Source organism: Oncorhynchus nerka, linkage group LG14, assembly GCF_034236695.1.
Source record: "Oncorhynchus nerka isolate Pitt River linkage group LG14, Oner_Uvic_2.0, whole genome shotgun sequence".
NCBI classification, from domain to species: Eukaryota; Metazoa; Chordata; class Actinopteri; order Salmoniformes; family Salmonidae; genus Oncorhynchus; species Oncorhynchus nerka.
This window is the reverse complement of record NC_088409.1, coordinates 63186195-63330373: the sequence shown is the minus strand read 5'-3', so window position 1 is coordinate 63330373 and position 144179 is coordinate 63186195. Positions and strand designations below refer to the sequence as shown.

The 144179-nt window shown below is 43.6% G+C and overlaps 7 protein-coding genes and 2 pseudogenes across 12 annotated transcripts in view; 5 read left to right on the top strand and 4 right to left on the bottom strand.

Annotated features, from left to right (window-relative positions):
* LOC115141663 (coiled-coil domain-containing protein 9-like) overlaps positions 1–4753 on the top strand; it is a 15364-nt gene extending 10611 nt beyond the window's left edge. The window contains exon 15 of the mRNA XM_029680739.2: positions 2875–4753. Coding sequence (XP_029536599.2) covers positions 2875–2879 — 5 coding nt within the window. The 3' untranslated portion in view covers positions 2880–4753. The remainder of the gene's footprint in view (positions 1–2874) is intronic.
* Positions 4754–7012: 2259 nt separating this feature from the next.
* LOC135559669 (general transcription factor II-I repeat domain-containing protein 2-like) lies at positions 7013–9172 on the bottom strand (annotated as a pseudogene).
* A 27939-nt stretch (positions 9173–37111) lies between these two features.
* LOC115141664 (serine/threonine-protein kinase PAK 4-like) lies at positions 37112–51671 on the top strand. Its single transcript, XM_029680741.2, is given in 11 exon segments — positions 37112–37437; positions 41359–41580; positions 42111–42331; positions 42453–42490; positions 42493–42884; positions 43020–43469; positions 43755–43888; positions 44682–44808; positions 47357–47482; positions 47572–47706; positions 47799–51671. Coding segments are annotated over 10 exon segments (1980 nt in total). The 5' UTR covers positions 37112–37437; positions 41359–41379; the 3' UTR covers positions 47955–51671.
* A 690-nt stretch (positions 51672–52361) lies between these two features.
* Positions 52362–59595, top strand: LOC115141666 (sushi domain-containing protein 6-like). 2 transcript variants are annotated; one of them, XM_029680745.2, is made up of 5 exons: positions 52362–52616; positions 54932–55038; positions 55438–55641; positions 57720–57861; positions 58339–59595. In XM_029680745.2, the coding sequence occupies exons 2-5, from the start codon at positions 54945–54947 to the stop codon at positions 58658–58660; spliced, it is 762 nt and encodes a 253-aa protein (XP_029536605.1). In that variant the 5' UTR covers positions 52362–52616; positions 54932–54944; the 3' UTR covers positions 58661–59595. The 2 variants fall into 2 exon arrangements, with proteins under 2 accessions (XP_029536605.1, XP_029536604.1); XM_029680744.2 differs by having other exon boundaries at positions 58336–59595.
* A 2046-nt stretch (positions 59596–61641) lies between these two features.
* On the bottom strand, positions 61642–79498 carry LOC115141665 (hypoxia-inducible factor 1-alpha-like). Of its 2 annotated transcripts, none has more exons than XM_029680742.2 (15): positions 79350–79498; positions 74534–74721; positions 74190–74347; positions 73204–73288; positions 72994–73109; positions 70711–70898; positions 68854–68960; positions 66446–66593; positions 66106–66311; positions 65676–65818; positions 65462–65554; positions 65188–65318; positions 64158–64269; positions 63843–63966; positions 61642–63639 (listed from the first exon to the last, which is right to left on the bottom strand). In XM_029680742.2, exons 1-15 carry the CDS (start codon positions 79379–79381, stop codon positions 63578–63580), a joined length of 1893 nt encoding a protein of 630 aa, XP_029536602.1. In that variant the 5' UTR covers positions 79382–79498; the 3' UTR covers positions 61642–63577. The 2 variants fall into 2 exon arrangements, with proteins under 2 accessions (XP_029536602.1, XP_029536603.1); XM_029680743.2 differs by having other exon boundaries at positions 74190–74344.
* Positions 79499–85806: 6308 nt separating this feature from the next.
* Positions 85807–94242, bottom strand: LOC115141661 (WD repeat-containing protein 20-like; annotated as a pseudogene).
* Positions 94243–94606: 364 nt separating this feature from the next.
* Positions 94607–115815, bottom strand: LOC115141659 (mitogen-activated protein kinase kinase kinase kinase 5-like). Of its 3 annotated transcripts, XM_029680734.2 has the most exons (32): positions 115542–115815; positions 109221–109278; positions 108231–108321; positions 107992–108056; positions 107211–107266; positions 107034–107081; positions 106694–106736; positions 106510–106582; positions 106272–106403; positions 105876–105938; positions 105658–105739; positions 104402–104518; positions 104133–104214; positions 103950–104002; positions 103284–103345; positions 103068–103112; positions 102929–102949; positions 100599–100644; positions 99734–99893; positions 99430–99530; positions 99309–99350; positions 98840–98995; positions 97843–97903; positions 97633–97735; positions 97300–97358; positions 97005–97108; positions 96562–96739; positions 96364–96432; positions 96110–96202; positions 95820–95943; positions 95602–95727; positions 94607–94689 (listed from the first exon to the last, which is right to left on the bottom strand). In XM_029680734.2, the coding sequence occupies exons 1-31, from the start codon at positions 115647–115649 to the stop codon at positions 95631–95633; spliced, it is 2592 nt and encodes an 863-aa protein (XP_029536594.1). In that variant the 5' UTR covers positions 115650–115815; the 3' UTR covers positions 94607–94689; positions 95602–95630. The 3 variants fall into 3 exon arrangements, with proteins under 3 accessions (XP_029536594.1, XP_029536593.1, XP_029536595.1); XM_029680733.2 differs by having other exon boundaries at positions 94607–95727; positions 115542–115812; XM_029680735.2 differs by lacking the exon at positions 115542–115815 and adding an exon at positions 113906–114367 and having other exon boundaries at positions 94607–95727.
* Positions 115816–118591: 2776 nt separating this feature from the next.
* On the top strand, positions 118592–122059 carry LOC115141662 (eukaryotic translation initiation factor 3 subunit K). Its single transcript, XM_029680738.2, has 8 exons — positions 118592–118779; positions 119195–119293; positions 120461–120581; positions 120812–120889; positions 121183–121249; positions 121346–121423; positions 121559–121684; positions 121958–122059. The coding sequence occupies exons 1-8, from the start codon at positions 118718–118720 to the stop codon at positions 121987–121989; spliced, it is 663 nt and encodes a 220-aa protein (XP_029536598.1). The 5' UTR covers positions 118592–118717; the 3' UTR covers positions 121990–122059.
* A 5336-nt stretch (positions 122060–127395) lies between these two features.
* Positions 127396–141092, top strand: zgc:85932 (uncharacterized protein LOC405875 homolog). 2 transcript variants are annotated; one of them, XM_029680732.2, is made up of 20 exons: positions 127396–127556; positions 129634–129703; positions 134642–134760; positions 134906–135039; positions 135331–135502; positions 135721–135792; positions 135976–136067; positions 136154–136228; positions 136316–136479; positions 136643–136800; positions 136999–137207; positions 137884–137926; positions 138040–138129; positions 138227–138287; positions 138617–138681; positions 139076–139144; positions 139601–139679; positions 139869–139985; positions 140209–140267; positions 140441–141092. In XM_029680732.2, the coding sequence occupies exons 1-20, from the start codon at positions 127539–127541 to the stop codon at positions 140465–140467; spliced, it is 1893 nt and encodes a 630-aa protein (XP_029536592.1). In that variant the 5' UTR covers positions 127396–127538; the 3' UTR covers positions 140468–141092. The 2 variants fall into 2 exon arrangements, with proteins under 2 accessions (XP_029536592.1, XP_029536591.1); XM_029680731.1 differs by lacking the exon at positions 127396–127556 and adding an exon at positions 128096–128556.
* Positions 141093–144179: the final 3087 nt, after the last annotated feature.

Below are 144179 nucleotides of genomic sequence, written 5' to 3'. Positions count from 1 at the left end.
TGCGGTTCATATCACTGACTTTGAGACGGTGGCTTTCTGTAAGAAGTCTCTGACTCCCGCCGAGCACTAACCACAAAACACAAACCAACGTACCTCCCTCTTTCCCTCTTATTTATTTGTCTTCGTTCGCCACTCACCTCTCTCTGTCCTCTCCATCTGTCTGTCGGAAGTTGGCTGACTGGCATGACCCCACAACCGACGTCTACTGTCACTCACTGCATCACTTGGCATTCTTTGGCCAATTGAAGCCCTCTCTTTTCTCCAAATCCTCTGTGAAACTCCTCCGCCTTGCTGTTTCCTCCTGGGGAAATGAATGTACTAACCTCCGTCACCTTCACTATGACTACCACACCTCACTGTGTGAACCCCTGTCGTTTTACCCCTTGAACACTTTTCCTTTTGGTTCTCCTTCTCATTTCCTTGTTTTGTGGGTTAATGCATTTACTACGCATGCTGCCCACCCTGTCCCCAACCTCGAATGAGTAGAATCATATATATTTTCTGTTTTTCATGGGTTTTTTAATCGCATGACTGTCATATGGATGAGGAGTGGCTTGAGAAGGATGAGAAATCAAATTTGCTCTTCCTTTAATTTTTCCTTGTCATGTCTGCTTCTTAAATTGACGTCTGTTTGGCTAAGACTTCACTACGCCTGAAATGGAATGTTGCAAATGATGCTAACCAGAACCAGACACTCATTGGATGGTAACAGAACATGTTTAAACAGTGCATTACTCAATTGAAACCACCAATCACATGTGTGTTTGGAAAATGTTTTTTTTTTGCCCTGTTTGTTATGTATTTTGTCTCATGTCATCAAAATGCATAACTTAGCCTTTCCCAGAGTCTCCACTTTGACATCCCTAGGAAGGTTGAATACCGCGTCACTTTAAAGCTCTTCAATGACAAACACAACGATTCCTGTGTTTCTCACTTAAAGCTAGAATACTTAGTTGCCACATCCAGTGTTGGACGTGTAAGTTAATGACGTATACCCATTGGATTCTTGAAGAGTGTAACTTAGAGATGCCTCATTAGGCACACATTCTCGAACCTTCACCTCTCCCGAGTCTGTACGGGAGCAGCGATGGGACAAGGCTGTAACTACCAATTTGGATATCACGAAATTGGGGAGACAAATTGTGTAAAAAGTACACACACAAAAAAAATATATAAGCTTGTTTTACTCCAGTGTTTGTAAACAAACACTATAGCCTCAAAAGATGGTTAAAACGATCATCTCGATATCATGGATGGTCAGTGTCTGCATCCATAGCTCTGTCTATGAATTTGAGAGCGGTTACATTTCTCCAGGCCCCATCCCTTAGCGTGATACCAAAACAGAAGCGGTGTGACCACTTAGTTATTGTTTCAATTAAGGATTCTAGCTTTAATATTTTCAGAAACCATTTATTGTTTTCTCATAAGCTTAGTTAAAAAAAAAAAAGTGAATAGTTACATTATAAAACGTGGCCCATTAGCACAGTATAAAATGCACTCTATAAATCATTCTTTAACGATGTGTAGGATAATGTGGATTCATTGCGCTCCCTTTGTCTCTAAGAATTAGCACTGACATGCCTTTTTAGAAGTGGGTCATTTATTATTAATAACTCAAGTTTTTATGCTCTTTAATACATCAGTAGAGTTTATCTGTAACAGCCCAGATTGTATATTTCGTGATAAACAGAACAAATAAATGTAGCATTTCCCTGTGGAGCTACAATGCACTACACTTTGACAACGCAGCTTAAATTCCCCCCCAAAATTGCCATTTTGAAGGTGGGATTCTATGAATAGATTTTTGTAGATGTTTAGTTGTGAGTACTAGAATGTAGAATCCGTCCCTCAACCCTTATGAGTGTTCTGTTGTAGACCGATAGCTTCAACATGGATTGTTTTTTTCCCTTCATTTTGGTTTTTGTAGGTTATTGCACCCATCTGACGCCATGACTTCACATATGAGGTGATTGACAGCAGTACTTCTGTATCACAACATGATACCGTTATGACTGTTTTTCTTATTGAAGCTAATGTAGTGAAAACTCCCATAGTCTGTAAAAGGCTCTTCTGAGTAGATAAATGATTCCTTGTTGTCTGGTCCTTGTCATCATTGTTAGGTTTCTCCTTACAGCCTTTTAAGTGTTTCTCTGGTGGTAATCACCACAGCTAATGGCTGGGCATGCATCCCAAACAGCACCCCATTCCATTGATAGTGCACTACTTTTATAGGGCTCTGGTCAAATGGAATAGGGTGCCATTTTGGACTAAACCTGGGTGTCTATGCTTTGGCTGAATGAAGACGCTCACTGCGCCAAATCCGATTAGTCTAATGAGGGTGGAGATCGGTGAAGTACAGGAAGAAGAGGCACAATTAGCATTGAAAGGCTTTTATGAGGAGATTAGCCGCAGTCTGACCGACATGATGGTATGGATGTAATGGAGACCCTTTTGAACTCTGAGCCTGATTGATTAAAACCGCCTCTCTTCGAGTTCTTTTGATGTTTTTGAGGGAGACTAATATTGGTCCATGAGAGGGTCTGTTACCCGATCAAATGAGCATTGCAGAAAAGGCCTGTTTGGTTGTTGGACACATTATCAATGGTGAGTAGCTTGGGTTACGTTAATCTATGCATATTAACTATATCGTAGTACTATAATATCATGAATGAGTTTTGCATACATTTTTGGACAATTATTGGTACTTATTTGTCTGCTGAGAGCTAATACCAGACCAGGACCATGCCATGCCATACCATGTCATGCTGTCCCATGCATGTTGTGCTGCGTTAGCAGTGTTGCAGACAGCCAGACAGCAGATTAAGCCAGCTTGCAGCCAGTGACCCCCACACTCCCTCTGTTCTCTATCGACAGGCTGAGAGCTGCTCTGGGAAACTGACTTTTCAGTGCTAGTGGTTCACAGATGATGGTAGGATGAGGGGAGAAAATAATGACAAGAAGAAAGGAAACCGGGCCTCGCACACCATGACTGGAGCAGCCATCACAGACATCCTGGAGGGACGTGGCCAGGCACCTGGCCTCCAAACATCTCCTCAATAATCAGACCACATATGTTCTGTACTGTTTGACTCTGAGCTGCAAGTTGCATAGAATAGTGATACTGCCATTCATCTGAGCCACTATGGTAAATGGCTTAGGTTTTATAGCAGCCAATTAGGATGTTACTGTGATGTCAAGTCAACAAAGCCCCAACTTGTTTTTACCTTTTGATATATGTGTATGATTTAACAAATCATATTATTACATTTAGCGAAGACTCACAAATATGAAATTCTCACCTCAATTGTTCAACCGTAGCATTTTTGTTTTTTAAACTCCACCTCTTTTGAAAGGTCAAAGAGACTGTTATGCCTCTTCAACATGGCAAAAAAATACATATTTGAAATGCTAACAGTTGAAAGAGCATTCTCCTCCCTCAATATAGACAGCTTATTGACTACAGTTTATCCACATTTGTTTTAATAGCCCTTACTTTAAAGATTCCCAAGACCCCCCAACCCACCCAAAACTGTCCTCACCTGTTTGCCTGTAAAAGCTGAATTAATGTTTGAATGTTATTGGACATTATGTTTGTGTCCCAAATATCACTCTATTTCTATATAGTGCCCTACCTTTGAGTCCTATGAGCCATGGTCAATAGTAGTGCACTATAGAGGCAATAGGGTGCCATTTGCGACACAAACCCTCTCTTTGTGGAGTTTGTATGGTTAGGGTTTGGTCCCCTTTATCCTTAACTCAATACATTTTAGTTGTATTTTGTCATGAAACAAATCATGTGAACAAATTTAAGCCATGGCATTGAAAAATGTACATTATGTTTCCTAATAATCATGTAACAAAGTTGGTTTAGATTTGGGACCCCAAGAGGAGTATAGTTAAAATGATATTAGTTTATTTTTAAGTGAGATGCACTGTACTTAACCAAGCACAGGCATAAAGTGACCCTGACAATGTTTGTTAATAACCATCCAAAGCTTTTCTTTCGTTTCTCATTTGCGATAGATTGCTAGTGGCCTTTCTAGTTTTAATCGAGGGGCATCAGAACATGTACCTCAACAGACCAAGATTTAGTTTCGATTTTTAAGTCTCGTTGGCTTTTTTTTAGCCTACTCTTGGTCATGAACTCAATCTGGCTCACCTATAATGAACACGAGCACAGATATTGAACTATGCTTTAATTTTCATTTCTTGAAAAGGAATTAAGAGTTTAAATGAATTGAATGGATCAAGAACTCAAGGAAATGCAATATGTAGTTTAGTATTTTGAATTCCAACTAAACATTCCAATGTTTTGTGTGGGAAAAAAAGGCATCTATTTTTGTTCTTTGTGATTTGCATTTGGATATCCTCATTCTTTTCCGTTTCTGATGACTTAGTGATTTTATTACAAGCATCACATTTTCCTGCACTTCTAAAATATCTGCGTTTGAATATAAAACTACATCATTTGGGTGTGTTTTTGGAGTGGAGTGTAACTGGCCTGTCTAAACTAGCATGATCTGAAATTCAATACTTTTTTTATCTGTTGATTACCATGAATTAGTTTTTATCCCAAGATATTGACACTTTAATCAATCAAGCAGAAGATTACATTCGATAGCTTTTTCTTTAAGTATTAAATTGTGATTTGGCAGGAAATTCATTGGTTCATACGCAAATGTACAAGATAAAATGTGTTCTGTTTATTTTGCTTCTTAGTTTTCATATCAAATAAATGTATGGTGGTCAGGTCTCTATGTTTCTTGTGATTCACAATAGTCTTGAGGAGGCAGAGAGCGAGACACAGCTGCATGTGAACGCTCTCACATTTTTCAACATGTTTTTTTTTCAAACAGATAGATTTGGAGTAATGAGATTTTCATCAGGGACATATGCAGTATGCTACCCTCCACAGCATGGCCTTCGCTCCAGATCAAAACTCCAAACATACAACCTAATTTTGGCCAAAATTAACCGGATAGATTACTGCTACCAAGGTTTCCTGTTTCCAAGCTATACAGAGGGTGCTCTAGCAAAAAAACAGCAGAGACCCGAGGACACCATCCAACCTGGAACTGAGTGAGTAGTGTTTAGTCTGATGCTATTTTGAAAGCCAAGAAGAAAACATGAAGTACATTACAATGATATATTTTAATTTATGGAGACTGAATGCTGAGTTAAGGCTGCCAGGCTTGCTAGACAGACCAGATATAACTTCAATTAGCACTGAGGTGTGAAGTGAAAGGTGTTGAAGCCTTGGGCCCAACGAGTGGCAGGAGTATTTGAAGACACCTCCTGCTGTTCAAAGACCATCCACTGGCGTTTTCTACAAGAAATCTGCCTCCAGAAATAAAAGTTTCTCCCAAGTGGGTGTGACACCTATTCCTGTTGCCTGCTGCACTGCTGCTTGGATTCCACCTGGAGATCTGTTCACCGTCTTCCCTGGCCTGTCTGATATCTGGAAATGTGCATGTACACCCTGGCCCATCTACTGTTTCAGGCCCCAATTCTGACTTGTGCTTCGATATCTGCTTCACTGATTTCTGCTCTCGTGAAAGCCTGGGTTTTCTGCACGTTAACACTAGAAGCTTATTACCTAAAATGGATCAATTGAAAGTGTGGGTTCACAGCTCCAATCCAGATGTTGGTCATTACTGAGACGGGGTTAAGGAAGAGTGTTTTGAATACTGATGTAAACCTTGCTGGTTATAACCTTTTTTTGGCTAGACAGATCTTCCAAAGGTGGGGGAGTGGCGGTATTTACCAAGGATTACCTTCAGTGCTCGGTTGTCTCCACCAAGTCTGTCCCCAAACAATTTGATTTGCTGGTTTTAAGCATTAAACTTTCAAATAGTACTTTGTTGACTGTTGCTGGGTGCTATCTGCCCTAAGCCCTATCCTGGCCCCTTACACTAAGTCTGAATTTGTCCTGCTAGTTGACCTAAACAGGGACATGCTTATTAAACCACTTGACCAAGTCCTAAAACAATGGGACTCCCTAAATCTTTCTCAGATTATTACCAATCCCACAAGGTAGGACTCCAAACACCCAGAAAAGGCTACTCTCCTCAATGTTATCCTCACAAATAATCCTGATAGGTATCAGTCTGGTGTTTTCTGTAATGACCTGAGTGATGGCTGCTCAGTGAAACGACCTGTCCTGATTTGTCATAGATGCTTGCTAGAAAACTTTAATTAGCAAGCCTTCCTTCATGAACTGGCCTCTGTAAAATGGTATAGAATCAGCTTGACCCCTCTGTCCAAGACGCTTGGACCTTCTTTTTTTCATATTTTTTTCATACTTTCAGTGGTATTGTTAACAGACACGTCCCCATAAATAAAATTAGAATTTAAAAACCGGTTCAGCTCCTGATTCTACAGTGATCTTGTGGACTTACTCCACCTCAGGAATTGCATTTGGCTAAAGGATCGGCACACGCATACTCAGGCTGACTGGCTCTCGTCCGGAAGGCCAAAGTTAGTTACTTTAAGGAGCAGTTCTCTCTCTGTGGGTCTAACCCCAAGAACAGGGGTGTCAAAGTCAAATGGACGGAGGGCCAAATAAAAAAATCAGCTACAAGACGAGGGCCGGACTGTTCGAATGTTCATTGAAAAATGTTTAAATGACGCATATAGTCTAGTGAACCTAATTGAACCTACTGAAAACCTAACAAATATATTACAATATGATCAGATAAATAAAGCAATATTTTCTTATGGCTCTGTCAGTAATCTTTAATTTTCAACAGACACAAAAGACAAATTTCCTTTATATAAATATCCCCATAACATGAACATTAAATGAAAGAAACCGGTATTCAAGGCACCATCAGTAGACTATATTTTCTATTTTAGCAAAAGTGGGCTAAATTTACTTCAAAGAAAAACAATAATAGCAATTTTCTATCATCCACTCAACTGAAATATTTTTAAAATATAATTGGATTGAAATACAAAAAATAAAAAAATAAAGTGCAAAAATCTATTAATCAAAAACAACACTTTGTTTAAGGAGAAGTAACATGCAGTGAAAACAAATATTAAATTTTAACTTTTAAACTTGAACTGAGTAAAAACTCTAAATATGTGATTGCACAGTAATGTTCACTTGTTTGAGGTTGAGGGTGATACTTGGTGGTGTCCCATCTTTTCCACAAGTTCATCAATGTTCGGGGTAAGGCTCTGAGCTGAAGAAATCCTCAGAATTGAGTGGAGGTGTTCAGCAGTAAGTCGACTTCTGTGTGATGTTTTGTTCAGGTTCATCAAAGAAAACAGTTGTTCACACAGGTATGTGCTGCCAAACATAGACAACGTTTGAGCAGCCTGGATGCGCAGCTGGGGCATTGTGCCGGGGAGGAAACGGGCGAACTCCGCAGCACCCACTGCCGCATATTTTGCCCTCAGTGCATCATTGCATTGGAGGTCAATCAACTCCATTTGGAGGTTTGGTGGTGAGCTTTCCACGTCAACAGCAAATGGGTTACCGAGCAGTTCCAACCTGATTTTTGGGCTTCAAAGTCAGCAAATCGGCGTCGAAAGTCAGCGGCAAGCATACCTATTTTATCAGCCAACTGTGTGCTCGGGAACGCACTGGTAGAGAGCTTCTCTTTCATGGTCTGGCAGCTGGGAAAGTGGCTCAAATTTTCTTTCCGCATCTGCGTCTCCCACAGAGTCAGTTTGGTTTTAAATGCCTTCACTGTACTGTACATATCAGAGATGACACGATCCCGACCCTGCAGCTGCAAGTTTATTGCATTCAGATGACTCGTAATGTCACACAGAAAAGCCATTTCACACAGAAACATTTCGTCTCGGAGTTGTGTTGTGTCTTTCCCTTTGCTGTCCAAGAACAGACAAATCTCCTCACGAAGCTCGAAACATCTTTGAAGCACCTTTCCCTGGCTTAGCCATCGCACCTCTGTGTGATAAGGCAAATCACCATGCTCCGTTTCTAACTCCGTCAGAAATGCCTTGAACTGGCGGTGATTCAAACCTTTGGCTCTGATAAAGTTAACTGTGTGCGTGATGATGCTCATTACATGCTCCATTTTCAAGGCTTTACCGCACAACGCTTCCTGGTGTATGATACAATGATAAGCTGTCAGCTCACCTGTCGCGTTTTCCTCTTGCATCTTTTCCCGTATCTTCGCCACCAGTCCGCTCCTGTGTCCACACATCGCAGGTGCTCCGTCGGTTGTCAAACCCACGAGTTTTTCCCAAGGCAGCTCCATCTCATTTACACATCTTGACACCTCTTCATACAAATCATGCCCCGTAGTTGTGCCATGCATAGGACGTAAAGCCAAAAACTCCTCTGTCACGCTTAGGTTGGAGTCCACTCCGCGGATGAAAATTGACAACTGGGCAATGTCAGAAATGTCGGTGCTCTCATCCACAGCCAAGGAATATGCAATAAAATCTTTTCCCTTTTTCACAAGCTGCTCTTTTAGATTGATGGACAACTGGTCTACTCTCTCGGCAATGGTGTTTCTGCTCAGACTCACAAGAGTTGCCTTTTTTCTGGGCAAACTTCGTCACAAACTTTAATCATGCAGTTTTTGATGAAATCCCCCTCCGTAAATGGCCGGGCTGATTTAGCGATCTCTTCTGCCAAAATAAAACTGGCCTTGACAGCAGCCTGGCCTTGTGATTTGGCTTTTTTGAACAGAGCCTGTCGAGATTTGAGGCCTCGTTTTAATTCCTCTGCCTTTTGTAGCCTTTGTTCCATGTCCATATTCTTGTTTTTGTCCGCGTGTTTCGTTTCATAATGTCGTCTCAGATTATACTCTTTCAGTACCGCCACACTTTCTCCACACAGAAGACACACAGGTTTTCCAGCTACCTTCGTGAACATATACTCCGACTCCCACCTTGTTTGAAACCCCCGGTTCTCAGTATCCACCTTCCGTTTTGCCATTTTTGATGGGTATCTGAAAGTTAATTTTACTGTGATGCTGACGACTGCTGTGCCAATAAATATTGAAATGAAGCAGCCTACTGCTCGGTGCGTCACCTTTGCATTGTGGGAAATGTAGTATTGGTGCGTGTAAAAGATCTGCGGGCTGCCGGCTTGCTGCGGGCCGGTTCTAATAATAAATCAAGATCATCCCAGGGGCCGTAAAAAACCTTCTTGCGGGCCGGATGTGGCCCGCGGGCCTTGACTCTGACATATGTGCCCAAGAAGTTCTGGAAAACTGTTAAAGACCTGGAGAGTAAACCCTCCTCCTCACAGCTGCCCATGTCCCTTAATGTTGATGATGTTGTTGTTACTGACAGGATGGCTGAGCTCTTTAATCACCACTTAATTAAGTCAGGATTCCTATTTGACTCAGCCATGCCTCCTTGCCCGTCCAACATTTCCTCATCTCCCACACCTTCTAATGCGACTATCCCTGATTCTCCTCTTCCCCCTCTTTTTCCCCTGCCCCGCCACATAGTTTCTCCTTGCAGGCAGTCGCTGAGTCTGAGGTGCTAAAGGAGCTCCTGAAACTTGACCCCAAAAAACATCTGGGTCAGATGGTTTAGACCCTTTCTTCTTTAAGGTTGCTGCCCATATCATCTCCAAGCCTATCTCTGACCTTTTTAACCTGTCTCTCCTTTCTGGGGAGGTTCCCATTGCTTGGAAGGCAGCCACGGTTCATCCTTTATTTAAAGGGGAGATCAAGCTGATCCTAGTTGTTATAGGCCTATTTCTATTTTGCCCTGTTTATCAAAAGTGTCAGATGAACTTGTCAATAATCAACTGACTTGCTTTCCAGATGTCTGTAATATTCTCTCTGGTATGCAATCTGGTTTCCGCTCAGGTTATGGATGTGTCACTGCAACCTTAAATGTCCCCAATGATGTCACCATTGCCCTTGATTCTAAGCAATGTTGTTCTGCAATTTTGATTGACTTTGCCAAAGCTTTTGATACATTTACATTTACATTTAAGTCATTAGTAGTCGGTAGACCATTCCATTCTTGTGGGCCAGCTAAAGAGTATTGGTGTCTATGAGGGGTCTTTGGCCTGGTTTACTAACTACCTCAGAGTGCAGTGTAGAAAGTCTGAAAATCTGCTGTCTCACCCACTGCCTGTCACCAAGGGAGTACCCCAAGGCTCAATCCTAGGCCCCACGCTCTTCTCAATTTACATCAACAACATAGCTCAGGCAGTAGGAAGCTCTCTCATCCATTTATATGCAAATGACGGTCTTGTACTCAGCTGGCCTCTCTCCAGATGTTGTGTTAAATGCTCTACAACAAAGCTTTCTTAGTGTCCAACAAGCTTTCTCTACCCTTAACCTTGTTCTGAACACCTCCAAAACAAAGGTAATGTGGTTTGGTAAGAAGAATGCCCCTCTCCTCACAGGTGTGATTACTACCTCTGAGGGTTTAGAGGTAGTCACCTCATGCAAGTACTTGGGAGTATGGCTAGATGGTACACTGTCCTTCTCTCAGCACATATCAAACCCGCAGGCTAAAGTTAAATCTAGACTTAGAGGAAACCATCGTAATCGCTCCTGTTTCACCCCAGCTGCCAAACTAACCCTGATTCAGATGGATGACCATGCTATATTATGGAGACATAATTTATAGATTGGCAGGTAAGGGTGCTCTCAAGCAGCTAGATGTTCTTTACCATTCGGCCATCAGATTTGCCACAAATGCTCCTTATAGGACACATAACTGCACTCTATGCTCCTCTGTAAACTGGTCATCTCTGTATACCCGTCACAAGACCAACTGGTTGATGCTTATTTATAAAACCCTGATAGGCCTCACACCCCCATATGAGATACCTACTGCAGCCCTCATCCTCTACATACAACAACCCGTTCTGCCAGTCACATTCTGTTAAAGGTCCCCAAAGCACACACATTCCAGGGTTGCTCGTCTTTTCAGTTCACTGCTGCTAGTGACTGGAATGAACTGCGACAAACACTCAAACTGGACAGTTTTATCTCAATCTCTTCATTCAAAGACTCAATCATGGACACTTTTACTGACAGTTCTGGCTGCTTTGCATGATGTATTGTTGTCTCTACCTTGCCCTTTGCTGTTGTTTGTACCATATTGTGATGCTACCATGGTGTGTTGCTGCCTTGCTATGTTGTTTCTTAAGTCTCTCTTTGTGTAATGGTGTGGTGTCTCTCTTGTCGTGATGTGTGTTTTGTCCAATTTAAAAATAAAAATAAAGATTTAATCCCAGCCCCCCTCCCCTCAGGAGGCATTTTGGTAGGCTGTCATTGTAAATAAGAATGTATTCTTGGTGGGCCGTCATTGTAAATAAGAATGTATTCTTGGTGGGCCGTCATTGTAAATAAGAATGTATTCTTGGTGGGCCGTCATTGTAAATAAGAATGTATTCTTGGTGGGCCGTCATTGTAAATAAGAATGTATTCTTGGTGGGCCGTCATTGTAAATAAGAATGTATTCTTGGTGGGCCGTCATTGTAAATAAGAATGTATTCTTGGTGGGCCGTCATTGTAAATAAGAATGTATTCTTGGTGGGCCGTCATTGTAAATAAGAATGTATTCTTAACTGACTTGCCTAGTGAAATAAATAAAGGTTACATAAATAAGTGCAAATCCCAAACGGCTGCCTGACCTATTTTGCGCCTCTTGTGAGTGTAGCGATTATAATGTGAACACTCCAGGGAGAATATTGTTTGATGCTTTTAAAACTATTCACCATCCACGAGACCAGAAATATGAATATAAAATAAATGAATACCCTGCAGATTTTTATGTTCATCCTTTGGTAAATAAATCTAACTTGATTTTCAACATTTCGATAGGGGTCTGTGCGATAAACATAGGTGCATTTGCCTATCATATTTCTGGGACGTAGGCTAACTGCTAACTGTGAAACTATAATCCAATCAATGTGCTTTTATAGTTTTTGACCCGCCCCATTTGATCCTTTTAAATTGTGAGCTTTTCTGGTGCGCTCCAGTCGCCCTGTCCAGTTCATAGAGAGGGTTAATTAAAGCATCATCCCACCGGGAGCAGTGACAGCGGATTCCACAATGCCCACCTGACTTGAAGGGGGAAGAGATCATTTTGAGGATTTGGACACTACCACATGAACAGACTACATTCATTGCCAGAACAAGGGTATAACAATTGCAAGATGAAAGCCAACACACAAGTTACCACGGTGAAGCAGAACGGGGATATGAACAGGAGGCCGAGCTATACCGGCGACCAGCGGGTGAAACATGCCAACATAACCACAAAGATTTGGGTGAAAGTGGCGATGGCGATTGCGTATTTCATATGCGTGTCAATATCTGCCTTTATTCTGGCAATCTACTATGTTTTCTTTTGGAGTCCGGATCCTGTTAATGCCCCGGCATCGGACAATGTCACCATCCCGGCAGTAACCAATAACACAATGTGCCAGCCAAGGTTATGACTACGTTAGGTCCGCAGACTATCCTCCGCGGTGATATCCCGCGCAATGCTTGACACTTTTTAGATGCGCTTTAGGACACCTGGAGACAACCTAGGCACACGCAGCAATGATGTACCGCGACAGAGGGGACAGCAAGACGTTATTTGAAGAATGATATTGGGATTTTTTGCAGCAGTCTGCTGAACTATACAGGTTAGCCTACCGAGGAATCAAATTAGAGGTTGACAGCCTAAAGACTTGTGATTGCCTGTAGCTTTTCGGATGCAGAGGGAGGGACATTTTATTCAATTAACCCATCCACTCAGATGATCTCTGTTACTATAGAAATGTAGAGACAGTTTAGTACGTAACTCCAGAGCATAGACAAATAATTCACCTTCAGTGGAACTGTTGTAGCCTGTGACACACCCCTATGGACTATCTGTTATCTATTGTGTTGCACTGTACACCCCCCCCCCTGTACAATTTAAATAGGTATAACAAAAATGTGACAGTTGTTTTTACGTTTTCATTATAGACAGCATTTCGTTTCTAAGTACATAAACATTCACAATGTATGTTTTGGATTTCATTATTCTCTGTGTGTAATATGATATTCTCAAAAGGCAATCGATTAGAATCAAGCAGATGTTTCTTTTGTTACTTTTCCATGGAGAACAGGCACAGGAATTGGGCACACTACATCTGCCTTTTGTCATTTAATGAGTCAAGCGTCTCCTATGATCCTACATGCTTCATGGTTCACAATAGTGATGAAAGAGTGCAGTTTGTCCTCTGACCCCCAGGTGTTTATGTTAACTCCTCTTGATCGGCACTTCTTTTTTTGTCAATTTTCGTCATTACCTGTCTATCTTTGTTTTATCAAACTTCAGTTGGTCTATTGCTAAGAAAAGTAAACACAGCCTACCATTAGCCCACTGCTTTCAAACATCATGACAGTAGCTATGATTGACAATTATTGTTACCACTGAACAGTCAGTTGGCGTACCCCACTACTCTCTCCCTATGTCTCGAAGGCATATGGGGAAAGCGGGAGAGAGTTGCAACACTTCCTTCGATCAATAATTAAATTGCACTGAAAGTTGTCAGGACCCATTCCTTGTCTCTGGCTGCCTTTGCCTCCATCTCCAAGGCGACACCCATGTATGACTCAGCATGACAGAACAAAGGCTCCAAGAAGGTCACATTTTTTTCAACAGCTGTGATGTGATGGCTCCTGAAGAAGCCTGTCAGTTGACACTTAAAAAAAAAATGTACACCCAACTTTTGATTAACCAAGGTGGGAACTGGGAAGGTGGATTAGGGTAGACACTCCTGACAGAAGTTATAAGTGTCGTTAAGAAGGGAACTGAGGGACCTGTCTGAGCTGGATCTGACCCCTACAAATCTGCCACCAGACATTCCCCTCATGTTCCTGCTGTCTATTGGAGTTCTGCCTTCTGTGTAGGCAAAGAAGTATTACCTACACTGCTGTACTTGATATTTAACAGTACACTGAACAACATTGATTAGAAAATGACACTGGTGCTCTACGATGCCATGGGATCCTGCAATGGGAGCACGGTGCCCTAATGTTCTCTCATTACATTCACTAGAAACAAGATAGTGAGACGGTTAGGGAAAATATCCTAACTGCTGTAGTTTAATTTCCACAAGAAATCGTGTCATTTCCTCAATGTTCTTAGTTTGGTTGTGTGGAATTCTCTTGATAACAATATCCACTCCGGGTTCAAGACCATTGGACCAATGGAAATTCAATAAGTTCAAGCCATTAGAAAGGTAGAATTGTCTTTATTACCTATTATTATTGTCAATTAATGAAAGAATAGCATACAAATAGCAATACACAGAATTGCAATTGTTGTGCTCAAAGAGAACACTAAAAATGATTAATATATAGGTAATAATACGAATATTTCATTACAGTTTAGAAAATGTGTAGTATGTGGTCATTATCGAACATTTCCACTTCAACACAATACTAATAAGGGAGAAGATATCTGTTTCGCCACTAGGGGTCATTGTTATATAAATTATGAGTATGTGGACGATTACATTATGCCAGTCTTCTATTCCAATATGTAACAGCCATATCTGCTGTCCTTGGTGACTTTCCAAAAATAATTATAAACTGGCACACCCAGTTGCAATCGGACATTAATATTGTATTTTGACGACAAAATATGTTGAATACAATATCAGTATTTGCAATGTAACGGAAGCACACAGTGTTGTATTTGCTGATTCTCAGCAATCAATATTTGCTTGAGTTTTCATAATTAAAAGCTGCCGCTCTAACATTCCGTTAAGTACAAAACTAGATATTATAGTAAAACAACTCAACAATTCACGTGGACAACTCACATTATCATGTTGGCATTCCAAACTCTCTTCAATTGAATTGTTGTCAACCAGTCATCAGCCTGAGACTCTCGGTCTCAGTGTGGTCCTCAGGAACTAGTTCCTCCAGATCAGTGTCACAAACTTCCCTTAGGAAGTTCAACTCCAGGGATGTGTGGCAGCAGAGTGCTTGGAAAACGTTACACCCAGACCCAGACCTAGATCCTCAGTGACAGTAGGGACAACGCTTGGCCTGCTGAGGGGGTCTGCTATCTCTATCTCTGCTCACGCCACATCTCATTAGGCATGCTGCATCGTTTCACCCTGTGACATCTACAATACCCTGTTTGTAGGGAACCATCTATCATCCTACTCCCAACATATCCTTCCTCCAGAAAGCACCAGTTTGGAAGCATGGTGACTTAAAGATGTGTAGTGGGACTCCAATGCTGAGGTGGTGGAGGAAGACTAATCTTGTAGGGGATTGTTGTTTTCTGAGTGTGACTCTGGAGAGGTGTCAGTCCGAGGGATGTGAGGTCCAGGCCCAGCAGTGCTCAGCAGCACTCGTCTGGGTGTCATCCATTTCCAGAAGCTATTAGAGGGTTTGGTGGAGTTGACCTCTGTGGTAGACTGGTCAATACTATAGGAGTGTCCTCTTTTCAGCCAGCTAGAGATGAACCTACTCCTGGGTGTTTCTCCTGAGCCCTGTGGTGATTGGTAGGGTTGGGAGTGGCAGACATACTCCTCTCTGGCTCCTGACTGGCAGAGCAGAGGGTTCTGGATGACCTGGTCAGACAGTGACTGGAGGAGGAGTGGGGACATTGCTGAACAAGTGGAGCAGTGGCCACGGCTCATTCCACTAACACACCTGTCCCCAGGCTCCTCGTCCAGGGCATAAGGGTTGCAAATCACATGGTCAACCAGGAGCAGGTCACCCACGGTGTTCTCACAGAGAAAGTAGCCCATGTCTTTTGGGGGACCACTCAGTCTGAGATAGAAATAGCCACTACCTGACCCTTCAACATCTGCAGTCTCCAAAGACTTTCTCTGCCCACCCTGTGCTTCAACTGCTGAGGGTCCATCCTCTGAGGGATTCTCTTGGCTCTTCTTGACCCCCTCTACCCCTCCATGGAGATCCTCCAGTGAGTGACCATCATGTTCCTCTTCCTCTCCCAGAAGCCATGTCTCTTCCCCCACAGCCTCCTCCCCCATCCCCTCCTCCCCCCTGCTCTTCAGATCCTTCACTAGGAACTTGACCACGGCACTGTGGCGACAGCGGGCGGCATAAGCGAGAGGCGTCCTCCCCTGACTGTCTGAGCTCCCTGGGTGTGCCCCATTCTGGACTAGGAGGCGGACGGCATCCAAATAGCCACATTCGCTGGCCAGGCTGAGGGCGCTGCGACCTTCGCTGTCTCTACATTCCACCTCCGCCCCCCTAGCCAGGAGCAGCCTCAGGAAATGGGTGCGATCTGCGGTCCGTGGGAGTTTTGCGGCACACATCAGTGGGGTGCGGCCTGTCGCCAGCCCCCGCTGCTCCTCTATGGTGGCATTTACTGCAGCCTCACCCAGTGCAGCTAGGATGAAGTGGGCTAGCTGGACCTTCCCTTCCTCCATGGCCTGGAGGAAGATTCCCACACCAGACCGCTTGATCAGACCACCTGGTTCATCCATCATGTCAGCAGGTGTGCCACGGTGTGAAGAAGAGCTCGACACATTCGCTCTCTGTCATCAACACTCACTATAACATCCCAGAATGTGGATTGAGTGTGCAGGGTCAGTCTGTATTGCAATGTGCCCAATAACATATTGATTAGATGGAAAGGCCCCCCAGGCTGTCAGCACTCTCCATTACTGTCCAGCCCCACTTCCTTTGTTCGCTCACATATCTGATGAGCCAATGACCCTTTAACCTTTTTTTTTTTTTTTAACATAGATATATTCTACCATCATCATGCTCTTTCAGCTTATTGAAGGAGATATGTTGCTATGGTGACACTAAAAGCACATGACAGGTAGGCTCTTTGTAAGGGGACCATGAGGGGGAGTTACAGGGCTCACCTTCCATTATATTGAGGTGTAGCATACCCAGGGCATTATGTTGAGGTGCGTAGCATACCCTGAACTTAAAAGCATGTTCAGTGGTAATTCTCAATTGAACATGGTTTGCCCATAAAGTTACATTTATGGGGTTACCCAGAGCTGTATATTTAGATAAACAGTACCAGTCAAAAGTTTGGACACACCTACTTATTCAAGGGGTTTTCTTTATTTTACTATTTTCTACATTGTAGAATAATAGTGAAGACATCAAAACTATGAAATAACACATATGGAATCATGTAGTAACCAAAAAAGTGTTAAACAAATCAAAATATATTTTATATTTGAGATTCTTCAAAGAGATCACCCTTTGCCTTGATGACAGCTTTGCACACTCTTGGCTTTCTCTCAACCAGCTTTATGAGGTAGTCACCTGGAATACAGGTGTGCCTTGTTAAAAGTTAATTTGTGGAATTTTTTCCTTCTTAATGCGTTTGTGCCAATCAGTTGTGTTGTGACAAGGTAGGGGCGGTATACAGAAGATAGCCGTATTTGGTAAAAGACCAAGTCCATATTATGGCAAGAACAGCTCAAATGAGCAAAGACAAATGACAGTCCATCATTACTTTAAGACATGAAGGTCAGTCAATTTGGAAAATTTCAAGAACTTAAAAGTTTCCTAAAGTGCAGTCGCAAAAACCATCGAGCTATTCTGAAACTGGCTCTCATAAGGACTACCACAGGAAAGAAAAACACAGAGTTACCTCTGCTGCAGAGGAAAAGTTCATTAGAGTTACCAATCAGAAATTGCAGCCCAAATAAATTAATCACGGAGTTCAAGTAAAAGACACAGCTCAACATCAACTGTTCAGAGGATACTGTGTGAACCAGACCTTCATGGTCAAATTGCTGCAAAGAAACCACTACTAAAGGAAACTAACAAGAAGAAGAGATTTGCTTGGGCCAAGAAACACGAGCAATGGACATTAGACAGGGGGAAATCTGTCCTTTGGTCTGATATGTCCAAATTTGAGATTTTTGGATCCAGCCGCTGTGTCTTTGTGAGACGCAGAGTAGGTGAATGGATGATCTCCGCATGTGTGGTTCCCACCGTGAAGCATGAAGGAGGAGGTGTGATGGTGCATTGCTGGTGACACTGTCTGTGATTTATTTAGAATTCAAGGCACACTTAACCAACATGGCTACCACAGAATTCTGCAGCGATACGCCATCCCATCTGGTTTGGGCTTAGTGGGACTATCATTTGTTATTCAACAGAACAATGACCCAACACATCCAGGCTGTGTAAGGGCTATTTGACAAGGAAGGAAAGTGATGGAGTGCTGCATCAGATAACCTGGCCTCCACAATCACCCGACATCAAACCAATTGAGATGATTTGGGATGAGTTAGACCACAGAGTGAAGGAAAAGCAACCAACAAGTGCTCAGCATATGTGGGAACGCCTTCAAGACAGTTGGAAAAGCATTCCAGGTGAAGCTGGTTGAGAGAATGCCAAGAGTCATCAAGGCAAAGGGTGGCCACTTTGAAGAATCTCAAATATAAAATATATTTTGATTTGTTTAACACTTTTTTGGTTACTACATAATTCCATAGGTGTTATTTTATAGTTTTGACGTCTTCACTATTATTCTACAATGTAGAAAATAGTAAAATAAAGAAAACCCCTTGAATGAGTAGGTGTGTCCAAACTTTTGACTGGCACTGTATAAATGTATGGCTTTGGGGCAACCATGCTGAACTCCCTAGTCATTACCCTTCTTTCGGTGTTAAACCAACTGTGATTTTGGCAAGGTTAATAGTTCCTGATGTCATATCAATGAAACAATACAATCATTCAGTGAATCAATCAAGCATGGTAGTATTGGTTGCTACGGAGCAGCTCCCCGGATGTAGTGTTACCACCAGCAGCCTCAGTATGACGACGGGAAAGTGAGACTTCGGCTAATATTACAGAGTTTTGGGCAGCTTCTTTTATTTTAGCGAATCAATACACTATTTATCTACGTTATCCATTTTAGCGGTGCACGAAGGACATTTAAGGTAATTATGACACGGATCATTTGTCTTTCATTCATTCAGCTATGCCTACTGACTTGACGTTAGTTATCTAAACTAAGTTTAGCTAGCTACGTTAGCAACTTGCTACCATTAATACACGCTAGCTGCTAGTTTGTTTGTTTGGCTAGTGAACCAAAAACGAACTTTTCTAGAATAAGAGTAACTTTATGCAATATAAAGTCATTCACAATGGGTCTTGAAACTCAGTGAAATGAGTCACGAGCTAACGTTAGTCTACTCTTTCATTGTAAAAATATAGCAGCTAGCTAACGTTATCGGCCAATAAGAACCTCTAAGCTAGTTTAGTTATTGAGTTGACCAATCCAACTGGTAAACTAACAAACATTACATTGGTTAAGGTATGCTAGTAATCCACTGCTATAGGTAGAAACCGTGTACCTTAAAGTAGCTGTTGTGCTGAGAAACTATGATTTTGCTAGCTTGCTCCTTCTATTCAAACGCCCTAGGGGAGCTAAGTGATGTGTGTAGTCTGCTGTGCTGTAGTGTATTTATTTCACCTTTTTTAACCAGGTAGGCCAGTTGAGAACAAGTTTTAATTTACAACTGCGACCTGGCCAAGATAAAGCAAAGCAGTGCGACAACAAAAACAACAAAGTTACGTGGGATAAACTAAAGTACAGTCAATAACACAAAGTTGGACTAGGAGCAGCAATGACTTTGTTTGGAAAATCAAGATTAAGGTTCTATCCAGAGACCTGTGATGTTAGCTGCAGTCTAATCTAGCTATCTGCTCTACTGAAGAATTCAGGCCTTGTATTATGGCTTTATTTAATCTTTCTTGTAATCAGAACCAGGTAACCGTTCGCTGGTTTGAATCCCCGAGCCGACTAGGTGAAAAATCTCTGTGCCTTTTGAGTAAGGTACTTAACCCTAATTGCTCCGGGGTGGCTATCAATAATGACTGATCCCTGGCCGTGACCCCACTCTCCAACCGTGTCTCGGCGGGATATGCAAAAACAAATGTCCAATTCTCACACAATACACATTTGTACTTGACTTGTGTAAAATAGTACAAATGTAAGCCCCACCAAATTATTATTTATCTAATCTATGAAATCCTGAACTCTAGCCCTGTACAACTCTAATCCTGAACTCTCTCATGAAGCTTTTGTATTCTGATCAGAGTTCTGATCATGGAATTCTGAATGTGTCATGCTGCTACATTTAACTATGTCTACCGTGTCCACAGTGTGTCCTTATTCCCTTTTCCTGTGCTATATACAGATGTCAGTATGAATTCCACAAATGGTGGAATAGGCAACATATGATAACACAACAGCTGATGGCATTAGCTAACTACTCTAGCTAACTAGCCAGCTAATCTATGTAGCTAGCCAGCAAACTAGCAAATAGCACTAAAGGGATTGCAAACTGGTTAGTGTAACTGTAGCCAAACAAAAAGTATTTATTCAAAGTATTAGCAAGCTGGCTAGCATTTGAGGCCAGCAAACATGTTCCTCACACGCTAGGAACGTATTTCCTCCAACCTTATAGTGAGAAGGTGTCTCTTGGTCCCAAAACATTAGTTTTTTTTTTTTGTTGATACTTGTGGGAAGAGTGCTGATGATTCCGCCCACTGTATGCGCTTTCGGTAGCTGGATTGCGTCTAGACTGAGGAGAAATCCGCACACAATGCATCCCTGACGACCTGAGATGGTCAGCTGGATCTGAACACCCATCACACCCCAAAGCGACATTTCAATGCGATCTTCATATTCTGATAGCAGAAGTTACATGTAAGTGTCAAGTGTAGACAACCTCTCTCTCTTTCCATCCTTACTTTTGGAGACTTGGCAGCTGATAAATGTTTAGTGCTGGTGTGACAGGGTGCAAGTAAGCAGGGTTGTGTGATCAGTGCCGGGCACTCCACACATTCCTGGCATGTCTGAGTACTGCTGAGGGTCACACAGACGGAACCCCTGCACTCTACCCAAACAAAGAGCTACACTACACCCAGTCACCCCAACAGCTCTGTACCACCACACAATCTGTTTGTTAGTGATGGATGTTAGAGATCAACAGATAAGGTGTAAGGAGTTTTGGAATAGTCATGACTAGTGTGTTCCCCCACCTAGTCTGTGTCAAGTTATTAAGCTCGTCCCAGTTTTGTGTTAGGAGATTGACAGGGTATCTACACGCTGCCCAGAAAGTGTTTTAAGTTTGTTTACCCAAAGAACACTGTGATATGTGGCTAACAGAACCAACACATTTCTGTTAAGCATTTTTGTGTGGCATAGGCTAATTTTTCCCCATGAATTCTGAGAGTTTTGGAATGGAAGCAAATAAAATAAGAAACACATTCTTTAAATCACATTGAGACTAGAGTTGTCTACACCGATACCGATTATTGGAGGACCAAAAAAGCCAATGCCGGTTATTTAATTTTTCTATATATGTGTGTGTGTAATAATAACAATTACCACAATACTGAATGAACACTTATTTTAACTTAATATAATACATCAAATCTATTTAGTCTCAAATAAATAATGAAACATGCTCAATTTTGTTTAAGTAATGCAAACACACAGTGTTGGAGAATGTAAAAGTGCAATATGTGCCATGTAAAAAGCTCAAGTTTAAGTTCCTTGCTCAGAACATATGAAAGCTGGTGGTTCAATTTTCCCAGTTAAGTTTTAGGTTGTAGTTAATATAGGAATTATGACGCATCGACTATTTGTCTCTATACCATATGTATTTCATATACCTTGGCTATTGGATGTTCTTATAGGCACTATAGTATTGCCAGCCTAATCTCGGGAGTTGATAGGCTTGAAGTCATAAACAGTGCTGTGCTTCAAGCATTGCTAAGAGCTGCTGGCAAACGCAGTAAAGTTTGAATGAATGCCTACGAGCCTGCTGCTGCCTACCACAGCTCAGTCAGACTGCTCTATCAAATATCAAATCATAGACTTAATTATAATATAATGAACACAGAAATACGAGCCTTTGGTCATTAATATGGTCAAATCTGGAATCTATCATTTTGAAAACGTTTATTCTTTCAGTGAAATACGGAACTGTTCCGTTATTTTAATTGAACGGGTGGCAACCCTAAGTCTAAATATTGCTGTTACATTGCACATCCTTCAATATTATGTCATAATTATGTACAATTCTGGCAAATTAGTTCGCAACAAGCCAGGCGGCCTAAACTGTTGCATATACCCTGACTCTGCATGCAATGAACGCAAGAGCAGTGGCACAATTTCCCTAGTTAATATTGCCAGCTAACATGAATTTCTTTTAACTAAATATGCAGGTTTAAAAAAATATACTTCTGTGTATTGATTTTAAGAAAGGCATTGATGTTTATGGTTAGGTACATTCGTGCAATGATTGTGGTTTTGTTAAATCGTCACCTGTTTTGCGTAGTAGGTTGTGATTCGATGATAAATTAACAGGCACCGTATTGATTATATGCAATGCAGGACAAGCTAGTTAAACTAGTAATATCATCAACCATGTGTAGTTAACTAGTGATTATGTGAAGATTGATTGTTTTTTATAAGATACGTTTTTAATGCTAGCTAGCAACTTACCTTGGCTCCTTGCTGCACTCACGTAACAAGGTGGTCAGCCTGCCACGCAGTTTCCTCGTGGAATGCAATGTAATCGACCGTAATTGTCTATAATTGGCATCCAAAAATGCAGATTACCGATTGTTGTGAAAACTTGAAAACGGTCAACCTCTAATTGAGACCAAAGGACGCCTGGCCTATGCTTTCGCTGGTAGTTAGTAGAAAATACATTTTATTACTTCTCTGTGTTCTCAGATGTATTTTGGGGGGGTGGTTATGTATAGACCATTCAGTTCACCGATAGTTAGACTTACAATTGTAACTCTTTCTAACAGGAGGCTTCAATTAACTCCATCTCTCATTTTCCTTTTTTTCCTGCCTCCATAAATCCCCTTTTTAGTAGAGAACAGAGAGTGGAGTGGGGCGGCAGTGTGACGTTGTAGTTGAGAGATCCTAGATCAGAGGCCACACTGGGTCCACATGATCACGGACGGCATGTTGTCGTTCTTTTGATCTGAGCCCGAAGGTTGCCTCCATAGGGGAGAAAAACACAGCTGTATAAATCGTTTCCAGTGGAGGATTCGGAAAGAGAAATGGAAGGCATCAAGTAGCCTCTAGTGCTGATTTTATAGAGGACGGCCTACGTGCATTCATTGGTCATGTTTGTAGACCACTTATGAACAAGTTCAGGTTTAACTCATCCACACAACATGTAGTACCTAGACTAGTCCTAAAACCAGACTTCCAGCGTATGTACAGATGTTCAGGGCCATTATGTGTGAAATCTTCTAATTTCAGCTACCAAAGTAATGTAGGCTAGCCTCTAATGATGTGCTTTGCTTTTTTTCCTCCCACTACTATTCCACACCCTGTAGACCTACATGTTCTATCTTTTTTTAAGAGCCCTCTCTCTCCCCTCCGCCCCAGGCGAAAAGTAGAGTCAACTTTTCATTTGAAGGGCTTTAGCACAGCTACTACTGTATTTTCACACCATGCCTCACTATTTGGCTATTAAAATGTTTTCATCTGACCCAGGGAGGTGCCTCACTCCAACTTTCTACTAGACAGAGTCTTTAACTCACTTTCTCTCTCTGATTATAATTTTATAAGACACAGAATCTAATGGACTCACTTTCTCATCAGTTGCGCTTCTCTCTCTCGCTCTTGCACATTCCTGTCTCGCTTTCTGAGTCCTACCTCACTCTCTTCTGAGCAACTCAGTCTCACTGAGGGGGAGAGTGATCAGAGGATATTATGCTGTAGTCCTGAATGTGTGGACTGGTCATCTCTTCAGCCCTGGCTTCACATTATCATACTCTGCATTTCAGTTTCATATTTCCTTTAAGCAGCGATTGCAGCTGGCTGGCATTGTTTTCAGATAAGGCTGATATGTCACTGTGTGGGTAAGAGTGATGGCATCGGGAATCTCTTGTCATCTATGTCTCTTAAACAAAGCCCTGTCTGTGTAGGTCATGCTGACTATAATATAGGCTCAGTGTAGTAGACTGTAGGCTACACACAGTACAGTTAATTGTTTTCCATGTTTGCAATGTGTAATCGTTTCAATCAGAGAGGTCCACAATCAAGCTAGGACCTGCTTGCCTGGTAATAGAAAGTTCTTGTGTACACAGCTTGGCGGGGGATTGTGGGTAATGGGCTGGCCACATTTCCCCTCTGCTTTAACTGTTGCACAATGAGAGAATATAATAATGAATTGTGGTTGCTGCAAAACAAGAAAAAAAGGTGCTGTTGCATTATGCAGGCATATTTATTTGATTGAACCTTTATTTAACTAGGCAAGTCCGAACAAATTCTTATTTACAATGACGGCCTACCGGGGAACAGTGGATTAACTGCCTTGTTCAGGGGCAGATTTTTACCATGTCAGCTCGGGGATTAGATCCAGCAACTTTTCGGGTTACTGGCCCAACTCTCTAACCACTAGGCTACCTGTCACATAAACCTGGAATATTCTAAGTGAATGAGGCAGTGTTTTTGTTCCTGCCAGTGAATAGGCCCTGCTGCTGTAGGCATGAAAAAAACTACACTGATTGTGCAGACTGAGCAAAGACAGCGTTGACTGCCATTTTGATACTAATGTCATCCATTTATTTTTCTATTTCACACCAAACTTTCCAAGCTGCTCTGCACAAGCTAGATATTAGCCTAGGGGACCCAATTTTACCTCAATATTTACATGTGATCATACAAGTGCTTGACAGTATGACTTCATAATTGTTTTGATGATGGTAACATACCATAGGCTAATTACAGGGCTAAGCGCGGCAACATTACTTTGCCAATTACAGTGTGTAAGATTCATAAATCTATGTTCACCCCCCCAAATGGAGCTTCTTTGAAATTGGAGGCTGTTGGTTGAAGAGTTTGGTTTATTTTTTCATCTCTACTGTTTGCTGTGATTTCTCCCAGGTCCTTTTTGATGTGGACCTAATATGTTGAGGTGCAGCCCTCCATGTGCTGCTGGGCTTTGTGTGCTTTGCTGTTTGCACTGAAGAGATGGAGGGTGAAAGTAGGGATGGATATCTCCTGTCCTCGAGGGGCCGGAGTGGTGTCACACCTTTTTCCCCATCTGTAGCAAACACGGTTGATTTAAACTAATTGCATTCTAAACTGAAGGTCATGATTATTATTAGGTGTGTTAGCTGGGACAAAAGTGACACAAATCAGGACTCCGAGGACTGGAGTTTCCCCACCCCTGTTCTAGTCAAGCCAACTAGTTCCTGGGCCCAGCAGCACAATTACCTACTGTGACATATCTCTCGCAACACAACTCTCATAGCAGTTGCATAATTCATTACTTCCTCTTCCTTGTCACCTGGCAAGTTTGTCATCACATTGTATGAGTCAACTTTTTGGGTTTGTTTTAAGTTTGGCTCGGCATCAACTGCAGACAGACTGGGTGGAATGGGCAGTTCTGTTACGATCACATGTGGCGATCAGCGGTGACGTGACCACAAGCTGCAAGATGAATTGCAGATACTGTAAATGAATGCAATGCGAGATTATGCAGAGTAGCTGACCATGTGCATGGGTCTGCTTCACTAAGCTACAACGTGACCGCAGCTGGACAAAAACAGCAGAGGAGTTTAGCCTCACTCTTGTTGCTTTTAGTTGTTATGGAGGTCAGCCCGATACTGTTGTTTAGTTCATGAATCGCTGACTCTACCTTTAACTTGATTGACCGATTCCGTTAACACGAACTCTCCTCATTTGAAATGTCATCGTTTTGTTTCTCAACTGAATCAGCATAGCTTGATATGTCAAACATGCTTGTTAGCGTAGTTTGACAAGATGTTTGAATAGCACCCGAGTCGTTATGCAATGAAAGCCTGGCTTGTCAACCTCTGCAGTGGGCTTTAGGCTCAACTAAAGAGAACAATTATTACGACTATTGAGTTGCAAGCTGGAAGCTTAGGAAATGAATCTCATAGTTCTCTCTTTTTCTTGACATATGTGACGGCTTGTATTTGAGAATTTTAGGGAGGCCCTTCTCTCTGACTGTCAAAGTCCAGACGGACAGATTATTTCAAATTTAGTGTTGGCTATCAAAGCACTTTGAACCGACTGACCCGTATCCCAGTGGAAGCTCACATTCCCTCCTTTATCATTGACCTTTGCACATTCCTCAGCCAGACCTGGAAGTCAGCAAGGGCTTTGTTTGAACCCAGCTTCTGGATTGGTTAGTATCGGACATGTCAAGCCCCATTCACATTGCACTGTTGTTTTTCCCATATAGAGAACTGTTCTCTTTATATCCACACTACCCCTTGCCATTTGTTTATTTAACTAGGCAAGTCAGTTAAGAACAAATTCTTATTTACAATGACAGTCTACCAAATGGCCTCCTGCGGCGATTAAAAATAAAATATAGGACAAAACGCATCACAAAGAGACCTAAGACAACATAGCAAGGCAGCAACACATGACAACACAGCATGGTAGCAACAAAACATGGTACAAACATTATTGGACACAGACAACCGCACAAAGGGCAAGATGGTAGAGACAACAATATATTAAATCCAATCAAATTTTATGTCACATACACATGGTTAGCAGATGTTAATGTGAGTGTAGCGAAATGCTTGTGCTTCTAGTTCCGACCATGCAGTAATATCTAACAAGTAATCTAACCTAACAATTTCACAACAACTACCTTATACACACAAGTGTAAAGGAATGAATAAGAATATGTACATAAAAATATATGAATGCGCGATGGCCGAACGGCATAGGCAAGATGCAGTAGATGGTATAGAGTACAGTATATACATATGAGATGAGTGATGTAGTGTATGTAAACATTATATGAAGTGGCATTGTTTAAAGTGGTTAGTGATACATTTACCGTTCCGTATTTTATCTAACGGATGGCATCCATAAGTCTAAATATTGCTGTTCCATTGCACAACCTTCAATGTTATGTCATAATTAATTACGGCCTTTGTTAGGAAAAAATGGATTTCACACAGTTCGCAATGAACCAGACGGCCCAAACTGCTGCATATACCCTGACTGCTTGCACGGAACGCAAGAGAAGTGACACAATTTCCCTAGTTATAAGAAATTCATGTTTGCAGGCAATATTAACTAAATATGCAGGTTTAAAAATGTATACTTGTGTATTGATTTTAAAGAAAGGCATTGATGTTTATGGTTGGTACATTGGTGCAACGACAGTGCTTTTTTCGCAAATGCGCTTGTTAAATCACCCGTTTGGAGAAGTAGGCTGTGATTCAATGAGAAATTAACAGGCACCGCATCGATTATATGCAACGCAGGACACACTAGTTAAACTAGTAATATCATCAACCATGTGTAGTTAACTAGTGATTATGATTAATTGATTGCTTTTTATAAGTTAAGTTTTTAATGCTACTTACCTTGGCTTCTTGCTGCCCTCACTTAACAGGTAGTCAGCCTGCCACGCAGGCTCCTCGTGGAGTGCAATGTAAGGCAGGTGGTTAGAGCGTTGGACTAGTTACCGGAAGGTTGCAAAAACGAATCTCCGAGCTGACAAGGTAAAAATATATCGTTCTGCCCCTGAACAAGGCAGTTAACCCACAGTTCCTAGGCCGTCATTGAAAATAACTTAACTGTCTTAACCTCTTAAGTCGACCCTCTACTTTTTTGAACATTTTGTTAAAAATCGCGCAACATTTCAGCGCCCTGCTACTCATGCCAGGAATATAGTACGTTCATATGGTTAGAATGTGTGGATAGGAAACCCTCGGACGTTTTTAAAACTGGTTAAATCACGACTGTGGCTATAACATAACGTGCGTTACATCGGAAAGCGCAGGAAAACCTGATCACAGAAAATGGAAATAAATATCCTTGCGCCACTTCCAGCAATTGTTAACAGTGAGCCGAATTAGATAAGACCGAGCATTCAACTCCCACAGCATCCCCATGTTGTCTAGAGTGTTGTGAATTGAATCATCTTTAATTCTTGGTTGAACCGAAACAGGGGCACCACTTACCTCCGGTCTCCGCCCAGATCATTCCGGAAGAGCTCTCTCGTGAAATTTTTTCCAAGACGACAGCTAATGATTTTTACATCGCCTAAGGATGATTTTTATCGCTTATTAACGTTTACTAATACCTAAAGTAGCATTACAAACGTATTTCGAAGTGTTTTGTGAAAGTTTATCGTCTACTTTTTGAATTTTAAAAAATGACGTTACGTTGTGAAATCGCTGTTTTTTCGTTTTATCACACAGTCTACATATAACGATATCTTGGCTTTATATGGCCCGATTTAATCGAAATAAAGACCCAATAGTGTTTATGGGACATCTAGGAGTGCCAACAAAGAAGATGGTGAAAGGTAATGACTGTTTTCTATTTTATTGTGCGGTTTGTGTAATGAAATGCTAATTATTTTGTTTACGTCCCCTGCTGTGCTTTTGTGTTGTAGTGTATTGGTGCATGCTATCAGATAATAGCTTCTCATGCTGTCGCCGAAAAGCATTTTAAAAATCTGACTTGTTGCCTGGATTCACAACGAGTGTAGCTTTAATTTGATACCCTGCATGTGTATTTTAATGAACTTTTGAGTTTTAACTAATACTATTAGCATTTAGCGTAGCGCATTTGCATTTCCAGAGCTCTAGTTGGGACGCAAGCGTCCCAAGTAGAAGCAAGAGGTTAACTGACTTGCCTAGTTAAATAAAGGTGTAAATTTTTATTTTTTTACCGATTATGAAAACTTAATCGGCCATTCCGATTAATCAGTCGACCTCTACTCACTACCCTCTGGAGAGCCTTACGGTTGTGGGCGGAGCAGTTGCCATACCAGGCGACGATACAGCCTGACAGGATGCTCTCGATTGTGCACCTGTAAAAGTTTGATTGTTTTTGGTGACAAGCTGAATTTCTTAAGCCTCCTGAGGTTGAGGAGGCACTGCTGCGCCTTCATCACGCTATCTGTGTGGGTGGACCATTTCAGTTTGTCCGTGATGTGTACGACTAGGAACTTAAAAATGTCCACCTTCTCCACTACTGTCCCGTCGATGTGGATAGGGGGCTGCTCCCTCTGCTGTTTCATCAAGTCCACGATCATCTCCTTAGTTTTGTTGACATTGAGTGTGAGGTTATTTTCCTGACACAACACTCCGAGGGCCCTCACCTCCTCCCTATAGGCCGTCTCGTCGTTGGTAATCAAGCCGACCCCTGAAGTGTTGTCTGCAAACTTGATGATTGAGTTCGAGGCGTGCATGGCCACGCAGTCATGGGTGTACAGGAGAGGGCTGAGAACGCACCCTTGCGGGGCCCCAGTGTTGAGGATCAGCGGGTTGGAGATGTTACCTACCCTCACCACCTGGGGGCGGCCCGTCAGGAAGTCCAGGACCCAGTTGCACAGGGCGAGGTCAAGACCCAGGGTCTTGAGCTTAATGACGAGTTTGGAGGGTACTATGGTGTTTAATGCTGAGCTGAAGTCAGTGAACAGCATTCTTACATAGGTATTCCTCTAGTCCAGATGGGTTAGGGCAGTGTGAAATGCAGACTCAAGTCTTGACAGTTCACTTCACATATTTTTTGGGCTTAGTCCTCCGCATGCACATTGCTTGGTTTAGAAAGAAACCCAGATCTATTTCCAACATTCACACAAAGTGCAGAATGTGTTATCGGACAGCTAGATATACCTACATACATTTTGGAATCTAATAGATTGCATTTAGTTAAGAGGAGACATAATAATTGTAATCAGAAGATACTTTTAACATGTAAATGTTATTGGAAACAGAATAAATAGAAGAATAACTGCAGATAAAATAATTAAATTGTACATCAATGTAGACGACTGCCCCTTCAAAATGATAATGTTTTTTTGGTGTTAAACTTTGTATTCCATGTTATAGAGCAGCTTATCAGGAACCCAGAACACTTTAGTTTATGAGGTTAGGATTTACCATTGCTGAGTTCTTATTTTCACATGATCAGAAAAGGTCAAAAAGGTCACGGACAGGTAAATGGTAATCCCTTGTCAAAATGGCACCAAATCACCTGTCTGAATTCTTAATTTCAACACATTTCGTCCCATATCTTAAGATGGTGGTCATATTATTATGACATTTTCAGGGTTGCTGTAGAGCACAAGTTAAATATTCAAATCAAATTGAAGTTTATTTGTCACATGCGCCTAATACAACAGGTGTAGACGTTACATTGAAATGCTTACTTACAGGCTCTAACCAATAGTGCAAAAAAGTTATTAGGTGAACAATAGGTAAGTAAAGAAATAAAACAACAGTAAACAAGACAGGCTATATACAGTAGCGAGGCTACATACAGACACTGGTTGTTGAGGTAGTATGTACATGTAGATATGGTTAAAGTGACTATGCATATATGATGAACAGAGAGTAGCAGTAGCGTAAAAGAGGGGTTGGTGGGTTGCGGGACACAATGCAGATAGCCCGATTCGCCAATGTGTGGGAGCACTGATTTGGTCTGCCCAATTGAGGTAGTATGTACATGAATATATAGTTAGTGACAATGCATACATGATAAACAGAGTTTGGGGTGGGGGGTGGCACACTGTGCAAATAGTCTGGGTAGCCATTTGATTACCTTTTTAGGAGTCTTATGGCTTGGGGGTAAAAACTGTTGAGAAGCCTTTTTGTCCTAGACTTGGCACTCAGGTACCGCTTGCCATGCAGTAGTAGAGAGAGCAGTCTATGGCTGGGGTCTTTGACATTTTTTAGGGCCTTCCTCTGACACCCCCTGGTATAGAGGTCCTGGGTGGCAGGCAGCTTAGCCCCAGTGATGTACTGGGCCGTACGTACTACCCTCTGTAGTGCCTTGCGGTCAGAGACCGAGCAATTGCCGTACCAGGCAGTGATGCAACCAGTCTTGATGTTGCAGCTGTAGAACCTTTTGAGGATATCAGGACCCATGCCAAATATTTTTAGTTTCCTGAGGGGGAATAGGCTTTGTCGTGCCCTCTTCACGACTGTCTTGGTGTGTTTGGACCATTCTAGTTTGTTGTTGTGGACACCAAGGAATTTGAAGCTCTCAACCTGTTCCATTACAGCCCCATCGATGAGAATGGGGGCGTGCTCGGTCCTCCTTTTCCTGTAGTCCATAATCATCTCCTTAGTCTTGGTTACGTTGAGGGATAGGTTGTTATTCTGGCACCACCCGGCCAGGTCTCTGACCACCTCCCTATAGGCTGTCTCGTCGTTGTCTGATCAGGCCTACCACTGTTGTGTCGTCAGCAAACTTAATGATGGTGTTGGAGTCGTGCCTGGCCATGCAGTCGTGGGTGAAAAGGGTGTGGACTGAGCACGCACCCCTGGGGAGCTCCAGTGTTGAGGATTAGCGTGGCAGATGTGTTGCTACCTACCCTCACCACCTGGGGGCGGCCCGTCAGGAGGTCCAGGATCCAGTTGCAGAGGGAGGTGTTTAGTCCCAGGATTCTTAGCTTAGTGATGAGCTTTGAGGGTACTGTGGTGTTGAACGCTGAGCTGTAGTCAATGAATAGCAAACAGGAAACCATTCACCCAGAGTGGAATTATACAAATTAGGAACGTAATTTGCTAATGAGACAGTATGGAATACATAATTACAGTAATTTAACCAAATTTAAGGTAGGGTGGTCATATTATTAACAGATCTTCATGCTTTACGCAAAACTGAAGAGTTTATGAAATTAGAAAACGTTACTTTATGCAAATTAGATAATATATTCAGACCCCTTGACTTTTTCCACAATTTGTTATGTTACAGCCTTATTCTAAAATTGATTCAATTGTTTTCGTCATCAATCTACACACAATAGCCCACAATGACCAAGCAAATCCAGGTTTAGAATTTTTGGCAAATTTAGTAAAAATAAATAACTGATCCCATTTTACGTAAGCATTCAGACCTTTTCCACAGTACTTTATTGAAGCACCTTTGGCAGCTAGTACAGCCTCCAGTCTTCTTGTGTATTATGCTACAAGCATGGCACACCTGTATTTGGGGAGTTTCCCATTTTTCTCTGCAGATCCTCTCAAGCTCTGTCAGGTTAGGTGGGTAGCGTTGCTGCACAGGTATTTTCAGGACTCTCCAGAGATGTTCGATCATGTTCAAGTCCGGGCTCTGGCTGGGCCACTCATGGACATTGAGACTTGTCCCGAAGCCACTCCTGCGTTGTCTTGGCTATGTGCGTAGGGTCATTCTTCTGTTGGAAGGTGAACCTTCGCCCCAGCCCAAGGTCCTGGAGCAGGTTTTCATCAAGGATTTCTCTGTACTTTGCTCTGTTCATCTTTCCCTCGATCCTGACTAGTCTCCCGGTCCCTGCCGCTGAAAAATATCCCCACAGCATGACGCTGCCACCATGCTTCACAGTAGGGATAGTGCCAGGTTTCCTCCAGATGTGACGCTTGACATTCAGGCCAAAGAGTTGAATCTTGGTGGAGGCCACTGTTCTTGGGGACCATCAATGCTGTAGACATTTTTTTGTACCCTTCCCCAGATCTGTGTCTTGGAGCTCTACGGACAATTCCCTCGATGGCATGCTTTTTGCTCTGACACGCACTGTCAACTGTGGGATCTTTTTATATAGGCAGGTGTGTGCCTTTCCAAATCATGTCCACTCAATTGAATTTACCACAGGTGAACTCCAATCAAGCTGTAGAAACACTTCAAGGATGATCAATGGAAACAGGATGCACCTGAGCTCAATTTCGAGTCTCATAGCAAAGGGTCTGAATACTTATTTAAGTAGGGTATTTCTGTTTTTCTATTTTAAAATTTGCCAAAATCTCAATGTGTTTTTGCTTTGTCATTATGGGGTATTGTGTAAAGACTGAGGGGAAAAAACTTTCATACATTTTTAGCACAAGTCTGTAATGTAACAATGTCAAAAGTCAAGGGGTCTGAATACTTTCTGAATGCACTCTATATACAAAAGTATGTAGACACCCCTTCAAATGAGGGGCTTCACTACAGAGTTCCAAACTGCGTTATGATTTCCCTTCACTGGAACTAAGGGACCTAGTCCGAACCATGAAAAACAGCACCAGAACATTATTCCTCCTCCGCCAAACTTTACAGTTGGCACTATGCACTCGGGAAGGCAGCGTTCTCCTGGCATCCATCTGCCAGATGGTGAAGCGTGATTCATCACGCCAGAGAATGTGTTTATACTGCTCCAGAGTCCAATGGTGGCGAGCTTTACATCACTCCAGCCGACGCTTGGCATTGCGCATGGTGATCTTAGGCTTGTATATTTCATGAAGCTCCAGACTAACAGTTATTGTGCTGACATTGTGTCCAGAGGCAGTTGGGAACTCGGTAGTGAGAGTTGCAACTGAGGACGGACGATTTTTTACGCCTCTTCAGCACTCGGCAGTCCCGTTCAGAGCTTGTGGCCTAACACTTCGCAGTGTAGCCGTTGTTGCTCCAAGATGTTTCCATTCACAATAACAGCACATAGTTGATTGGGGCACCTCTAGCGGGGCAGAAATTTGATTAACTGACTTGTTGAAAAGGTGGCATCCTATGACTGTTTTCAAGTTGAAAGTCATTAAGCTCTTCAGAAAGGACATTCTACTGTCAATGTTTGTCTATGGAGATTGCATGGCTGTGTGCTCGATTTTCTTTTTTATACACCTGTCAGCAATGGGTGTGGCTGAAATAGCCGAATCCACTCATTTGAAGGGGTGTCCACATACTTTTGTATATGTGTATGTGACCAATAATATTTTATATATATATTAGTTCGTGTTCCCCAGCACATTAGCAGCATCTCATTATGATATCATTATCCCCAGCGCGCACGACCCACGTGGAGTTCCAGGTCTCCGGTAGCCTCTGGAACTGCCGATCTGTGGCCAACAAGGCAGAGTTCATCTCAGCCTATGCCTCCCTCCAGTCCCTCGACTTCTTGGCACTGACGGAAACATGGATCACCACAGATAACACTGCTACTCCTACTGCTCTCTCTTCGTCCGCCCACGTGTTCTCGCACACCCCGAGAGCTTCTGGTCAGCGGGGTGGTGGCACCGGGATCCTCATCTCTCCCAAGTGGTCATTCTCTCTTTCTCCCCTTACCCATCTGTCTATCGCCTCCTTTGAATTCCATGCTGTCACAGTTACCAGCCCTTTCAAGCTTAACATCCTTATCATTTATCGCCCTCCAGGTTCCCTCGGAGAGTTCATCAATGAGCTTGATGCCTTGATAAGCTCCTTTCCTGAGGACGGCTCACCTCTCACAGTTCTGGGCGACTTTAACCTCCCCACGTCTACCTTTGACTCATTCCTCTCTGCCTCCTTCTTTCCACCTCACCCTCTCACCTTCCCCCCCTACTCACAAGGCAGGCAATACGCTCAACCTCATCTTTACTAGATGCTGTTCTTCCACTAACCTCACTGCAACTCCCCTCCAAGTCTCCGACCACTACCTTGTATCCTTTTCCCTCTTGCTCTCATCCAACACTTCCCACACTGCCCCTACTCGGATGGTATCGCGCCGTCCCAATCTTCGCTCTCTCTCCCCCGCTACTCTCTCCTCTTCCATCCTATCATCTCTTCCCTCTGCTCAAACCTTCTCCAACCTATCTCCTGATTCTGCCTCCTCAACCCTCCTCTCCTCCCTTTCTGCATCCCTTGATTCTCTATGTCCCCTATCCTCCAGGCCGGCTCGGTCCTCCCCTCCTGCTCCGTGGCTCGACGACTCATTGCGAGCTCACAGAACAGGGCTCCGGGCAGCCGAGCGGAAATGGAGGAAAACCCGCCTCCCTGCGGACCTGGCATCCTTTCACTCCCTCCTCTCTACATTTTCCTCTTCTGTCTCTGCTGCTAAAGCCACTTTCTACCACTCTAAATTCCAAGCATCTGCCTCTAACCCTAGGAAGCTCTTTGCCACCTTCTCCTCCCTCCTGAATCCTCCTTCCCCCTCCTCCCTCTCTGCAGATGACTTCGTCAACCATTTTGAAAAGAAGGTCGACGACATCCGATCCTCGTTTGCTAAGTCAAACGACACCGCTGGTTCTGCTCACACTGCCCTACCCTGTGCTCTGACCTCTTTCTCCCCTCTCTCTCCAGATGAAATCTCGCGTCTTGTGACGGCCGGCCGCCCAACAACCTGCCCGCTTGACCCTATTCCCTCCTCTCTTCTCCAGACCATTTCCGGAGACCTTCTCCCTTACCTCACCTCGCTCATCAACTCATCCCTGACCGCTGGCTACGTCCCTTCTGTCTTCAAGAGAGCGAGAGTTGCACCCCTTCTGAAAAAAACCTACACTCGATCCCTCCGATGTCAACAACTACAGACCAGTATCCCTTCTTTCTTTTCTCTCCAAAACTCTTGAACGTGCCGTCCTTGGCCAGCTCTCCCGCTATCTCTCTCAGAATGACCTTCTTGATCCAAATCAGTCAGGTTTCAAGACTAGTCATTCAACTGAGACTGCTCTTCTCTGTATCACGGAGGCCCTCCGCACTGCTAAAGCTAACTCTCTCTCCTCTGCTCTCATCCTTCTAGACCTATCGGCTGCCTTCGATACTGTGAACCATCAGATCCTCCTCTCCACCCTCTCCGAGTTGGGCATCTCCGGCGCGGCCCACGCTTGGATTGCGTCCTACCTGACAGGTCGCTCCTACCAGGTGGCGTGGCGAGAATCCGTCTCCTCACCACGCGCTCTCACCACTGGCGTCCCCCAGGGCTCTGTTCTAGGCCCTCTCCTATTCTCGCTATACACCAAGTCACTTGGCTCTGTCATAACCTCACATGGTCTCTCCTATCATTGCTATGCAGACGACACACAATTAATCTTCTCCTTTCCCCCTTCTGATGACCAGGTGGCGAAACGCATCTCTGCATGTCTGGCAGACATATCAGTGTGGATGACGGATCACCACCTCAAGCTGAACTTCGGCAAGACGGAGCTGCTCTTCCTCCCGGGGAAGGACTGCCCATTCCATGATCTCGCCATCACGGTTGACAACTCCATTGTGTCCTCCTCCCAGAGCGCTAAGAACCTTGGCGTGATCCTGGACAACACCCTGTCGTTCTCAACTAACATCAAGGCGGTGGCCCGTTCTTGTAGGTTCATGCTCTACAACATCCGCAGAGTACGACCCTGCCTCACACAGGAAGCAGTGCAGGTCCTAATCCAGGCACTTGTCATCTCCCGTCTGGATTACTGCAACTCGCTGTTGGCTGGGCTCCCTGCCTGTGCCATTAAACCCCTACAACTCATCCAGAACGCCGCAGCCCGTCTGGTGTTCAACCTTCCCAAGTTCTCTCACGTCACCCCGCTCCTCCGCTCTCTCCACTGGCTTCCAGTTGAAGCTCGCATCCGCTACAAGACCATGGTGCTTGCCTACGGAGCTGTGAGGGGAACGGCACCTCAGTACCTCCAGGCTCTGATCAGGCCCTACACCCAAACAAGGGCACTGCGTTCATCCACCTCTGGCCTGCTCGCCTCCCTACCACTGAGGAAGTACAGTTCCCGCGCAGCCCAGTCAAAACTGTTCGCTGCTCTGGCCCCCCAATGGTGGAACAAACTCCCTCACGATGCCAGGACAGCGGAGTCAATCACCACCTTCCGGAGACACCTGAAACCCCACCTCTTTCAGGAATACCTAGGATAGGATAAAGTAATCCTTCTCACCCCCCCTTAAAAGATTTAGATGCACTATTGTAAAGTGGCTGTTCCACTGGATGTCTTAAGGTGAACGCACCAATTTGTAAGTCGCTCTGGATAAGAGCGTCTGCTAAATGACTTAAATGTAATGTAAATGTAATGATGGCAGTCATGGGATCTTCACAAATCGTTTTGACATTTGCTTCATCATAATAATTATTTGACAACATTTGCTTACACTATGAACAGTTTTGATGGAGGAAGCTACAGTGCATGTTTTTGTTCCGAAGCCTTTCTCTTCACTGGTTGCTTGTGTTCATCCGCTAACAATCCTGTTCAAATTAGCAGTCACTCAGGGTATTTCACAAGATGCTGTTGAAGTATTGATAAGACAGTGCTATACTAAATATGCGAGTACATTAGTATTTACCAGTAGTTGAACATTCCTGTTTCCCTCTGATGTGCCTAGGTCAAGCTTTCAGCTTGATCGTGTCATATAATAGATTACATAACAATCATAATGACTAGTAAGAAGAGTGATCATTGAACAGACACCGCAGGCAGTGGGCGTTCCGGGATTTGAATGAGTCAGACGTGACTCTCATTTTACCCCTGTTTCCCGGTGATGTCACGATACTGGCCCGCGTTAGTGAAACCATCGGAATGCGACAACATTGATCTTAGAGGTTTACAGTTCTACTTGAGAAGTTATTCATAAGTCGTTTTATCATAAACGTACATTTTAGGTAAATACGGCGTGTGCACTAAAAGCAGCTACCTATTTGAAACGCTACGGAAATAACTTCTTGATCTCACTTTGGAGTCTTCTCACAGAGCGAGGCTGCCTGGGTTCTTTTTTTTCCTTGTTTGTTCTCATGCGTGATCGTGAAATGGTATCAGGTGGATTGTATCGCGTTGGATAGACATTCTGGTGAGTAAATCAAAGGCAGTTTTACTGTCGTTAATCATTGTTTTCATAGTCATGCTTACGTCAAAATATCGAATATAATTTAACCTAATAAACTTCTCACGGTCGAGAGGCATATCTAGACTGCAAAATGTATATTTGTATTTCTGAGGTCAACTCACTCTTAAGATTAGCCTCAAATCAACTTGAAACACGTTATTATAGCGGTCAAATCCAACACTAGACATTAATCTACACATAATCTTTACCACCAGCATGTGGAATTCTGGTACTATTCTAGTGCTGTTTCACATGTAAACAACTGTCAAAGTGATAAGAAACAACGGGATTACACTCATGAAATTGAGGGAGGTAGGCTACACCCTGAAGTAACGATACGTTTTCTCTTTTGGTCGTGTTTTTACAAGCGATAGCCTAAGTACATGTTTGACACTAAAGAAAGCATAACAAGGTAATGAAACCAATGGTGTAGTAGTTATTTAGTTGGATCTGATACTGTCAGTATAGTCACTGCTTGTATCCCACGTGCTTGTGGATGGGAGTCTTTATCTTAATTCCTACATTTACTGTAATTTCTCACAGACCTATCCTCGTTTTGTTTTGCTGCAAATTGCACCCCAACACCAGGCTTGGTAAACAACAGATAGGCAAGACCTGATAAGAAGCACTCTGGCTGGAATCGGGGGTCGGCTCCAAGGTCACACTTTGCACTGCACTTCCTAAATCAGGGAATCTCAGTTGGAGGGTTGAATTCTGTTAGTTAGCATTTCTGACTCATCACTGGGCAGTAGGCTAAACTTCAAATGAAAGGGTGCGACAGTGGAGCACGCCCACAAAGCTACATCATGATAATTTGACAATGATGATTGCTACAGGCAGAGGGATGCAGGACAAGGCGAGACTAATCCCTGATGATGTGACCTAATTTTGTGTCACCTCTGAACCCGGTATAGTGTCCGCAATGACACAACCTACTGCATTTGCATTCAGAAGGGAACATTGAATTCAGAAGGGAACACTGAACATTGCAGATAGACATGCAATGAATATAGTTGACATGATTAAGTTTCATGTCAAAGGCATGTGTTGTACTATACAATATAGGTGTGTACTCTTACTATATTTGACATGCGTGCATTTGGAATAGTGATTAGCAATGACTCATACAGTGTCTCTTTAAAAAGCCTTCCTGGAAATAAGTCAACACCTAAATCTATTTTTGGTTTTGAGATGTTTACATGTCCTTTAACCTTCGAGTGAAGTCCTTGTAAAATGGTATGCGAGGTATGCCTAAATGGGACAGAGGAAAACCATTTTGAGTTAGCAGAATAAGGCAATTGACGACTAGACGTTCCGTTGTCCGGATCTGTGTGGTGACCGTGCAGTCTGAATGATGAGGGGCTTACCTTCTGAATGGCCGCCTCGTCAGTCATGCCTTACGGTTTATCCTCCTCCAGAGGGGGGCTGCCCTGAGCACAATTGTTTTGATGTTAACTACTTTGACTGAGAGCCCCACATTAACCCATCACAGAGCTCAAATGAGGTGTTTTGCGTTGCTACAGCACAGAGTTGACACCCATGGCTGAGTCTGGTGGACCACCCCTTGTGCTTGGACAGACACTAGCTCTTTGGCCATGACCCATCTGGGTCTACGCTCCCCCTGAAGTGCCTTTCTTACTGCTCACCGGTGCGTAATAGTATGCTAATGTGAGAGACTCCATAAACGGGATAGTGTGTCGTGAACGTCAACTTTTTTCCCTTCACTGCGTGGGTGGTTGCAGCTCTACTCTCTTCATACACAGAGGGAAATGATCAATGAATGGTAGTTATATAAGCTAGGCTTTATGACCGCTTTACTGACAGACGGGAAGAAGAAAATGGAGATGATAAATCGGCACAGTTATAGTTGAAAATGTGTGCTTCTGTTGGTCTCCCAGGGGCATCTTATTTTCTGTACTGAAACCGTCTGTCTAGTCTTGAGTGCATGGACACTTGTCTCTTTCTTCCCCTGCTACCTGCTTCGTAGGGGGAAGTGTACAACACGGAAGAGAGAGGTCTGTGTTCTGGGGGAGCTGCGTCACTCTCAGCTGGGCCTCACCTGTTCAAACCTGTCTCACCGGTGCACTGCCTGCAGCCTGAAATCCACCATGTGGTTTGTGGTGCTTTCCGCTTTCATTCAGTCACTTATCCTAAGCCTATGCCATGTTAATGCTGTTTTCATGACACCCAAGTTGTCAAGCAAATCATAATGCAACTCAATTCTGTCAGTCTCTCTGACTCCCGAGTTATTGAATATCAGTTTGGACGTGTTTTTGTCATCTCAGCAGTTGCTGATGGCCAAAAAAAAAAAAATTCTGACATTGAATAATAATTTTCCCTTGGCTGTGTTGAACTATTTCCCCCTTCGTTGCTTGGCTCCACTAAGGCAGGGTTTCAGAGGAGCGACCGAATGCTTCAGCAAACCACTTTACAAGTCTGTCAGCAAGATTCAGTTATGTGGGGCTCTGTGGTTGCTGCTCAGTATGTTTCCCATTCAGTCAGTTTTTGTAACTCGGAAGCCTGCCGCACAAATGTGTTGGTGGAAGCAACTGACAACAGAAGTCAGCCCGCCACAAGGACTCGTAAGAGCCCGAAGAGCCAAGTAAAGCCCCACCCCGGCCAAACCCTCCCCTAACCCGGACAACGCTGGGCCAATTGTGCGCCGCCCTATGGGACCCCCGATCTCGGCCGGTTGTGCTACAGCCTGAGATCGAACCCGGATCTGCGATACAGTACCTTAGATCGCTGCGTCACTCGGGAGGCCCCTCTAGCAGTTTTTCAAAGCAAATAAATCATCTAGCAGCTGCCTCTAGCAGCCCCTCTAGCAGTTTTTCAAAGCAAATAAATCATCTAGCAGCCAACTTCCTTAGTAGCAGCTGCATTATTTCTTACATTTGGTTTAGTCATCATGCTGACTTGGTCGTTCAACTCTGACCATCAATGGTGGCTTTTAAATAGTTAATGGAAGGCCCATGTTGACCTCATCTCTGGCCCTTTGTACAGGTTTGTGCAGATGGGTGGATGATCCCATTACACTTCAAACACTCACAGAGTGAGTTCTGCTTTATGGGCCAGTCAGGCGGTATCCCTCAGCCCCTCACCAAGCACCCCTTCCCTGCAGCTTGGGTGGGTCTAGGACCGTGGGCACGAACTGGCAGTATAGCGCAGGCAGGCAGCCCAGTGTTTGGATTCAGGGAGAGCTGCCTCTCTATCTAAAGCAAGAGAAGGAATCCAGAATGTTTGAGCGTAGAGAAATAAAGCTAGAGGGAAAATGTGCTTGTGAAGGAAAGGGGAAGTCATTTTTCTGGGGGCCTTGGCTCACCTCTGAGTAATACTTACCTGACTAATAAATGTTTTGGCTCTGAAGAAAGTGGCTGCTACTTGTATAAGGTATTTGTCTTTATGGGAGATGTCCCTACAAATTATACTTCTGTCAACTTGTCAAAGTTACATACGTGTTTGTGTACTCTCTATCTCTCTGTGCATTTGCCAAAGGATATTTACTGTGGGATTTTGTCAGTCTACATGAAAAGGTTTTCAGCTCTATAGTCTGAAGTGTGTCTATGTGGCCACATGACAGATCAAGTTTTGATGCGTTAGCCTCTCCGCTCTATTGAAAAGGAACAGGACTTCCTTGGTATTATCATTTGTTATCATCATGAACTGCTGATGTGTTTAACACTGTTCCAAAGTCATTCCTGGTGTGTATTCTTTTGGAAACAAACGGAAGCTAACAGACTGTAGCGGGAAGGGAGCAACCTGCAGTTGTCAAATAAGAAACTTGTTTTTTTTAGTTGCAAACCGTTTTTTCCTTGCAAAATGTTTTGTTAGTTTTCCACGCTGTGCACTAATGAATACACTCCTGTTCTCCTCTCTGTGTTCCAGGTCTGATGCCCAGCTGCCGCCATGTTCACTAAGAAGAAGAAGCCCCGCGTCCAGATCTCGGCGCCCTCCAACTTCGAGCACCGCGTGCACACAGACTTTGACGAGCAGGAACAGAAGTTTGTGGGGCTGCCGCGGCAATGGCAGTCTCTGATCGAGGACACGGCCAAGAGGCCCAAGCCCTTCATCGACGTCACCGTCATCACCACGGTGGAGCCCCGCAAGGTCAGGGGTCATCAAAATGGGATGTGGGAGGAAAGGGGCGTGTCACAAACAGGAAGTGATATTTTCACTGTTGCATTCTCTGTTGAGTTGTAATTTGAGAGAATGCCAGGGTAAAAAGCTGTGATGGGCCATGCACTCGAAGATGTCACATGACTCTTACTTCATTTTCAATGTTTTTTTAAAGTTATTTTCACTTGATCGGGGATGGCGTACACAGACGTTTCGTCTTTGTTGCCTTCAGTGTGTATGTAGGCCATGGGAAAGGGCACAGAACTGTAGCGGTCTCAGCTTACTGTACGTCAGATTTGGATCACAGTCTGAATCCACAGAACCTAAACAGTAAACATGATTGTCTTCTTTCCTGAACAATAAACGCAGCGAAGGCAAAAGACATCACTGAAAATAGAATCTGCCAGTCATCATATCTCTTTTTTAGAATGAAGCTGTGACAGTCCAGGAAGTCTCTCTTGTCCTGACTGGTCTGATCTCAACTCGTCCTTACTTGGTATCTCTGCCTCTCCCTCCTGTAGACCATAGTGCGGGGTAGTAAGATCGCTGTGGACGGCTCGCTGACATGGCTGCTGGATGAGTTTGACACCATGTCGGTGACCCGCTCCAACTCCCTGAGGCGAGGCAGCCCCCCTATCCAGCCCCGCAGAGACTCCGGATCTTCGGGTGGAGGAGGCCATGAGAACGGGGACCTGGCCCACCGGCCACACCACCCAGATCACTATGGAGACATCAGAGACAGGTACAGTGTCGTCAGTAGGGGCCCACGGGGTATTCAGATCTCGGCTGTAAAATGGCTCTGAAGAAATGTTTCCACCACTCCAGAGAGATGCAACCTGTTTACCTTTTCTCTGTTGCACTAGGGAGCAGCCCAGGCCGGACCAGTTAGCTGGTGGAGACCCCGGCAGCCCCAGCGGGTACCCCGCTCTCAGCGAGAGGACGGCAGGCCACAGCAGCAGCCCCGGGGCCAGGAACCAAGCAGCAGGCACCGAGAGAGGGAGCGTCCTGGCCCACCCCCTCCCCCGCCAAAGCCCAGAGACACGGACCCACGGGACCACCACGACCAAGTAGTCCGCAGGGACGGGCCCAGCGACCAGAGGCCTAAGTCCAGCTACACGGGCAGGGACGGCAGCCCCCAGTCGCCCCGGGATAAGAGGCCTCTCTCGGGGCCCAACATCCGTATACCTAACCTGCCTGTCACAGAGGGGGTGATAAAGACAGCACAACAGACCAGCAGGCCATTCAACACCTACCCCCGCGCTGACAGTGAAGGAGGAAGGAGCCCCACCAGCCAGGTACTGAAAGGCTGCTAGGAGAACACCAGACATGGGGAGATATGGAAACCAGTGCCGCTAATGTTCTATCGCATGTCTTTAACAGACCTCTGACATAAGTGTTGATCATACAGTGTCATTTCCTCTCCCTTCTAGGAGCTGAAGCCAGCCAGACCACACGAAGCACCGCCACACAACGGTCCTTCTAGTGCCTCCAGCCGAGACGGGGGAAAAGCACCGCAGAAGGGCCAGCTACGAGGAGACCCCTACCACTCCTCCCACCCTGTCCTGGGCCCTGAGCCCCCCCACAGCCACCAGCAGCAGAAGGCTCCCGTTCCCCGCCCCCCGGCCCCTGCCCTACCACCACAGCAGGCCCTCTCGCCCCAGAGGGAGCCCCAGCGGGTGTCCCATGAGCAGTTCCGCGCCGCGCTGCAGATGGTGGTGGATCCGGGTGACCCGCGCACCTACCTGGACCACTACATCAAGATCGGAGAGGGCTCCACCGGCATTGTGTGCATTGCCACCATCAAGAGCACCGGCAAATTGGTGGCTGTCAAGAAGATGGACCTGCGCAAGCAGCAGCGCCGGGAGCTGCTATTCAATGAGGTGGGGTTTTAGGGCCTGTATTGACTTGAACAGAATGCAATTGAGATGAAGGTCTTTAAGATTTTTGATGTTCAGGGAATACAGTATAATGGATTTGTAAGCTATTAGTTGTGTGATCCATAATCTTTTATAGTGGCTATTACAGAGTTTTGCTAATGTTTGAAAGATTTGTCCTGCATGGAGGGTGCGGTTCATGCATATCTTTGCAGTGGTGTAATGAGTGATGTCATGTGCCATGTAATCGCCCACGGTCTCCTTAGTAACGCTGGTTCCTGTGCTCTTCAGGTGGTGATCATGCGGGACTATCACCATGACAACGTGGTGGAGATGTACAACAGCTACCTGGTGGGAGATGAACTCTGGGTCGTCATGGAGTTCCTGGAGGGAGGGGCTCTGACTGACATTGTCACACACACCAGGTGCGTGTCTGTTGATCTGCGGTTTAGTGCTATCTGGCATCCTTGGGATTTCCATAGCCTACACCCTAAGTATCTGAAATTTTAACTTCAATGAGGTGATATCAGAGTTGGATGTAACAAGGATCTCGGATAGCAATGACCGTTGATCTGCTGCTCTGACAACTGACCAGCAGGACTAGGTAGGGCTGCCCACCCTTTTCCTGGAACTATACCGTCCTGTAGGTTTTCAGTCCAACCCTAACCTAACATACGTGACTCAGCTAGTTAAGGTCTTAGTGAGCAGAATCAGGTGTGTTAAATAGATTTGGACTGAACCTACAGGACGGTAAGATCTCCAGGAAGGGCCATGGGCAGCCCTGGGCTATGGTGATTAGAATTAAGATGTCTGTGTTTCATACTAGTCATATAGTGTTCAACTGCTCATATCGTAGCTGTTTTTACAGTACAAGCAATGGTAAGGGCTCCCAAGTGGCGCAGCGGTCTAAGGCACTGCATCACAACCGGCCATATCACAACTGCTGTGACTGGGAGTCCCATAGGACAGCGCACAATTGGCCCAGCGTCGTCCGGGTTTGGCCAGTGTAGGCCGTCATTGTAAATAAGAATTTGCTCTTAACTGGCTTGCCTAGTTAAGTAAAAATAACCACTAAAGTTTTTTGTTTAGTTATTTGTTTCACCACTAGGTGGTAGTGTCGCATGGCTACACTCTCATGTCACTGCAATGCAACCTGTGGTGTGAGATGTTATTTCTCTGTCAGCTCTGAGTGCTAATGACCTGTGTGTGTGTGTCCAGGATGAATGAGGAGCAGATAGCCACAGTGTGCCTGTCTGTGCTGAAGGCTCTGTCAGTGCTGCACACCCAGGGCGTCATCCACAGGGACATCAAGAGTGACTCCATCTTGCTCACCCACGACGGCAGAGTATGTACACCTGACTTCAGAGGTTAAAGTTCTGTGACTGCATTGGATTTCCTTCATATATGGGGGCCGGGCCATGTGTGTTCTGTTAAATATATTCCCAAATAAGTTTCTTCTCAAATATTTAATTTTCTCTGTTAAGCTGTGTGCACTGAACTGACATTCTTTAATAGTGTTTAAAGTGCAGCGCTCAACTCCGACGGCGCTGTGTAGCCTATTGTAGTGGCTGGCAAAGTCATTCAAAGGCTCTACTTTATCACTCCGGATGGAACTTTCCACGGCTACTATTTTCCAATGTAATATTGTAATTAAAACAAAATACAACAACCCCATAGTAGAACAGTTACCTAGTCGTCTTGATGTTACGTGTTCTATGCCAGATACTATATTCCCCTCGAGGCACATTCAAGTTGTGAAAGCCGTAGGAGGGAAACCTATTCTGACAAGCAGTCAATGCACAGCAATTCTTAATGCAATTGCGGAAAACACTTTTGAAATCAGTTTTGGCCAAATGTATTCTGAAGGCAGTTCTGGCCTTTTTTAAATGTTATACTTTTTATTTTTTGAAAGAGTGGGATCCCGGTTTTACATTGCTCCCACTTGTATTTCTCTACTTGCGCGTGGCATAGTTTTACATTGTTCCCACTTGTATTTCTCTACTTGCGCGTGGCATAGTTTTACATTGTTCCCACTTGTATTTCTCTACTTGCGCGTGGCATAGTTTTACATTGTTCCCACTTGTATTTCTCTACTTGCGCGTGGCATAGTTTTACATTGTTCCCACCTGTATTTCTCTACTTGCGCGTGGCATAGTTTTACATTGTTCCCACCTGTATTTCTCTACTTGCGCGTGGCATAGTTTTACAAATGCAGCTTTACGCTTAGTTTCAAGCCTGGTTCAGGGGCAGCTGTGCAACAGACCACTTAAATGGGCATAGTCATCTTACAAGGGCCATGACACTGTAATGGTGAATTTTAATGTATATATATTTATAATAATAATTAATAACAATCAGGATGTTGTGTCCAATAGGGTGAATGCAGAAGGACAAACTCAATGCTTCAGCCTACGTGCATTTTATAGCCACTATGCTTCATCAGTTGGGCTACAGGTGATAATGCTTATTGCTAATAGCACATCTGATAATATAGACCATGCATAGGTTATATGGACATGGTCCAATATGTTAAAATAACTAACATTCTTACCAATATGTTATTGGGTCCATTTATGGAAATTATATTTCAGCTGGTGTCCGCGTCATGTTTTCATTAATTTTGGAGTAGAATGTCCTTTCAAAAAGTCACCATAACTGAGCTTCTCTGTCCTTCTACATAAAAATTGAATTGGTCAAACATGATGGTCATGACTTTCTTACATGAAAGAAGGGAGGTTAACTTGGCCCCAGACGATCTGAGATCCGATGTAAGTTTCAGTCATGGTTTTGTTCTTTTTGACCTCAACCCTACATCACCACCTCCCTCATAGACAATTATAAGACTGGAGTATGTACACATCACTCACCCCAACCCTGCTTCATACACAATGATATTATAATTGTCCCATAGCAAAAAAGAAAATGCGAAATAGACTGACCTCTATGGTCCTTGAAGAACCTGCTGTATGATATAAAATATTGTGTGATATAGGCCTAGCTTTGGAAAATACTCATGTGACTGAGTGACAAAAGAAGGCTCTGTGTGTCCAACAGAATGTCTGTTTTGTTTCTTTGCCATGATATTACTTCCGAGTATTGGGATTACTGGTATCGTGACAACCCTCCCCATACCGCCCAGTCATAACAGACTATCTCGTTTACATATCGGAATGATATGAAACCAGCTGTGAAAATGAAGATATGGGAAAGAGGAACTTGTTGCAGTCATGTTTCTTCCCAAAGTATTGTAATATACAGTATGAGAGGTAATGGAGGGCTTGAAGCTCACGCTGTTAATTTAGTTCTTACTTTACCCGACAACAGTTTGTAGATGATACAACAGTTTCTTTGATCTTTTATTGAGCCCAAGTGTCAACCTGAAGTCACTTGTAGCTGTCATGGTTGGCATGCTAAGGGTTGTGCTTAGCTCTTATTGTGGTTGACCCAAGGGGAAGTGTAGTCAGTTACCCTCAGCTGATTCTCGGCAGAAGTGTGTGTGTGTGTGTGCTTACATGCGTGTGTTTGTGTGTATTCACATTTCCCCTTACCAATTCAAAGCATGCTTTAGTCAGTGAGCACTGTTCTTCAGAGGTCACCATTGGCAGACAGGATATTCATCCACCCAGGCATTGCAAAGGTTTTCTCAGAGAACTGTGGGATGTGTTCTACTGTGATGTGTAATACTGTAAAGCAGCACATTGCTAGATAGAGGATTATTTGTGGTACGCTAAGAGTTCAGCCTGTCAATCTATAACACATAACATCCATGTCAGCTGAAAAGTCTTTCATTTAGTCATTTGTAAAGATAGCAGTATTTTTAGAATGCCTGTGTTTTTCCCCAGTAAATAATGAATTAAAAGCTCTGACCCTTTCCGCTATTCCCCCCCGCCCAGGTGAAGCTGTCAGACTTTGGCTTCTGCGCCCAGGTGTCTAAAGAGGTCCAGCGGCGCAAGTCCCTGGTGGGCACACCCTACTGGATGGCCCCAGAGCTCATCTCACGACTGCCCTATGGGCCTGAGGTAATGTCCAGTTAGTTGTGTCTGTGTGCATGCATTATAATTCAAAACTATCGCTGATCACTGTGTGTATACAATATTTTACTCCGTAGGTGGACATCTGGTCCTTGGGGGTGATGGTGATCGAGATGGTGGACGGAGAGCCCCCCTATTTCAATGAGCCCCCCCTCAAAGCTATGAAGATGATCCGTGACAACCTACCACCCAAACTCAAGAACTTACACAAGGTACTAGGCACACTAGAAAGAGCCTCTCTCACACAAGGCCCTGTTATTCAACATTTTTGAAATTGATAGTCATCCTTTGTTATTTTTCCCAGGTTTCTCCTCTTCTCAAGGGCTTCCTGGACAAATTGTTGGTGCGAGACCCCACCCAGAGGGCCTCAGCCAATGAGCTACTCAAGCACCCCTTCCTGAGCAAGGCTGGCCCGCCCTCCTGCATTGTGCCTCTCATGAGGCAGAACCGCATGAGATGAGAGCGAGCGGAGTCCTCTCCCCCACTAAGGAGTAGTGTCACATGGACCCTCAACTCCCCAAGCTCACACCTCGGACTCACACTGTTCTGGAGCGAGGAGGTTGGGGGGAGCAGAGTAACACTGCCCAGCTCATATTAGCATTTTTACTGGTCAAGCTTCTTTTTTTCTTTTCTTTTTTTAAGAACCTTTTGAAATGAAAAGGATCTCTTTCCCGTTTCCTGTGGGAGAAAAGATTTTGACACTACAAGGAAGTATAGCTTGAGCGGTTTGGTGCAGAATGAGGCTTGGAAAGTGCTGCCTGCTGGGGTGACTCACAAAAAAACACTGTTAGCATCCTAGCTGAATGGTCTGAACCATGCTTCCACACTACAGGCCTTCCTCACGACATGGCCCAGACTCAACTCTATTCCAATAGACAGGACATCAGAAAAGACTACTGAAGGAGGACTATGCTTTTCTCTTACCACATGATGCATTGAAGTATTTTTTTAAATGAAAGTAAACACTTGGTTCCTGTTACAAACACTAAGCAAAGGTAGACACTGGAGTTGTGTTTTAGATTATTTTCTTTATTTTTCTTGTAAGTATGATGAACATAGATATATCCGCTTTGTTTTCTCTATTTTGTGATTATTTTTTAGGGGGTTACAGTGAGATTTGAAGCACTGTTCTGAGATAGAAGCTGCACGCCTGGTTGATTCCAATATATCATATAGTTTTTTAAATTATTTTTTATTACAAGATAATTAATTTCTTTTAATATACCTGTGTTTAATAGAATATCATGATAAAGTGAACATCAAGGCAGAGTTTCAGCTGTTTCTTTCTAAAGGCTTATTTGTACTTTAGGAATTTAGCCATGTAGTTTGTGCTCCCTGTAACCCCTCGATCTGCTGCTGTAGACTTCAGCTGTTAGTTTATAGTAGTGACCACTAGGTCAACGGAAGGACCACCCTTATGAAAGCCCTCCCACACATACACACCTGTATATACAGAAAGTACATTTTTTTAATGTCATTTTCCCTAATGATTCATTTCTTAAACGCCCAACCTGGCCAGTCTGGACAATGGTTCTGGACTATGTGAATGTGAGTGCTGAGCCACAAACTGGTTCTGTGTTTAAAGATGGAATCTGCAGTAGGGGGAAACAGTCACACCGGCTGCCCCACCACCGTTATTTTTTTGTTGCCGAGCTGAGGAGCGTTGCGCAGCATGGGGGGGGGGTATTAATATCGCAAATGGACGTGACTGTTTCACCATTTTGGATAAGGATCCCATCTTAATTAGAACAGGAAACGGACACACAAGGTGAAAATTCGTGCTTGGCTAAATGAAGTGTGCAACAGCTGCTAGAACTGAAGTCTTGTCCATAATGTAGCAATGACAGGAACTGTATGGCAGAAAACAGACTGAAATCGTAAACACTCACCACAATCTCACCCACACACACTTCATGCAGGGCCATACGAAAGTCTATGTGGGTGGAATCACGAATCCAGACATTAAAACGGAATTTAATAATATTACAACATTTATTGAACTTTGGTAGGAAATCAAACTAAATGTAATTGAAAATGTATTATTTAGCCAAGATTATCATAAGACATAAACAAATTGCATCCGTGATTTGTATTTTCCTTCAACTTTCAGAAGCAAAGGCATGGTAATGCCCCTATCTGAGTGCACGTTTGTCTACCACTTCGTGTAGCCGTTAGCAATGATGCTAATAATCACCGTCTTCTGGTAGATGGGAAGGCTTTCTAAAAAATGTTTTTTTAAATTGTTCAGCATACTGCAATCACACGTTACAGAAACACAGATAACCAAACAAGTCTCTTGGCTGGTGCAAACTACAGGCAAAAATATAAATGTCTTTGATTTTTCACAGACCTCGAAAGTGATCTCCTGATGTGGTTTAAGCATTGTGGTGGACTTAGAACATCAAATGCTGCTGTTTTTCTATTTAAAACGTGTGATCTTTTTGTTGTTGAGAGCGAACACATGAAAAAACGGAGGAAACCTGGAAAAACTTGGGCAAAAAAATTTAACAGGTTTTAAAGGGCTCTATTCATCGTTAGTCCTCGTTTTTCTCTGAGCTTTCCCCTCCAATTCTAGAGTAGTAAGACGACGTCGCATATGTACGTACATTCACCATAGAGAGCATCCAAAGACCACGAGGCCTTAGTGCACAGCAAAGAGTAGCCAATGTGTCTGTTACGAGTTTCAGTGAGGATATCGGAACAGACTCCATAAGTAGACACTAACACTACATTGTGAAGTACTGTTAATTAGATGCGTCAGAGGTTACTGTACGGTTTTAACATTCTGTCAATATTCCATATTTCCATAAGACAAGTGGACGTCTGTTAAAAGTGACATGATGATTGGCAAGCCTGAGTAAGATGTGATCCGTCTGTGTTCCATGTGTAAAAAATAAAATGTTCTTCCAGTTTAGTTTTGCAAAACTGAGTGAAGAGATGGGCTGAAAGAATGACAATCAAAGTTAGTAATTCACTGTCTGCATTTTCAACAATATTCTGAACTGATCACTTTTCATTGCTCACAAAGTTTTGTAACTGTAATTGTGCAGCATTTTGATAAACAAATTTTCTAAACAAATCATGTTTTGATACTTATTAAATCCATCTTTGCATACTGTATATTTCTAAATCGCTTAACTAATCATTACCGTGAACTGATGGCACACTGGTATTTTGTGTTTTATATAATATACTGTAATGATGAATGCCAACAAAAAAAAGACGGATCATTCCTCAAACTACAGAATTGAATCATCTCATTAACCCGTCAACTACAGTTTTCAGTGGCTGGTATGAAACCAATCGCGTACATTCCGCAGTTGGTATTTGACATTCCTGTAGCTTCTACTTAATGTAATGCCTGTCAAGGTTAGAACCGCTTAACTTGTTTTTTTTTCACGGTTATTTTGTGTGTTAATGCCTTAACGTTCAGAAAAGTAACACGATCAATATGATTCCCTTCTTTGTCATTTTTGTTCATTGCAAATGTACATGATGATTTTACAAATCTTCAGGAGTCTGTAGTGTCTCAGAGTAAACTCATTATCGTTGGTTTGTGTTTGTTGAGAGGATTCTCAAATTCAAATTAGGAGCTGTGACACCTACTGACTGGCCTACTAATATATTGGTGTGAATTTCTCCAACTTGTTTGTATGATTATTTTTCACACTTTCTTGTATGCTAAATCATTTAGGCATCAGTATTGTAAAGTTTGTGATGGTTGACCGTTTTTTCTTGATTCCCAACCCACCCCTGGATTTTTGCATTTTTGCTGGTTATTGTAAAAACAACTAATTTTAAATATTTTTGGCAAATACAGTTTTTCTAAAATGTAATGTTTTTTGTGATGCCCTATCATTTGTGTATTGTGTGACCATTTGAGGATGTCAACCATTTCAAAAGTTGTGTTACAGCAATAGCCTTAGTCTCAGATGGTACACATCATCTTGGGCTCCCAGTGGTGCAGCGGTCAGGCACTGCATCTCGGTGCAAGAGGCGTCACTACAGTCCCTGGTTCAGGTCCAGGCTGAATCACATCCGGCTGTGATTGGGAGTCCCATAGTGCGGTGCACAATTGGCCCAGCGTCGTCCAGGTTTGGCCGTGGTAGGTCGTCATTGTAAATGAGAATTTGTTCTTAAATGACTTGCCTCGTAAAATAAAGGTTAACTAAAAAGACTTGGCCTGTGGTTATGTGAGGATGATTATGATGGTGTTGATGATTGATAACATTTGTCTTTGATTTATGGTTTTAAATCGTCACACATTAAATGGTATGGGCTGGAGCCCAGCTAATAAGTTCGTTAGTTATATTGTGTCTTAGGTACGGCCAGACGTTTGTCTATTTTCATATTTATCAACCTGATACATTGGAGAAATATTTTAAGGTAAAATATTACACAATACAATATGTATATCTGGAAGGAACTAAATTATGTTGCATTGGCGCACTATATTCTTAGCACTTCCGTCTGGTCCTTCTGTCAGATGTGATTCAGTATCATCTGGCCTTGCCACTATAGACTTGTTTTGTTCACTTCACTCATTTTAGCAGGCGACCACGGTGGAGACAGTGTTGTAAACAGAGGACTTGTGAAAAGCGTGGTCCAAAAACAATGACCGCTCATTATACTGCGGTGAACTGAATGTTAAATTTCCACAGTTCTGCGAAATTTAGCTCGAATTTACTGAATATGACAAGGTCCAGCGGACGCCTGCTAAGGGTGGGGTTTGTGTGAAGACGCACTGTATACAGTGGTGGAGTTCGTTTTGCATGGCCGGGCGGAGAGTTCGCTTAAGGACCAATGGAATGGCCTAAAATGAGGCAACTCCAACCCACCCTGCAAAACTAACTCGATCAATGTCACCAATGCGCGTAGTCGGGACTGGAGCCTGTGATAAGTCTCTCTGTTCCTGTCAAGAACACAGCTGAGCGATGACTCAGTTGTCAGCGGCTGTGAAATAGATCCAGTTGTTGCTATATGCCCCATTAATCTGGAGGAGAATTAAACAAATTAGATATTGATCTCGAGCGGATCGTATATCAAACAGACGGGGAAGTATTGATTTATACCATCTTGGACTAGTCCTTGAACGGAATATTCCTATATCTAGATTCTACAGGTGAGTAGCCTTATTGGTAAGAGGTTATCTTTAGCCAAGTATTTTTTTGAACTTGCATAAAGATACATGTAACCCCAATAATAGAACATGTGATATGTAGGATATGACTAGCCTGTAGAACAGAGTGTTGATGTAGGCTGTAGGAATATCTTGTTTAATTAGTGGAAATTGAGTTTAGTCGGCTAAAGAAAATTGCGATTTTTAATTAGACTGGCTTGATATATTAGCATTCTGGATATGATATAAATGCGTCAGCTTTGGCATTTGTACTTATTTGGGGATGTCTGGTGATTTCTGGGTATGCACCTGTGCATTCAGCTCCGTTGCGCGTTTATGTTCAGCGAGCGCTGGTAGGCTATTTATTCGGTTTGTCATGAACGTACCACAAACACTAGCCTTATTTCTATTAGCCTTATTTCTATGATTAACACAATAGACTTTGCTTATCATATTCTGCCGTAGTCTACAAGGTCCTTCCTTATAATTTGTGCCTGGATGTGTTTTGATAGGACGCATAAAATGACCATTGATACTATTTCCTCACTTCCATGACAACACAAAGACATAGGTAGTGTGAGTCATATTATAATTGATCACTTGCCTATTCCTCTTGGATGAGTGGGATGGCATGAAAAGTGTTAGTGTGTCAATGCCATCCATGTATGACACTTACAGAAACAGGGATGCAGCTGAGTAGTTTGACAATCAGAGCAGAAAGTGCGAAGTACCACATAGCAGAAGTCATTAAACCCATGGGTTATTTAAGCAATAAGTCACAAGGGGGTGTGGTATATGGCCAATTTACCATGGCTAAGGGCCGTTCCTAGTCACGACGCAACATGGAGTATATTGGCCATATATCACAAACCTCCGAGGTGCCTTATTGCTATTATAAACTGGTTACCAACGTAATAAAAAAATACATGTTTTGTCATACCCGTGGTATGTGGTCTCATATACCACAGCTGTCGGCTAATCAGCATTCAGGGCTCGAACCATCCGGTTTATAATACTGATTATAAACTGGGTGGTTCAAGCCCCGAATGCTGTTTGGGTGAAAGCCGTGGTATATCGGACGGTATACCATGGGTATGACAAAACATTTGTTTTTACTCTGCCTTGCGTAGTGCTTATTAAGAACAGCCCTTAGCCGTGGTTTATTGGCCATATACTACACCCCCTCTGGCCTTGTTGCTTAACTAACTAACCTATCAAACATGGGAATCATTACAGGCACACAGAAGACAAACAGTTACCAAATCCGTTCAGAGGAGAAAAACATGTTTATTTTTTACTAGATCTGTTGATGACAACTTATTGTCTCTACATTAGTAAATGTATTGATAGATGTTTTATTACATTTCATTTTATAGTGTTGCGTTTTAAAGTAATGCTTTATAATGGAACTGGAGCAATTTATAATGGCATACTTCACAGCTTATTCATGAACAGAAGTCATGTTTTAATAAGATGGTGAGTAAGATGCCACCCACCTACATTGTGGTCACAGCTCACTGCCTGATAGAAACAGGTGTAGGATATTAATGTGATCACTCTGTTGCAGGAGAACCTTCCAGCAATGCAGGAAATTTAAAATGTCTAGTGTGTTTGAGGTTTAATAAAGCTTCGGAAATGTGTAATTAACGTTTAGACATTTCAGACTGGATTTTCCCTTATGAAAATTTTATCAACCCCTACAAAAATGTAAATGAATTATAATCCACATAATAATTCACATTTCCTGTTGCTGCAGGATTATTTTCTTGCTGTAGCAAACTGGCTCAATTTAAGATCCTACACCTGCAGGCTATGTGAGAACGGTACACATGGTGTTGGCAGGGACCTCCCCTGCTGTTCCAGAGTTGACTTGCACCCCCGATATGAAAGCGCTCCGAAACCCGCCATGGGATTTGTGTTTGTGCCATACCTGTGTGTCAAGTTCAGTGCTAAGAGAGGAAATATGGGCCAGGTGAAGAACAAAAACACTACCAGTCATATAAGTAATGTTGATAAATGTCTGGTGTTGAACAATAACCCAAGTTTAGTTCCAGTTTCTGGAAATTAAAGGGTACAGGGTTGGGGAATGATTCACTCATTCAGGGTCAGGCTGTGGGTGTTTATGGTAGCTGAAGCTGTGAACCACTAACAAAGCTGCCTTTGTTAGTGCAAAAGGGGAGGCTTTCCAAGTGCATGATTAGATATTTGTCGATATTTTGCAACTGTGTGTGTGCACATGCGTACATGCTTGTTTGTGTGCATATGTATGTGCGTGACTATCTGCAGGGCACTGAGTTCTCTGTTTATTGCACCTGCAGGAAGGCTGTTTTGATGTCTGCGCAGCGGGAGTCTCTATGGCTGTGTGGACACATCACTCTGGGCTACGGGCTCTTTCTCCTGGTCGCCCTTCCAGACCTCACCACAGGTACCCGTCTCCCTCCTCAACCACCCACCCTAACCACCCACAACTGCCCACTCAGGTCATCACCTTTGCTAGGCATCCAAGTTGCACCACCATGTACTTGTTGAAACAGTCACCACTGCACCCAAAAGCTGTAATCCATCTGTAAGAGCTAACTATATAGCTATCTGGACATACAACCTGCATCATGCTGCAATGATACTTAGCCCTCTCCCCAGACCTGCAAGACTCCTCCTCCCAGACTCCACCTGTCTTACCCCATTCATATGACCGTATCTATTAAAACACTCTACCTAAAGCTTTTTTCCTCTTCAACCTGAATCACAGATCTTTGAGATACAATAAGTGCCGGTTCGATTCAACAACAAGGTCTAACAACTAAACTGTATGCCTCATCCGCAGGCAGGCAAGGGAACTGCAGCCACCCACTGGTGCCAGAACACGGGGGCTTCCGCTGCGAGCCCTCCCCCTGCCGAGGCTTCCCCCAGAAGAGCTTGATCTACTACTTCTGTGAGCCCGGCTACACCATCCCAAAAGAGGTGCACAGCTCGTGCTGCCGCCACGGCAAATGGATCCCGAGCGTGCCCACCTGTCTGTCCACAGCAGGTGAGTCACCACGGCCGTGTGGGAGGAGGGGTAATCCTTTGCTCCTAGTGTAATGGACTAGAGCAGGGATGGGCAACTTTGATGGGGGTGGGGGCAACAATAAATCTGAACTCATCATGAGGCGGCTCGCGGGTGTGTGTACCCATGAGGCGACTCGCGGGTCTGTGTACCCATGAGGCGGCTCGCGGGTCTGTGTACCCATGAGGCGGCTCGCGGGTCTGTGTACCCATGAGGCGGCTCGCGGGTCTGTGTACCCATGAGGCGGCTCGCGGGTCTGTGTACCCATGAGGCGGCTCGCGGGTCTGTGTACCCACATCCATACCCACATATGCAATCAGAGCCCCACTTTGCGAGCAAAACATTTTAGTGGCAGCAGAGAGAAAACATTGATGTTTTATTGTTCCTCTCTTGCAATTTTGCCATGGGGCGTAGATAAAATGTTGCAGTTTTAAAGACAATTTGCTGCAATTCTACATGTTTTGCCATGGGGCGGAGGGAAGATTTTTCAATTTTAGAAAAAAAAATGACACAAGTCAATTTCTTGCAATTCTACTCATTTTGCCATGGGACGGAGAGAGAAATAGTTTTTAATATGATATCTGAGTGAGAGTGACGAACAAAATCAATGGGGGTCCCCTGGTCAGTATTAGACCATGATTACTATATGTTTAGCTAGCTGGCTGCCATACTAATTTACCAATCTAAAAAATATCACTCAATGGGCTAATTGAGTGACTGTCAGTGACTGACATAACAAGAGAAAAACTGCTGATGCACACAACCAAATTTCGAAATTGCAGCTTATTTATTTTTGGAAATGGATCCGCGGGCCTACAAAAGGAGGCCGCCAGTTGCCCATCCCTGGTCTAGCGCATGTGTGTGTGGAGTATGTCCATGAGTGACTGATATGAGATAAGTGTTAGGTAAACTACAGTCAGGTCAAAGGTTGCAGTGTGATTTAAGGTAGGTTCTGTACTCAATCACTCACCGCCTTTGTAAATGCATTAACCCAGACACCTAACAATTACTTTGGCTGATTCCGGGTTGGCTATATGCATGCATGGAGGTTATGGGTTGATGATTTAAATGTTACATGGCTTTCTTCCACATAGTCATCTCATAAGCTGATTAATAGCAATGCTATGACCACCCTCCTTCATTCATCCTCTTACTGCAGGGATGGATAACTCCAGTTCTCGAGGGCCTGATTGGCGTCACACTTTTTCTCCATCCCTAGCAAACACAGCTGATTAATCAAATTGCATTCTAAACTGAAGATCATGATTAGGTGATTGTTGGAGTCAGGCGTGTTAGCTGGGACTGGGGCAAAACTGTGACACCAATCAGGCCCTCGAGGATTGGGCAATTCCAGTCATGTCTTATTGGATGTGGAAGAGGCAAGTGGAAGCATACACTCTATACCACTCTTTGACTGTTGTGCTATAGTTTCAATGGCCTTGAGTATAGCCCTACATGAGCTTTGAGTGTCACTAGAGCTGAGCAGTGTGTTAGGCTGGTTAACAGGATGGTGTGTGGCCTGTTAAGTGCTAAGATTTGATTGTCGTAACTTTCTGGCACCAACCCCGTAGTTCCACACAAGAGGTCAATGACCTACTTGGTGAGATGCAAAAGCCGACATAGCAGATTCTTAACATGCTACTTTAGAGCCTTTTGCTTCCTCTTTCGGCCTGTGCTGCATCGAGGCAGGAAACCAGCATCAAGAAACGGGAAGTGAGCAAAGTCACCAAACTAACCAGTCTCTTTCCTCTGCCATATTAAACCTCACGGAAATGTAATGCGTCATGGATATAGAAAACCACACCTGCAGATGCATGACTGACTCCCTTTGAGATACCCTGTTTTATGCTGTCCATATGTGTATCAGTAGTGTTTCCCCTAAATGATGTGTGTACTTCCTGAATGTATTTGTTGAGTGTGTTGTAGCTCTGGTCCAGGGCGACAGTGTGTGTTCAGGGGGGTTAGTGAGTGCACACACTAACGCCCTGGACCACAGCTAAGTGTGTTGTAGGTAGTTGATGGGTGTGTGTGTTGATTGTTTGTGTTGTGTTTTCTTTCAGACAGACATGTTAACTATGAGGACCAGGTGGCCCACTCACTCCCTAGCGTTGCCACGACGGCGGTGGGCGTGTCCATATTCCTTCTCACCACCACGGCCTGCTTGGTGATCAAGTCCCGCCTTTTTCCCTGTCACTCACACAGGTAAGCACATGTGACTGGCTCTTATCCCTGTCACTCACACAGCTATATTCATACGACTGGATCCTCTATAGCGGTGTTGTCACTACTAACCCTGGTCCTGGAGCATTAGTGTATGTAGGTTTTGTTCCAGCCCAGGACTAACACACCTGATTCAGCTAACCAAGGTCTTGATGATTGGTTGAATCAGGTGTGTTGCTCTGTAGGGTGGTTACAGCGCTGTAGTGGCTTTGTACAGTAGAGGCTTGGAAATGCATCACATCCTGTAATGAAAGCATCTTTATAATCTGATGAGTGAAAGTTGAAAGACTGTGGAGGAGGAGGAGGAGGAAGAAGGAAATTCAGTGGTTTGATAGTCATCTTATCATCGATGCTGGGTGCTTCATAGCTGTAGTGTCAGTTAGATTGTAGGTAAATCCACCCACTGTATGAGTGCTGTCTGTGAAGTTATCTGATCATCTCTCTACTGTTGTTCAGCAGGCGCTCCTCTGACCAGATGGATCTGATGGTGGATGGCCTGCCTGTGTCTCTGCCCACCTATGAGGAGGCTGTCTATGGGAGCTGGGGGCAACACCTGCCCCCCTGCAGAGGGCCCACCCAGCTCCTATTGGCCCAGGAGGCTCCAGGTCCATCATTAGCTCACAACCAATCAGATTCCAGTAACCTTATCCCTCAATCCAATCAAAGCCCCGAGATCCTTCCGCCCCCTTACGAGGAGATCCAATCCCGTCCCAGAGAGAGTCAGAGTGAGGTGGACGTGCGGGCCATACAAGTTGCACTTCCCGATGACAAGGACATTTGAGTGACTGGCGTATTTATGTTACCCACCAATGATGTACTGACTTGTAAAATCATGTGCTCAGGCACTTGCAGGTGGGGCAAAAAAAGTATTTAGTCAGCCACCAATTGTGCAAGTTCTCCCACTTAAAAAGATGAGAGAGGCCTGCAATTTTCATCATATGTACACTTCAACTTTGACAGACAAAATTAGAAAAAAAATCCAGAAAATCACATTGTAGGATTTTTTATGAATTTATTTGCAAATTATGGTGGAAAATAAGTATTTGGTCACCTACAAACAAGCAAGATTTCTGGCTCTCACAGACCTGTAACTTCTTCTTTAAGAGAGTCCTCTTGTCCTCCACTCGTTACCTGTATTAATGGCACACCTTGCACAATTGGTGGCTGACTAAATACTTTTTAGCCCCACTGTATATGGATTCAAGCCTACCAGCATGGATCGACTTTCTTTTCAGGTTTCAACCTTATACATAGCACACCAGTTCTGATTGGCTGTTGGTAATGTTATGAGACGTTTCCTGCCATGGAGACATGGTTTATATCCCATCAGTGATGGGACCTGAGCCTCGTTTGTTGAGGTGACTTTGGTAATGATATTACTGTTACATCACAGGGACCTGCGTGTCCTTTTTGTTGGTTTATGATTTGCGATGATGGCAGAGTTGTAGCGTTGATATAGAAACCAGCAGACCGACCCTGTTCCCGCCTTGCACCTCTCCCCTATCTGCTTTGAATTACTGACCAGAATTTGGGGAGGGTTTGGGGTAGAAACCCACAGGATGTACTTATTTGTTATAGACATTGAATGTAGTTGTTTCTCTTTTTCTTTTCAATAGAAAAAAATGTAATGGATGTATGTAATGTAACATTTACATAATATTGCAATTATTGCATTGCACAGAAGATTAAACGTCAACATTGTTTCTAATTGTAAAACCTCTTGGCCTTACTCAGTTATGGTGCTCTCTAGGAAGAATTAGTCAAAGGAAAGTAGATCGCATGGTTGATCAGAGACACAGTCTGCACTCAAATGGCACTCGATTACCTATAAAGTGCCCTACTTTTGACCAGAGCCCTATAGGCCCTAGTCAAATGTAGGGCACTATAGGCCTCCCGGGTGGCGCAGTGGTTGTGCCACCAGAGATTCTGGGTTCGCACCCAGGCTCTGTTGCAGCCGGCCGCGACCGGGAGGCCCATGAGGCGGTGCACAATTGGCCTAGCATCGCCCGGGTTAGGGGAGGGTTTGGCCGGTAGGGATATCCTTGTCTCGTCGCGCTCTAGCGACTCCTGTGGCGGGCCGGGCGCAGTGCACGCTGACAGTTCGCTAGGTGTACGGTGTTTCCTCCGAGACATTGGTGCGGCTGGCTTCCGGGTTGGATGTGCGTTGTGTCAAGAAGCAGTGCGGCTTGGTTGGGTTGTCTTTCGGAGGACGCATGGTTCTCGATCTTCGCCTCTCCCAAGTCTGTACGGGAGTCACAGCGATGAGACAAGACAGTAACTACTACCAATTGGATACCACGAAAAGGGGGTAAAATACATTTTTAGAAAGTAGGGAATAAGGCACTATTTGGGACACCGCACAGACAGAGCTAGTGTAATAACCAGCTCATGTTGAATAATTAAGTTAAGTTCTATTTGGGAATTTCAGCTTAAAGCGGCAATCAGCAGTTGAAACAGTAAGTCACCCGTTTCAGTAAAAAGCTGAAGGATGGGCCTGAGAAATGTAACCACACTCAAATTCATAGGCAGGACTGACCATCCATGATATAAAAAGGATAGTTTTAGCCAAGTTGTAACATGGGATCTGACATTCTGACCAACTCATTCTTCCGTTATGTTACACAGAACTTTGTACAAACAGGATGGCCAGGGAAAGGCACTGTGAGGGAAGTGGAGTAGACTCACTTTAACTGCTAACTGTGTCCAAATGGAGAAGTACAACATCCGCTTATGAGGAATGCAGAACTACTATACTGACCTATTTACTGAAATCAGTTGAGAAACTACTGTGTGTTCAGCCCTGATTTGAGGTTGTAGTTAGTGAATGGAAAGACCCATTGACAAAACAGAGTTGGTGCATTATGGTTGTTTCCCCATCAAACAATTTCAAGCAGGAAGTGATATGTAATAGAACATAGTTCCACAGGTTTTGGGGGGAGGCACATTCGGTCTTCAATGCGGTCCGGAACAAATTGTCCTATATCGATCGTATTTGAAATTTCCGATGCTCCCTGACTGTCTAGCTTCATTTCTGTGATTATTAGTGAACTGGACACAGTCAAGAAACTACGAATGTAGGTCCATTATCATTTTACACAGTTTAGATTTGGTTTTAGTCATTTTAAAGTATATGGAGTTTGTTTCCCCCACCCCCCAAAAAAGACATACTGTATATTATTATTTAAATTTTACTCAAACCCCCCGCGGGCTGGATTGGACACCTCGGGGGCCGGATCTGGCCCGCGGGCCGTATGTTTGACACCTCTGCTCTAAAGTGCCAGTTCATTTGTAACTATTGTGAAATATTGTGGCCATTATACATATGGGTGTTATGTTCATGACATGTTCAACTTATTTGGCACCGACAAACTTAAAGGTGATGCCATTTACACATGGTGTGCTGTGTTTAGAGCGACTAATGTGTCGACTACATCGTTACACAATTTATAAGTAGTCTGGGGGTACTGCATAATCTTGCCCCTGCATAAACTTTACATTAACTGAATAAAACTAGGTCAGAAGTAACCTAATCTCTCGTTGACAGACATATGTAACATAACTGAGATTTTTTAGTTCTGGGTTTCCGAGATTAGCTTGTTTTTTTTCAGGGGGAAACAAAGGAGCATTATTAAATATCAAGTAAAGAAACAAGCTGCAATCCGAAGTCAGGCAGCAACCTGCACTACGAAAATATGAATCTACCATAAACACCACAAGATGGCAGTATTTCTTTACATGACATACTCTTGAATAAAAAGTGCATTTATATCCATTTCAGTTTATTCAGTGAATAATACAATGCAAAACAGTACAGACAAACACTAGTCTTTGAAAATGAAAGTTATGATAAAAGCCAAATTTATAAACAGAAGTATTATGTTATGTAAATGACTTAACTACAAATGGTGGTAGACCTACATCATTATAGGTTAGGTTGGGGTAAGACTGATATGTGCCATCCGCAGGTAAACACATTTCGAAGGGAAATCGGTGGGCATAATTCAATTTTTTGCCAAACATACTCACTATAAATTGTACTACTTGATTAAAAACGGGTAAATAATCCACTTGAGAGAAATTCTCTTTTGGCTCCCCTATTAGAATATATATATTTTTAAAAGTGTATAGATCTAACTTCATTAGATTACATCACTGTTTATTACAAAATATTAGATCAATGTACTTCAATCATTTTATTGGAGTCATTTAAAGTGGGTGGAGGGGGGGGGGGGTTAACCCCATGCCACCCTGCTATTGAAGATTATTTTGTAATGAAAAGAAAAGTACATTCTTAAAAAAAAAAAAAAAGCTCATGGCACCCCAAAAACATAATACTCTCAGAAATATATGGAGGTTCAAGGTTTACACTACAGAGCGTACAGGTGACAAGGCTACGTTGCTTCCTTCATCGTACAGGACAGACAAACAATACTTAACTCATTCTGATGAATCTATAGAGATGAACCTAATGCCGCCATGGGATCATTTCATTATTGCAAATGCAATACTCATGCAGGTAAAATAAATCCTATGTGCGCTTCAAACCAATTATCTTTCTATCTCTTTCGCATTCTTTAAACGATAGATTCATAATAATGACAACGGGGGAGTAATTGATAAGATGTTAAGTAAGAATTTCTACAGTACGTGAAATGAATGCGCAAAAGGCAGATATCAGATATTTTATCCACTGAATTTGCAAAACAGCAACCATATTCCGAAAAGAAATCATTTCTGCTTGAATATGACAAGATCTTTCACCACCTAGAAATACATGATAAAAGCAACAAAACCATTGCGGTTTATACAATAGTCGTCCATAAGCGAGCAGACAAAACATTCATTTAATACATGTTTTTTTCTCCCTAAAGTCTAGCATGTAAAGTATATAAAAATACCAAGTAAAAAGATGCCACTGAAATAATTTGTGTGTTTGGTTGGAAAGAGATGGCAGTCGAGTACGTGGCATACTGCTGATCTATTGAGGTAACAACTGCCTGAGTACTGCACCCAACTGCTCAATAGCAATGGCTTGGGATGTTAGTCATTCATTTGATCCTTCCTTATAAAAAATGACCCATAGACGATCGTTCTGAGGTAATATTGGAATATCTTATAACCGTTGTGCGTTTCCGTTACAAAATAATATCATAATAATAAACCCAAAGGTGCCGTACAGACTGCCAGGTCCACATACCGTACTGAAGAAGAGTACACCAACTGAAGGGTCGTCGCTGTGTCCTAAAACACCACTCTCAGATTTACTGGACGTGTGTGTCTTAGGCTTGATTTGTGCGTGTGTTGTTTGAGTCTGTTCTGACTTCGGAAGCACCATTGGGTCAAGTGTAGTGTTTAGACTAAAGTCTACAAGTGTTCGCAAGAACTGAGGAGAACACCTTTATCAACCCTGAATGAGAGGTGGGGGGGGGCTAAACCTAGTACTGCCACCTACCCCCTAGAACATGAGACATACACGAGTGGAGAGAAGAGGAATAACAAGGTTTAAGCTACAGGCATCCTCGCAGAAAACCATAGCAAGCTGTTGTTGTGGACATAGTTGGCCAGCGTGACGAAGTCTCTGAGTTGGAGGCGCTGGCAGAGAGAATGCGCGCGTCTGGTTGGGGAGTGTGTGAATGCTGTTGAGGCGCTGTGATCGCAGAACTCCGCAGCTGGCAGGAGATGATTGGCAGCTGCTTCCTCAAGTCAGAGAGGAGGTCAGGGGGTCAGGTGGGCGGGACAAGAAGAGGTCCCTCATCAAGGCTGGGGGAGAAAATGAGAGAGAAGGGGAAGAGGAGAACTGAGTTGGATTGGTCATCACCTATTTCAGTAGATATTAGCAAGAGTGCTAATATCTACTGTAGGTACGGTTTCTACTGTAGGTACGGTATGCAAATGCCACACATGAAGCCTAAATATTTGCCTAAAATACAGTAGTACCATGACGTGTGTCCGTGTGTTTGTACCTGCGGTGTCACATCGTCCCTGGGCTTCCCCGAGGATGGGGTCTCTGTCCGTCAGCAGTTGACTCCGCCTGTGGGGGTGTGGCCCCAGCTCCAACTCTGGGCTATCTGTATCCTCCAGGCAGTCCTGAAACACACACACAGTTTCAACTTTAATAGCACATCATTGTTCATTAAGTCATTTCATACACTCTCCAACTCCCACCCTAAACCCCCTCCTCACCCCACCCTAAACCCCCTTCCTCACCCAACCCTAAACGCCTTTCCTCACCCAACCCTAAACCCCTTTCCTCACCCAACCCTAAACCCCCTCCTCACCAGTAGGGTGTAGCTGAGAAGCAGTTCCTGCTCGATGGGGGACACAGAGTGTCTCAGTCTCTTGTCCTGACTCATCAGCTGGGAGGGCATGTCAACATCCTGCTCATGGCTCCTGTGGAAGTTACAGTTAGGAACGTTAACATTCAGCAACACTTTCACTCCAAAACACCCAACACCACTGTCTGTCACTCCCAAAACCACTGTCTGTCACTCCCAAACACCCAACACCACTGTCTGTCACTCCCAAACACCCAACACCACTGTCTGTCACTCCCAAACACCCAACACCACTGTCTGTCACTCCCAAACACCACTGTCTGTCACTCCCAAACACCACTGTCTGTCACTCCCAAACACCACTGTCTGTCACTCCCAAACACCCAACATCACCGCCTGTCACTCCCAAACACCCAACACCACCGTCTGTCATTCCAAAACACCCAACACCACTGTCTGTCACTCCAAAACACCCAACACCACTGTCTGTCACTCCCAAACACCCAACACCACTGTCTGTCACTCCCAAACACCCAACATCACCGCCTGTCACTCCCAAACACCCAACACCACCGTCTGTCATTCCAAAACACCCAACACCACTGTCTGTCACTCCAAAACACCCAACACCACTGTCTGTCACTCCCAAACACCCAACACCACTGTCTGTCACTCCCAAACACCCAACACCACTGTCTGTCACTCCCAAACACCCAACACCACTGTCTGTCACTCCCAAACACCCAACACCACTGTCTGTCACTCCCAAACACCCAACACCACCGCCTGTCACTCCCAAACACCCAACACCACCGTCTGTCATTCCAAAACACCCAACACCACTGTCTGTCACTCCAAAACACCCAACACCACTGTCTGTCACTCCAAAACACCCAACACCACTGTCTGTCACTCCCAAACACCCAACACCACTGTCTGTCACTCCCAAACACTCAATCCAACCAGGCGTCTCGTCTCTCTCACTGGTGTGACCCAGACAGCAGTGGGTCAGTAGAGTAGAATAGATTTTTACCGTTTCCTGGTAGCAGTGGTTGGCTCTGGGGAGGGGCTGTCAGGGATCCCAGGGAGCTGGACGCTGAGCAGGAAATCATCATCCATGGAGATATACGGTGCCAGCATGTCCAGATCAACCACTTCCACGTCCTACCAGCACAGAAGACAGACTGCTCAATCACAGGTATAGGCTCCCTCTTCCTAATTTCCCTCTCTCAAAATAGTTAGACTTATTGGAGAAATAGGAAAGAACTATGCTCATCATTAAGTGTTCGGCTGTGTTCTGCATGTACCTCAGGCTGGTCTTCCTTCTGCACGACCTCTTCTGGACAGACGGCAAACAACTTCTCCACCTCATCCTCTATTGGCAGCTCCTCAATGGGGATCTGACGAGGACATATATATAGTGGACTCCTCATCAGTGAGAACACATCGGGTTCGTATGTTATAGACTCTAAGGAGACACTGTATCCTCACTGACATTTAAGAATCAACTAAAGTTCTTACCAGTGCTGGTGTTGGTGATGATGAGGTGGGCTTGTCGAATATGGGTGAGAGGAGCGTCCACAGCTCGGGGGTGCACAGGTCCTGTGGGAAAACTGGGGCGGAGTCAGGGCTTGATGAAAGGCTGAACGACAGCTCCGCAAAGTCTGCAGAAACACAGACACACAAGTCGCAAACATAAACAGTCTTTTGAGCACTTATGACAGTGAATGAATATGTAGTAAGTCAGCCCTGTCTCAGCCAGAATGGCCCATAGGGCAGGAGGCTGCCGCATGAGGCAGCTTGATCTACTAGTACACTAGTCTGTCGCAGGTCCGCCTCAGGCCCTAGAATCTTTTGGTACTCGACCCGGGGATCAAACTCCCAACCTCAGGGGAGACACTAACCACAAGATGGTACAGTACTACGGTGTGAATTAAAGTGTGAGGATGACCTGTGAGGGGTACGATGGGTTCTCCAGAGACAGGGGCCAGTTGGAGGAGGTCCTCTGGGTTCTCCTTCAGCTGTTGGAAGAGCTCTCCACTGTTGCTGTTGTCACTGTCACACAAAGTCTCCTCTGAGGCCTCAAAGACAGGATCACTCTTCAGCCCACAGCCAGTCTGCTCTACTGAGAACACCACATCTGCCTGCTCCACCACACTGTGAGATAGAGAGAGAGAGAAAGAGAGAGAGAGAGAGAGAAAGAGAGAGATTATGTAGGGTAGGGAGAATGGAAAGGGGTGAACGTATGTGTCATGAAAAAGGAGATGAGAGTAGAGGTGGTGGGACATTACCTGAGGATAAAGTTAAGACAGACCACTGCCTCTGGTTGAGAGGTCTTGTTGTTGTAGATGACTGTAGCCTGGGTCTCTGCCCACACGAAGCCCCCACTCTTAGCCAGAAAACGGTATTGGCTGGTGCACACCTGGCCTTTAGATAGAACTGGGATGGGGGGGGAGGGGGACAGTGGACATATCAATGTACACAGACAAACACGCGCACACACCCACACTTCAAGTTGACCACTTCACCATAGCACCCTTAAAAGGCTGTGCAGGGCTCATAAAACAATGTCCTTTCCCGGAGGTGGAGTAAATGACATTACTAAACTGCTCCCAAATGTCCTACGTCAGGAGTCCATGTGGGTAATGACATTATGAAGGGCAGCTCTGAACAGTTGAAACTGGATTTTAAAAGAGCTGACTGACTCTCTGCTAGACACTAATAGAAGACCCGTCATATCTGCCCCCCTGGCCTCTCTGAAACACGCTATTGAACGCTTTAGCAGGATTCTCTCTCTTCACAACTGGCTACGTGATTATTGCAGCTCAATGTGTGTAACTTTTGTTGGCAATTACGGTACGTTTCAGAAACCAAACACATTTTATTAGGAGGATGGGATCCACCCAAATCATTTGGGTTCCTGGATCCTTTCATAGCATTATAAGGCTGCGTTGAGACAATGACTTATCAATGAGGCAATGACTTATCAATGACCCAAGTCCAGCTCAGTTAATCCCTACCATTGTGACTCAGAGTTGTCATAATGCTTCAGCAAATGTACATTACACCAGGGGTGTTGGTAGACACAATGTAAGTAACCTAATTTATGTCCCTCTAACTGCCCTAAATGTCTCTGCTGATCCAACAGCCATTGTATGCAGTAATCATGTACCTATGAACCCAATTTATACTGTTAGCACTGAGGCAGTGTGCCCTAGGAGGAAGTCCACTGTGTGCAGCTCACCCTGCACTGACATAAATAACCTGAGCATATCTACTTCTGCTAAGCTTCCCTGTAAAGCAATGAAAACAAGTAAGCGTCCCAAAAGAAAAGTGCTCAAAATTGCCCACGTTAACATATGTAGCTTAAGAATCAAGGTTTATGAAATCAATAACTTGCTAGTAACAGATGACATTCATATTCTGACTATCTCTGAAACTAACTTAGATAATACCTTTGGTGATACAGTGGTAGCAATACAAGGTTATAACATATACAGAAAATACAGAAATGCCAGTGGCGGAGGTGTTGCTGTTTATATTCAGAACCACATTCCTGTAAAGATTAGAGAGGATCTCATGTTAAATACTGTTGAAGTAATACGGCTGCAGGTTCATCTGCCTCACCTAAAGACCCTTCTGCTAGGAAGCTGCTATAGACCACCAAGTGCTAACAGTCAGTATCTGGATAACATGTGTAAAATGCTTGATAATGTATGTGTTATCAACAGAGAGGTATATTTTCTGGGTGATTTAAATATGGACTGGCTTTCATCAAGCTGCCCACTCAAGAGAAAGCTTCAAACTGTAACCAGTGCCTGCAACCTGATTCAGGTTGTCAGTCAACCTATCAGGGTAGTTACAAACAGCCCAGGAATGAAATGATCAACATTTATTGATCATCTCTTTACTAATGCTGCAGATATGTGCTTGAAAGCAGTATCCAGATCCATCGTATGTAGTGATCACAATATAGTAGCCATATCTAGGAAAATTAAAGTTCCAAAGGCTGGGCCTAATATAGTGTATAAGAGATCATACAATAAGTTTGGTAGTGATTTCTATGTTGTTGATGTAAAGAGTATTTGTTGGTCCGTGGTGTGTAATGAGGAGCAAACAGACGCTGCGCTTGACACTACTGTTAGCTAGCCTGATAGTCACGAACAATTGTTAGCAAGCTACCCACAAAGAATTGACATCTACCTTGCACAACATTACTTTTAGGTCATTTTTGCCTGTGTGGTCTCGTCTCTATTTTTGCTGGCTGAAAGAAGGTTTCAGTGAATGCGAGGTGCAGCGTGAGGCAATACAGTAGGGGGGAGTGTAAGCGCTTCTCACGGTAGTACGCAAATTGAGAAACACCCCATGTATTCACGCAGTCTAGCAGTAGTTATATTTGTCCAATCCTCTGTCCTCACTGTTCAGTCTGCTTCCCAGACACCCAGGAGGAAAGGCTGAGCAGTGGAAAATCTGCCTGACAACAGCTGTCACAACAACACGTCGTCCACAGTACTCGCACAGTGTCATTTTACTTATGTATCACTCACCGGCATAACGCCTTACAGTGTTACACTGACTCTCACGGAACTGTTATATGTCACATGATAATGTTACAAAGCAGACTAGCTCGGTGAAACCAATGTTTTAGCGTGCCCCCTTCCACCTACAATCCACACACACCCTGCTCTCAGAGACTCACGGATGTGCAGGCTCTTGGTCACATGATCCGAGTCCAGGGCATGATGGAATTCGTAGGCAGATTTGCCAATCAGATCCTCTGGCTCGTATCCCACTAGCTCTGCCACCCTGGCAACACAGTGGATACAGAAGGAGGGGGGGGGTCAGAGGTCAGCTTGTAGTCAACAACCCATCGATGATGCAGTATGGTAGTTTTGCAAAAGGGAATGGTATAAAATGATTCATTTACCCCAGCAGATTAAGTTATGAGTTATTGTAATGAGCCCCACTCAGAGGTGGCAACAAACAATGGTTATAAACTTTCCCACGGTATGTAGATGGCCATCTCCAACGGTCTGTTTGTTTGTGTGTAGTGGGGAATTATTTCATTCACGATTTTCTGTACCTGATTGGTTAATGATATGTTCTAAATATAATTGTATACGCGGAGAGACGTGGACCGAGGCATTCCCCTGGGAGGTGAAACCGGAATTAGCCATGTAACCCCATGTTAACGCCATCTTTGGTTAGTCTATAATTATGTTGTAACTGACTACTGATATCCTTTTACTTCTTAGATATCCTTTTACTTCTTCTTAGACCTTTGACCTGTTTAGGTGCTGATGGTATACTTACTGGTAATCTGTGTCGACAGTGGCTACGGCTACTGTCTTAGTTGGGAGTCAGAAGATTTAGTGACCATGAAGACTGAACAGTTGTCTGCTGATAGTGGATATAAGGGCCTTCTCCGAGGAGGCCAGGCAGACTTTTTCTATGCTGGAGGTTGTCTCCCGTTGAAACTTGTATGAACCCGAATTGATTTATGATTGACTATAAACGCAACTACTCTTCTCAATTATTCAGGGGATTGGAACCAAAATATAACGGGTAGGGAGAGATCGAGACAGAGGGGTGAACCTTTAGGTGACTTGATGTCCTGAACATCATGGCATGACTTGGACTGTGTTTAGGCTATTAGTAGCATCAGAACATCACTGAATAACAGAATTATATAATTGATATTCTGAATATTAAAAAATAAATCATATTATTAACCGGTTCTCATGATTTTAAAATAACCTTTCTCTTTCGAAACACTAGAGATCACTTTCGTTTCCGGTTCTGTTTCCTTTCCTCTAATTAGTTCACTCTTTTCCCTGAACCGGTTCCAACCCCTGCTTTTATTCATTTCACAATCCCCTTTACAGAGTGTGTATGAGGGTGTGTGTTTGTGTGTGATGTTTCTGTTGCTATGCATGTGTGTATTAGCCTAAAAATAAGTGTAGTGTTCAGTCTAGTTTAATCATGTGTGTATCCACTACGGCCAATTCTATTGCAAATTTTTTTGCAACCGAAACTGTTTACTTCAAATGCTGTTGAGTTTCATTTTGTTCTCAAATGAAAATTGTTGTTCAGTCGTGTTTCTTTCTGGAAAGATTTGGATGGAGCCCCAGGGTTTCCCAAACTCGGTCCTGGGCCCCCCCCCTGGGGGCACGTTTTAGTGTTTGGCCCCTAACACGACACAGCTGATTCAAATCATCAAAGCTTGATGATGACTTGGTTATTTGTATCAGCTGTGTAGTGCTGGGGGCAAAAACCAAAATGTGCCCCCAGGAGGGTGGTTGGCAAACCCTGCTTTAGAGCATGGAAGAATTAATCATTTATAGATGTGCAGCTTGTGCCCAATACTTCAGACTTGTCATATTGGAATGGCAACGCGTGGAAACCAGAACATTTAAATGACCTCCTTCCATTTAAGAATGCAACAGCTTTTACGTCACATTGAAGAGCGTTTGGATTAAATGGTTTTGCAACAAAAGGTTTTGCAACAGAATCGGCGTAATGATTTCATCGCGTGTGTGTGTCTGCTCAGCCTCACCTGCCCTCGCAGTGTGTGAAGCGCAGGTCCATGCTGTGTCGAGTGAGGAAGGTACTGCGGTCCAGAGGGAACTCCACACTAGACGGGTGGGGGATGGGCTCACACAGCACCGTCATGAAGCTGCCTGCAGGGGGTGACGAGTCCTCGTCACTGGAGAACACACGCATGTGGCCTGTACAGTGCAGCACCTGGGGGCCACAGAGTGCAGGAAGGTTAGTTTGACAACCATGACTATCCATATTAGTCCCAATGTGAATGTTGGAGAGCAGGGATGGGCAAATTTGATGAGGGCACAAAAAGGGCACAAAAAAAAAATCACAACTCATCATGAGGGGCCGCAGTAGCTCGCTTTTTTTGTTGTTGTGTGGAATTGATACGAGGGCCTTTAAAAAAGGGGGGCTGTGCCGCGGGCTGCCTGCCAGTTGCCCATTCCTGTTGCAGAGACAATTCAGGGCAGACATAATTATGTTCAGCACATTCACAGTGGGACTTGACATGGCGTGTTAGAAGATAATATAGGAATGTAAGGATTTGTCTATACAAGAGGAAGGCTCTGTCCCAAATGGCAGCCTATTCCCTATATAGTGCACTACTTCAGACCAGAGCTCTATTCCCTATATAGTGCACTACTTCAGACCAGAGCTCTATTCCCTAAATAGTGCACTACTTCAGACCAGAGCTCTATTACCTAAATAGTGCACTACTTCAGACCAGAGCTCTATTCCCTATATAGTGCACTACTTCAGACCAGAGCTCTAGTACCTAAATAGTACACTACTTCAGACCAGAGCTCTGGCACAGACCAAATAACCAGAGATGGAGAGGAACAGCAGTATGAAAATGGGATGTGACACCCTTGTAACACAGCCAAGAGTGAGAACACAGACTCACCCCAATAACACAAATGCTGAGTCAACACTGTTCACACACACCTCTACTGGAATCCAGAGCATAACTGGGCTAAGGCTTTCTGACAGTCATGGTCACTGATGGACCCATGCCTTGTGTGTGTGTGTACTTGTTTTCCTAATTTATCAGGACCCCAATGGTCTAACAATTCACCCAAACGTCCTGACAAGGTAGGAAAACACTAACCTTTTTATTGTCCGGAATTTGTTACAATTCTATTTAAAGTTTAAGGGTTAGGTTTTAGAGTTTTAAGTTAAGGTTAGGTTTAAGGTTAGGGAAAATAGTATTTTTAAAAGGTCAAACATTTTTACTCCCCCAAAAAGTCCAGAAATTTCACAAAAATAAAGCTGTAATCCCCCTGGATCCTGATGCTGGACACTGAGCCAAGCAGAAATGAGCCAAGAGAAATGAAGGTGAGGGGACACCATCTATGCTACCAATGATGCAGGCAAGCCATAGTCGCTCCAATAGGAAAGAAAGTAAGGCAGGGAGGCAGGCTGGATTAAGTAGAGAACCAGACTCATAAACCAGAGAGATATGGTTAATCCCCACATCTCATCATTAGAATGGAGACAAATCCCTGATATCTAGGCCAGCCAGACTGTCCTACCTAACCATTCAGCTGGATTAAGTGTCCTGTCCTTCTGAATCCAAAACACATCTCATGTTTATAGCTCGGATGTTTCTCTAATGTCTTAGCAACGCCACTGGTAACAGTAACATATGAATCTCAGTGAATGGTGAAAGACGGCCCGAATAGGGTTGGCCAATATCCAGATGTTCAGACCTTCTGATTCAGAGGGGTTGGGTTAAATGCGGAAGACGCATTTCAGTTGTACAACTGACTAGGTATCCCCCTTTCCCTTCATATCAATCCAGTACCATAGCGGGGTACATGGTATTACCGTTATAGCAGCACTTTCTATGCACTCTCTCTCCATAGCGGACACTAGCTAAATGCTAACAAGCGCAATCGGACATAAACGAAGGGCAAGAACAGACAGCCCAGCTCATAAAGTTATACTCAAAAGGGTACTCTTTTTCTGCACGCACAAAACAAATATTAGACAACGGGGATCTTGATCAAGGAGGGGGTTGATCATCTCGGCTGTAAATCTTGAAAGCTAGCAATTTAGCTAGAGAGGAAGTTAGCAAACCAAATGCAGAGCTGAAGAGAATTGATATGGCACATCTTAGATAGTCAAATGTATAGTTAGAAGATATTTTGCTAGCAAGCATTAGTTGTGCATTTCAAGTGTGAATTTCAAGTGTAAAAATCACCCTATGCAGGTGTGGGATACGCAGGTGTACGGGGCTTGGGGTGTTGGTGGCTCAATAGGGCTCAGCTGTGTGTGTCTGCGGGGGGGGGCGTACCTTCCAGGTGGCAGACTTTATGTTGACAGTGCGCCCTCTAACAGTCAGAGTGCTCTTCATCCTAAGAAAGAAGGTCATCTCTGTGTGTTGCTGCACTGGTTTCTTCTTGAATACACCTGGGATGGAGAGAATAGGTTCTAGGGTTTAGGCCTATAGCTCTGTGTGAGCATGCATGATGAACACACACACACAACGGGTGGTTTGTCTCACCTGGCCTAGGCACCAGGAGATCCCGTAGCTCCTCTTGGTCACATGGGTGGACAAAGTCATACACACTCTGACCCAGCAGCTCCAGCTGGACAACAACAATAATACAACCATGTCAATACAATGCCACACAGGCGCCTTTTCCATGAACCGCAGATTAAGAAAAGCTGCACTGCAAAGCTGAGAATATCACACCTGGTGCTTCGTAGCTTGTATCTATTTGCTAACTCCTACAAACATGATGATGTCTGCATTTTCTTGGTAATCCAACCAACCAGACTCTTACATTTGTTCTGCGGGGTAATCTAGGGAACCATAAACTTTGGGCTATGATTGTACTACAAGCCTGCATGTGAAATAATAAAAAGAAAGATAAGCTAAGAAGGGGAGGGGGAGAGATGACTTCTCGTGAAAAAAACGTTTTTTTTCTGTAGAACTTGAGGGCTCTCAGAGACCACAGCCTATTTTGCAGGAAGAAAAGGAAGCACGTATAAAGAACACATATCACGTGTGGTTTAACTCACGTCAGACACTGAAATATCCAAAAAGCCTTATGATTTCAAACCGTTAAATCAATTATGCAACATAAAAATAACCAATTGGACAACCAAACTGTTCATCAAAGGCCATGAATAAAAACGTGGTGAAACATGCACTAACAACGGAATATTATTAACATTCCTCGTTGCCATTCGTTAAGTGGGAGAATCCACTTTTTGTATCGAGTCTGCAGTTGACATTCTAGTAAGTCTATAACGGATTCATTCTACTTGACTATACTCAATTAGAGCTTTGTGGATACAGACGATTTTGTAAACAAAATCACACAACAGCAGTGGAACTGTATATTACAATAGTACTACTATATGGCATTAAGCAGATGCTTTTTATCCACAGAGACTTACAACAGCGAGTGCATACATTTTCATACGGATCGCCCCAGTGGGGATCAGACCCATGACCCTGATGTTACCAAGACCTGTATGTACCTGTTGGATGCCCAGGTGTTTGTCGACGCTGTCACCCAGGTAAATCATATCCCCCTCCTCGGTCATCACCATGATGAAACCTGCCAGCGCCCGGGGGTAGAACCCATCCATCGTGTCCTCGTCCCCATCTGTGACGCGCTCCTCACTCGTGTCCCCTGCTACGACATTAAAACCCACGTCATTAGAAAATGCACGCGTCCTATGTCATGTCACCATCTTTTCGACTCAAGGGTCTAGACTACCACCATCTTGGGAGTTGGTTATTACTAGGAAAGTAGTAAAGAAAGTAAGCTCTCAACCATTCAGTCACAGGACACGGACATGACTGGCCAATGGGAGCCCACCTGAGCGGAGGTGGTGCATGCGAAGGAAGCTGAGTGTCACCCGCATGATGGCGGCCTTGTCCAGGTCGGCGGAGACTCTGCGGGGGAGGGGAAGGGTGTGGGCCAGCTCGTAGAACAGCTCCGTCTCCTGACTCCGCCGGCAGCGTGCCGCATCCCGGGAACGCACCTTCCGCTGATCCGTACCCGACCTGGACAGAGGGAAGAGGGAGAGAAAAAAAAAAGAGTGGTGAGGAAGTGATGAAGCAGGAAGAGAAGTAGAACAGACCAAGGCGGTGTAGGAGCAAGGCATACTGAGGAGATGTTCGTTCATGAAGATAAATACTTTGTGATTTCTTGCAAATGATTACATTTCTTGCAAATGATTACAAATGTCATCCAATTTTCCGATGTGTGAAATTCTAGCAAAATCACAAAACACCCTGAACCCTTCCAACACACATTTCAACTTTTTCTGTGAAGTCAGTCATTGTGTACACAAAGTCAAACCAGATATTTAACATCCACAGTGTAATATTCACTTCCTTCTTTAGACAAACAAAATTCAAACATTGTTTATTACTCTTCATCATCAAACGTCTATGATCCTCTCTTTACTCTATCACACCTCCATAACCGAACAAGCAAATAGCTAAATATTCAAACACACACATACAAACAGATGGAACAAAAAATGTATTTCCTAAATAGTTTTCTCTTTGTGTAGTTGAAGTGTTCACAGAGTCTCACACTGTGTCTGTGAGGGGGCAGGGAAACGATCCTCCCTGAACCACAGCCCTTAATCGCCCCTTACCTCCCTCCCCTTAGCTTCCTCCCTCGCACCACGGGGATACAGGCAGGCTCTGTTAAACCGTTTATGGCATCTGACGCCAAATCAACAGACAACCCCCCCCCCCCCCGTGTCCTCCATTGTCCCTCTGTCCTCTATAGTCTCAGAGAGCTTCTGAGATTGTGCTCTCACTTCTATCCCCCTGGCTTTTCACAGAAGTAATGGTGTATCTCCATGTATGACTGCAGGCCGGGTGAGACAGTTCAGGAGTTCTCCCAGTCCCTTAGCATCTCACAATCTGTGTTTATCCAAAGAAAATATCATTGATTATTTAGTAACTGTAATTGATCCTTACCAGCTGTGGTAATATGACGTGAGAGTAATGAGTTTCTCATTGGCCAGGGTGTGACAGAACGTGCTCGGTTTGATTTTAATATGGTCAGATATGTGTTCTCAAAGACTTAGCCTGTGAGGGGGCAGGGAAACAGGCAACATAAGGGTACTTCCATGGTAACAGAATTGAGATTTTTCACTTAAAATGTATGCCAAAAAAACATTGATTTCAAAGTTTAACAAACCATTCAACTGTACACACAAGGACTACCTTTAACAATTTACATTGAAAATGTTACAACAACAAAAAACATTACTGGAACAACTGTGCAGATACAAAGTTTGGAAACAGAATTTTGATAAAATCTCCCTCCATTATTTTTATGTGACCATGTTTTTCAAATAGATTCAAAAGGTGTGTGCAGAACTACAGTAAGTAACGTGGATTTACACCTGGTAACAGAAATACGGTAATGTAATTTCATCATGGGTCCCTGATCTGTACAACACAGAAATGCATAATTATGGATATGAGTGTCATTCTCTTCACGGTGTATCCTAAATAGGTACACAAAACGGTTGAAATATGCAATATCCTCCTTTGCATATTTGGGTATTATTCTACATAACTGGCTATTATTTTAATGACCTCTGTTACCAAGCAAGACCAAATTTGGTTGGTCCAGACAAAATCTGAACCAATCATAGAAGTCTACGTTTCACAAGTTTGGACATCAAAGTACACCACAGTAGATAATACAGTACAGTACAGACTGATTTCTTCAACCCGCTCAGGCTGCTTTTCATACTGCCTCCACCCGCTCCCGCTGACTTCTTGTCCGACTCCCACCTGCTCCCGTAAGAACTGTTCCCAAACCCAACCCCAGTCCCGCAAAGTTAATTTAGGTGTATGTGAAGCAGCTTGATTTGCAGCCCAGGTCTTTAGTTTTGAACGGTTTGACCTACAGATGAGCGGTTTTCTGCATTTCTCCAACACTGGATGATTGATTGTTATTCAATTATTCAAACAATTTAAAAGTAAATACTACAGCCCACACTATGCAAAATAATATTTTGTTTGTCAATAGAGGATTGTGTTTCTATCTCCTGTCTTGTATAGGCTCTGAGATGAAATAGGCTATGACGTCACACTCCTATCTCACAGCAATACTGCAGCTTACCCATACTGTCCCATAATACACTAGTTGCTTTTGAAGTAACAGTTGTTGTGTTTAAGGGGTTATAGAGTGCACTGCCTGCCAAGCCCCCTGACTGCTGATTGGTCAGTTTATTGGAGTCAGCTCCTTTTCTGCTCCTGGGATCTTCATAGCTCAGTGGCTGGTATGCTAGAGTGGGGGAGGGGTGTTTGAGTGAGCTGGAGCCTCTCAGCCAGACTGTTAGCTTTTGAAATGATAAAAGAGAGTGCAAGATATTTTGTGAATATGTCTAAAAACATAATTGTATTTGGAGAGGTTTTTGACCAAATATTGACCTAAACTCAAACACTCAAGACAACTTGAAAAAATGATTGTATATATCAAAGAATGCCATTTTGGCCATACAAATACTGTCATAAATTACAGAAATTAATGGGAATATTTTACACAATTTGACAATTGAAATATTTTTGACACAAGGACAGCTGGGCCTTGTTAAGGATAAACATGTATACATACAGATTGGTATAAGATATCTGTTCCATTTTTTTGTGCACATGTTGACAAGATCACTGAAATGAAATATTGACCCACTGAGCTTGCCTGACGACTTCAACACTGTGTGTGACTCTGTTTTAGCCCTCCACAGGAACAGGATAGAGCCCTATAAAATGTGTTGTTCTGGCATAGTTCAGTCAAAATCTATATTTGGGTCTAATTACCCTGAACTTGAGTTGTGTCTCAAGGTCCATGGTGACAGAATCCACAACAATCTATTTATTACTTCTGCCACAGTCCGCATCGTCAAATGTCATGAATGTAAACAGCCAAACCGATGTTAGCAATGCTGCACTGCAAGCTGAAATTTCCTAAAAATATATTGTCACCACTTCAGTTTAGACATCTCAAGGTTAAGGTAAATCGACCCAAATATAGATTGACTGAACTAGGCCGCTCTTTAACCGTTTAAAAAAAAATCGTTTGTCGTCGATATACAATTTAGGTTCCAAAGGGTTCCAAACCCGTAGATCGAAAGCGAGGCGTATCAATATTAAGATAGAGCATTTGGGCAGCGTCAGAGCATTTACCCGCCAGGCATATTGGTAGCCTACGTGAAATGACCTAATGCAATGCAATTGGAGTCATAACAGCAAGACTGACTGTAGGCAGTGTCAATTTGACCTGGGAAACATGAATGAACACCAATGGAATATGTCCTCTCGGGTGGGTATAATTTGTGGAACGGTCCAACAGGAATTAATTCCAAAAACTTTGTAAATAACATGGTTGCCAACAAACAACGCATACAAAGTTGTATAGCGGCAGAATAAGATACCGGGTAGGGAGTGGGCTATTTCATTATGTTTTTCACTCACCACGTTAATTCTGAAAAACGTCAGTCTTCACTCTGGAGCCTATGGACAAACATAAACTACGCGGTGGGTTGATGCCTATTCGGCAGCTAGTTAGCAAGGTGAATTGACCATGCTACTTTGTATGCGTTGTTTGTTGGCAATCTTGTACTTTACAACGTTTTTGGAACATATTCCTGTTGGAACGTTCCACAAATAATACCCACACTGTCCTCTCTACCCCTCCTGGAATAAGGTCAATGACGTCATCAACTCCACGCTTTACTAGGCTCTTAATTTAATCCTGCCTCAAAATGAGTTGATGATATTGAGATGTGTGAATTGAGTAGGCTCAATCCTATCCTAAACTATAAAGAATCTCTCAACCAAAACTATGTAGTAAAATATATACTTAAATAAGGTTGTCTAATAGTTATTGCACAATTTCCACTGCCAAGATCTAAATGCAGAGACACAGAGGCGTCATGCCCATAGGGGGGCACAGGGGTAAGTGCCCCCTCAGATTTCTCCTGTAAAAGAAATACTACTAGCCACAATTTGATCAAGTTGGGTTTAGCTAGCCCAGATAGGTTTCCAATATCCCAACCTCATAACTTTCTACCAAGAAGCCATTTCAGGCTATCAATCCAGTTAGAGTAGCTAACTTGTCCAAATATCTTAGCTGGCATGTGTAAACAACGTCATGTTGCTTGCTTAGCCAGTACCACTTCCTCCCGATTTGGACCATACCTGGCACAAACTCTGGACCTCTGCATTGCTAGCACACATGGCCGCCATCCTGAAACATCTTATCAGTCAGCTCCACATTAAAAACTAGCTAAAGTCTGAAGTGGCTGACGAGTACGTTTCACACATCCCCATGTGCTACACATGCCTGCTGGCAAGGTTGGTAGACTTCAGAAAAGCAAGCAAGATTTTGGGCCATAGATTGCAGAAAAAAACCGTTTCAGGTGTTTGAAAATGCACATACTTTGTGCCCCCTCGGATTTGGGTGCATAACACCCCTGGGAGAAGACTTGAAAAAAAATGGATTTTACTTTTTGATAACTCGTATCTGTACATTCGTGCTCATGTCCAAGTTATTTTGGAGTCGGCAGACAATAGGCTACGAGACCACTTGGAATATGTCGACGATGTTTAATTGAAACCAAAAACGCACATGTATAACTAATTTATAAATGTCTTACCGTTGTGCAACAGGCTCTTCCTTCGTATCCATATTAAACTCGTAAACTTCAAGGATCAGACTTCTGATTTGTTTTATTATTGTTCAATTCTATGCTGAGACTGTTTGACTCGAGAAAGCTCTAACAACAACGCCTCATCCCGACTGGCTTCCGCCTTGGCAGACATTCTAGCCAATGAGAAGGCAGATTCGCATGAACAACAGGGATGCGTTCAGTACCGAAAAATGTACTGCAACGTTCAATTAAAGGGACAAGGTGCGGTTCTTAACGACCAGTTCAAAAACGGAGAGATGGTGGGTTGGGGAACGGCACTTTAAATACGTAACTCTCTGCTTTAAAACCATAACCATCAAACGTACCTCAAAGTCTGTTCAAGAACGTTGAAGGGCGTTCTGAGGAAACGTGCCGTTCAGTACAAACCGTGACGTGACGTAACGTAGCAGACATTCAATCGAACTGAACGAACCCCAGGCACAACTTTGTCTATTGTGTTCGTTTGAGTGGTAAGGCTGAAGGCACTGACATTAGAATAAATTGGAGTAAAGTCGGGGGGAGGTGCATTTGGTGTCAGCCGAATGGTCTGACACTAATGTGGTTTTCCAACAGCAAGACTCAGATCAACATGGCGGGGTCATTGTTTATCAAAGTTTTTCTTTATCATGTCAAAATAAACATGCCTCCAACCCCCATATCACGCAAGCACAAACTGAAATAAAATGTGTGTACATTGTTCAATCAATTAGTGACAGTCCCAAATCTCACATGAATTTGTACATATCCACTGTATACATGAATTGCACCAAAGTTGGTTCCTGTTTCAGTAACGTCTTAGGTCAGGTTCATGTAGGTCAAACAAAAAGACAATAATGATTGGTTGACAATTAGAGCCTCCCACAATGCAGCCGGTGGCTGCAGGATGAAGTTGGTGAAGAGCAACTGCAGAAACTAACAGTAGACTGCAGTCAAAATGTCATGACCTTTGATCACATGATTTATGTTCATGCAGTGGACATGAAGGTGCAAGTCCGACATTTTTCCCCCCAATAATGCAACACAGTTTGAAAGCCAGTGACCGACATGACAAAAGAGATCAGCTCGAACAAGCATATTATTCTTTATATGGAGGAGTTTGAGCTGATCAATTCTGTCTGTGGTCATGCCTTTCAAAGTGTGTTGCAAGCCTGCTTTGCATCTACATGTCAACTGCATGAAGTCGCTGTAGCTGCTTATTTCATGTTTATTTTTGACATTACAAACAATTAAACATTTTTATAAACAATGGAAACACTGTCATGTTGCTAGGAGCCTTGCTGTAGGTTAAAGGCTATACGGACTCTCCTGAGCTGCAAACCGCAACAGCAACACTACCATGTTGCACGGAGCCTTGTTTTAGGGAGAAGGCTATATGGACACTCCTGACCTAAACACACTAGTACACCACAGAGGACATGTCATATCTACATATGTACAATGTAATAACTAGGTGTACTTAAGATACTTAAGTGTATCTTGAAGGGTACTTTTTTGTAATTCAATACTCCTGAAAATATGAGGGCAGTGCAAGCAGATGAATGAAAGTAGTGAATATCAGTTTTTATCTGTGAGAATCCCTGGGACCAAAGTAGGTAAGGATTTAGTTAAGGTTAAAGTTAAGGGTCAGTTTTAGATTTTGGATAGTCATTTTGCAGGTCAGCAGTGTCCTTATAGTCTCTCTCTTGCTGTAGGTAAACCGTGCCCCACCTCCGACTTCACTCATTGACTTTCGTCTACATTCGGCTGCATTAAATGACATAACAATAACAAGGCTACAGTATATACAGGGGGTACCGGTACCAAGTCAATGTGTGGGGGTACAGGTTAGTCGAGGTCATTTGAAAAATGACTATTAAATAGATCATTAACAACGTAAATGGTGGCCATATTATTAATTGTTCAGCAGTCTTATGGCTTGGGGGTAGAAGCTGTTAAGGAGCCTTTTGGTCCTAGACTTGGCACTCCGGTACCGCTTGCCGTGCGGTAGCAGAGAGAACAGTCTATGACTTGGGTGTCCCTTTGGGCTTTCATTTTTGTGCCTTCCTCTGACACCGCCTAGTATATAGGTCCTGGATGTCAGGAAGCTTGGCCCCTGTGATGTACTGGGCTGTAAGCATTACCCTCTGTAGCACCTCACAATCAATGCCGAGCAGTTGCCATACCAGGCAGTGGTGCAACTGGGCAGGGTGCTGTCAATGGTGCAGCTAAGGGCCCATGCCAAATATTTTCAGTCTCCTGAGGGGGAAAAGGTGTTGTCGTTCCCTCTTCATAACTGTCTTGGTGTGTTTGCACCATGATAGTTTGTTGGTGACGTAGAAACCAAGAAACTTGAAACTCTCGGCCCGCTCCACTTCAGCCCCGTCGATGTTAATGGGGTTCTGTTCGGCCCTCCTTTTCCCATAGTCCACGATCAACTCCTTTGTCTTTCTCACATTTAGGGAGAGGTTGTTGTCCTGGCACCACACTGCCAGGTCTCTGACCTCCTCCTATAGGCTGTCTCATCTTTTTCTGTGATCAGGCCTACCACTGTTGTGTCGTTAGCAAAGTTAATGATGGTGTTGGAGTCATGCTTGACCACGCAGTCATGTGTAATCAGGGAGTACAGGAGGGGAATAAGCATGCACCCTTAAGGGGCCCCAGTGTTGAGGATCAGCGTTGCAGATGTGTTGTTGCTTACCCTTACCACCTGGCGGCTGCCCATTAGGAGGTCCAGGATCCAGTTGCAGAGGGAGGTGTTTAGTCCCAAGGACCTTTGCTTAGTGATGAGCTCTGTGGGTACTATGGTGTTGAACACTGCATTCTCACATAGGTGATCCTTTTGTCCAGGTGGGAAAGGGCAGTGTGCACTACGATTGAGATTGTGTCATCTGTGTATCTGTTGGAGCGGTATGTGAATTGGAGTGGGTCTAGGGTGTCTGGCATGATGGTGTTGATGTGAGTCATGACCAGCCTTTCACAGCACTTCATGGCTACGGACTTGTGTGCTAAGGGGAGGTAATCATTTGGGCAGGTTACCTTCGCTTTCTTGGGCACAGGGACTACAGTAGTATGTTTGAAACATGTAAACTCAGCAAAAAAAGAAACAGACCTTTTTCAGGACCCTGTCTTTCAAAGATAATTAATAAAAATCCAAATAACTTCACAGATCTTTATAGTAAAGGATTTAAAAACACTGTTTCCCATTCTTGTTCAATAAACCATAAACAATTAATGAATATGCACCTGTGGAACGGTCGTTAAGACACTAACAGCTTACAGACAGTAGGCAATTAAGGTCACAGTTATGAAAACTTAGGACACTAAAGAGGCCTTTCTACTGACTCTGAAAAACACCAAAAGAAAGATGCTCAGGGTTCCTGCTCATCTACGTGAACGTGCCTTAGGCATGCTGCAAGGAGGCATAAGGACTGCAGATGTGGCCAGGGCAATGTCCGTACTGTGAGACGCTTAAGACAGTGCTACAGGGAGACAGGACGGACAGCTGACTGAGCTGAATCGGTACATCCGAACATCACACCTGCGGGACAGGAACAGGATGGCCACAACACCTGCCCGAGTTACACCAGGAACGCACAATCCCTCCATCAATACTCAGACTGTCCACAATAGGCTGAGAGAGGCTGGACTGAAGGCTTGTAGGCCTGTTGTAAGGCAGGTCCTCACCAGACATCACCGGCAACAACGTCGCCTATGGGCACAAACCCACCTTTGCTGGACCAGACAGGACTGGCAAAATATGCTCTTCACTGACGAGTTGCGGTTTTGTCTCACCAGAGGTGATGTTCGGATTTGCGTTTATCATCGAAGGAATGAGCGTTACACCAAGGCCTGTACTCTGGAGCGGGGTTGATTTGGAGGTGGCGGGTCCATCATGGTCTGGGGCGGTGTGTCACAGCATCATCGGACTGAGCTTGCTGTGTTTGCAGGCATTCTCAACGCTGTGCGTTACAGGGAAGACATCCTCCTTCCTCATGTAGTACCCTTCCTGCAGGCTCATCCTGACATGACCCTCCAGCATGACAAGTTCAACTGATCGTTCTGTGCGTGATTTCCTGCAAGACAAGAATGTCAGTGTTCTGCCATGGCCAGCGACGAGTCCAGATCTCAATCCCATTGAGCACGTCTGGGACCTGTTGGATCGGAGGGTGAGGGCTAGGGTCATTCCCCCCAGAAATGTCTGGGAACTTGCAGGTGCCTTGGTGGAAGAGTGGGGTAACATCTCACAGCAAGAACTGGCAAATGTGGTGCAGTCCATGAGGAGGAGATGCACTGCAGTACTTAATGCAGCTGGTGGCCACAACAGATACTGACTGTTACTTTTGATTTTGACCTCCCCCTTTGTTCAGGGGCACATTATTCCACTTCTGTTAGTCACATGTCTGTGGAACTCATTCCGTTTATGTCTCAGTTGTTGAATCTTGTTATGTTCATACAAATATTTACACATGTTAAGTCTGCTGAAAATAAACGCAGTTGACAGTGAGAGGACGTTTATTTTTTTGCTGAGTTTAATTATGGTCAGATTCGCCAAATGGAGGGCGAGGGAAAGCTTTGCCTGTGTCTCTGTGTGTGGAGTAAAGGTGGTCTAGAGTTTTTTCCCTCTGGTTGCAGATGTGACATTCTGGCAGAAATGAGGTAAAACAGATTTGTTTGCCTGCCACTAGGAGCGCCACTTCTGGATGAGCATTTTCTTGTTCGCTTAGGGCTTTATACAGCTCGTTGCGTGCAGTCTTAGTGCCAGCATCGGTTTGTGGTGGTAAAAAAACGGCTATGAATAATATAGATGAGAACTCTCTCTGTAGATAGTGTGGTCTACAGCTTATCATGAGGTACTCTACCTCAGGCGAGCAATACCTTGAGACGTCTTTAACATTAGACATCGCGCACCAGCAGTTATTGACATACACCCCTGCTCCTCGTCTTACCAGAAGTAGCTGCTCTGTCCTGCAGAATCATGGAAAAGCCAGCCAGCTCTATATTATGTGTAGTCGTTTAGCCACGTCTCGTGAAAAATAAGATATTACAGTTTTTAATACCCCGTTGGTAGGATAGTCTTAATCTTACATTGTTCAGTTTGTATTCCAATGATTGTACGTTGGCCAATAATACGGAGGGTAGTGTCTCAAGCATTGTGTAATATTGGCCACAGCTAAATTTCCCAAATAGTTAATTCACCCTTTTGAAAATGTATCTATAAGGAACAAATGTGGTGTTTGATTGTTTTGACTCCTTTAAAATAAAGAAAAGTACTTTGAGCTTGTGTGAGACTCACCTTGCCCAGGGGAAGGTTAGTAGAGTGCCCCCTGTAGCGCTGTGAATAACATGACAGTCCTCAGTCTCCCAATCCCAAAAGGGGCCAGTATCCAGTCCAGAGCATCACAAATGCACACATTGTGGTGCACACAAGCAACACATATAACAGACAGATTGACACACCAAATTTGATATAAAATGGACATGTGTCCATGGTGGAGGGGAGAGTGGGGTAAGTTTGGCTAAAAGGGTCAGTTGAGCCATCCTTGATTCTAGGAAACCATACACAAAATTAATAATTTGACAAAATGTAGAACACCTGCTCTTTCCATGACATAGACTGACCAGGTGAATCCAGGTGAAAGCTATGATTCCTTATTGATATCACTTGTTAAATCGACTTCAATCAGTGTAGATGAGGGGACAGGTTAAAGAAGGATTGTTAAGCCTTGAGACATGGATTGTGTATGTTTGCCATTCAGAGGGTGAATGGGCAAGACAAAATATTTAAGTGCCTGAGCATGGTAGCAGGGCGCACCGGTTTGAGTGTGTCAAGAACGGCAACGCTGCTGGGTTCTTCACACTCAACAGTTTCCCGTGTGTATCAAGAATGGTCCACCACCCAAAGGACATCCAGGCAACTTGACACAACTGTGGGATGCATTGGAGTCAAATTGTTTCCACGTAATTTGTCAACGTATTGTGATTTGTAATCTATGTGGAAAATACATTGGATTTGAAGAAAGTCATCAACGTAAACCGTTGCTTTGAGGATAACTCATTTCAACCACAGGATTATGTCATGGTGGTAAGTAATTTCAACATAGACAAACGCTGTACAAAATGTTGGATTCACATCAACCATAAATAAAAGTTAAAGAATAGGATTAAATCAAATCAAACTGCATTTAAAGTACATTTAAAATGTAGTCATATTCCTCAATTTAGATTTTGGTTGAATATGAGATGTGAATCCAACAGATCAATTATTAATTTGCAGACAAACTGGAATTAAAGCCAGGCTCAGTGGCACAGATGGAGCTATCCAATCAGAAGCTACATCTCCTTCAAATGTTTATATTTGGTTGCGCTAACAACCAAACACAATTCAGCAGGTCTGTAGAAATCTTCAATTGTTATAATAATCTGCACAAAATCTCAAAGGCATTGATCACTTGCACCATGTACTTTAATGTAATCTACATTTTCTGCAATCCAGGTCATTTGGTTGTGCTATTAGATCAAGAACAGTGATAACACATTCAGGTCTACTTAAATAAACAACATATTACAATGATTTTATATTGGAATTTTTAGATGGTTGAAAGCATAGTGATAACACATTGGGAATTCAACAAACTTTTAGCAGTTTTTGAGTGGGTGAAAATAGGTTGGAATCTGATTAATCAACGTTTCTACCTGATATTACCCAATTCTCCACGTTGAAAATATGTGCTGTGCCCAGTACCATGTTTTAATCTGATTAGGCTACTTCAAAAGTCTCCTATAGCCTACCTGCGCACATTCGTCCACTCCACTCTAATATAATTCCTGCATTCAAACTGATGGAAAGAGATATCTGCTACAAAACACCAACAACTGATATTCTGAGATTGCCAAGCCTTTGATACTGGGTACAAGGCAGGAAGGGATGTATTTTATTTTTGTCGAGATTGACATAGTCTATTTGATTTTGGTGTTGTAAACGCAAACCATGATTTTGAAGAGCCCAAAATCGGTAATCCAGTATGCTATGATTTTCTTATTGGTTGTTTGGGGCATTGGCACAGAAATTTGTTGTTGGAAAATGCATAGCATATATTATATAGCATTTACATTTTAAAAATCTTATTTCCCCCTAGCTGATCATCTGCAGCTGGCTCTGATCGTAGTGTAATGAAACAGGCAGAGAGAGAGTGAGCTCGTCGGTGGTGGTCGGCGAACCCTCTACCTTAGCAATGCGTGGCATCAACTGCGCCACAAAAGCATGCTGGTAGTGGTAAAGTCGATATCCACGCTTATAAACACAGGGTCGCTACAGTTATGTGGTCGTAAACATTGTGTGCAACCTATTTTACAGTACAAGCGGAGGTACCTGGTACCCCCCCCCAGTAATTTTCTACCTGTCCCTTAATGACATGCTAAAGTGAGCAACTTTCACACTTTTCATGATGTTCTTCATACACATGTATTACCAAACATTACTACGTGACTGTATTTACTTATTACTTGATTACTCCATAGGTTACTCCTTTCTAGTTATGCATAGGTAATGTGAAGTGTTTTCCAAACAACAGATGTATTGACCATGTCATTTGTACTGAAAGTCAGGATGCATACAGTGGTTTGTTTCTCTGCTTACCTTGTCTGAGCAAGAGACGGTTTTCATCCTATTCAATGTCATTTTTCTGGACTCAATCTTACAGCTCAGTGAAATAAAAACTCAATGCAAACTCAAACCTGTCCGTCTCTGTCAAATGCAAGTATATCTGTCTACATATTTCTTTCTATAAATGACCATTCTCTGGCATGCTTTCGACTCAACATTTGCCATGAAAGAAGCCCAAGATGATAAATCATGACAGGGTTTCAATGTTAAAGAAACTATTTGCATTCTGTCATACAGCTGCACATCTATCAAAGTCTTGAAAAATGTAACTTTGATAACAAGATAATAGATATTGGATGACGAGTACTATATTTTGTGATTATACAGTGCAAGAGCCTGGAGAGTAACATGTAGCATTTGGGTTTAGAATTTTAATAACAGATCCCCCTATATACAAACTTAATACTGTGATATAATTTGCCACCTCAGGTGTAAGTGTGTGTGTATAATGCACACTGAATTAAAAAAAAAAAGACATTACATGCTATGGTCTGTAAACAGTCAAAAAGAAAAAAAAATGGAATGGATGTTCTTCCCCTGGAATAAAATGGTTAGTTCTATTCTCTTGCAGTATTGAAAAAGGCTTTCAGAGGGTATTCTTCAGCGTACAGTAAATTATTTGTGTTGATGGTTTTAGTGTCCCCTTCTGCCATTTCACATAACTGTTATTAGGGCATACACACACAAATATAATGGGTAGTCTTCAGTGTACATACCATTATCAACAGTGTTCTTATCGTAACTGGCCAGATCCTAAACACAGTCACTTCTTCTCTACAAATTGTTTTAGTTGGTCCACCACCATTTCTAGTCTGGTGTTTTTACACCGGTAGCTTTGACTCATGTCAGTCGCATGCCTTTCAGCATACCGAACCTCAAATCCCACACATGAAATTTCATTTCTAGGTAAAACAATGGTTTGATGCAAGACCCACTGATCATTGTCATTTATCAAGGTTGGTTGGATGTCACGAACACAGAATTAATCCACAAATAATACAGCTGAGTTAGAATCAGTAGCTTAAAATGACATGAAATAAAAGCCATGTCAATTAACAAAACACAAAAGGAAAATCACAGGACAAATTGCCTCCAGTTTCCTTTTGTGGGCTAAAATGACCAATGTTGAATGTGCAAAATCTTGCAAGAGGCATTACAGGTGTGAGGGGGAATGGAGGCTACACTGCTTGAAAGCCTACGGTGTGTCACTGTGCAGTAATGTTGGGAACAAGTGTCAGCTGAAGAGTACAGTAGCAGCCATAGGAGGATTGCTCTCCGTACTGCACAAGAGTGAAGTCTGATGCCGGAGACCCTAAATGCGTCCATCTCCATCGACAAACCAGTTTGCTTCAAGAGACACGACAAATCAAGGAACTCTATCACACAAAAACACTATCTTCAGGTCCCTAACTGCAGACATTCAATGTTAACTGTGTCGCTATGTACAATATAGGATTTTCATATAGTAATATTTAATTTTTTCCACTCGCTTGAGTCAATATTTTGATACTCTTTGTCCTCTGTATTGATAGAGTATTCATATTATTTACAATATAAATTACTTCAGTCTTGAGATAAGATAAATAAAATACAATTACTTTCGTGTTTGCAGGGTGGAGAGGAGTCAGCCTTCTCTATGCTTCTGGGAAAAGAGGGACGGTCCCCATTTTTGTTTTGTAGTCTTCCTAAAGAGAAGCGGTGAGAGGCAAGGGGATACATCAGGGGTCAATACTGGGATGATACGGTGCAGATGCTGGCCCCTCTTCAGCCATGATGGGGGTTTGGTGAGGGGTGCAAAGTTCCACTTCCAGCTATACCACCGTGCCACTGGGCGAGTTCCCGTTCTGTGCTGTCAAGTTCTGGATGAGGGGCCAGGCAGCATCAGGGAGGGAGAGAAAGGAAGGAAGAACATTTAGACTCATGGCAAGTAATCCATAAATACCCTCAAGTCCTTTCTCATAACTTGGAGTATAAACTAGTAAACTAAAAGCTGATAGGACAGCCTAAAAGAGCATTATTCATTAATAGATGTTTTGCTACCATAGCGTTACGGACGCAGGACTCACCACTTTACCCGGCCGTGCCCAGGTGCAGATGAGGCCCTCCTGGCACGCGGTGATGATGCAGTCGTCCATGAACACCAGCACGGTCAGTCTCTCGTGGGCTATCTTCTTACACACCAGGGGCTCTAGCAGGGGCACCTCGTGCATCCGCGGACACAGGGTGGTGCCCAGGACCTTGGCGGCGTCCAGGCGACTGCTGCGTGGCGCTACGTTGATCTTGTCGTTGCTCTTGCTGATGTTTCCCAGGCTATGGTAGCGCTTGTGCTCCTTCTCCCGCCCACGCCGCTCCCTCCAGACTTGTCTGATTTACGCTCCTGCAGGGAGAGCGTGGCGAAGCGGCCGATACTGAAGGGGGTGGCGTTGCCCCCTCCGCTCCCTCCCCCGCCCTCCGTCGTGCTCTGGCCCTTAGAGACGTTGGCCACGGCGGGGTGGGGGAGGGAGTTGGAGCGCGACAGGGAGCGGGGGAGTGGCAGGGGCATGGGGGGTGGCTGGTGGGGGTTAGTGGTGGGGTGGTGGTGGCCCTCAACTCCTCCTACGACCCCTCCACCTGTAGCGTTGTTGATGGTGCTGCTGACCGAGGGAGGGATGGTGGGGCCGAAGGTGTTGGTGAGGGCACGGGACAGGGGCAGCCTCGGGTACAGCACGTCATCTGTCAGGTCCCACAGACAGAACTGGGTGTCCTGGCCCACCGAGCCGAAGCGGTAGGTGACGGAGGGCGAGCCTCCCTTGGAGCTGTGGCGGGAGAGGCGTGACAGCGTGCTGCTCGTGCGCACACGGCCAAAGTGCAGCGGCCCCTGCTGTAGGTCCTCCTCGCTGCCGCTCAGCTCCATGGGCTCCTCGTCCTCCAGGCTGGTGGTGAAGGGGTCAAAGGCCACCACGTTCACCCAGGACTTGTGGCCATGTCCCCGGGCCACCACGCGGCTCTCTGCGAACGACCACACCGTCACCAGGTCGTCCTCACCGCCCGTGGCCAGGTATTTGCCGTCGGGGCTCCAGGAGACGCACAGCAGGCCACCGAAGTAGCTCTTCATCACGCCCTGCAGCTCCATGGAATCAAAGTGGAAGACGCGCAGGCAGCCGTCCTGGCCCACACACGCCACATGCACACCGTCTGGCGAGAAGGCAAACTCGTTGAGGCCTCCATCGCCCACGGCCCAGCGCAGCAGTGGGTTTCGGGGCGTCTTCGTCTTGCAGGAATAGACTGCAAAGCCTTCGCCCTGGCGGAGCAGGGAGTACTGTGGGGCGGCGGTGCCACACGGGTGCTCCACATTGTAGAGGTAGAGGTGGCCACTGGCGTAAGAGGCCAGGAACAGGTTCTCGGACTTGGGCAGCCATTTCAGACAGGTCACCTTGGACTTGTCTATCATCCTCTGAAAGGCAACATGAAGAATTTGATATTGGCAATACTGGTACATTTGATAAGCTTATATGCTATGTTCAGTGACAGTGGTAAGAGATTTATCTGAAAGACGACGCCAGGTGTCACAACAACTGTAACTAATATCTGAACTGTTAGAGGTTATATGTCCTCATAAACTAGTGTTAAAAAAACAACAGCCTAAATGAAATGACATCTGGAGTGAAAGACTATGGGTCGGCTTCCTAGACATAGATTACAGTCCTGGACAAAGAAGCATGTTCAAGGGAGATTCTCCACTCAAAGTGCTTTAAGTCCAGGACTAGGGTTTGTCCGGACAAGCAGATAAAAGTGAGGCATGTTGGTATATGTGAGATCTGTGACAGAGGTAGAACAGCAGAGAGAGTGGATTTATATCCAGGGCTCCGGAGGAGGTTCATTGACTTAGAGGAGAAACCAAGCAAAGGCAAAGAGAAGTACTCTTTATCATCACACTTCATCATCTGAATTTAAGTCAAGTCCCTGTGCAGTCAAAATTCTGTTTTTAATATCATATTGTACAACAGCTGATGAAAAATGTTATCAGTGTTAATTCCTGATAGCTGCTGGTTGAAAATACAATCTACACAGGACCTTCTAATCAGCAGGTTTGCATGTCCAGTAGTTTTGGATTTCCAGGGTGACATCAGCATTCTGTAAATTAGTTAATAAACCAATAACAAAGACAGCCCCAAACCCTCTGTCAATAACAGATTGTTGCTAGTGAAACTGAAAACATTCTTGCTTTAGAACACCCCCTGACCCCATTTTAATGGAAATTACAGTAAAGTACTTAATTGTTAATGATAAATGATTTGATATTTATATAAAAATGGCTACATTGGGCCTTTAAAAACATCATTCTCCAAGAAGGCAGGCAGTACTTCAAAATATTTTCAAAATATTCCAATGAAATAAAGCAAATGGCAACACAGACATAGGCTATAGCTCAACCTGCCCTCCCAACACAGACAGACAGACCAGACAGTCAGACAGAGTCAGACACACACACAAAGACGCACTCAGACAGACAGAAAAACACAGACAAACAGACAAAGACACAGACAAACAAACAGAAACAAAGACACACAGACACACAAAGACAGAAACAAAGACACACACAAACACAGACAGAAACAAAGACGCACACAAACACAGACAGAAACAAAGACACACGCAGACAGAAACAAAGACACACGCAGACAGAAACAAAGACACACACAAACACACACAGAAACAAAGACACACAGACAGAAACAAAGACACACAGACAGAAACAAAGACACACAGACAGAAACACAGACAGAAACACAGACACAGACAGAAACAAAGACACACAGACAGAAACACAGACACAAACAAAGACACACACAAACACAGACAGAAACACAGACACACACAAACACAGACAGAAACACAGACACACACAAACACAGACAGAAACACAGACACAGACAGAAACACAGACACACACAGACAGAAACACAGACACACACAGACAGAAACAAAGACACACACAGACAGAAACAAAGACACACACAAACACAGACAGAAACACAGACACACACAAACACAGACAGAAACACAGACACACACAAACACAGACAGAAACAAAGACACACACAAACACAGACAGAAACAAAGACACACACACACACACACAGACAGAAACAAAGACACACAGACAGAAACAAAGACACACAGACAGAAACAAAGACACACAGACAGAAACAAAGACACACAGACAGAAACAAAGACACACAGACAGAAACAAAGACACGCAGACAGAAACAAAGACACACACAAACAAAGACACACACAAACAAAGACACACACAGACAGACTGACAGACAGACAAAGACACACACACACACAGACAGAAACAAAGACACACACACACACACAGACAGAAACAAAGACACACACACACACACAGACAGAAACAAAGACACACACACACACAGACAGAAACAAAGACACACACACACACAGACAGAAACAAAGACACACACACACACACACACACACAGACAGAAACAAAGACACACAGACAGAAACAAAGACACACAGACAGAAACAAAGACACACAGAAACAAAGACACACAGACAGAAACAAAGACACACAGACAGAAACAAAGACACACACAAACACACACAGAAACAAAGACACACACAAACAAAGACACACACAGACAGACTGACAGACAGACAAAGACACACACTAAGACAGACAGACACACCTCCTCATTGAAGAGCTTGCTTGTCTCCTTCTTAATGGGGTCCAGGTATTGAACCTGGCCTGCTGAGAAGCCCACAATGAGGGCCACACTGTCTGCTGTGGCAGAGTACTGGTTGAAGTCATGGCAGGTGGGCTGGGTGCCCTTGTAAATACGCTTGTCTATGGGTTTACTGAGGTCCACAGCCTACATAGACAACACAGAGGGGAAGAGAGTTAGGAGCAAGCAGCTTTTAAAATGAACAGGTGAAGGTTTGTTCATCCAACATAACCTTTTCAAAAATGTTTCTGTGTTCTACTTCAGTGTTTGTCCCCTTTATGTCCCCTTTAAGTTCAATTTGGTACATGTTTAAAATACATTCTGAATATAGAATATTTGAGGAAATAATTGTTGTATACTGAGATCCCCCCCATTGAGGCATTTTTTGCATTACAAACTACGATTGATTGTTGTGAAAAACCGGATGCAAACATTTGCTATCAAAAAAACACGCTACTTGTAACATCAATGCAGCTACATTCTTGCAACTGTATTTCTGAAATGTAACATTTTCTGTGGTCTACGGACGCCGTCATTGTAAACAAGAATTTGTTCTTAACTGATTTGACTAGTTAAATAAAGTTTAAATAAATGGAAATAAAAATAGCAAAACAATAATGAATGCACGACTTGATTGCCTCAAAATAACGTGATCACGATTTTACTGGATATGCTATTTGAAAGACCACTAGAGCAAAATAATCTGGGACATTGCGGCTACTGCCACCCGAGAAAATAGGCGAGTTTACACCAAACTAAAGCAAATTGGCTAACGTCAGTTAATAATACATCTCAGTCGTCTATTCATTACTTGCAACGCCGTTATTCAACTTACCTTCTTGATATTTGTGTAAGTGTAGAAATAAAGCTCTCTTCCGATGTTAAAACACACTCTCTCGGATTCTTCACTCGGGTCCTCCGGTTGAAGCTTCACCATGGAGACCCTGACAGGAGGGAGGAAGCCCGCCGGAGAGGAGTTGGCTGCGGCACTGGAGGAGGAGGCAGCTCCGGGCCCCTGCACCAGACCTAAACCACCACCGGGTATCGAACCCGGTCCACCCCCAGGGCCCACCGTGGTACCTGCGGACAGACCCCGAGGTAGTCCGCCTCGTTGTTGTGAATCCGAGAGGGTCAGCAGTTTGTAAAAACCCTCTCTAGTCCTGAACTGGGATTTAATCTCATTGATATCCTTCAGTGCGCCTCCATCACCGGCCATTTTTAGTAGCCTACAAACAAGCCGCACAGGAAACTGAAATTTTGACCTGGAAATAATTATCGAAACTACAATGAAAATGGGAGCGACGGGCATAGTTAGTGAGCCTGTAGATCCAAGAAATTAATGGGTCTTCAAACGCATTTTTAAAAGACTGGTATTCAGTGAACAAATTGAGAGACCCTCCTCAAGCGTCATAAATCATTGGTCACGGTTATCTAGTTATCGGCAGCCCGGGGCGCACGCACCCCATCGAATAGTGCGAGTGGTGCTGCAAATTCTTGTGTGTCGGCCACCTGCGCTGCAGCTTGGCTACTGATGTGTGGAATGAGGTGATTTAAATCGTTGGTATTCATCCCTCTGGCTGACCATCATGAACTAGCAAATAATATTCAACTTAAATCTAGGGTGTTCACTAGGTTTTTCATCAGTTTGCAGCAACCTCCGGATAAGATTATCAGGACAACTCACAAATTGAAGGAGGCCTTCAGTGCAGTCTGCGCAGACCTCCATTCAGAATAGTGTGTATGGGCAATTCAACTTTATGGCACTCCAAAAACACTTTCATGCACTGTGAAACCATTTGGCCACTTGTTGACATTACAGTATTATGAAAAATAAATCAGACTTGGAAGATCTTTATTGGGTAATGTTCCCCATTTATTTGAATAGATTGTGATGGGAAGTGTGTCTGTGAGCCCCTTTGTGTCTGTGAGCCTGAGGATGAAAAAAGACAGTTTGGTCTCAGAGTAGACGTAATATAGTAAACTTAATTTCGGGACACTCAAATTAGTATGCCATGTTACCTTTGGTATAGTTACATAATAAAACAGATTGTTACATAAGGCAAAAACGAAAGTGGGGTGGATGGGTAGGCTTATAACCTGAACATCTATCAACCCAAAGGTTGTGATTTCAAATATCATCTCAGACAACTTTGACATTTTAGCTAATTAGCAACTTTTCAACAATTTACTACTTTTTAGCTACTTTGCAACCATTTAGCAAGTTAGCTAACCCTTCCCATAACCCTAACCTTAACCCTTTAACCTAACTCTTAAACTTAACCTTAACCCTAACCCCTAGCCTAGCTAACGTTAGCAAGCTAGCTAATGTTCGCCACCTAGCTAGAATTCGTAACATATCATACATTTTGCAAATGCGCTACATATTGTACATTTTCGCAAATTCGTAACACATTATACATTTGGAAATTCATAACATATAATATGATTTGTAATTTGTAACATATGAAATGGGTGATGGAAATCCATAAATTAATACATACCATACGAAACATAACATATCATACCAAACAGAGTGTCTCTGATTCACATACAGAATCATCTGATTCACATACAGAATAATACGAAATACTCTGAGACCAGGTTGCAGCAGAGGTCAAGTACTGTAGTACTGTTACATGATAAATAGGTATTTGTGGAAAATGAATGCACATGTGTGTCTGGGCACACTGCCTGTGTGGGCTGGCAGTGGAAGCACTCCATCTGCTCCTAGATTGTGAGGGATGAATTCTGTCTGTGCTCCTTTAAACCAGCAGCACAGCAGTGTTGTTGGGCATGGACACAGTGCCATGGCTGCTGCTTGGAGTGTTCACAGTGGTGCTACCTTGAGATTGGTCCCATGTGCTAGAGTTCTCAAGGTACTGGGACATAGTTCTCTGCAATCTCCAGGATGTACAGGTTACAGAGCCCCGAATTGTCCTCACTCTGCCTTGTCTCCATGACAACTATCCTGCAGGGGGTTATTAATGTGTTAATCAAAACAATATTTACTTGATTGTGTGTGTGAGTGTGTATCCCATGGAACTATACAGGCACACATACCGGTCTGAACCCACAAGACGGAAGGTCTTCTTGGGGTCTGTGATCTCCTGCAGTACGTATGGGCCCTCTCCTCTCCTCTGCCAGCCGTGACGCCACACAGCCAGCAGAGTGTTCTCAAAATACACTGAACCGGACAGACGGAGAGAATGTGCATTAGGCCCTCAGACAGACAGAGGGAGAGAATGTGCATTAGGTCCTCCGTCTCCCAATACCCCCCCCCCGCTCACACCCATCAAATCTCACAATGATTTATCATGATAACCATGCTCCTCTACTCCTCCCCTTCTTACCTACAGCTTCCACATCAAAAGTGAAAGTAGTCTCAGCTTGAATTATCCGGTGGCTCCTCTGCACCCCCTCCAGGTCCACAATATGTACTGAATCTATTCAAAGGCGAGAGAGGTACACACACATTAGCCCTTCCAACACATTTCATTTTCCTCATATAGATTGATAGAGACACTGTCATTCAGGGGTTAAAACAGACTTGGTCTGTAACTAGCCTACTCTTCCTGTGGATGGTGATGTTAACAACATGACTTACTCTCAATGAGCACCAGCAGAGTGTTACAGTCCAGCTGGTTCACCTGCACTGTGTCAGAACACCGGCTCTCTGGAACACAAACACACAGTTACAACACAACTGGAAGATTGGTCCAAACTAAGAACAAAGCTCACAATTCCATTGGACAGTATGTTCATAGAAACAAGCATGCTCTGGGATATGTTCAGTTCATAATACCTAAGCCAGTGTTGGTGAACCAAGAGGTGTTGGAGTTGAGGTTCATGTTGTCCAGTTGAATGGGCTGCTCAGGACTGGGACCCCTGTGTACCCCAATGCACACTAGAGGGTACTCCTGCTGCGGTGCCACCATCATCTCAAACACATGCAGGGGACTGGGCAGGGGGAAGTCAAAGTGCTGCAGGGGACAAATACACAGTCAGGGAAGTAGTCAGGGAAGTAGTCAGGGTCTGACAGCTGTGACAGTAGACGTGACTACAGGGTTGTCTCTAGTAGGGAGAAAACTATTTGAAACGGTGTGAAACAGTGAGCAATTATCTGAACTTATCCAATAAGATATTTTGCAAACTGTTTTGCTACGATGTGTCCTACTGAAGAACCCAGGAAGACAGTGGGCAGCAGGATGATGAGAAGGGATGCTGTGGGATCCTGTGTGTACTCACCTTGATGAGCATGAACTTATGCATGGGCTCGTACCACTGCAGGAGCACCACACTGGTCTCCAGGGCACAGCACAGGAACACACAGCCCTGCTGCACATTACTGGCTGCATGGAGCAGGGGGGGGGGACAGAAGAGGACCTCAGCATTCTAGTATAACAGTCATTTAGCAGACACATTGATCTAAATCAACGTTGACTTCAAACCCACTCGTGTTACAACTGAAGTTCAGTGACCAAACCGCCTGAACCCTTTAGTTATCAAGCTAAACAGAACTTCTCAACTTCTCTTTTCTCACCCACTGAGCAGGTCTTGCAGCCTTTGGTGTCCGGTATCTTACATGACACCGAAAACTTCCTGCAAATAAGAAAGAAAATGTATGTTGATACGTAATACTAACTACAGGGGGAGACATTGTTATAATCAACAACAAACACCAGGGAACAAATACCACCACTAGGAACGAAGCGGAAGGAAACGGGCTGAAACAGTGGTGGGACTACTACTGAACTTAATAAGAAATAAGAATAAGAAATGCTTGTTAGGCTTTTCTGTTGGGAAAGGCTTTGCTACGGTGTTCACTGATGAATAAGACACAGCACTAGCGTATGGCAATGAGTTGTAGGGTTACCTAGGCAATAGTCTGTGGGTTGGCAAGGCCACCATTCGCTGCTCCTTTCGGGCCTGCTCACACAGCTCCTTCAGTAAGTGAGAATGGAGCTGGGATGACTTACCTGTGGACGAAAACACACACACACACACACACACACACACATACATTTCAGTCTATTTATTTGACAGATGTTAGTATTGTAGAATGTCTATGACTTGCAGATCTCACCTGATATTGACATGAGGACATTACTAATGGTGTAAACCCAGCTGCACTTTCCTGGATAGAGCTGCAGGAGAGATTCGGGCAATGAGAACATTTCAATGGTTTTCAAGTTAGGTAGAGATTTCAAGCAATATCAAAGCAAAATGCAATAGTGCAGCTATAACATCCATTTTACTGAATTGTACAGTCATACTGTAGCATGAGCTTAATCTCTCAAACAATACGTTTAGCCTCACTGTAGCTCTGGTCCAGGGTCTTAGGACACGTTCAACACGGGACCAGATCTAGCCTCACTGTAGCTCTGGTCCAGGGTCTTAGGACACGTTCAACACGGGACCAGATCTAGCCTCACTGTAGCTCTGGTCCAGGGTCTTAGGACACGTTCAACACGGGACCAGATCTAGCCTCACTGTAGCTCTGGTCCAGCGGTCTGGTCCACGGGACCAGTCTTAGCTCTGGGCCACGGTCTTCAACACGGGACCAGATTTAGCCTCACTGTAGCTCTGGTCCAGGGTCTTAGGACACGTTCAACACGGGACCAGATCTAGCCTCACTGTAGCTCTGGTCCACGGTCTTAGCTCTGGACACGTTCAACACGGGACCAGATCTAGCCTCACTGTAGCTCTGGTCCACGGTCTTAGGACACGTTCAACACGGGACCAGATCTAGCCTCACTGTAGCTCTGGTCCAGGGTCTTAGGACACGTTCAACACGGGACCAGATCTAGCCTCACTGTAGCTCTGGTCCACGGTCTTAGGACACGTTCAACACGGGACCAGATCTAGCCTCACTGTAGCTCTGGTCCAGGGTCTTAGGACACGTTCAACACGGGACCAGATCTAGCCTCACTGTAGCTCTGGTCCAGGGTCTTAGGACACGTTCAACACGGGACCAGATCTAGCCTCACTGTAGCTCTGGTCCAGGGTCTTAGGACACGTTCAACACGGGACCAGATCTAGCATCACTGCAGACATAGAAAGACATTAGAGCAGATTCTCACCAGCTCCATGGTGGCCTCTGAGCTGTTCAGGTTGAGGGTGTAGATCCCCTCGTCTGCTCCCAGGATCAGGTGGTGGTCTTTAGTTGTCGGATGGTCCCACGACGTTGAACAATTCACTTTCAACGGACAGCCATGGAATACTTTCTTAAAGTACACCTAGAGACGAGGTGGAGAACAGGACCCCATATTCATAAACTGTTTCCGTGTAGGAGAGCTGATCTAGGATCAGTTACACCGTGTCCATATCATCAGAATCATTATGATAAACAAAACTAAACATATCCTAGATCAGTACTGCTAGTCTGAGACTCTTTATAAACATGGGCCCAGGAGTCACTCTCATTGTTCGTAGTGTGTGTATAGTGTTCCAGATAAAGGTGTGAGTACGTCTCAGTGCATCAATACAGAGTTACAGTAACTGTCGTAAGATGTAGAGCGACATACTCGTGAGACTGGTGGACAAACTTACTGGAGGTTTCTTCAGCACAGGGCTGGCACATTCAACTGGATCCTGCAACAGAAAACAGACACATACTCTAAACATGCATATTGGAATGAAATGCTGTTTTACTTCCTGGTCCCATCCATACCTGGGGAGGCTGTCTCCTTCTCCTGTCTTTCTTGGGGGGCAGCTCAGGTGGTTGGAGGTCCGCTGGTCTGTCTGTTATGTGTAATGGGAAGGAAACAGGGTCTACAGGGGACACAATCATGTTGTTACTGTACATTAGAGAGCATGGAGAAGATGTGCTTCAGGGTAAATGTCATAGGTCAAAGGTCATTCACTGTATATGGTACAGTATACAATTCAGAAGGGACAACAGGGCTATCAAATGAAGATCCTATAACGGTAACTGTAGGTAACAAATAGGGATAAGTTGTGGAGCTGACACTCACCGGAGTTGACGTTTCGCTGGGAGCGCGGACGGGGGACGGGGCGTGTGTGGGTGGCACTAGAGGTCCGGAGGAGGGGCGAGGGGGCGTAGAGGGAGTGAAGTGTCTGGCCACGTTTGTCCTCTCCTGTCACAATCTCCTCCGAACTGTGACAAACTTTGGGCTGTGTGGGCACAGTGGTGTAAAGTACTTAAGTAAAAATACTTTAAAGTACTATTTATGTAGTTTTTGGGGGGTATCTGTACAATACTTTACTATTTATATTTTGGCCAACTTTTACTTTTACTTCACTACATTCCTAAAAAACGTTTTACTCCATACATTTTACCTGACTCCCAAAAGTACTCGTTACATTTTGAATGCTTAGCAGGACAGGAAAATGGTCCAATTCACACACTTATCAAGAGAACAACCCTAGTCATCTCTACTGCCTCTGGTCTAGCGGACTCACTAAACACGAATTATTAGTTTGTAAATTATGCCTGAGTGTTAGAGTGTGCCCTTGGCTATCCGTAAATTTAAATAAAAAAAACATGAAAATGGTGCTGTGGTGTGCTTACTGTAAGGAATTTTGAATGATTTATACTTTTACGTTTGATACTTAAGTATATTTAACTTTTAGACTTTTACTGAAGTAGTATTTTAACGGATCACTTTTACTTGAGTCATTTTCTATTAAGGTATCTTTACTTTTACTCAAGTATGACAATGAGGTACTTTTTCCACCACTGCGTAGGAATATGAAGCACTGGAATTGTGGCTTTAATGAACATTATGCTGTAGGCTATGTCAACACCATATTCATAGACACATGGGATATGTAGAGGTAACGAATGGCCATAGGTTAGAAAATGTAGTGTTTGTTTACCTTAGGAGGGAGTGGGGGTGGGATGTCATCTCGTGGGATTGTTACACTGTTCAGGGAGAAACAGAAATAGTTCAGTGTTTCAGATTGTTGTTTTCATCCAAATCTTCGGATCTCTTTTTCCATGCAGCTCTTATATAGACGGTTCGGCTGACAATGTCACGAAAATGATGTGCGCATCAACGTGTCCAGAAGTTGGGCGTTGTTATCATTCTGAACGGTCAGCTAGCTAGCAACAATTACAAGAAGCTGCCATGTGGGGTATCGTTGGCGGCTCATTTCAGCTCTTTGTATCTTGTTATTGATACCATGTCTTGCTTTGAGGTGTTTTGACTGATGACATGTCCATGCTAATATCCAGTACAACAAAAAAATTGCAGTTTTGAAACTGCAATAAAAGTGCAGTTACTGCAGTAGACTGTGATATTTTGGACGCAGTAATTGCAGAATAACTGCAGTGTACTGCAGTTATACTGTACTGTAACTGCAGTTACACTACAAAAGAAAACAGTGTTATTTTGGACACAGTATTTGTAGCGTACTGCAGTTATACTGCACTCTGACCACAATCTTTTTTCCTAAGGGTTGGCAAAAATTCGCTAGCTAGCTAACCAACCAACTGCAACGAGGTATTTGGGAGACATCAAGTGCTCATTGTGCAACTGTATGTATGTTTTCAATAAACATTTGGAGACTAAAATATAGTTGACATGTTGTCAACATTCTATGCCAACCCTGTCTATTTTGTCCAATTTGTGTTTGTATTTATTAAGGAACCCCATTAGCTGCTGCTTTGTTACTCTTCCTGGGGTCCAGCAACATTAAGGCAGTTATATACCATTTAAAATATTACATTTCATAACACTGACTGGCAACAGAGGGCTGTCTTGACGTACAAGGAGTCGACTCCTAGTAGGGGGCTATAAATATATGTGCTTGTGTAATCATGTCTTTGCAGCTGTTTGACCCAGTGGGTGAATACACTTGCTTTGAGTTTTTTACTAGTTGTCTGTGAGTTTTTACTCTGTTTTTTTCAGAACATAACAGTTGGCGTTGTCGGCAGGATTCACCACGATTTACAGTCGAACTAGGGAGTCCGAATTAGTGAAACAGGAGCCGGCACCAAAAACAAGGTAGGCACAGTTCCCATACCTTTTACCATTCATTCTGACATCTTGGGAAGATGAGAGTCGTAGGCTGAACCAATTATAGGATACGGACCTAGAAAGCATGAGTTTATTCAGTAGGCTCATTGTGTAATGACCAGTCGTGAATATTTGATGTAGGGTAGGTTCCGTAAGGATAGGTCCCGAGTGGAGCTGGTTCTCCTCGAGATCCGTGGGTGACACTACAGTGTAGGGTAGGTTCCGTAAGGATAGGTCCCTAGTGGGGTTGTTCTCCTGCAAGATCCGTAGTTGGGACGAAAGTCCCAGCCGTGGTGGCCGTGAGGCCGTAGAGTGTGCGTGTGTATGGATAAATTGTCATGCTTGTGTACTAGTACGAAAGGTTGTAGAGAAGTAGCCCATCTAGAAGGACAAAGGACAGAAATGCATACCATGGAGAATAGGAGATATCTGAGAATATCTGTGCTGCTGAAACATTGTCAGTGAGTGGGAATGTGGATGGTGATAAAAGGTTGCCTATAAGTTCTGGATGAGAGCCCCATCCAAGATATTCAAACGTTGTTTGAACATGATTTGTGTGTCTTAGCAGTAGCAATAAGGAGAGAGGTTGGTTTATGCCCTATTGGGGCGGGGAACTGTGACAGATTATGCGGAAATAGGGAGACAATTGTGAATCATTTTGGTTATGTGTGTTGTCAACAACAGTGATATGTGAAGTGTGACATGTGTATAAGACAGTTGTTTGTCCCAGTATAATGAATAAACTTGGTTTGAGCTTTGTACTAGTTGTCTTTGAGTTTTTACTCCATTTGTTCAGAACCTAACCATGGTAAATGATGTTGAGCGAAGTCCATCCACTCCATCCCAACCGAGAAATACAGTACACTCAGAATTTAAAAAAAATTTGTCATAGGAGAACCCTTTGATGAACCCTTTTTGGTTCCACCTAGAACCCTTTACAAAAAGGGTTATCCATTGGGGAGAGCCAAAGAACCCTTTTGGAACCCTTCTTTCTAAGAGTGTACATCCGGAATGGTATTCACTAAAGTGTCTCAGAGTAGGAGTGCTAATCTAGGATCAGTTTTATCATAATGGATAAGAGAGGTGGTGCTGATCCATCAGCACTCCTACTTTGGGACTGTGTGACTATGGGCTCAGAAATACAGATGAGACTGAATGGGTGAAGTAAGTCTCAGTAGGCTTGCTTACCTTCTGGTGCAGACGGTCGGACTGTGGAAAGAAGATAGAGAGAAGGGAGAGAGGGTTGTCAAAACAGCTCAGCTAAATGTACAACTGAAGATATTTCAATAAACTAATGAATGAATAGTCAAGTGTGCATTGTGATTACATGTCCACGTCATCATAGTCATCATCTGAGTCCATGCATTGGTCTCTATGGGGAAGAGAGAAAGGGAAGGAGATCAACACAGTGCCAGATAAGATCGGTAGTCAATAGTGGTCTTCTCATTACCCATAGGATAATTTGTCCTGTAAGTGGAAGACTTGGAGATGACGGAGACATCAGCCAGTGTGTTATTGGTTTGCTGAGCAGTAATCCCCATACCTAATTAGGCTCTTGTCGCTGCCAGTGGATCCCAGTGTGTGCCACTGCACTGTAGACCGTACCTGAAGTACAGAAAGACAATGACAATATATCAACAACGTGCCGGCAAAACCCCCAAAAAAACATCATCAACGTCAACACCATCATCAACAACATATTACGGTCGTCATCCTCAACATCATCATCATCCCTAGCCTACCTCCTCCTTGGAGTCAACATGGGCCAGCATCCCTGTGGAATGCTGATCAATAAGATACGCAGGCCTACATTTGTATCCCCACTAGGAAGCACAATGGTACACAGGCATGGATACACCACAGGTACAGTGGTGTAAAGTATTAAGTATAAACTATCAAAAGAGAGAAAGTCACACACTCCCATGTATAATAAATTCCTTTATTTTGATAGTTTATAGTTTATTCGCCGTTAGCACCTCCACACAAACTATTATTCTGGGTGTGCGCTAGCTCGTGTTTTTTTATGCAATGTATTAAGTAAAAAAATACTTTAAAGTACTACTTAACTCGAGTAGTATTTTACTGGCTGACTTTCATTTTTACTTGAGTAACCTTCTATTAAGGTATCTTTACTCAAGTATGACAATTGAGTACTTTTTCCACCACTACCCACACACACTCATATACACTCATACACACACACACTTACCATTGCTTCTGGTGAGGCTATCTTTACTGGCTTCCTGGTGTAGAGCTGCTCCACTGATAACACACACACACACACACACACACACACACAAATCCAGTGATTAGTCGCACATCTATACAACAGTACATTTCCTGGACAGGTTCACAAAGGAAAATAATAATTATATATATATATATCTCTCACAGCTGATGTCAGAGTTGGTTCTCTCTGCCTGGTTGTGTCTGTTAATGGAGTAGATCCTTCTCAGGGAGCCGGGTACCACAACCTATAGGAGATATCACCATAAAGCCATGAGTACTGCATTCTTACATTTTACATGTCTTTAACAATGTGTGATCATGTTTATTGATATGTATTATTCATGTGTATTGTGTATACAAAGTATATTACTATATGATATTACAGTGTGTGTGTGTGTTTGATTGTGGAGGGTATGTGTGTGATGCTCTGACCTCCACGTCTTCCTCCTCAGATGGCAGCGAGGGCTTCAGTTTCTCGGGGTGACGCAGCTTCTCCAGCAGATCCAAGATCAAATCCTGTCTCAGACACGGCTGGGTCAGAAACAGGTGCTGCAGGAAGAGAGAGAAACAGAGAGAGATAGGGAGAGAAAGAAAGAGAGAGAGATAGGGGGGGGATATCAAGGAGAGAAAAAGGCGTACAGTGATTACAAGAGATGAATAGATGAGCCCAAGTTTCAACTTTATTTGTGGGCTAGTACATGAAGTCATAGGGCAGCCATCAATAGACACATACACTGAGTGTACATAGGCTGACCAGGTGAATCCAAGTGAAAGCTATGATCCCTTATTGATGTCAATTGTTAAATCCACTTCAATCAGAGTAGATGAAGGGGAGGAGACAGGTTAAAGAAGGATTTTTAGGCCTTGTGGCATGAACTGCAATGCTGCTGGGTTTTTCATGTTCAACAGTTTCCGGTGTGTTTCAGGAATGGCCCACCCCCCAAAGGACATGCAGCCAACTTCACACAACTGTGGGAAGCATTGGAGTCAACATGGGCCAGCATCCCTGTGGAACTCTTTCGACACCTTTCCCTAAATAATTGAGGCTGTTCTGAGCACAAAAAGGAGTGCAACTCAGTATCAATACCATATTCTTAATGTTTGGTATACTGAGTGTATACAATAGGCCTACTAGTGATTGACATTAGCAGCAGCACAAAAGTATAGCAAGCCAAAGTCACCTAATAAGTAAAGTGCTCAGTGCATTTTCAGATCATCTAGTCAACAATATATCAACAACGTGCCGGCAAAAACAAAAAAAACATCAACACCACCATCATCAACAACATATTACGGTCGTCATCCTCAACATCATCATCATCCCTAGCCTACCTCCTTCTCTTCCCTGTATTGAAAAGGGCAATGGCCATAAGGGTGAAGGAGTGCTTGGACCTGTTAGTCTTATCAGTGGGGGATCTAAACTGGGAGCCAGAGGGTAGGACCTGGAACTCATGTTGTAGGGGGTGGGAACAGTCAGACAGGATGGATTCTTCCTTTCTCACCCCTTCTCTGTTGTACAGGTCAGACAGACTACTCTGCTGCACTCCTGTGATCTTACTGCCCACTTTCACTATTGTAGCTAGTGCATTTGAAGAAAAGTGAGGGAAGGAGAAAGAGAACCGGTGGGTGAGTGAGTGAGATCGAGCAGAGAAGAGAGACATTCTCTGTGTTTCTTGAGGTTTACTCACCGTCAGCATCTTTGAGGCACTGGGTCTCTTCTTAGTGTTCCTGATCAGCATTGCCTTGACAAAGTTATAGAAAATCGAGGACCTAACATGAAAGTGGTGGAAGAAATAATGTTGTTTTAACCAACTGCATATTACAGACTGTAGATTAATTGACGGAATTAAAGAATACAGGTATCATTGCCACAGCCCAGGTGGATAGTAATGGTTTTACTGCATACCATTTGGCCTTTTCCTTTAGTTTAGGAGGTTGGTAGCCACTTTTGGACATGAGGAACAGCACCCTGAGAAAAGACAAGACTTTGATGTGAAGTTTGTGTGTCTGTCTGTCTGTCTGTGTGTGTGTTTTTGTGGGTGTGTGTCATCACAGGTCGACATTGTAATTAAGAATGAGTTCTTAATGGACTTATTTGTATAAATAAAGGTGAAATTAAACGTAAAAAAGTGGGTAAACGGCATGTGCGTAAACGTCAGGCATGAATGTACATACAACTGGAACATAAGGGGGTGTAGAAAGAGGAACGTCTTGATTCTTTCTGCGGGGAGTGTGAATGTAAGAAAGAATGTTGTGTGTGTGTGTGTGAGAGGAATGATTTGTGTGTGTGTGATTACCTTACCTTAGTGGGTGCACATCGAACAATGGGGGCTGCAGCTCAGCCAGCTCGATAGCAGTGATTCCTACAGACCACACGTCACACAGCTCATTGTAACCCCCCTTTATCGCCACGGCAGCCACCTCTGGCGCCATCCTGGAAGACACGGACAACCGCTACCATCAACATCAAGACCATCTGACATCAGATACAACCTCAAGAAGAGCCAAAGGGAGGGGACTCATTTGACCTTCAACCTCACCAGTAAGGAGTCCCGATGAAGGACATCCGCCGTGCCAGAGTAGCCGTGATCTGTGCCGAAATCCCAAAGTCCGCTAAACAGCCAGATAAATGCGTCACTTGTTTAATGTGAGGACAGAAAATGTATGATTTCGGTGTCATTATTTACTTCCTGATGAGTGTACTAGGGCTTCACAGTCACACACCTAGCTTCACCTCTCCAAGGTCATTCAGGAGGATGTTGGCACCCTGGACAACAGGAAGAAGAGACAAAAGCCATCATGACAGAGCAATGTGTACAGTATATGCTGTCTGGACAGCATGAAAACACAACAAACATTGCATCATAACTTAAAGCAAGCCTTGTCTCAGCCAGAACGGCCCTTAGCGACAGACTAGCGTCCTGTCTAGGAGGTGTACTAGTACATCAAGTTGACTCATGCTAATGAAACAGGAGATAGGCTCCTGCCCCCATGGGCCATTCATAACCGTTATAGAGGCATGACTCATCCCAGCAGATTAGGGAGTCAAACCTGGTCATTTCACCTTTATGTCTCTGTGAATCTTCTTCTGGCCATGTAAGTAATCCAGACCCTGCAGGTAGACAGTTAGTACACTGTTATGTGTTGATATCAAAGCTGGAGATATCAAAACTATTACCTAAAACAGCCAGGTGACATGTTATCCATGCTATATTGTAATGTGTGATATGAGTGGTCTAACCTGCAACATCTCCCTGCAGACAAATGCAATCTGAAGCTCAGAGAGAGGTCCGGTCACTAGAGGGAGAGAAGAGAGGGTGTGAAGTAGGACACTGTTTTATAAACTCTGTTACAGTTGTAGATCGTAATCTGCTCCAGTTCACACAAACACCCACACACATTATTATGGAGGACAATGTGACAAATGTCATAAGAAGCACAGCAGTCGATAATGATGAGTAACTTATGATCACTCAAATTAAATCTATGAAAATCGGCGAATGCAGAAGATGTTTTTTGGGCGGAGGGGTTTTTTCAGCGTAATGGTAAATGGTGATACACTCTTAGAAAAAAAGTGTTCCAAAAGGGATCTTCGGCTGTCCTCATAGGATACCCCTTTTTGGTTCCATGTAGAACTCTCTGTAGAAAGGGTTCTACATGGAGCCCAAAATAGTCTTCAAAAGGTCCTCCTACGGGGACAGCTGAAGAACCCTTTTAGGTTATAGATAGCACTTTTTTTTTACAAGAGTGTAGGTGACCTTTAAGAGTGTTGCTGTGTTTGAACTTTGTGCACGTCCTAACGTGACAAAACTTCCTGCCAGAGGTACTTCACAGAGTAAACCCTGCTGGTTGTGAGACTGATCTGTAGTCAAAGCCTGATCAAACAGCTTTATGTCTCTTTCATCCACACATACTGTGGATCACCTCTCACCTTCTGTTAGTCTAACAATTTCACCTTCCTCCTCAGAGTTTTCTCAGTTAATACATCACAAATCAACCTAAACTGACACACACACACACACCATGGTAGACATCCTGGAGAGAGCCTCCTCCACAGAACTCCATGCAGATCGACAGCGTGTTGGCCCTGGAAACACACACGCATGTCACACACACACATCTGTCATATTAAAGGTTTATACTCCCAGTAACTTTATCATGATCACAACTGATAATATTCCCAGTTAGTCTGTATCATCCCATTCCAACTAGAGTATGATATGTGGCTGTGTGTGGCAGGGCCTGCTCAGTGCCCACTCACCGTATATAGCTGCCATAGTAGGCCACAATGTTGCGGTGCTTGCAGCTCTTCACTATGACGATCTCCTGCTGGATTACCGAGAAGTCCTCCTCTGTGTGGGAAAATGTCATATCATTTTATATCATGTTCCACACTGCAATGTATATGGATGCCAGATGATGTCACAATATAGCACCACAACATCATCTTGGTTTGTAACCAATTCTTTTTGTGGAACGGTAACATTTACCTCGGAAATCTGATACCAATGTGGATTGAAAGGTTTGTTTCTTTCAGACCTGGATTCAAATACTACTTGAAATCATTTCAAATACTATATTTGTGCTCAATTAAGCTTGCCTGTTGTAATGGAACCAATATAAATGTCTAGAATGACCAAACTCCACCCACCTGGTACTCCAGACAGGTTAAAGCAAACGCTCCAAGTATTTGAAAGATATGAAATAGTATTTGAACCAATGATGTATGTAAACCCTGGATTGCTGATGCTATGTATTGGCCATTGAGAGGCTTCGAAGCCACCGGTCGGCTATCTTGGCACTCCCCAGTAGGTGCTGTCCTCCATAGGAATGAATGGAATTCTACAGTATTTCAATTAAATGTTTCAAGGATAAAATTACATGTATTTAAGTATTTTTTTGTTGTTGTAGTGGGGACAGTAACATTAGTAATCTCAAAAAAATCATACTTTAAAGATAAATAAGATATATAGATATTTTTTTATTTGTATGTTTAGCTCACATAATATAATTGAAAGTATGCATTAAGGTGTCTGTAATAGAATAAACATGGTAAAATGAATATAGACATTAATAAATGCATTTCTATAGATTCCAAAACATTTTTTACAATGGTGGAGGAGTACCAAGATGGAGGCATGGTGGCTTCAACACAGCGCCCCCTATCAGTCATCTAGTGTATATATAAATAATTGATTTGAGCCCATGTGTGGTCTCCAGTATCTGTAGTAATAGAGGGGGGTTATTTTACCTGGCTCCATCTTGATGACCTTGATGGCCGCCAGCTCCCCGTTCTGCTTGTTCCGAGCCTGAGTAACAGACAGCTGCATCAGTCAGTGGACTTGTTATGGAAGGGGAGTATAACCTGATTCACTGACCTCAGGACAGATCATGTTGCGTCTATGAGTTTATGCGACAATTACTTTCCATTGAAAAACTGTTCATTATCTGTTGAGAGTTGATATGGTGTAGCTTTTCTGTGGCGTTCACTGTTTTGTTTACTGTGCTAAAAATATCTGTGGTCCGCTGTGAGGAAACACCTAACAGGACAGTCCAGACTGTCCTATTTACTTCAGCATTGCCCAATCACACACCCGACATACACTAGAGAACACCAATGAGAGACCCTGTTTGATGGTTGACACAACAACACTAAACATACAGTTGAAGTCAGAAGTTTACATACACCTTAGCCAAATACATTTAAACTCATTTTTTCATAATTATTGACATTTAATCGTAGTAAAAATGCCCTGTCTTAGGTCAGTTAGGATCACCACAGCTTTTATTTCTTTCATCACATTTTCAGTGGGTCAGAAGTTTACATACACTCAATTAGTATTTGGGAGCATTGCCTTTAAATTGTTTAACTTGGGTCAAAAGTTTTGGGTAACCTTCAACAAGCTTCCCACAATAGGTTTGGTGAATTTTGACCCATTCCTCCTGACAGAGCTGGTGTAACTGAGTCAGGTTTGTAGGCCTCCTTGCTCGCACACACTTTTTCAGTTCTGCCCACAAATGTTCTATAGGATTGAGGTCAGGGCTTAGTGATTGCCACTCCAATACCTTGACTTTGTTGTCCTTAAGCCATTTTGCCACAACAAATGGGAATATCCATTTGCAACCAAGCTTCAACTTCCTGACTGATGTCTTGAGATGTTGCTTCAATATATCCACATGATTTTCCCACCTCATGATGCCATCTATTTTGTGAAGTGCATCAGTCCCTCCTGCAGCAAAGCACCCCCACAACATGATGTTGCCACCCCCGTGCTTCACGGTTGGGGTGGTGTTATTTGGCTTGCAAGCCGCCCCCTTTTTCCTCCAAACATAACGATGGTCATTATGGCCAAACAGTTCTATTTTGGTTTCATCAGACCAGAGGACATTTCTGCAAAAAGTACAATCTTTGTCCCCATGTGCAGTTGCAAATCATAGTCTGGCTTTTTTATGGTGGTTTTGGAGCAGGGGCTTCTTCCTTGCTGAGCGGCCTTTTAGGTTATGTCGATATAGGACTCGTTTTACTGTGGATATAGATACTTCTGTACCTGTTTCCTCCAGCATCTTCACAAGATCCTTTGCTGTTGTTCTGGGATTGATTTGCACTTTTCACACCAAAGTACGTTCATCTCTAGGAGACAGAATGCGTCTCCTTCCTGAGCGGTATGATGGCTGCGTGGTCCCATGGTGTTTATACTTGCGTACTATTGTTTGTACAGATGAACGTGGTACCTTCATGCGATTTGGAAATTGATCACAAGGATGAACCAGACTTGTGGAGGTCTACAGTTTTTTTCTGAGGTCTTGGCTGATTTCTTTTGATTTTCCCATTTAGGTCAAGCAAAGAGGCACTGAGTTTGAAGGTAGGCCTTGAAATAAATCCACAGGTACACCTCCAATTGACTCAAATTATGTCAATTAGCCTATCAGAAGCTTCTGAAGCCATGACATCATTTTCTGGATTTTTCCAAGCTGTTTAAAAGGCACAGTCAACGTAGTGTATGTAAAATTCGGACCCACTGGAATTGTGATACAGTGAATTATAAGTAAAATAACAAGTTTTAATGACTCCAACCTAAGTGTATGTAAACTTCCGACTTCAACTGAAGCCCCTGGGTGTGCACAGTGGAAAGTAGGCAGACAATAGGGCGGGGTTAGCTGGCGGGGGGCTGGGTTGAGTGGAGAGAGATGGTCACTGAAGGAAAGCCACAAAACAAACAGTGCTCCTCTCACAGACCACTGGAAACATTGTGATCGAAGTCAGGCCGTTTCCATGGTGACGTCACTGACATTATTGACAGATTGACACCACACAGATGCAGACACTCACCAGCTCTTATACTCATAGAGGATAAATGTCTGAAGAAGCACAGCAGTCGATAATGATGAATGACTTATGATCCCTCAAATTAAATCTATAAAAATAGGCGAATGCAGAAGATGTTTTGGGCGGAGGAGTTTGTGTGTGTGTGTGTGTGTGTATAGGTTAGGTTGATTTGTGATTTCTCTTTAACTGGGAAAACTTTGGGAAAGAGTAAGGGAGAAAGAATTCAGCCAAACAAAAAGTAAGAGGTCATCTACAGTTCTACTTTGTGAAGTACCACTGAGAGGAAGTTATGTTATGAGTTCAAAAAATTAAAACACAGGGACACTCTTAAAGGTCACGTGTCACCATTTACCATTACAGTGTAACCTCGTGGGGACATACAATTCAGTCCCATTCAAAATCCTATTTTCATTAACCCCTAACATTAACCTTAAGCCTAACCCTAACCCAAAAAAAATAACCCTAGCTCCTAACTCTAAAACTAACCCTAAACCTAATTCTAACACTAATTCTAACGTTAACCCTCAACTTCCTAGAAATAGCATTTGACCTTGTGGGGACCAACAAAATGTCCCCAGTTGGTTCAATTTGTTTTGTTTACTATTCTTGTGGGGACTTCTAGTCTAGTTAAACACGTCCACACAGACACACACACACACACACAGACACACTATTTCTTGTGAAGTGTAGATACTATAAATACCAATGACTCTCTCACTTCTTTATTTCCACTTTCTGGCCTGTTGTCAAAGATTGCACCTGGCACAGCATGTCAGTGCATTTGATTGGAAACTCAACCTTATCCTGTCCTTTTTAGTTTGGTACATGACGAGTCAATGCATTTGAGCCTGCGGGATAAATTCTATTGCATCAAGAACTTGAGATTGTGTAAGTAGTTCTTCTGAATGTCACATCAGTAGGATACCTGCTTACAAACAAAACAAGTCTACTTCCATAGAGGGTAAATCCATTTGAACTGAACCACTTTTTGAAAGTATCCATACATGTTTGCCCGTGGAAGTGGTCAGAAAGATACTTTTTGGACCTGAATTCCAAAACATTCAGGAGATAGAGGTGCTCAAATTTGGCATACCCCACCATACTATGAGTCATCCATGTCTTCATCACTGGAAAAGGTAAACGGTGGAATTTGATGTAATTTAAAAGCTTACTAACAAGGTTGTCAAACTATTTTAGAACTTCTTGGAAAATATTTTTGAAATGAAGATTATGACATAAATTTTCATTTAGTGTCAATTATCGAAAAACACATGAACTCAGATTTGTTTCATATTTCCATATGTAGTAGCTAAAACCCTACCATACATCATCTGAGGTTTTTTTGTTGATCCCACCATCGGTTGAGAAACAACATGCTCTTGAATACAGGGTGGGTATCATTTCAATCATTGAAAAAATGTTTCATAGAATGGACCTACCCCTTCAGACCACTGCAATTTAGCTGGTACACCATTGACATTTAAATAGAATTTACATTTCTACTTCTAATTACTACCACAAAGATGGCCGCTGGTCCACCCATGGTCGAATGTCAACTTAAATGTCTATTCTATCATCTATATTTCTAGGATTTCAATACTTTCCTATGGAGGATTGACGTAAGTATATATATATATTTAAAAAACGGTATTCTATGATGTGTGGACCTCCAACCATCTTTGTGGTACCATTTGAAAGTAGACATTTTTATTTGATTCCCATTTTAGTACATTTATCAGCCAAAACTTGACACCTACCCTGTATTCAGGAGCATGTTGTGCCTCAACTGATGGCGGGCACAACACAAACACCTCAGATGATGTTAAACAGGGTCTAAGCTACAACATATGCAAATATGAGAAGAAAAAAAAGATTTACATGTTTTTTTAGATCATTTACATTTAAGGTTATCAAAATATTAAATTGTTATAAAAACAGTTTTTTTTTCAAGGAATTACAAAACCGTTGACAACCCTGTTCATAAGCTTTTAAATAAAATAAATCTCAACTGTTTATCTTTTCCAGTGATCACTGTCTCATGGTATGGTGGGGTATACAAAATAGGTCAACTTTGAGCACCTTTATTCTTGAATGTTTTGGCATTCAGGTCCAAAAAGTCACTTTTATGACGACTTCTACAATGGGCAAATACTGCATGTATGGAAGGTTTAGTTCAAGTCAAAAGGGGTGCTATTAAAAAGTGATTGAATTCAAATGGATTTAACCTAGATAGAGGATAGGAGTTGAAGTTGAAAAAAGAGTCTTAGCTAAATGTGTACCCAAAAAAGTATTCTGCTTTCATAGAACAGTGTGCCGAAGCAGAAGTACAAAGTTACAAACGCATAAAACCCCACAGCTCTTTCAATTACTGAGCTTCATGTTGTAGCCCAGCAAGAACAACTTGCCACGATAATGAACATATGAGACATTGACAAACATTGGCAGAAGTCCAGGTATTTTTCTGGTGTTTATTTTTGTTTCCTTGACCGCCCCCACCTCAACCCCTCCAAACACTTAACGTAGACAGCATGCAAACCAAACATGTTCTTCCTCTTCCCCACATGCTAGTTAAATAAAGGTACAATTTTTTAAAATACAAAAATGCTCACTCAAGGCTGGCCTGTTTCCTTGACACTGTGGGTAAGCAAAGTGCCGCAGCTGCAGGTCTCCATCAGTGTTCTGTCTGCTTGTTGAATCAACACACAGGCCTTAGAGAGTGGATAAGTGTGTGTGTGTGTCGGCTTGTGTGTATGTGCCTGTGGGTGAGTGTATGATTGTGAAAGCCCTTGTGGCTTCAGTGCTTTGAATGTGTATTTATTCACTTTGCAGAAAAAAAAACTGTTTGCAGACATTGCTACCATAAGTTGTTGAAAAAATGCAAAGTACTGTGAAAATAGAGCAGAATCTATCGATGGCCTCCGTTTCTCTCTGGAGAGGAAGTGAGCTCCATATCCCTCAGACTTTGCATCAGTCAGGTGTACAGTGGGCAAGCTCCTGAACACAGCAGCTGGCATACTCTGCCTATGCTCGTTCAGTAAGGCCACTCATGATATTGTAAAATCTTTGTCATTTTTCTACAATACCATTATTGACATTGTAGAGTGTATCAGGATCCTGGAAAGGGGTATACATTCCACATAAGATACACAATTTGCACCAAATGTTCCTATACTGTAGCATTAGCGTCCAGCACAGAGAAGGCACGTAGCAACTGAATGAAATGATCATGGCTGGTGCTGAATAGCACACTCATCATGTGGTGTTCAAACAGGTGCAAAGCACACTGCATTTCTGCAAAGTTCTGTGACCGGCGACAATATGACTTTCTCAAGAAATAGAATGTGTCCTTGCAACTTGTAGAAAACAAGTGTTACTGCAGGATACAGTTTGATATTGCCTCCCAACATCCATGCATATCAATGATTAAGCTTCTGTATTTGTTTTAATGGATGTGATGTTCCAACTCACTTACTGGTCACATCCTTTATGCACCTATCCTGATTCAAGGTTAACACATTGTGTATCTAATGTGTCTTTAGGACGGTGAATTCTCCAGAGCAGTGACAGTTTGTCTTGTTCCAACACAGTTACTGACTGAGAAGACATTCTGCCCATGAACAAAACTGCTACATACAAAGCCACAGTGTAACTGGCTGGGGTTGAGCTGTGAGAGGTAAACACAACTGACCTCATGGTAAGAGTATAGGACTTAGTTACCTGAAGAAAGACAACAGATCAACCTCTTTTCCCTGGTGAGCTATGAGCCAATCTTTCACTATTTGAGGAAACAGAACTGAGATAAAGCAAGAGTGATTCAAGTGTGCTTTAATGCTTTAATGTAATACACTTTTAGGTAATACAAAGGGCCATATTCATTAACCATAAGGGAAAGATGAAGAGACAAAGGAAACCTGTATATGAAAAAAGTTCATCTAAAATCTATTTTTCTAAAACCACTTAACAGGATTTACAAAAAAACAAAGTCTAAATTCCCTGAGAATGTGAATGAAATAATCCAACAAGGTTAATTTACTTGAGACATGATTTAGGCCTACATGAAATCAAACCATTGCCTGCCCCCACAAATACAATCTTAACTGGAAAATGTTACTGTTAATCAGACTATTGACATTCGAAACACAGGCCACCATTAGAAGCATGACAAAAAAAAGTTAAAAGCACAACAACAAGGTAGCATGAAACTCTCTGAAAATGTCCTGGCTGTGAGTTGTTTTAATCTCTGACCTTGTAAACTTCGCCATAGGTGCCTCCACCGACCCGGAGCAGAATCTCAAAGTCCTCCTGGGGATTCCGGGTGGAGATGTCCAGTGCAGCCCGGTTCTGGGAGTCCATTACTCCTGGGGCATGGCACAAACACACACACACACAGACGCAAACTCCCTCCAATGACTGCTGTTCCTGCTGAGGCGAACAAACACCACACCACACTCTCTCTCACCTTCCTTCTTCACTCACCAGTTAAACCCCCCTCCCTCTGGTCTCTTTCTTCTCTCTCTGTTGCATGCTCGGTGAAGCTCATTTACATTTACTCTGGTTTTATTTCCTGTTGGGTGTATGTCTGTGAAGGTATGAGTGTATGAAAGAGAGAGAGACAGAGAGAGAGAGAGAGAGAGAGGGAATGAGACTTAGTTTCACCATTGGCTTTTTTACATTATTTGTGTGTGTGTGTGTGTGTGTGTGTGCGTGCGTGCGTGCAGCTGCGCTACTCGGTTTTCTGTGTGGGTTCTTTCTTGTCACTTGGGCAAGCCTGCAGAGGTGTGAGCTACACATCTGCAACACTGCTCTCGTTTGGAGCCATTTATAATGGCCTGACTTCCTGTAGAGCAACAGTAGCATGTCGATACACATGAGAAACAAGAACAGTGTTAAACATTAAACCATTATTTGCCATGCTTCAGAGTGGTAGCGTTCATTCTCTAAAATATTACATTCCAATGAGGAAACTTGAAAAAAACATTCTGACGCATACTTAATTGATTGAATTCTCTGACTACCAAAGGACATAAGTCAAAGGCATCACATTGCTCCAGTATTGGTGATAAGAAATTAGTAAGAAATCAAAAGCGAGAAAACCTTTTCTGGACCTGCTGAGAGCACTAAAAACATTGTACAATAATATGCATATACTGTTGTTAGAATGACAGCAGGCTATATCGCATAATATTGTCAAATCAAATGTTGTCACATGCGCCAAATACAACGGGTGTAGACTTGACCGTGAAATGCTTACGAGCCCTCCCCAACTATGCAGAGTTAAAAATCATAATAATTAACACAAGAGGAATAAAATACACAAGAATGGAGCTATATACAGGAAGTATCAGTACCAGATCACTGTGGAGCTATATACAGGAAGTACCAGTACCAGATCACTGTGGAGCTATATACAGGAAGTACCAGTACCAGATCACTGTGGAGCTATATACAGGAAGTACCAGTACCAGATCACTGTGGAGCTATATACAGGAAGTACCAGTACCAGATCACTGTGGAGCTATATACAGGAAGTACCAGTACCAGATCACTGTGCAGGGTATTTGAGGTAGATATGTACACAAAGGCAGGGTTAAGTGACTATGCATCAGGATAGATCATAATATGAGTAAAATAAAGAACAGAGTAGCAGCAGTGTATGATGATGAGTGTGAAAGTGTGTGTGCGTGTCTGAGCATACAAGAAAGCCCAAAGTGTGTCTGCCAAAGGCCATAGCACACAAACACCCACTGGTGTTTGCCATAGGCATATAGCCAGCAACCACAGATAACCTTCATTAAAATAACGAAAGGGCAATTAAGGCCTATGGGATAGTACGGCTGATGATCAGGTTTGAAATGAGATTATTTGGCGTTAGTTGTGATGTGCATATGACAGTGTGCACTAACTGATAATAGAAATGTCACTTTATAATGGAGTTTCAAGGCAGAGAGATAAGTCGATGCCTATGTCATTTAAAGGTTTGGCCATAAAAGGAAGTAATGTCTTGCACTTGTGCAGTCTCCTAGAAACAAAAACCAAACATCACCACTGAAAAAGAGATCACTGTTGCTTTAGGCACAGGCTATATCACATACCACATGCACTAGCACAGTGTTCCCCAACTGGAAACCAATGGTTTTCTGAGCAAAAATAAATACACATTTGTATTTTTTTAAATGTTCATTATTGGACATAAAATACTGTAAAAACATCAGGAAATCACCTCCAAATTATTTACTTTTTGGAAATCTTTTCCCAAGTATTCCCACGCATAATAGAGATACTATAAGTGATTGTATACAAATGTAAGCAAGGATTGAAATGATTATGTTTTAGTCAAATATTATATATGTTTGGGATTCTTGCAGTCAAATTGCAGTCTACAAATAATTTGTAATGCTGTACCGGCCCCCTGAGCATCCCCTCAAGAAAAAATCTGTCTCCTGCTGGATCTAGCTGATGATCCCAACAGCAGTTTACCACCCTGCATCCCACTGCTGCTTTGCTTCTGAAGCTAAGCAGGTTTGGTCCTGGATGGGAGACCAGATGCTGCTGGAAGTGGTGTTGGGGGGCCAGTAGGAGGCACCCTTTCCACTGCTCAAAAAAATAATAATCCCAATACCCTGGGGCAGTGATTGGGTCCATTACCCTGTGTAGGGTGCTGTATTTTGGATGGGATGTTAAATGGGTGTCCTGACTCTCTGTGGTCACTAAAGATCCCAAGGCACTTATCGAAAGAGTAGGGGTGTTAACCCTGGTGTCCTGGTTAAATTCCTAACCTGACCCTCATACCATCACCTAATCATCCCCAGTTTACAATTGGCTCATTCATCCTGTAAATGAGAATGTGTTCTCAGGTAAAATAAACAAATTAAAGTTGATTTGCTAATTAGCACAACACTGTAACTATAGAACATATTACAATGTGAGAGCAATACTAAATATACTGTTTTTACAGCAAACAATATATTTATCTTAATAGTTCATACTCCATCACAACAATAGGAGGCAGTCAATTTACCATGCAGCAGTCATTTTGTTTGGGTAGGAACCAGGAACCAAATTGGTTTCAGTCTAGTGGTAGTAAAACCATCACATTCAGGCTCCTCGGTGCATTCACGTCATTCGAAACGCTCGTCAATGATAATTATAGTGCATATATTTGGCCATTCGTCTATATGTTCACAAATGAAACATACTGATTTGTTGATCATATGCTGTCTCCAATGCATTTTCAGCGACATGTTCTGCAGTTTCTAAGTAGTGGTCCGTCAGTAAACTAACTTCCTGTTTACGTCAAGTCACCACAGCCCTTTCCGTTCCAAGACATTTACGCTCCACTCACTCGCTTTTCCTCTTCTCGGTCCACGTGCGGATTTCTTCAAATTTAGCACCAAAAAGACCGCAATACGAGTTTGGATCAAATGGCGTCTTCATTCGAGCAGATGAGAGCCAACGTGGGAAAGCTCTTACGAGGAATTGATAGGTATGCAGACTTGTTTGACAAATACTAGCTTAGCTAGCCCATTCAGTTTGCTTGCTGCTACTACGTAATGCTAGCTACATTTGATTGTTTGACATTATATAGGAAGTTACAGTTAGCTGTTGGGGGTCATTTATTAGACATATCCAACATCTAACGACGTGTTTGTGTCACAGATCTTTGTTTTACCCAATGCTACTTGTAAGCTAACGTTAGCTATTTAGGTACACAGGCCTTTACCGGTAAACTGTAACTTTAAGCTAACGGTATTTACCTAACACAACATCATTTGACAGTTGGTTGGTTGTAGCTTGATTGACTATGCATATTTTTGCTCAACTTGTTGTAGTTTGTTAGCTGTGTCGGTTATCTGTTGAACACACGCCCTTAATGTTACATCGTTTATGATCTCTTACAGATACAACCCAGAGAACCTTGCAACATTGGAACGCTACGTGGAAACACAAGTTAAAGAGAATGCATACGACCTAGAGGCCAATTTGGCTATCCTCAAATTGTGAGTCACCCTACCTCTGACTGTCTGACTACTATCACATTTGTCTGCTGGGTGGCAAGCAGCCCTTGATCATGAATCTTAATTCCATTACACATAAGTAATTGGGTGAAGGCTTCTTCTGTATGGGCAAGTTTTGTTGTCAACCCAATTTGTAAGTCGCTCTGGATAAGAGCGTCTGCTAAATGACTTAAATGTAATGTAAATGTAAACCCGGCAATCTGAACATTAACACGGTTAGTGTTTCCACAATGCCAAAAGAAAACGGCTACATCTGCAAGTCACCTTCAGCGTTCAGATGTTTGTAAAATGGCTTTTACGATATGACAACCGATGTCATTTGCTGGTCATTGTTCCCAAATGTGTTGTGGAAATATATTTTTTATCAGTGGAGCTGTGTGGGCTACCGGGTGGACACAACTGATCGCACATCAGCACAACTGCTGATGGGTGCTTTCCAATTGCCAGGTTCACCGTACAAAATATTTAAACAGTCATCATTTTTACATGAACAGTGGTAGACGCTCGGTCTGCCATATGGCTCAGCACATACTACATCATTCACACACACAAACACACAGGGCAGTTCAGAGAAGTCAACTCAGACCGATCCAGCCCCTGAGCTCGATCAGTATCAGATATTGATTTAGAATGGAAAATTAATGTGTTCATGCAACAATTGTTTGTGCGTTGCATCAAAACGCACCGAATCGTTTCAAACTAATAGTATCGTACCTGTATCGGAGCCCATGTCTCTAGATGCGTATTGAATCGTGCTTGTAAGGGAGGGATGCACATCCCTACTATCTAGCATGCTCCGAACACCTGTATGTAACTAAAGAAGGCCGCCAGAAACGTGTTGTCAATGAAAAATGCTGTCGGCTGCAACTGTGATAAAGACTGTTAAAACTGTGTACAGTATGTGTATATTTTGCATTTGTGAAATTATTTTGATGTGATATGAAGGTATAGAGCTTTATGTTTCTAGAACCGTATCGCAATTGAGAAATGATTCACATTTATATGGAGTATCTGGCTGTTTGGCTGACAGAGCCAGTCTACCTCTGAAAATAACATAAGGTACTTTGACCTTAAGGTGTACATTCTTGGGCTAGCAGAACACCACTCATGGCTATATCAATAACAGAGATGCTGTTCTTGTTCCTATAGGTACCAGTTCAACCCTGCTTACTTCCAGGTCACGGTGACGTCGCAAATTCTGCTCAAGGCCCTGACCAACCTACCACACACAGACTTTACTCTGTGCAAGTGCATGATTGACCAGACACACGTATCCTTTCGGTGCTCTGTATAATCTAGTATAAACCCTGCAACTAGTGCAGTTTGTCCATTTCTGTACTCCCTGTCAACAACAACATTGACAATAATTTGTTCAAAAACAGACAATCATTTAGTCCTGGGCGGTATACCTTATTGAGTGGTATTGGTGTGGACGTTACTGTCTATTATGTGGCCAGTTGTTTGCTGTGTGTGTGGTGCCTTTCCTTGACAACAGTAAAGCAGCAGGAGGAGCGCCCCATAAGGCAGATCCTGTACCTGGGGAACCTCCTGGAGACCTGCCATTTCCAGTCCTTCTGGGTATGTACACAATACATATCTTGGTCTGTCTCTTTATTTCACCTGCTTTTTGCCCTGCTCATTTCACTTAACTTTCCAGTCATTGTCAGAGAATTTTGGGGATCGTATTCTAATATGAAGGAATGGTTCCAAACAGAACATTGAGGTTAAACATGACTGTACATTGTGGCTCTAACTGGAGATTGACGGCTGTACCAATAGACAACCCCTATCATGACTTTATTATGAAGTGTGACATCCAGTACTCCAAATGGTATGATTGTATGGTACTCATTCCTTTGTCTGTCACTCAGTCCAGCCTGGAGGAGAACAGGGAATTCATTGATGGCATCACAGGCTTTGAGGACTCAGTGCGCAAGTGTGAGTAGAACATATGGAAATCAAGTTAGTTGTTGACTGTATAATATTGCAATAAAAACTTGATAATAGCCTTTCTAACTGCTGCTCTCTCCACAGTTATCTGCCATGTGGTTGGAATCACATACCAGAACATTGAGCATCGACTTCTAGCTGAGATGCTGGGTGACCCCCTTGGTAAAGGCCATTAATTTATGATGTATATCTTTTGGAGAGTGTTGTCCTATTGATTTCAGTGACTCAGTGTTGTTAATTATCTGTAAGTCATATCCCATTTCCCCCTGCTCAGTTGACTTCCTGCTCCCCATTCAGACACACAGGTGAAGGTGTGGATGAGCAAGTACGGGTGGACGGAGAATGAGGAAGGGCAGATCTTCATCTTTAACCAGGAGGAGAGTGTCAAGCCCAAGAACATTGTGGAGAAGATTGACTTTGAGAGTGAGTGTTTCCTTGTCTTGTGTCCCAGTTTCTGTCTTGCTTGCTGGTATTCCAGTGAAGTGGCTTTTGTCTCGTCTGTAGTCACTTTTAGAATTTCAAAGTTCAACTTCTTCTTCCTTACACCCCCTACTGTCAGTGTAGATTTAAGACTTTTCATGGAAAGACAATTTTGTTGACATTCTTTTCTCTCTTTCCCTTTTTCTCCTGCTCCCCTGTCTTCCTCTCCCTGTTTTCTCTCCTGTATTTTCCTTTGTTTCTGTCCCTCTTCCACAGGTGTATCCAGCATCATGGCCACATCTCAGTGATACCCAGACAGCAGTACATATTCCTCAAACCAACCTTTTACAATAAATGTTAATTATCCATTCAAAATCAGACCCGAAGTGTGCCGATCTTTTCACTGATTACATTGACCTAGTCTGATAACATTTAGTCCATTCCAGGAATTACTACCAAAAATAGGACTGTATTTCCCCCTTTTTTTATATAGGTTAATATATATATATATATTTATATATATATATATATATATATATATATATAAAACCTGTGATAAGATGTGGGTGTGCCTAAGGAGAGTGCTATTTTATCTTTGACTTGGCATGTCACTAAATGAACACTGTTGTCTGTATCACTAGGGCTGGGCGGTATACTGTTTTTTTTGTGATATACTGGTATTGATGCACGGGCCACTGGGTTTTTACTTTACCTTCTATACCGGTATTTTAATGTTTGGTTTGTTAAATGTGATACGCAGTGTGTAACATCCATTTTTATAGTTTACTTTGCTTACTTGAGTCATCTCTCTCCACTCTCTCTATTCCGCTTTCCACACAGACCTAGCCACGCCACCCTGACACTCAAGGAGTGCATTTGATGTTCCTCAACCACGAGACACTTGTGTTCATTCTGCATGGTCAACGCAGCACTGTTGATGACAACGATGCAGTTGTCACTTTGCTTCTTAATATAAATCTACTGGCGTTCTATTAGCTTTTGTTTCTTACATCTGCAAACAGCTAGTTTGTATTTTTCTTAGCAAGTTGTTCTTAAATCTTGTTAGCTGCTAATGCTAATCACTAGCTAGCTAATAAATGTACTGAGTAAGAGCAAGCGTAATTAGCTATACAGCCTGATAATACCAGTTATTGTGTAGACCTAAATCGGCATGTTTGTGCAACAGTGTCTTCTAAATTAGAGGTAAACGCAAAGCAAGAATATGTTAGCTACATAAAGTAGCCGCAAAGCTGTCAAGGCAAAGGGTGGCTATTGAAAGGAACTCCAATATCAAATATATTTTGATTTGTTTAACACTTTTTGGTTACTACATTATTCCATATGTGATATTTCATAGTTTTGATATCTTCACTATTATTCTACAATGTAGAAAATAGTAAAAATAAAGAACCTTGAATGAGTAGGTGTTCTAAAACTTTTGACCTGTAGTGTATGTGCAAAAGTACTATCTCACAACTCAATGAAACCTTCACTCTTGTGCAGACATTTAGAAACAAAACATGCCAATTTGAAAAATAAGACACAGGTTGTTTGAGCGAGAATTAAGACTTATGAGTAGTAAGACATGTCTAAAAGCAACAGATACCATTAAGAAGGGGCTAGAAGTGTCTTACATGGTGAGCTACCGAGTGGCTAGGACAGGCAAGCCCCATACTATTGTGGAGGACTTAATTCTTCCTGCTGCGGTGAATATGGCTGTGACAATGCTAGGGGAAAAGGCAACAAAAAAAACTATACAGACAATGCCTTCATCAAACAACACTGTTTCGCGACGCATCAGTGACATGGCAGGAGATGTTTTGAAGCAGTTACTGCTTTGCATACAAGCCTGTGAATTCTATGCGTTACAGCTGGGTGAGTCAACAGACATGGTGGGCCTGGCACAGCTCCTGGTATATGTCTGTTACGTTTATGGGGGGGGTCAACCACTGGAAACCAGCACAAGAGAGGATATTTTTAAAGTATTGGACAGCTTTGTGACATCAAATGGACTTTGGTGTTGAAGATGTGTTAGTGGTAACGTGCGTACAAGCAGTTGCTCCCGACGCCACTTGGGTACACTGCAGCATCCACCGAGAGGTTCTTGCTGCCAAGGGAATGCCTGACAGCTTGAAAGACATTTTGGACACGGCAGTGAAAATGGTTAACTTTGTTAAAGCAAAGCCCTTGAACTCTTGTGTATTTTCTGCCCTGTGCAACGGTATGAGCAGCGACCATGTAACACTTTTACAACATGGGCTAGCTAAGTGTGCTGATTATCAAGGGGCAAATTATTGACACTTTTTTTTAATTAAGAGACAAGCTTAAAGTTTTCTCTACTGACAAACATTTTCACTTGTCTGACCACTTGCATGATGAGTTTCTCACACGACTGGCCTTTCTGGGTGATGTTTTTTCTCTTGCCCGAATGATCTGAATCTAGGATTACGGGGACTCTCCGCAACTATATTCAATGTGCGGGACAAAATTGAGGCTATGATTAAGAAGTTGGAGCTCTTCTCTGTCTGCATTAACAAGGACAACACACAGGTCTTTCCATCATTGTAAGATTTTTTGTGTGCAAATGAACTCAAGCTTACGGACCATGTCAAATGTGATATAGTGAAGCATCTGAGTGAGCTGGGTGCGCAATTACGCAGGTACTTTCCCGAAACTGATGACACAAACAACTGGATTCGTTATGCTTTTCATGCCCTGCCTCCAGCCCACTTACCGTTATCTGACCAAGAGAACCTCAATGAAATTGCAACAAGCGGTTCTGTGAAAATGGATTTTAATCAGAAACCACTGACAGATTTATGGATTGGGCTGCGCTCAGCGTATCCTGCCTTGGCAAATCGCGTGGTTAAGACACTGATGCCCTTTAAAACCATGTACTTATGTGAGAGTGGATTTTCTTCCCTCACTAGCATGAAAACTAAATAGAGGCACAGACTATGTGTGGAAAATTATTTAAGACTGAGACTCTCCAGTACAACCCAACATTGCAGAGTTTATGTGCATCATTTCAAGCACACCCTCATTAACCTGTGGTGCGTTATTCACCATTTACGATTAACAGTTTTATGTTGTAATATGGCTAAATAAAGAGCAAAATTATTATTATTAAATGTAACCTTTATTTAACTAGGCAAGTCAGTTAAGAACAAATTATTATTTACAATGACAGCCCACCGGGGAACAGTTCAGTTCAGGGGCAGAACGACAGATTTTTACCTTGTCAGCTCGGGGATTTGATCCAGCAACCTTGTGGTTACTGGGCCAACGCTCTAACCTGCCACCCCAATTACTGATTGTTATTAGATTATTTGTGCCCTGGTCCTATAAGAGCTCTTTGTCACTTCCCATGAGCCGGGTTGTGACAAAAACTCACACTCATTCTTATGTTTAATAAATGTATCGTATAGTGTGTGGCAGGCTTACAATGATGGCAAAGAAACAACAGTTATGAGTGAGCTGACCCTGGTGCTAGAGGGGGTACAGGACTACAAAAAGTTTGGGAACCACTGGTCTAGGGTTTCTGGGATAATGGTGTTGTGAGCCATGAACAGCCTTTCAAAGCACGTCATGGCTGCAGACGTGAATGCTACGGGTCGGATGTCATTTAGGCAGGTTACCTTAGTGTTCTTGGGCAGGGACTATGGTGGTCTGATTGAAACATGTTGGCATTACAGACTCAGACAGGGAGAGGTTGAAAATGTCAGTGAAGACACTTGCCAGTTGGTCAGCGCATGCTCGCAGCACACGTCCTGGTACTCCGTCTGGCCCTGCGGCCTTGTGAATGTTGACCTGTTTAAAGGTCTTACTCACATCGGCTGTGGAGAGTGTGATCACACAGTCGTCCGGAACAGCTGATGCTCTCATGCATGTTTCAGTGTTACTTGCCTCGAAGCGAGCATAGAAGTAATTTAGCTCCTCTGGTAGGCTTGTGTCACTGGGCAGCTGTTGGCTGTGCTTCCCTTTGTAGTCTGTAATAGTTTGCAAGCCCTGCCACATTCGACGAGCGTTGAAGCACAATTCAATCTTAGTCCTGTATTGAATCTTTGCCTGTTTGATGGTTCGTCGGAGGGCATAGCGGGATTTCTCCTTGAAAGCGGCAGCTCTACCCTTTAGCTCAGTGCGTTGCCTGTAATCCATGGCTTCAGGTTGGGGTATGTACGTACAGTCACTGCGGGGACGACGTCATCAATGCACATATTGATGAAGCCAGTGACTGATGTGCCATCAGTGCCATCAGAAGAATCCCGGAACATATTCCAGTCTGTGCTAGCAAAACAGTCCTGTAGCTTAGCATCTGCTTCGTCTAACCACTTTTTTTTGACAGAGTCACGGGTGCTTCCTGCTTTAATTTTTTGCTTGTAAGCAGGAATCAGGAGGATAGACTTATGGTCAGATTTGCCAAATGGAGGGCGAGGGAGAGCTTTGTACACGTCTCTGTGTGTGGAGTAAAAGTGGTCTAGAGTTTTTTTCCCCCTCTGGTTGCACATTAACATGCTGGTAGAAATTTGATAAAAAACTATTTAAGTGTCCCTGGATTAAAGTCCCCGGCCACTAGGAGCGCCGCTTCTGGATGAGCGTTTTCCTGTTTTCTTATGGTGGTATACAGCTCATTGAGTGCGGTCTTAGTGCCAGCATCGGTCTGTGGTGGTATGTAGACAGCTACGAAAAATACAGATAAACTCTCTAGGTAGATAGTGTGGTCTACAGCTCATCATGAGATACACTACCTCAGGCAGGCAAAACCTCAAGACTTCTTTAGATATTGTGCGCCAGCTGTTGTTTTCAAATCTACATAGACCGCCACCTCTTGTTTTACCAGAGGCCGCTGTTCTATCCTGCCGATACAGTGTAAAACCCGGCAGCTGTATGTTGTTCATGTCGTCATTCAGCCACGACTCGGTGAAACATACAGTTTTTAATGTCCTGTTGGTAGTTTAATCTTGCTCGTAGGTAATCAATTAGAATTTTCCAATGATTGCATGTTTGCCAATAGAACGGATGGCATTGGGGGTTTACTCACTTGCCTACGAATTCTCAGAAGGCAGCCTGACCTCCGACCCCTTTTTCTCCGTCTTCTCTTCACGCAAATGACAAGGATTTGGGCCTGTTCCTGGGAAAGCAGTATATCCTTTACGTTGGATTCACTGGACTCGTTAAAGGAGAAAGCTTCTACCAGTTTGTGGTGATTAATCGCTGTTCTGATCTCCAGAAGTTATTTTCGGTCATAAGAGAAGGTAGCAGCAACATTATGTACAAAATAAGTTACAAACAATGCTAAAAAACAAACAAAGTAACACAGTTGGTTTGGAGCACGTAAATCGTCAGCCATCCCCTCCGGTGCCATTGTGACCTGTGGAATGTTTGCCCTCTCAATGGCTGTGTGAAGTTGCTGTATATTGGCGGGAACTGGAACACGCGGTCTGGTGAGTATGCAGGCCATGGAAGAAGTGGACATTTTTAGCTTCCAAGAATTGTGTACAGATCCTTGCGACATGGAGCAGTGCATTATCATGCTGAAACAAGGTGATGGCGGCAGACGAATGGCACGACAATGGGCCTCGGGATCTCAAAACGGTATCTCTGCATTCAAATTGCCATCAATAAAATTAAATTGTGTTTATTGTCCGGAGCTTATGCCTGCCCATATCACCCCACCTCCACCATAGGGCACTCTGTTCACAACGTTGACATGAGCAAACCGCTCGCCCACACGACGCAGTACAAGCTTTCTGCCATCTGCCCAGTACAGTTGAAACTGTGATTCATCTTTGAAGAGCACACTTCTGTAGCATGCAAATGGAAATACAGTGAGCTTTTTCCCACTGATGTCGGTTTGATGCTGAACTGCAGTCAGGTGAGGACAACGAGCACCCAGATGAGATTCAATGAGACGGTTTCTGACAGCTTATGCAGAAATTATTACAACACCTCTGGTGGACTTTGTGCAGTCAGCATGGCAATTGCACACTCCCTCAACTTGAGACATCTGTGGCATTGTGTTGTGATAAAACTGCACATTTTAGAGTAGCCATGTATGGCCCCCAGCACAAGGTGCACCTGTGTAATGATCATGCTGTTTAATCAGCTTTTTGATATTCCACACCTGTCAAGTGGATGGATTATCTTGGCAAATGATAAATTAGCACTAACAGGGATGTAAATGAATGTGTGCACAACATTTGAGAGAAATAAGCTTGTTGTGCATATGGAACATTTCTGGTAACTTTTATTTCAGCTCATGAAACATGGGACCAACACTTTACATGTTGCGTTTATATTTTTGTTCAATTTATATGACTTGGGTCATGCAACGATTTATGAATCATGAGAGTCCGCATGCAAGCGATACTTTCGAAGGCTGCACAGGTGAGTTACAGTGCAGTAACGAGGGTGTGGCCAATGGCCATTTTGACAAGGTAAATCGGTTCATGACTACAAAGTCAAGACTCTAGAAAAGTTGGTACGGTAACTCCTGGATAATAATTGAAAAGTGGATAGAGCAAGTGTTTTAAAAGTCGTAGGGTTTCTCTGCATGCACACTATTTTAACTGCACAACAAACAGCATATCGGTTTTGTAAGGACATTCAGAAAGAATTGCGACGGTATGAGTGACAGTAATGAAAAGAAGACTCCGGTCGCAGAAATAGGTACAGCAGAGGCAACGACGGAAGATCTCGGAAGCTCGTTTAACTCCAAACGGTGGCTCTCGTCATTTACCGCTGACAAACCTACTCCAGTTCTTCAAAAACATGGTAACGGCGGTAATTCAATGGATGATGGGTTGTTCGTGGACTACGACTTTCCAATGGGAGATATGATTCTTCAACCCGCCATGGAATGGAGACGCCCAAAGGTAGCGCAGTATGACATTGTTATAACATAAACAAATAAAAAATAATGAATGAAAATACTTAATTTAAATTGAAACCTTTCTCTCTTACAAAATAAGTGTGTATTAATAAAACCATCCGACATACCATGTTATGTATAATTGCAATACACTGTGAGTGTGATATGTTTGCATTGACAACAGGGGTGGACGGAGGTCTCTTCTGGACAGTTATTTTCAATGCATGACAAATGCAAGTTTTTAGGGGTGTGTCATATACTTCTCTTTCAGGTCGCATAGACGTGCTAAGAATCATGCATGTACTGACAACCATCATAAAAAAACACCCGCAGATTCGATTTGTGTGGGTAATGTTTGGTATAGAGTTTAGCTTTTGTAACTCAAATGTCAATGAAGTGGTGAGAAACTCGGACATTGGGGCAGTGATCTTCCAGCCTGGCCCTGATCCACAGGGTTGGGTATCAAGCTCCAGATGACTGAATCATAGGTGGGTGCTATTCATTATCAGATGGATCAGAAAACCAGCAGGCTCCAGACCTCGTAGGGTAAGAAAGAGTTGAATAGCCCTACTATTGGACAATGCTTTATGAGTTCAGGCCCTGGATTGAAGACTACTGCATTAGGGCAGGACTAGATCATAGTGATTTTAGCCTCAAGGCATAGCCAATTGTCAAGCTGTCATGAGAGCCAAGTCTGGTCGGCTGGTTTTAGTCATAAAGACACAAAGGTCTCCTTACCTACGTCGTACATGTTGTATTTGCTTTGTTTCTCTCCATTGAAGATGGAGTCTTAGGTCAACATTGCCTGTCACCGTGTATCTTTGCACTTTTATTTCAGTTTATTTATCTATGGGGAGGCCTAGTAGTGTTCAGTCAATCATAAATAAAAACAAACTGTAAAAAGCAACAGTTGTGAGTGAGGACAGGTGGGTTAAAGTCTCTACACTACTTTAGATCATGTAAACAGAGTGTGTCCCTGGTATGTTGTTATCCACTTCATCTTACCCAGTAAAGGGGACACTCAGCTAAAAGTTTGTTATTAAGAGGCGTGTTGTGTCTTGCTTTCTCTTCCCTCTCCCAGGATATCTGCCCTTCAGCACAGTTCATAGTGGATGGAGCAACACGTATGGACGTGTGTCAGGGAGTTCTGAGTAAGTAGAACAAATGCCGTATGTATGTTGCCCGAAGCAGTGGCTTTCCACCACCTGCCTCCTTACATATTAGGGTGTTATTCAATCTGCGTCGCACAAGTTCAGCGCTGCAGCGTGATTGCCTTTAAATGTCAATGTTCTCGCTTTTTAGTGGAGGCTGCGTTCATTGTAAACACTGCATATGTCTGCTCAATCAGAAATGACCTTCAAATGTCTATTGTGGAATCTGTAATGCTTTACAGATTGAATAGAGCCCTTAGTCTTGTTTCCAACCATTGCAGTACCACAATAAGCTGGGGTACGGTTGATCTGTCTGTTTCCTTATTACCCAAAGTTTTCTCCCATTGATGGCAATGTCGTGTCTTTAGCATCCATTAAAGTGAAGACTGTTATTTCATCAAATCAATTCTCAGTAATTATTATTATTATTACGTGATTAAACAAATCATGTAAATGCAATTAACTAGGAAGTCGGGGCACCAAGGAAAATCTTCAGATTGCAAAGTTATAATTTTCCATATATAACTCCTCAGATATTTTAATATGTGATCAATTAGTCTTCTAATTAATTAATTATTCTTTACCTCACGTTAGTCTCATTCAAAACAATGTAAATTGTTGGTGTTCTGCACGAACCCAGCCTTTACTATGAATCATCCATACATCAATTGTCTTAATCATTTATTTACTAACTAAATAATCACAGAAATGGATAAACAAACAACACAGTAGATATGGTTACAAGGAAATGATAGGGGAGGTTCCCTAGTGGGCTAAGCCGATATGACGGCTTGGTGGTCAAAGGGAAGTGGGTGTGGACTGAGAAGAGCGGGAAAGACAAAAATGAGTCACTACACAGTTAATTATATTAATTCAAATGCTAATCCTTTGCACATGAACGCTCACTCATTCGGGAATAATTGCAGTCACTATATATTTACGCTCAGTGTGTCGTCATGATCTCTGTTGGAACCGTCCGTCTTTCTGTTGGAAAGTTCATCCAAGCGTCTCTTCTGTTCTTAATTAGAATGGATACTTCAGAGTACCCTTCAAAAATGTTCTTATAGAATAGACGTTTCGGCAGTTGTCGATCTTCGCATGTCAGGTTGACATAATTTCTAGCTGCAGACTAGTAATTAGTATCGAAGATTTGCTCTTATTCTGTCGGGATCGATAGTCTGAGTTTAACCATTTCCACCCGTGTGGCCAATGCTCCACGTGGTATGGTTAGGAATTCAACAACCATTACAACCTTAGCTTATACTGAGGTTTTTTCTACTCAACTTAGACCCCTCAGCTGACTGAGGTACGCATGGTCTGAAGAGGATTTCTTCAGGTGGGGTTTTTATTCGTAACAGTAGAAAAGGACTGTCCCATGAGCCAGATCACGTCTGTGCTCATGGGGGCGGGCCAATGACTGAGTTAAACTTTAAAGGGAATACAATTCTCTCACATTAACGGTTTAACATAGCATTATATCATTTCATAAATAGTTTCATCTTTACTAATTCATTTTATACAATAATTAGACGCAAACCTCATAACGGAGGCACTTGTATTACATTTACATTTAAGTCATTTAGCAGACGCTCTTATCCAGAGCGACTTACAAATTGGTGCGTTCACCTTATGACATCCAGTGGAACTGCCACTTAACAATAGTGCATCTAAATCTTTTAAGGGGGGGGGAGGATTACTTTATCCTATCCTAGGTATTCCTTAAAGAGGTGGGGTTTCAGGTGTCTCCGGAAGGTGGTGATTGACTCCGCTGTCCTGGCGTCGTGAGGGAGTTTGTTCCACCATTGGGGGGCCAGAGCAGCGAACAGTTTTGACTGGGCTGAGCGGGAACTGTACTTCCTCAGTGGTAGGGAGGCGAGCAGGCCAGAGGTGGATGAACGCAGTTCCCTTGTTTGGGTGTAGGGCCTGATCAGAGCCTGGAGGTACTGAGGTGCCGTTCCCCTCACAGCTCCGTAGGCAAGCACCATGGTCTTGTAGCGGATGCGAGCTTCAACTGGAAGCCAGTGGAGAGAGCGGAGGAGCGGGGTGACGTGAGAGAACTTGGGAAGGTTGAACACCAGACGGGCTGCGGCGTACTGGATGAGCTGTAGGGGTTTAATGGCACAGGCAGGGAGCCCAGCCAACAGTGAGTTGCAGTAATCCAGACGGGAGATGACAAGTGCCTGGATTAGGACCTGCGCCGCTTCCTGTGTGAGGCAGGGTCGTACTCTGCGGATGTTGTAGAGCATGAACCTACAGGAACGGGCCACTGCCTTGATGTTATTTGAGAACGACAGGGTGTTGTCCAGGATCACGCCAAGGTTCTTAGCGCTCTGGGAGGAGGACACAATGGAGTTGTCAACCGTGATGGCGAGATCATGGAACGGGCAGTCCTTCCCCGGGAGGAAGAGCAGCTCCGTCTTGCCGAGGTTCAGCTTGAGGTGATGATCCGTCATCCACACTGATATGTCTGCCAGACATGCAGAGATGCGATTCGCCACCTGGTCGTCAGAAGGGGGAAAGGAGAAGATTAATTGTGTGTCGTCTGCATAGCAATGATAGGAGAGACCATGTGAGGTTATGACAGAGCCAAGTGACTTGGTGTATAGCGAGAATAGGAGAGGGCCTAGAACAGAGCCCTGGGGACGCCAGTGGTGAGAGCGCGTGGTGAGGAGACAGATTCTCGCCACGCCACCTGGTAGGAGCGACCTGTCAGGTAGGACGCAATCCAAGCGTGGGCCGCGCCGGAGATGCCCAACTCGGAGAGGGTGGAGAGGAGGATCTGATGGTTCACAGTATCGAAGGCAGCCGATAGGTCTAGAAGGATGAGAGCAGAGGAGAGAGAGTTAGCTTTAGCAGTGCGGAGCGCCTCCGTGATACAGAGAAGAGCAGTCTCAGTTGAATGACTAGTCTTGAAACCTGACTGATTTGGATCAAGAAGGTCATTCTGAGAGAGATAGCGGGAGAGCTGGCCAAGGACGGCACGTTCAAGAGTTTTGGAGAGAAAAGAAAGAAGGGATACTGGTCTGTAGTTGTTGACATCGGAGGGATCGAGTGTAGGTTTTTTCAGAAGGGGTGCAACTCTCGCTCTCTTGAAGACGGAAGGGACGTAGCCAGCGGTCAGGGATGAGTTGATGAGTGAGGTGAGGTAAGGGAGAAGGTCTCCGGAAATGGTCTGGAGAAGAGAGGAGGGGATAGGGTCAAGCGGGCAGGTTGTTGGGCGGCCGGCCGTCACAAGACGCGAGATTTCATCTGGAGAGAGAGGGGAGAAAGAGGTCAGAGCACAGGGTAGGGCAGTGTGAGCAGAACCAGCGGTGTCGTTTGACTTAGCAAACGAGGATCGGATGTCGTCGACCTTCTTTTCAAAATGGTTGACGAAGTCATCTGCAGAGAGGGAGGAGGGGGAGGGGGAGGAGGATTCAGGAGGGAGGAGAAGGTGGCAAAGAGCTTCCTAGGGTTAGAGGCAGATGCTTGGAATTTAGAGTGGTAGAAAGTGGCTTTAGCAGCAGAGACAGAGGAGGAAAATGTAGAGAGGAGGGAGTGAAAGGATGCCAGGTCCGCAGGGGAGGCGAGTTTTCCTCCATTTCCGCTCGGCTGCCCGGAGCCCTGTTCTGTGAGCTCGCAATGAGTCGTCGAGCCACGGAGCAGGAGGGGAGGACCGAGCCGGCCTGGAGGATAGGGGACATAGAGAGTCAAAGGATGCAGAAAGGGAGGAGAGGAGGGTTGAGGAGGCAGAGTCAGGAGATAGGTTGGAGAAGGTTTGAGCAGAGGGAAGAGATGATAGGATGGAAGAGGAGAGAGTAGCGGGGAGAGAGAGCGAAGGTTGGGACGGCGCGATACCATCCGAGTAGGGGCAGTGTGGGAAGTGTTGGATGAGAGCGAGAGGGAAAAGGATACAAGGTAGTGGTCGGAGACTTGGAGGGGAGTTGCAATGAGGTTAGTGGAAGAACAGCATCTAGTAAAGATGAGGTCGAGCGTATTTCCTGCCTTGTGAGTAGGGGGGAAGGTGAGAGGGTGAGGTCAAAAGAGAGAGAGGAGTGGAAAGAAGGAGGCAGAGAGGAATGAGTCAAAGGTAGACGTGGGGAGGTTAAAGTCGCCAGAACTGTGAGAGGTGAGCCGTCCTCAGGAAAGGAGCTTATCAAGGCATCAAGCTCATTGATGAACTCTCCGAGGGAACCTGGAGGGCGATAAATGATAAGGATGTTAAGCTTGAAAGGGCTGGTAACTGTGACAGCATGGAATTCAAAGGAGGCGATAGACAGATGGGTAAGGGGAGAAAGAGAGAATGACCACTTGGGAGAGATGAGGATCACGGTGCCACCACCCCGCTGACCAGAAGCTCTCGGGGTGTGCGAGAACACGTGGGCGGACGAAGAGAGAGCAGTAGGAGTAGCAGTGTTATCTGTGGTGATCCATGTTTCCGTCAGTATAAACAGAGTTATGGTAATGTGGCTGTATTGTCTTTCATGAGGTCACAAACATGAAACAAAACGGACCGGGTCGTAGCTGGCTTCTCCACCGACCGTTTACACATTCTCCAAAACATGGATATTGTTTAGTTCTCAAGTTCTGTGATGTAGAAGAAGTTCCTTTGTTCTATTGTGAAACTCTCTCTCTCTCTCTACACTACATGGCCAGGAGGAGAGAGTCTCCTCAAGGAATTGACAACCTGAGATAACAGAACCTGGGTGTAAGAAAGGAGAGCGAGGGGGATGCCACGCTCTATACCCAGAAAGGGCCACGTCATGACAGCAAAGTTCTACCCTAGAGCACAGAATGGCTTTGACATCATTAATGAATTGTATGTCTACTGTACAGTAAACGACAGGTGGTCATCATCAAATGACTAAACATGCTCTCCCTTGACTTACCCAGTGACGTAAATGCGATATAATATACCTTTACCTGTCCCTCTGTCCTCCCCTGCTCTCTGTTGATTAGATGACTGCTGGTTCCTGTCTGCGGTGGCATCCCTCTCCCTGTATCGCCCGCTGTTGGAGCGGGTGGTGCCCAATGGGCAGAGCTTCCAGGAGGGTTACAACGGCAGCTTTTACTTCCAGGTCAGCCTCAGGACATTAAACACACCTAATTAGGCTGTACAGTATTTGTCAAGGGTTGTTGAATTTGCACTCCTGTTTATAGGACATATGGGTGAATGACTATTTTAGTTGGAGTTTGTTGATGCCTATCCCTGTCGGTCTATAGTTCTGGCAGTACGGCGAGTGGGAGAAGGTGAAGGTTGATGACCTGCTGCCTACGCAAAAGGGCAAGCTGATCTACCTGTGCTCCTCAGAGAAAAGAGAGTTCTGGAGTGCTCTGTTGGAGAAGGCCTACGCCAAGTCAGTGTTTGTCTCTGCAATCTTTGGTGTTCTATGCATGCTGTTTTTTTTCTGCTATCCTGTCACACACACATTGTCTTTGTGGATGCAATGATTTGATATTTTAACTCCGAGTTGGTCTAGAACTGCATGTCTACGTCATTCTATCTTGTCAGTGTAATTACCTCCTGCGTGTGGCTTTAGTTGCGTAAGGCCAAAGTGGATAACACCAGGATGTACCAGTGTGTCCACTGCACTATGATGCTGCTCTGGCCTCCAATCTTACCTGTTGTGATTGACCCTCTCTGTCAGGCTGAAGGGAGGATATCGGGCCCTGAACATGGGCTTCCCCCACGAGGCCATGGTGGACATGACAGGGGGCATAACGGAGGTGCTGACTGTGGCTTCTCTGCCCAAGGACCTGGCAGCCTTCCTCAAGCCCATTCTGGCCAAGGGAGCACTCATCAACTGTGCCAACTGCCAGGTGTGTGTGTGTGTGTGTGTGTGTAACGTTACAGGGGACAAGGTGATGAAACGTAGGTGCCGAGCCTCCATCTTTCTGATGGAATAACCTTTCTACGTGTATTAGGATTCAAACCCACTCCTATAATTGTATCAGTGAGCAGAACACGGTAATATAACCTTCTGTTCTACTTTGCTTAGACATTAACATATGTTGTGCGTGGGTTCATTTTCCCACAGGGCCCCCTTGAGCAGAGGAATGAGTTTGGAATCCTATTCAGACATGCCTACTCTGTAACCGGGCTTGAAAATGTAAGACTACCCACCTCTGTTGTCAAATTCACTCTCTGATTCATGACTGCACACCAAGGCCAAAAGTGTCCAAATGCCACCAGCCAAAACCTGCACACATTCAGTGGAGTTGGGTTTCCTGTGTTTGATAGTCAAATAGGTTTTCAGTTTGGGTGACTCTGTCTCTCTCACTCCTCCACTCAGGTGAAGACGAAGTATGAGACTGTGGAGCTGGTCCGTGTTCACAACCCCTGGGGAAAGATGGAGTGGGAGGGACCCTGGAGTGACATGAATGGGTTAGCTAGCTATTAACCCATTAATCATACCATTTACGTGTGTGTAGGGGGGGCAGGTTCCTCACAGTGTGTTTGTCTGTCCACAGGCCTGAGTGGAGTCATGTCCGTGAGGAGGAGCAGAAGCGTCTGGACAGGGTTCAGAAGGAGGACGGGGAGTTCTGGTAAGTGGACCTCTCTTCATAGACTCTCTCTTTGTGTATACTTCACCTGTTCTCATATATTAATAACATCTCTCTCTCTTCGCTCAGGATGGCAGTGTCGGACTTCCGTCAGAACTTTGAGTCGATGGAGGTGTGTCACCTGAGTGAGGAGACCCTGAGCGAGCCGGGCGCCACACAGAGGCCATGGAACTGCACGATGCATCATGGGAGCTGGGTTCCACATATCTCCGCTGGGGGCTCTCCCAAAGGGGGTGGGAAAAGTCACAATGCTACTGACACACACACCACAACTATGAAATAAAAATGAATTCAGCCATACATAATCAGAGAAGGAATACATTGATATCCATGTGTGTGCCTTATTGAAACATATACACACAGATGATGTACAATACTAAATATGTATCTGTCCAGGCTGGTTCTGGCAGAACCCTCAGTTCCACTTGACCCTGCTGGAGGAGGACGATGACCCCAGTGACCCTGAGCTGACCTGTTCCTTCCTAGTGGCCCTCATGCAGAAGCACCAGAGACTCAGAGGAGTCCACCTGGGCATCGGCCTGGATATCTACAAGGTACACCAGCACATGACTGTATGCAGACATACACACGCAACAGGAAATACAGCCAGAGTAGATTTAAATGAGCCACACTAAATATGAGAGAAAAAAGAAGGGAGGAAGAAGTCAGGGAATATTTGAGTGTGGCATAATTTTTCTCAGTGTGGAAATGTGTGTGTATGTACCCTACCGTATCCACCCCTCTCTTCCCAGGCTGCCTCAGAGTGCTCTTACCTGTCCTCTTTGGACCTGAGCTTGCGCCACCCACTCATCAGCACCCAGGGTTACGCCCAGCGAACGGAGGTGGTGATTCGTGGTCGCCTGGCGCCCGGCCATTATGTCATCATCCCCTCCACCGCGGATACCAATCAGCAGGGAGAGTTCATCCTGCGGGTGTTGACAGAAAAGGGCAACAATGCGACGTGAGTGGACCAGTCCATGACTGGATGTTGGAGGCAGAGATACCTATGATAATTGTTAGTTTCATGGCTCTCAGTCAAGAAAAGGCTCTCTAAATTACACTGAGTTTACAACATTTTAAGAACACCTGCTCTTTCCATGACAGACTGACCAGGTGAATCCAGGTGAAAGCTATGATCCCTTATTGATGTCACCTGTTAAATCCCACAGTCGGTGTGGAGGGACTGTTTCCTTGAGACAATTTAGTCATGGATTGTGTATGTGTGTCATTCAGAGGGTGAATGAGCAAGAGTAAAGATTTTAAATGCCTTTCAACGGGGTATGGTGGTAGGTGCCAGGCGCTCCGGTTTGAGTGTGTCAAGAACTGCGTCACTGCTGGGTTTTTCACGCTCAACAATTTCCCCATGTGTATCAAGACTGGTCCACCACCCAAAGGACATCCAGCCAACTTGACCTTGGGAAGCATTGAAGTCAACATGGGCCAGCATCCCTGTGGAACACTTGTAGAGTCCATGCCCCGACAAATTGAGGCTGTTCTGAGGACCAAAGGGGATGTGACTCAATGTTAGGAAAGTGTTCCTAATGCTTTATACACTCGGTGTGTATGTTTATCCACCAATTAGAAGGTCTGTTTTTCAAGTTAAATCGTATGATTCTGTATTTTCTTTGTGTTTGCAGGCCAGCTGAGAAGCCCGGCACTGAAGTAAACTCCCCCACACAGGTAGAGGTCATTGCATTGATGTCCAAAGTATCCACAATCCAACACCTCCTGTTTCCATTAGTATGGGTTTTCGTGATATGACTAAATGGATCATCCTGTGTGTTCCACTGTAGCTCTCCCTCTTGCGGCTCTCCTTTCCACACCTGTCGGCTCTGCCCTCTCCTGAGGCCACACGACAGCTCTTTAAAAAGCACCGCAACAAGGTGAGAACACATGTAGTAGGTTCCATGTAAACTGTTCCATTCTAGCCTAAGATGTGCAATATTTACTTTCAAAACTTTTTTTCGAACCTCCCAACAGAAAGGAGAGTGTCGACCTTTGGAGCTTCTCAACCTGCTTACCGAGGCCATAAAAGGCGGAGGTAAGGGTTTGGCTCCAAAAATGGACCGCTATCGTCCCTCAAAAATGGGAGCTAAGACACACCTTCGATTACCATGTACACACTTCCCCTTTACAGCAGCTTGTTATAATGGCATCTGTCAACCAGTAGCCATTGCTTTGCCAACATGCACCTGGAAAATTCTGGAAAACTGTACGAATCTCTACTGATTTAGCAGTCTTCCATAAGCCATAACTACAGCGGGAACATTCAGGAAGTAGTGATGTCACTGCAGGAGGAAGTCTTAACTGTTCCAAACTGACGGTTTGTCTGTGTGGCTTCCTGCTCTTTTCCTGGGCTGTGGCCTGCAGTGCTGGCGGGGAGCGAGAAGAAGCTGGTCCTGGAGCACTGCAAGAGCTTTGTGGTCCTCACGGATGTATCCTTTCTCTTGGAGAAAAAAATACATGTATGGCTGAACCAGTCTGCATCGAGTCTCAACATGGCTGTATGGTCAGTAGTTTATATAGATCAATAAACATGTTAATATAGGTTAAATATATACCAGATTCTGGTGTAGCGGTCTAAGCTCACATATACCCCCTGGTCATAGGGGTTCGAGCCTCGGCTAGGCCGACTGTTTGAAGATCATAGCCCTTTTTTTGGGGAGCTATGTAATGTGGAACGTTACACACTTGCCATGTATGTACATAGACATACAAAGGTAGGGTAACTTGTCCACCATGACCTCACTTGGTCTGCTGATCTACCAAGACCTTAATTGTGCCATGCATTTTTGATGGTCCGTTTCCTTGACTGCAGTGTCAACCCAGAGTCGGGGGTTAGCTCAGCTGGACTGGCAGGGGTTCCAGGCACTGTGGGACAAGATCAGGAAATGGACAGTAAGGTCTAAACCATACAAAGCCATCTGTCAGTGGAAGGTTTACAGTTTCAATCATTCTGTTCTTTCAATATGATAAGATTGGGCGGTAGTTTGATTGGCTAAAGCATGCTTTGTCTTTGAAGTCTAATTATGATTGGCTAAAGCATGCTTTGTCTTTGAAGTCTAATTATGACTGGCTAAAGCATGCTTTGTCTTTGAAGTCTAATTATGATTGGCTAAAGCATGCTTTGTCTTTGAAGTCTAATTATGATTGGCTAAAGCATGCTTTGTCTTTGAAGTCTAATTATGATTGGCTAAAGGACATATAATAGTGATCCGTGACATCTCTGATTCAATCATGTGACTGAGCTGATTCAATAATCATACGACCCCTTCGATGCATGCGAAGTGATTTGAGTTATATTTGTCTGAAAATATTATTCAGTCATGCTGGTCTTGATCTTCCACTTAACAGGATATATTCTTGACGTTTGATAAGAACAAATCCCAGTTGCTGGAGTACCCTGAAGTCTCACCTGCCTTGAAAGCTGCAGGTAGAACACACATGATCTAATGACAAGCTTCCATTGGTGCCTTTTAGGGGGCGCCAAAATGCCACTCTTCATGTTCAGTCCCTATTGGTCCACATTAACTTTATACCAACAGAATTTACAATGCTGAAACAGCAGGTTATGTGGTTGAACATGAGTTGATATGTATTCGTCTGGTCTGGTCTGGTCTAGGCATGGGGGTGGATGACTTCGTCCTGGAGCTGATTGGCCTGCGCTACACGGAGCCAGACATGACAATCAGTTACCCCGGTTTCCTTTACCTGCTGATGAAACTGGACAGCATGATTCGTAAGGGAGGGCATGGGTGTGGTCCAACAAGGACTGAAAATAGGAATTTAGGAAGACTGATTGATGTGGGATTTTAAATGATTGAAGATGTGTTACTGACAAGAAAGATTGAAATGTGTTACTTTTGGGGTGCACTTAGAATAAACTAATAATCATACAAGAGAAATGTGTATTTGTATGTAAGGGTATTTGGTCTAATTCATCATGTTTGCTCCATTCACAGATAAATTTCAAGCCTATGACATTGTGGGAATGGGGACCATATCAGTTAGCTACAGACAGGTAAGAGCATACAGGACAGATGATCCAAACCTACTCTTTTTCTCACAGCCTAGTAAACATGCAGAATATGAATGAAAAGGCCGCTTTTGCATGTGATCACATATGTATAATGGCTTGGATAGCCATTTGAATTAAATATTGATTTATTGTCTCACCCTTTTTCTGATTTGTAGTGGCTCCACATGACGATGTACAACTGACCCGCTCTCACTGGTTTTCATCCCCTCCGCCGGCTCAACTGGGTTTTGGTGCAGCATTGTTTTAAATGAAAAGTTACAGATCTATTTTGCAATAAAGACTTTCAATTATTTGTGCCGAACATCAGATTTTAGCAACTAAGTGCATGCTGTAATTCTGTTTCACTTTCTGTTGACTGGGAATGTTTTGAAAAATGTATGTTCTGCTGAGAGACTTTAGTGTGTGTAAATATCCGCTTCAAATGCGGGATGATCTTGTTTTCTGAATAGTGAAAAAAAAGCACATACCAGAACCAGTGGTACTGTGACAAACGTTCAAGCAATTTCCTGTTGTGCCATTATTACACGAGTGTTAAATAAGTCCGACTGATTTCAGAAGCTAAAAATGTAGCTTGAAGTACAGCTGCTAATTTTGTAATCAACACACACACACCCCAGACTTGTTAAACAATCTAATATAACTGGAATTAGGATCAGTAAACATTGATATCAAAGGTGTAGTTGCACACCTTTGAATGAAATGTCATTTTCCCCATGTACTAGCTTCACCTGCAACAGGCTTTTTGAAAAAGGAGATGCCAAATCTAGGTCTGTCATTACAATTAAATATAATTCATTAGAAAATGGATATGACGGTTTGATGTGTAATCATTTAACCTTGACATTGTACACACCACAATGATTTCTTATAGTAATGGGAATGGAGTCCAATGCCCATGGGATTTCTGTATATCAGAAAACGATTAGGAATGTGGCACAATGTGGCAGTCATGAAAACATTAGAGGGCTACGGGGGCCTGCGATGATTCATATGGTATATCAGGCCTCGCTGATGATAATTGGCATGGACACACAGTTGGAGCGTGACCTACTTCATGTAGTGTCTGGTCATGTCAGCCAGTCTGCTGTTCCCACATGCTTCAAGAGGGCCACCATTGTTCCTGTTCCCAAGAAAGCTAAGGTAACTGAGCTAAACGACTACCGCCCCGTAGCACTCACTTCCGTCATCATGAAGTGCTTTGAGAGACTAGTCAAGGACCATATCACCTCCACCCTACCTGACACCCTAGACCCACTCCAATTTGCTTACCGCCCAAATAGGTCCACAGACGATGCAATCTCAACCACACTGCACACTGCCCTAACCCACCTGGACAAGAGGAATACCTATGTGAGAATGCTGTTCATCGACTACAGCTCGGCATTCAACACCATAGTACCCTCCAAGCTCGTCATCAAGCTCGAGACCCTGGGTCTCGACCCCGCCCTGTGCAACTGGGTACTGGACTTCCTGACGGGCCGCCCCCAGGTGGTGAGGGTAGGCAACAACATCTCCTCCCCGCTGATCCTCAACACGGGGCCCCACAAGGGTGCGTTCTGAGCCCTCTCCTGTACTCCCTGTTCACCCACGACTGCGTGGCCACGCACGCTCCAACTCAATCATCAAGTTTGCGGACGACACAACAGTGGTAGGCTTGATTACCAACAACGACGAGACGGCCTACAGGGAGGAGGTGAGGGCCCTCGGAGTGTGGTGTCAGGAAAATAACCTCACACTCAACGACAACAAAACTAAGGAGATGATTGTGGACTTCAGGAAACAGCAGAGGGAACACCCCCTATCCACATCGATGGAACAGTAGTGGAGAGGGTAGCAAGTTTTAAGTTCCTCGGCATACACATCACAGACAAACTGAATTGGTCCACTCACACTGACAGCGTCGTGAAGAAGGCGCAGCAGCGCCTCTTCAACCTCAGGAGGCTGAAGAAATTCGGCTTGTCACCAAAAGCACTCACAAACTTCTACAGATGCACAATCGAGAGCATCCTGGCGGGCTGTATCACCGCCTGGTACGGCAACTGCTCCGCCTCAACCGTAAGGCTCTCCAGAGGGTAGTGAGGTCTGCACAACGCATCACCGGGGGCAAACTACCTGCCCTCCAGGACACCTACACCACCCGATGTTACAGGAAGGCCATAAAGATCATCAAGGACATCAACCACCCGAACCACTGCCTGTTCACCCCGCTATCATCCAGAAGGCGAGGTCAGTACAGGTGCATCAAAGCTGGGACTGAGAGACTGAAAACAGCTTCTATCTCAAGGCTATCAGACTGTTAAACAGCCACCATTGAGTGGCTGCTGCCAACACACTGTCATTGACACTGACCCAACTCCAGCCACTTTAATAATGGGAATTGATGGGAAATGATGTAAATATATCACTAGCCACTTTAAACAATGCTACCTTATATAATGTTACTTACCCTACATTATTCATCTCATATGCATACGTATATACTGTACTCTACATCATCGACTGCATCCTTATGTAATACATGTATCACTAGCCACTTTAACTATGCCACTTTGTTTACTTTGTCTACATACTCATCTCATATGTATATACTGTACTCGATACCATCTACTGTATGCTGCTCTGTACCATCACTCACTCATATATCCTTATGTACATATTCTTTATCCCCTTACACTGTGTATAAGACAGTAGTTTTAGAATTGTTAGTTAGATTACTTGTTGGTTATCACTGCATTGTCGGAACTAGAAGCACAAGCATTTCGCTACACTCGCATTAACATCTGCTAACCATGTGTATGTGACAAATAAAATTTGATTTGATTTGATTTGAATATAAGCCACTTTACACACGACAAGCTTTCAAACAAAATGATAGGCCCAAGGGAATTTCATACGGTTTTGGTTTCGATGCACCTGCATGTAGGACTATTGATTTGGGCACCAGTGAGGTGGCATAGGCTCTCCATGAAGGGACAACAACAATCTGAGGTGGGTAACAACACCAATGGGCTCACTGGCTAAATGATTCACGGTGTAGCATGTCCTCATTACTATTACATAAAATGGGTGGTCTTGTTATAGTTATTGTTACTGGAAACACTTATCTCCCTCACTAGCTTTAAGCACAAACTGTCAGAGCAGCTCACAGATTACTGCACCTGTACATAGCCCACCTATAATTTAGCCCAAACAACTACCTCTTTCCCAACTGTATTTAATTAATTTATTTATTTTGCTCCTTTGCACCCCATTATTTTTATTTCTACTTTGCACATTCTTCCATTGCAAAACTACCATTCCAGTGTTTTACTTGCTATATTGTATTTACTTTGCCACCATGGCCTTTTTTGCCTTTACCTCCCTTCTCACCTCATTTGCTCACATTGTATATAGACTTGTTTAAACTGTATTATTGACTGTATGTTTGTTTTACTCCATGTGTAACTCTGTGTCGTTGTATCTGTCGAACTGCTTTGCTTTATCTTGGCCAGGTCGCAATTGTAACTTGTTCTCAACTTGCCTACCTGGTTAAATAAAGGTCAAATAAAAAAATAGGCTCTGTCTGATTTGTGTCTTGCAAGAAGAAGCATTGTAGAATGGTGTAGATAGAAATGCCACGAATAAAGCTCATGCGAATCCATATTTTACATGTAAGAGAGGCATGTTTGTTCAACATAGTGTATTTCTATCTGAACGTTCCAAAAGGTTGCATCCTGAAAGCGTCCCTGTGCAGAGTCATATATTTAGACAAATATATACCCCTGTGTAGTGTGTAGCTTGTGTTTAAAGTAACTGTCCAGATTTCTATGAGTGAAATAGTTTCCTTTCAATAGTTTTTGTTATTAAGCATGTTAAAAAGCAGCTTTTCTGTGTTGGAATGGAGTGGGCGTACCC

Bases quoted from the DNA above. Each gene is read 5' to 3' on its own strand.
- LOC115141666 (XM_029680744.2), top strand. From the start codon at position 54,945: ATGTCTGCGCAGCGGGAGTCTCTATGGCTGTGTGGACACATCACTCTG. The intron at 55,039-55,437 runs GTACCCGTCTCC...CCTCATCCGCAG, and splicing joins CCTTCCAGACCTCACCACAG to GCAGGCAAGGGAACTGCAGC. The intron at 57,862-58,335 runs GTAAGCACATGT...ACTGTTGTTCAG, and splicing joins TTTCCCTGTCACTCACACAG to CAGGCGCTCCTCTGACCAGA.
- LOC115141665 (XM_029680742.2), bottom strand. From the start codon at position 79,381: ATGGATACGAAGGAAGAGCCTGTTGCACAACG. The intron at 74,348-74,533 runs GTGGGCTCCCAT...TTAATGTCGTAG, and splicing joins CATGCACCACCTCCGCTCAG to CAGGGGACACGAGTGAGGAG. The intron at 70,899-72,993 runs GTACGCCCCCCC...TGTGGCCCCCAG, and splicing joins TAAAGTCTGCCACCTGGAAG to GTGCTGCACTGTACAGGCCA.
- LOC115141659 (XM_029680734.2), bottom strand. From the start codon at position 115,649: ATGGACTCCCAGAACCGGGCTGCACTGGACATCTCCACCCGGAATCCC. The intron at 96,433-96,561 runs GTATTATGAACT...TTTGTGTTCCAG, and splicing joins GTTCACCAACACTGGCTTAG to AGAGCCGGTGTTCTGACACA. The intron at 95,944-96,109 runs GTAAGAAGGGGA...TGTCCGGTTCAG, and splicing joins TTTTGATGTGGAAGCTGTAG to TGTATTTTGAGAACACTCTG.
- LOC115141662 (XM_029680738.2), top strand. From the start codon at position 118,718: ATGGCGTCTTCATTCGAGCAGATGAGAGCCAACGTGGGAAAGCTCTTA. The intron at 120,582-120,811 runs GTATCCTTTCGG...ACAACAGTAAAG, and splicing joins GCATGATTGACCAGACACAC to CAGCAGGAGGAGCGCCCCAT. The intron at 121,685-121,957 runs GTGAGTGTTTCC...CCTCTTCCACAG, and splicing joins GGAGAAGATTGACTTTGAGA to GTGTATCCAGCATCATGGCC.
- zgc:85932 (XM_029680731.1), top strand. From the start codon at position 128,308: ATGAGTGACAGTAATGAAAAGAAGACTCCGGTCGCAGAAATAGGTACA. The intron at 137,208-137,883 runs GTGAGTGGACCA...TTGTGTTTGCAG, and splicing joins GAAAAGGGCAACAATGCGAC to GCCAGCTGAGAAGCCCGGCA. The intron at 139,680-139,868 runs GTAGAACACACA...GGTCTGGTCTAG, and splicing joins ACCTGCCTTGAAAGCTGCAG to GCATGGGGGTGGATGACTTC.